The following is a 119,186-nucleotide window of genomic DNA, read 5'->3' as shown; positions in this document are numbered from 1 at the left end:
TTGTTTCCCAATAGTCGGGTTTGAGTCTGTGGACACTTGGACTTTTCTAACAATTTTCTGAAAGTAACTGATATTCTATAAAATCCATAAGGTAAATAATAATTTCTACATTCCTTACTTGAGTTTGGCGAAGACGATGACATCTCCGAAGAGGAACAGGTGTCGTTCTCTGGTCTTCGTGCCCTCGGTGACCTGAACACATTCGTCCAGCAGCAGCTCTCCATGCTCACTGGTGAGGCCGAGGACAAACGGACTCTGCTCCACAGACACCCAGAAGGAAGCCTCCTCCCTTAGTGAGAGGACACACACACAAAACCCACACACAAGATGTCAGGGAAAACCCATAGCCTGTCTAATTTTGGTGATCACGTTATGTGTCTAATATTTTAACCAATTTTGGGCATTCGTGAGCCTCTCAGGCTTGAAAACTGTTTCAAGATGCACCAAAGTATTTAAAAAATATATATTTCACCAGCTCAGAGAATGATAAATAAGTAAAACCATAAACTTAACAAGAATTTCTTGGACGTCAGAGGTTGTCGAGGATTTAAACACCATCAATGGTGAGATTTTAAAGAAGAAATTCAACATTTGGAAATTTGCTTACTTATCTTGTTTCTGCAAGTTGCCTTTTTTCACACTTTGTGGTTTTTATGTAAAAGAAGCTATATATATAACATGTTTGTCACTGGGCTTTAGATGGACTCATAGCTTTGTTCCCCTCTTTTTTAAGCTAAGCTAACTGAACAAGCAGCTAGATTAAATGTCATTTTATGGAAATGATGTTACATATGTATATATATACATACATATACATATATGATACTGTTTATACTGTACTGTCATTTTTTTAAACTTCAGTTTTTCTTAACTATGGTCACATGAACTATTTCTTGGCTGCTGATTCATATTTATTGCACAGGTATGGACATATTGTAGATATGACTCTCAGCAAAAAAGACATTTTCACAACATATCTTATTATTCATTTACACTTGTCACAACACACTATCTGTTTGTCACTTAAATTTGACTATGAACCATTTCCTGAGATGTCTGTTTCTTTGAAATTAACACCTTGAACACGATAAGCTTCATTTGAAAGACGATGTTACTTAAGAACGGAGCTGCTGTTCTTGAACCTACAGTTGTTGCTGCCACAATAGCGCCAGCATTAAAATGCTAATCCATAAAATATCAATCAACTAACAAAACATATTCAACATAAACAGAAGGAGATGCTTACATCAGAGGTAGGTCAATATGTAGTCATAATGGGTGGGAACCACTGATCCTAATGACTGGGTGTGAAACGGCATAATAATAAAGATATAAATGTCACTACTGCTGCTATTTTGGCGACGAGCTTCCAATATGGGTGACATAGACATATATAGAGTGTGGAATATTGCTTTAATTTTATTAAAAAAAATAAGAAATGCCAGACGTGTGTCCATGTGTTTGAAGCATCACTAAGCATGAGAGAAGGATTTCATGTGTTTGTTCAGATCTGTAGAAATCATGTGTGTCATGTTGCTGTTGTCCTGCCATGTCTCTTAAATGTACACATCTGCAGGCAAACCAATGTTAAGAAGACAGGTGAGAGTTGTTTGCTCTAAATGATTATGAAACCTGTTTTTGGCCACCGTTCTTCCCACTGCCTCTGAGTTCAGGGTAGAAATTCAAATTGTAGCAGCAGAGGTACTTTCCCTGTTACCACTTTGGCCTATTGAACATGACACATGCAATGCTGGCAAATAAAACAGTGGGATGACTCCAACTGGTGTTTATCATTGTTTGTACATGCAAATAACACAGAGCAGCCTACATATGAAAGTAACACAGACCACTGCTACTTACCTGAACTGACTTTACTCACTGAACAAGCTGTTGGTGCAGAATTCATCTGTGATTAGTGGCTGTAGTGGGATTATTTTATGTTTAACTAAATACATACAAACAAATTATTTTGAGATGTATTTTTTATAGTGATATACTTGCTACGTCAGTGGCAGTCCCACTGTAGTGAAACTAACACCCACGATGTACTCCCCCTGCACACGGAAATGCACAGTGTGTGTGAGTGGCGAGGTGTGAGAGTGGGATGTGTCTGACATTTAAATTTTTTTGCTTCGAAGGACTCGCCCACCTGGGTGATTTGGTGGTCTTTTGGCGACTTCTGCGACAAAACAACTATAAAAGGTTAAACAGTTCAACGTCAAGAGGAGGCGACGATAAGCCTACACAAAAATCTGACTTGACCAGAATCCAAACAAATAGTGGGTGTGTTATGACGTCTTCTAAGACGAAGTAACGGCTGGATAATGAACTTTTAGTCCAAAGCTGTCTCATTACACATTATAATAAAACACTTTAGTACTTTTTATGTATTTGTTGCCCTAAAAATTCTCATATAGATACTGAAATAAGCCAATTAGACATCAATTCGACATAGATAACCTTGCTTAAAATGTAAGCCAACTATCTCATATTGCTAAAACCCCAAAACATCCAGTGGGTGTGACCTCAGTGTCCTCAACGGTCGCTAAAACTACTGAAAGTTCATTGAAGTTCCTGGACTTTCCATCTGTTATGAACTAACACATGGTGTTTCAGTTGCATACAAATATTTTGCTATGATAGCAGTTCCAGTGTGTGTTCTTCACATTAATAATGAAAGTGAATCGGACTGATGGTCAGTGAGCAAAAGAGGATTTAAGAGTAACTGTAGCTACAGTAAAATAAAAGAGCTGCTACTCTACAGCAAACTGCTCTAACAGGTTCAGTATCTGACGTTGGCGTCCTTATTTATTAGTTAGCATATTACTAATAAGCGGTAATTACAACATACACTAATTGAGATGGCATTAATGTTGATTTGTATTTGGTCACAAACTGAACTAATAGCAACACGTGAACAGACCAACATACCTAGATTAATATTTAACCTGCAAAGCCACCATAAAGCCTCTCTCCACTATAGTTATTATAGTCAGAGGACACCTCAGATCTTCTGGAAAACCTTCTTTCTGTTTGTATAAACTAAAACACTTTTTTACATTTACCACACTGACCTCTTTAGCTGTAACTTCAGTGTATTGTTACCAAACTGGAAGTTGGGACTTTCCAACATAAATATGGTCCAAAAGCAAGAAAAACATCCAAACTTCACATATTTTTCTCTATAAATGACTTTTGTTTTATATAATGTAGAACACTTTCATGTTCCTAGGATTTAAAACGTCCTCATAAATAGCGCCTACAGTGATTAAAGTGTAACCAGGGAGCACAAGCCAAAAACTTTGGAAACCACTGCACGTGTGCCATCTGCATTTCTCTGCAGCCTCTTAAACAGCAAAGTACAGTCAGTCTGAAAAAGTATAATTCTCATGGCTGCTGACTAACGATGACACTCATTATGTAGGTTTTCCAGACCTGATTAGATATCTTGAAAGATTAATATCAGTCAAGCAGCCTGGCTGACTCGATCAGCGTGGCTGTGACTGAGATTCAAGCTGATCGTGTGCAGTTTGTTGTCAAAATCCCACTCTGTAAATCCCCCACAGAGACACCTGTGTCTGTGGCCTGAACAGAGGGGTCTGTGTAGCCTGCACATGGCAGAGTGATATGAAACTGACACTGTAATGCTGTTCAGCACGTGGTGGCATCATTTTTTTCTTTCTGGTCCTGCAGGCCCACTGCCCTGCTTGTTTCTCAACTATCTCGTCCTACACACTGCTGATTGCTTTAATCTGGTTTGTCCTACCAGGTTTGGGAATCCCTGTTATGGGGTTTGTCAAGTGCTGATGTGGTGAGATTGTTTTCCTGTGTGCTGCCACCTGTAGGACAGAGGCTGCAGAGAAAGTGATACTGAGTCAAAGCCATCAGGGTTTTTATTAAAAAACATTCATTTGGCTTTTGTAGCATGTAAACAGAACTTTATTTTCACTATCAAGGTTGGGAACCAATGGAGCAAAGTTAGAAATGATTCTTCATTTATATCAAGAAATATCTCATTAAAGGACACATGAGTTTGGTTTAACTTTGTCAGTACTTTTTTTGGGGGGGGGACGAGTTCACATCTGCTTTTTCAGCGTTTTCCAAGATGAACCGAGTGAAGTAGTGATTGTGCTGATCTCAAATAACCCTCTCTGTCCATGTTTGTTTGCTTCATCTCAACCTTTTGTCCCTCGTGTTCATTTAATGTCGATCACAGGGTTGTAACTGTTGTTCAGACACTACTTTCCATGTAGGTTGAGCAAATTAAAGAATAAAAGTTGAAGTACACACCTGATGGGAGACCACGGCATCCCCAAAGCCTTCCCAAAGACCAGTGATGGAGCGGAGCGTCTCCTCTGAGCCAAGTGTCTGAAATGCTGCAAGTAAACAGACATAATAAGATAATGTACATTATTTCTACACACATAGACGGTAGCTAGTTTTTTACTCTGTGTTTTTAATGTGACATGAATGTGTTGACTGTTCAACACATACTGAATCATCCTGTTTTTACACTTGCTTTGACACTGACGAGCTGTAAGGCTGCAGAATCGAGGTGGTAGACGCTGTTTTTCAGCTGTTGCCGCTTTTGTATTCATCGCTGCATTTTCCTCTTTAAATGACTACAGAAGGCTAAACAGAAACAGAGATCCAGCTCATTTTAATAAGCTAGTTGCGATGCTCAGAATAGCTTTGTTAACGTGCAGTTAAATCAAGTTAAATAGATTTTAACACCATCAGTTATTTAACAAGTCAATCAGGTATTTAACAACCAGCATGTTAACATTTAATAGGTCATAATTAAATACAAAGTCTTCAAAGACCATGAATTTATAAAGTAGTTTAATGACCGTGAACAGGTCATGACATAATGGACCCCTAAGCATCGACAGGTTAAAGTCCCCCGACTTCTTTTATACTATATAAGACTGTTACGGCCTCCAGCCTGTCTCACTCTTCCCTTCATACATAAAGACACTGTAATGTCTCTGTTCATATGCAAATTACATACATACATCTGTACATTCATTTGTATTCTTTGTTTTCCTATTTCCACATGAAACTTTGTCTCATGTTGCACAAACAAACCAACTACACCTTGTTATTTGTGTTGCATCCTTCACCACTGGCAAACAGGAAACCAACAAACATTAAGACCCCCTGAGACTGAAAGGGACACACACATCAACATTGTTTTGTTAATTTGTGTGAAAGAAAACAAACAGATTCTCATCTTGTTGTCGCTGCTCTTGTGCTCTAATTGCTGGACAAACTGGGATTAACTGGGTTAAGCAGGACTGAAGGACAAGGGAAACACAAACAAAAGCAGGAACACTTGACAAAAGCGTCTCTTTCTGGAGCCAGAATGGCACAAAATGTCCACTTACTCATCCTGGACCCAGACCAGGACACTCAGTCCTGGGTACTAAGTTGACCTGAGTCCTGGATGTTCTCAGGTTTATGTGAACACTGACTTATTGAACCCCGTTTTACCCAGATTTAAGGTGACATGATGAGCTAGTTGTCAAACTAAACCTATTACTTTCACTTTAGCTCTGAATGTTTCACTGTGTTTGCAGGTGTCGAACTGAAACAGTGACTTGAAAAAGAGTAAAAATCACCACAGCTGACAGGAACTACAGAGCCAGGTGCTATTTTGTATGTGTGTGTGTTTTTTTTTTTTTTTTTTTTTTTTTTTTTGTCGCTGTGAGCAACAAATAACTCATTAACCAAAGTAAATAACAATAATGATAATACAAAAAGAAAATATTAGTCATTGCCTTCGCAGCCAGTAAGAAAATAGCTACCATAAGTATTTGCAAAAATGATTCACGTCTGTTTACTGCGGTGTGATCTTTCTTCTGGGGAACTGTTATTGTCATAATGTACATTAATTACTAAGAAAATGAGGTAAAGCGATAAGAGCAGCCGACTCTGGTTTCAACAACAGACTCTGTCCACCAGATCCTTTGATTATTGGACGTTTCCTCCTAAAATGCACACTGGGAGTATTAAACTTCGCACCCCATATTATATACCCCGATGAGACTTTAACTTCTATAACCAGGCACACCCAATAGAATTTCCACCAGCAGCAACTCAGTTGTGTTTGTGTGCAGTTTTTAGGTTTGATCCTCATTAGACATACTGCACGATGCCGGCGCATCACTCATTGCACGAGAGTCTGTTTGCCAGGGACACACGTGGGTCATAGTGTGTGTCAGAAATAACATGTTTTCAATAACCTGCCATTAAATCAACCTTTAAAAAGCAGAATTGAATAATTGAAAATGATTGATTTTCCTTTGCTGTTAGAGGCCACATGTTCTGATGATGCTCCCTGGGTTGTGTTCGCACCGAGAGACCCTCCACAACCTATAATTAACAGCACTGACAGCTCAGGGTTGACAGGTCACACTAGTCATCGATACTTGAATTAAACGGCTCATCTGGAGCCACTGAACTAAAAAACCATTTGACCGCAGCCCTGTTTTACAGTTTCAACACTGATAGGCTTTGGGATGTTTATCTTTTCTCACTAGTTTTTTTCCTACACACAAAACTCTGAGGAACATGATGCTACAGTCTTCATGTTGGTGTCAGATCAATGAGTGTTGATCAGTTAGAAAGCACACTAAGTCACAGTCAGAGGTTATTACCAACAGGATCTTATCTTTGTCTTTGCACAGTGGGTCAATACTCACAGGGCGTAGAGAAGCTGCAGCATCATCATAGCTTCCTCTCCTCATTGCTGCAATCCCATAATCTGGGGTGTCCATGCTGACGTCTCCGAGCATTTCCTCAGCCCCCTGCTGCTCAGCGCTGTGTTTTGTGGAGTCAGGTGGCAGCTTTCACTTTAAAAAGTAGAGAAGAAAGAACGTCGCCTCCCAGTTGGATTTTTCTGCTGTGAACGAGCCGGGGAGCACCTGCAGAATGGTGCATCCTGTCCCGCTCAGCTTCTCCTAACTGGTGCTAATGAGGGCTCAGAACAATGGAGGGCCGGTGGGAACACAAAAGATGAGAGGGGTTTTTGTGTCTGACATGGACCTGCAGTGCCACACTGATCCAAGCCAGCCCTCCCCTCTCGGCCCCAGCCTGTCCTGTTACGCTCCAGTGGGGCAGCTTCTTCCCATAATGAGATCGCCGTGCATCCCATCAGGGCCTGCTGCCTCGTCCCCATTTCCAGGCTAATGAGGTGAGATGCCATGACAGCTAGTGCCTCCAAAACAGGATCTGAAAAATCGGCCTCATTTCTCTTATACATAGAAGAAAAAGTGCAAACACACACATACACACAGTTCACAAATGGACCTTTGGCCTTCTGTCATTTCATTTCAATTAAGTGATTAAAAATAACTGGTTAGTGTTACAGGGCAAACTGACTGACTCCATCTTCACGAGAGAAACGTTTGAAATACCTTCTCTCTGCACTTAAACAGCATGTGTTTCCTTATGTGTGAGCATTTTCATGCTTGACAGCCTCTCTGCGTGCCTCTTGTAAATGTTCCGATTTTCACAGTCATGTTTTTCAGCTCAACAGACTGAGCCACAGTCAAGTGGCACAAGAACAGGCAACGGCCCCGAATCTTGGACCCGTGGTGGCCAATCAAAGCTATGTCACAGACACACCTCCTGTCCCACTTCTCACAACATGAACACATGCTGAAGAGAATAAATGTAGTCATTTGCATTTAAAAATATGTTATGGTCTTACTGTACATTTGAAATAACTTTCAGAGAGAAAGACTTAAAGAAAACAAGACTGAACATTTAAAATAATAGATAAAATAACAGATCTGAAAATATTTGTTGCTAAAATCCTGGTGCAGCATCTTCAGGTTATATTTAATGGAGTACTTACATTAAAGTACATGAATACACTAGAATATTACAGTCAAAAAGCCAGATTTATGAACTGCTCTACCACCTACCAGGTCATAAATCAAGAGTCTTTGCATCATTGATTCTCCTTTTATTCTTTGCATTTCATAATAAATTGAAAGTGTATTTATTGAGCAAAGAAAACTCATAGCTGGAGGATAAATAAGAATAGCAGTTCAATAAGGACAGATCAATGCAGAGTGCATACGTGACCACGGAAAATGACACAGAGGATACCTAGAACGTACTGTAGAGCCACTGACGACAAGAAACAGAGCAGCATCCCACAGTGTGGGTGGAGCTGGTGATGGAGCCAGAAGAGGCAGGAACAACAGCAGTAAAGTGACATTTAAAGGATTGGTAAAAAAAACGCAGTCACTGGATAACACAATAATGCATCACTAACGACTGAACTGCAGCGGTAACCTGCTGTTTTCACTGTAATCATGAATGTCCCGCTGAGATAGTACTTCTCAGTTCAGCAGCTGCACTTGCAGTTAGAATTGTACTTAAAGAACCATCAAACTTTACATTTGTTTTATTCTTCGTCTTTTGAGTTTGCTGTTCGTTGGCAAACCACCTTAAAGGTGCATTACCAACTTTTTCTTTTACGTTTTAGCTGTCCTCAGCACCTTTTGTTCTCATTTCCCAAACATCTTTAAGCCTCTAATGTTTCTAGTGTAGATCATAGATTATTCACATCTCCAGTGTGAGTCTGAAGGAAATTCAGCGTCTCCGTTTCACCTGACCTGCAGCTATTTGGCCTAAACACGCAGACTCCAGAGATAACTTATCAGCAGGGGGACATTCAAACAAACAAACAACACTTTTGCCCCTTTTGTTAGTGGGGTTTTGAATTGGCCCTGGTCCTGGGCGACTCCATTTCTGCTCGTTTGGAAAAGTTAATGGTTGTGATCCAGTTGTCAAAAGCTCAGCGTGGAGCCAATTCAGAGCAGGTCACTGTTTTCGTGACTGGTCTGATCTTGGCTGTCTGTTGGAGTGGCAGTGAAGATGGGTTACACCTAGTCTTATTGTCACCACAGCCTGTTATGCAATTTAAAATATAATTTCTTTGATAGATCAACCTTTGAGACAGGTCGCAATTTTCTGGAGGTGTGTTTCGTGTGTGTTGGTTGATTTCAGTAAAAGTGTTGTTATTAAGCTGCCACAGACTGATCTCTGACGTCTCTCATGTCCAGATGCATCTTTTTCCTCCTGACGTTTTTATAATATATTAAATTTTGTTGAATGCAGCACGATACCTCTGTAAAATTCCTCAGTTCATACAGAGAAATGCAATCAAACATTATGTTGTTTTGCAGCTTCGCTCATCAATGCAGCATATTGTTAAGACGTTACGTAACTTGTACACAAATGCTCCGACCTATTCACCTATCACTGGAGCAGTCTGCCACAGTCTCTTCGCTGTCCTTGACTCTATCTGTTTGTTTGTGTGCGTGTGCGTGTGCGTGTGCACGTGACGTCCCTGTTTCTGGTTGTTAACCATCAGAACCTGCTTTTTGCACCTCTTGGGGGAAGTGGAATCAGCATGGTACTTTCATATCATTTCCTTCTAAAGTTGTTGTGGCAAGCTTGATAACAAACTCTTATTCGTTAGTCTAATCTCCTGTTGTGCACACACCCAGGGGCCCGATTAACCCTTGAGGGAAACACAAACCCTTGACTTACACCTGAATCCAGCACAAAAACACATAAAACAGCCACAAAAACACACACAAATACTGTCAGGAGTGCAGGCGGCTGTACCGAGTCACCTCCACACACATAGATCTACATGTTTAATCGGTGCGTAAGTAACTCTTTGAAAAGACAAGTGAACATTAACATGCATGAACCAGTTAACACACGCAGATTAAGGATTATCATGATATGAGATGAAGTTGAATCTGCTCTGTGAGGGAATTTAATTTTGTTTCATTCATGCAGCTGAATAATCACCAGAGAATTAAACTGTGAACTGAATATGAATACGAGAAGGTTTGAGTATTTTAAGTTTCCACAGTGTGAAGAGCGATTACATTTCTTAGTTTTGAACTGTTTATTTTTGTCACTGAAAATACTGTAATATATCATCTTATCACTTTCTATACAGTTTATCTTTTCTGACATTCTACAGGATGACTACAACGATAAATCATGGCTTTAAATTCATTTAAAAAGCATTACAGAGGAAGCAGCAGCACAGTGAGCAGAGAGTACTAACAACAAAAATAGTAACTTCGTAATACTCAGTGATACTTCCTGTGCTTTTTCCTGAGTACTTATTAACAGTACATTACAAATGGACAGTACGATTCACAACAGCTTAGTGAAACATTTATTATCACCATAAATACTTTAACAGCATAAATATTGTAAAACAGACGCGGCTCTGACTGGGACATCAATTATTCTATAAAATTCTAATAATTGTTAAAAATTATTATTCCACATTCAGCTTTATCTAAGTTGAATCATATTCAGATGAATCAGAAACCTGATTATTCATGTCTCTGTGTGATTATAGCTTTGTCACGTTACTGTTCATCTGTGCCTTAACGTCACAAGTCACCAGTATCTGCCTCATGACAGGAATAACATTTGTTAAACCTGTCGATTCACGATTTCGCAGTATTTGACACATTAACACGTTCACTGAAAGAGTGACAGGATCTTTCTGTGGCTCCTTTGATTTGTAATGCAAGTAGAGGGAGAACAAAACGTCTGCATGCCACAAACACATGATAAAACACATCGATTTTGCATTGAACATGTACATTAAGTCCTGTGTTTTCACTATTGCATGTATGTTTGGATTGTTTCTAACACAAATAACTTAAGCTGTGTCTCCTAAATGTCCCAAATAGTTCATATACAGACAGGGAGGGAGTCTTTGGCAGGTTTATTGTGCACGATGATGGGCATATTCTTTGACATGGACCCCCAGCAGGTGTATACCTCCCTGTCAAGAACAGGATTACTGCTTCTGTGTGTTACTCTGCCTTTGCTCTTGCTCTTGCTGTGAGTTCTGTCCTGAGACAAACTGAAGTTCTTCTTCTGAACGCAGCCTCGTTCCTGAAGCTGAATGTGAATGGGGTATGGGGCTTGATGGGCCACAGTCATGTGGACGCCAACTCGGTTTCCCCCGAGCTTAGGGCACAGGGACAGAAGCAGGCAGCGAAACTCCCGCTGGAAAGTCTTGTTGAAGTAGAAGTAGATGAACGGGTTGTAGATGTGGGAGCTTTTGGCGAAGAGAGCGGGGAAAACAAAGCCCTCGGGAGCCATGTACCGATGCTCCTTGTGGAAAATGTAGAGGAAGGACACAACAGCATATGGAGCCCAGGCGATGACAAAACCCAGGCTGATGCAGAAAAACATCTGGAGGAGGAAGTAACAGTTTTCAGAAAGTAAAGTAAGACTGGAAACACACAATCATGTCTTAACAGAGGGTTGTGAAGCACTGGTCATGTGGTCAAATCTCTGTTTAGTAATCTACAGTCATGTGTGTAATGACTGTAAAATGAAGAAGAATGAAAGCATGAGTCACATGATCAAATGACTTAAAATGACCTGTTTATTCTCAGCAGCAGAGCGGGAAGTCTGATACTGCATTTAAAATGTGCTCATGTTAGACACCACACCACTTTTTTTTTTTATTTGGTTCCTAAACCTGCAGTTTAAGTTGGACGGTGGTTTCAAACGTTGACATCAGGGCAACCCAAAAACATATTATACAAAATACAATACAAAAAAGCTGTTGTATAGGTAAAGTCAAAGTCAAGTTGCAGCTTAAAGATTTTTGTTTTAAAAGTAAAATAAAGTCCTTTTCAGGTTTTGTCAGTTTATTGTGACATGAAGCCTCAAGTCTGCAGCTACAAATGTACAACAAGAAAGATTCAAGTCACATTAATTCTGGAAACCAAATCTAATGTCTCAGTTCTTCAGCACTCCACATGAATCACTTTGGTCCCGCTCACCATGGAGAGTCGTTTCTCGGTGTGCCGCAGGTTGTTGCGGATGCCTCTTGCAGAGAGGGAGGAGGAGAAGCGTGACACCTTGCACAGGATCTGACACTGGGACACCACAATGAGGAGAACGGGAACCAGTGTGAAGCAGGCAAAGGAGCAGATGACGTAGAAGGCGTCCTTCGCTGAGGTGTGATAACCTCTCCAGGCGATGGTGCAGGACAGTCCATAAGGTTCAGGGACATACTCGCCCCAGCCGAACAGAGGGAAGCTGGACCACACTGTGGCAACCAGCCAGATGGAGCAGCAGGCTATCCGGACGTTGGCTCCTTCCAGCCACACAGCTGTTAATGTAGAGTTAGATAAAGTACACAACAAATACTGATGTTATCTTATAAGGTTCTGTTTTATTTAACAGACCTATAGTGAGACATATTGATCCTTTTATCGAATGCGAGAAAGCAAAGAAGCAGATTTTTTTTGTGAAATGGAAAATGATTGATTCAAGAAGTTGTCTTTAATTTTCATCTTTGTGATAAAAGTAAGTCAAATAATTCAAATAATAATGTTTTTTTTTATAATTTCACAGATGTTGTTACTTTTCTTGTTAAAGCTTAAGTTAAAGTTGTTAAAGTTGGTGTTAGAGGCAACTAAAAAGTAAATAATTTAAAAATTTAAGTTTAAAAACCAATCACTCAAGCTTTCAGCAAAAGTTAATGCATCGAAGTGGATTTTATTTTAAAATGTATTTCACCTCTCCATTGTGATTATATATTTGACCCCTGTCATGCACATGCACTGTACAGTCCTCACCATAAACCAGGCTGTTGCAGGTCTTCAGGTAGCGGATGATGCTGATGGCAGCGATGGTGAACATGCTGCACAGGCCAAAAATGTAGCAGCCTAGGCCATAATAAACACACGTGACGTTCTCTCCCAGCCACGCGTGGTGAAAAGACGAGAGGATGGACAGCGGGTAGAAACAGATGCAGCACAGGAAGTCGACCACGGCCAGGTTGACGCACAGCAGCTCAGAGCCCACCATCTTCTTCCTCCTGCGGTAACAGATCACCAGAACCAGTCCATTGCCCAGAACAGAGAGCACAACTAGACAGCAGAAAAGAGGGCAGGAGGTCAGTTTGAAACTTATATTTCTAAAAGTTTAAGGTTTTAAAGCTGCAGTAATTGGGGAAAGTGCAAGTTATGAACATACAGTAGAGATAATATACTGCAGCTCGAAGTGAAGAAGTTACTTGTACACAGTTTTCGTAGATTGACATTGTGTTGTTTGTGCCAGCAGCTTGTTAGAACTTGTGTCGTAGTTGAGCAGCAGTCTAAGCATTCACTGATTTCCACCAGGGGAGCTGCAGTACAGCAGGAAATAGTTCACACCTACTTTATGGTCAACTTGGGCTCATAATAACCACGGCTGACCAACGTGTCGAAGCCAAGGTGAGAAGGTGCAGTGATACATTTCTGTGTACGTATTGATATCAGCTTTCATACATACAACACAGAGTTATTAAGTATTTAGTATTTCTGTCCACATGTTGAAGTGTCCCTGGACAAGACACTGAACACTTGATGCTTTAAATGTAGCACAAGGATTAATAAAGCATCTATTTTTTATTATTAGTAGATGTTACAAGACAGTTATTTGTACTCATGTTTCTGGCCACCTGTTGAAAATAAATTCAATATTCACTCTCTGGTAGCTTTGTTCTTAACTCCCGGGGGAAAATGTGGCTCTTGATCTGCTAAAAGCTCCATGTTCACCAACTAGCTGCTGTTTGTTTGATACCCTGGAGATTGTGTCCAGACCTTTTTCTTTCCAACAGAAAACAGCTGCCTGCCGCTGGAGACAAACTGATGAGGGCGGTGAAGCGTTAACACAACAATTTTCAGACCGTACAACAAAACCAATGAGCTGGAATTAAAGTAAAAGTGCAGAATAAAGCTGAGGGCAAGATGCTGCAGCATCGTTCACCTAACATGGAGTGACTTCAACTGTTCAACCAGTTAATGTAGATTGAAATTAAAGTGATTTAAAATACCATAAAGGATGTTCTCCTGAAGTAGAATTAAATTGGAATTTACAGATAATTTTAACTTTATCTATTTTGCAATAAGTAGGAACAAACAAATCACATTCTCTGCATAATATGACTCTTATTAGACTAAATATGACCTCTAGTTTTTAAAGGAGAGTGTTTAAATTGTAGAAAGAAAACAGAGAAATGCACATACCGACAGAGAGGATGGCCAGTCCCACACATATGTCAGCAGCTGGGCTCAGTTTGGAGGTGAACACAGAGACGCTCCGGTTGTCATCACAGGAGTCCAGAGGCATCGGTTGTTACTGTTTCTGCTGCCGTCGCAGGGAAAATCCGGACTTGTCTCATTCAAGTCGAGATGCGTGTGCACCCAGGCTGGTTTTCTTTTATGCAGGCAGGTGAGTCACCATGGTAACAGAAAGCCCAAGCTTGGCTTACCGGCTCCGTTAAAAACACAGAAGAGCGTGTGATGTGATCCAGAAGGTTGAACTCAGCTCTCAGGAGGAAAGGAGTTACTGCTCCAGTAAACCTGTCACCACAGCCTGATGAGCAGTGAACAACACACAATGCAACAAGTTACACAGCTCTGCAATCATCCAGCAACTCCTCATCTTATACCTTATTAGTCAGACTGATTGAAAATAGTACAAATGCATATCAAACGTTCATCCTGAGAAGTTTTAACACCTGATGAAACATCTCACCACTAATTAGGTTAATTATTGACAACATGTTAATATCATAGGTACAGAAAGAGCAGTAAGCAGGAGGAACAGAGGGTCTCCACCCTGCCAAAGACTGTGTGGACAAATGGTTCAACAATGTAATTTGGGGATTTCTGAAAGAGAAACATCTTCATCTAAGGGTGAAGAACGTGATCTTTGGTCCCTCAGGCAGCACTGCATTAAAAACACTCTTGGTTCCTGGTGGTAAGCATGGTAAATCCTTGCATGGTCTCAGGAACACCACTGAAAACTGACCATGCAAAGAAAAAACAACACAGAACATAGACCTCAGACCCAGAAAAGCCATCTAAGCACGTCACACGTGGCAATGTGATGAATGAAAGTTCAATTCTCACTCTTTTTTCTAACATCTCCTGAGTTAAAAGAGTGGACACCTGCTCTGTAGAAAGTTGTTTGTGTTTTGTCCTGAAAATGTAAAATGCTTTTCTTAAACCAGTAGCCGTTTGATTGTCTCGACAGGTTTTCTGTCTTTGTCTCTGCCTTTGGACGCTAAAATCAATCAGTCCGTGTCTTTATTTTTCCACATTATTCTGATTCTTGCCCTGTTTTCACAGTAATTACTTTTTCAAAGCAAGAAAAGCACAAGTGGAAATAATACCAGTAACAATGGCTCTGCCTCAGCAATTACTGCAATGAAACGCAGAAGTTAATGACATTATTTGTTAGCCCTGTAACTGACAAGTCAAAACGTCCTCACTGCAAATGAATGTGATTAGTTTTGTCATTCACCGTAAGGTGTCCAGCTGACATAGGCTTCCAAGACACTAATTACATTTCCACAGAGGCTGAAGGAAGCAAATGAATTCATGTGTCACAGTTTCCTGAAGAGTTCTTTTATTCTTGAAAGTTTACATTAGTGCATTTTACTGATAATATTTCTACTTAATACTTTTACTTAGTTTTCACATGTAATGTAGTTTGTTTTAAATAACTATATTGGTACTTTTATATAATATGAAGTGGACAGATGCTGTGAAATGGAAACATTCTGTCAAGTCTGTTTATCAGGGAATTAAAAAAAACGAGAGAAACTAACGCAAGTCAGTTTATGTTCAGTCATTTGTTGTAAATCTCTAGGTGGGATTTGTGATGATGGGGGAGCTGGGTGTAATATGGGTGAGGTGGTTTCAGGGGGACTAATTCTTCAGAACAAAGTACCTACAGTGACAACAGGGATTCTGCTTGTCATAAAGATTACTGTAGTCCCACCAGCGCTGAGCTCAGGTGAGCACCGGAGGCTTTTAATACGTTTTTTTATGAGAATGAGATGATTTCCTTCTACAAAACTAAACTATTAATATTTGTCATGTTGCAGAGAAACATAAACTATACATACAAGTTCCAGTTATAATATGTACATGACAATTTTTATATTAAAATTACATTCAAACTACGTGTTCTCCAGGGATAGTTTTACTTTTTATTGATATATTATATAATTGTACCGTTTCCTTTTATTCTTTAGCATCATACAATTTGAAATAAAACAACAGATACTATATTAAAGTGGCATTTGTTTAGGCTTTAATTTGAGCAGTTTACATCGATACAGAAAGAAACTATGTGTGAGACACAATAAAATAAGTGCAATAAGTGCTGGAGTCCAACAGTAACTGGAAAGCAACATGTGACATCAAACAGACATCAGATATCATCTTGTTTTAATGTTTGTGTGAACTGCAACCCAGCTGTCACTGCATAATAGAACCGACAGACTTTTAATGTCGCTGATTAAAAGCCTGTTAAAAACCTCACAAATACAGTGTGTGTGTGTGTGTGCGTGTAAAGCAGTCCAAAGCACAAAACCCACGTCCTCTTTCGACACATTACTGTAAAATCTGCAACCTTTACCAAAGGAGTTGACCACAAACATTAACAGAGAAGCTAAAATTAAACACAAACGACTTTCAGTTTCCTGACAATGTTATTATTGTGGGATTCGTCTGAAGCCAACCTTTCTGAACAAATCGTTCTTTTGATGCCATGTCAGGAGCAAACGTAGTAAACTGGCTTCAATTAGTCTTATATCATACTGTCGTACTTTGAGGCACGAACATTCACACAGATAAAGCCCATGCTGGTGATATCCTTGCATCACTGACCACATTTGACCTTTAACTAGTTCCTTTTTTTCCCCGACCCATAAAGCTGGTTAACTACCTGACTAAACATTACTTACCACATCTCCTTCTGTAAGGCATGCAGGTTTGCATTTACAACATCAGGAAAATCAGACCTACCTGTCTGAATATTCAACCAAACATCTTGTGCAGACTCTGCTAAAGAGTCTGCACTAAATGAATCACTAAATGTAATGTACTGTAATTGCAATTGTCGCGTTCTCATTTCTCCTGGTGTACTCAGGCTGCACTTACAGAAGAAAACAATAAGACATATTTAATTACATAAAAGCTTGCACTTGCCACCTGTTGTGGCTCAGGATCTGTGTGCAGACGAGGAGGAGAAAGAACCTTGCACCATCTGTTGACCACCATCATGTACTGCAACTCAACGCAAAAAACACAAAGGAGGCCATTGGTTATGCTTTGGGTAGAAAGATAAAGTAGACTTTATTTGATGGTGAAACCTAAATAACATCTGCGATTACAAAACAGGTTCCCCACACAGTTATTTTTTTTTGTTTTTCTTTTAAACGTCACAGGGGTCGGAATGCTGTACTGACAGAAAAGGCATCAAAAAAAGACTGGACCTAAAATACGAACGTACAAGTAAGACGGCAGACACTCGGGTTCAGAGGAAACATCCGTTCCATTTAAAAACTCTCGTGGGTTGTTCATATGATCCATGGCAGTCAGATTAAGTTTATGAACATAGTCTTACATACTCTCAGGGTAAGAAACAGAGAATAAGCAAATGTGTGCTTACAAAGTCTCAACAAACGTGACAGTGAAGAGGCATAGATGGTCAAAAACAGTCCTGTGTTCATTCTCTTAATATCACTACATTATAATGAGCTTTGTTTGGACATAAAAACTAATTTCATGGACGCACAAAATCAACCTGCAGTATATTGTGAAGTACCAGGTGCTGTAAGTGGTAAGAGTGTCTTTGCTTTTCAGCTCTGAGGGAGAAACATTTAAGTTCCTCTCTAAGCAATGGCTGCACTTTCGTAGACCACATAAACATTAAACTGTACATAAAATCTTAAACGGAGTGGCATTCCCCTTTAAGCAGCCTCCACACTAACACACATACTCATCACAAATGCACTCAAGAACGGCAAAATCCATCCATCTGCAAAATGAAACATTCAAAAAATATCTGCTTCATCAATACTCGGGAAAAATATAGTACTGTAGGTCTCATATGCATTTATTTATTTATTTTTAATCAGCTGTTTTAAATGACCAGTTAGACATCTGGGGAAATATCTGAGAGTCAGATGCAAAGAGTGATACAACTCTCATAGTTAAAGCCAGAAGCTGTGACCTTAGCAAAGACTGGAAACAGTAACATCTAGCTTTGTCCAAAGGTAACAACATCTTTTATATTGTTAATATTTTCAAGTTTGTGGGGCCCTTTCTTGGCCCAGGAGGTCTTGTTAGATGCTTAATTTTACCTTCGGCCAGGCTAAGTCTTTCCAGTCTTTAAGCTAAGCTAACTTGTTTTTGACTGTTGATTCATATTTACAGTGCAGCCAACCGTCTCACCTAATTCTCAGCTAGAAAGCAATTAAGTGTCTTTCTTAAAATATCAGACTACTCCTTTAATTCCAGTCAGACTAAAGAATATTTCAATACTTTAGTGTAAATAATCTATAGAAACACATGTATTTTGTTACAACTATTAGCTTCATGTTTTCACCCAGATATAAAAAATATTTACCATAACACCTGAAACATGAAAATATTCTCAGAAATATTCATTGTGAATTCCCATTTAAACTCACCTATAGAGTTGTCATATCTGGGATTATTCATCTGTTCCTCCTATTCTCTGTCTTCTAGCGTCTCCTGACAAACAGCTCTTTTCTGTACATTAATGGTCATTAAATGACTAATTTTAGGTCTGGCCCCATTTGTACCCAGTACTCCCAAATTCTGCAGTTCCCTTCTTACTTAAGGTTTTGCACCCAAGTGTTGGCAGCAACAAGGAAAAGCACATTAAAAAATAGACATCTTTAAATAGCTATTCAGCTTGTCTAAGTGCAGCACAACCAGAAACATTAAATTCAAGTCATTATTTTCTCCCCTCCCATGTATCATACAATGAATATAACAAAAGAAAATAATTTTCAGTTAAGAAACTAAATGTGAAAGGATAAATCTTTGATCAGACAAATAAACAATATACTGCCACACTGTAACATCCAAAAATACTCTTAAGTTGAAATATATATATATATTTTGCTGCCAAAGAAATGCTGGCGCTCTAAGTCACTCTAAGTAGATTAATATACTTTTGAGGTGTAATTTGTGTTTTTCCGTCGCCGTAAATCATCATCCCCTGACGGTCCTTAACACGATCCTAAACCATTATGGAATAAAAAATGAAATCCGGTGTCATTTGGCACATGTGGTGCTCTCACTAGCCACACCGACGTCAGGATCTTTGTTGCCTGTGGTGGTGATGACAGCAGCAGCAGCATCAACGCTCTTCTCTTGGTTATCGTTGTTATTGTAATTACTGTTGTTGTTGTTGTTGTTGTTGTTGTTGTTCTGGACACTCGAGAGCCCATGGCTGTTGTTCTGGACCAGAGTGGTGTTGCTGATCTTCAACTCATCTAACTTCTTCCACAACTCATCCCGCTCCTGCTCCTTCTTCTTTTCCCTGAAAAGACAACATCTGAATATGGTTATTTGTGTTTGATTTAGAAAAATAACCAGCAGAAACAAAACGTTAAATAACAAACAAAATCCAACCAGATCCATACAGGCCCCGATAACACGGGTACAAGGCTGGGTCCTGCAGAAACGACTATTTCAGTGTTTCAAATCCGGACATGACCATCAAACAAATCAAGGAGAGGATGGAATGCCCAAGTCACCCATTCCAAACTGTCGCTTGTTTATAAATATTTTAATCCTTCTTTTGAGGTTTTGATTTTCCTTATTAATTATTTGCCAGAAGCACAGACTACAACATGTTTTCTTTTGAACTGCTTTATGCACATAAAAGTAAATATATATATAAGTTTGATGTCTAAAGTTTAGCCTTGGTGCTATCAACCACCACAAGATACCACCTGACAACCAGTAGTACTATGGAGACAGCAAATAAACTTTTTTTTGGGATAATATTTAGGTTTTACATCTAACCAGATTAGCACACAAGACGAACAACGTGGAAATCAAATTCTTGGTCCTTGTTTCATACTCACCGCTGCCTGTCTGATTTATAGGAGGAAGTTAACTCATCAAACAGTGTGCAGTTCATCTCCATCAGTGTCTTCAGCACATTGTAGACCAGAGCTACAATTGTCCTGCAACACAGCAGAGTTGCTGGCATCAGAAAAAAAATGATACGTCATACACTTAACAGGTGCTTAACAGGTGACATTAGGGGTTTAAAGGTGCCCGGTAACCACTATAAATGATATGGAACAATGTGTATGGTGTTTTATTCTCTGTTCACATAGTCACACCCTGAGGCATCAACAATATGCAATAAAGAAGAAGCAAACTGGTAAACAAGCATAAATAAACTTAAAAATATGTGTTTTATGAGTCAGAAAATGTTTGTCTCCACAGGAGAGCTCTGACTCACTGTGTAATCACTTCACAATGTCCATTAAGTAGAAGGCATTCAAGCTAAACTACCTCCAACAAGTAGTTCCAGTAAAAACATAACCAATATGTGCTGTAAGGTACTTACAAAGTCAATGATTTTGAAAGTCTAACATATACAGCTGAGCACCAAACAATATTCTTTTCACCTGAATTGTGTGAAAACAAATATCCCACAAAATAGTGGTATAACCATTGAAGAAATAATAAAAAGTCTAAGCTGGCACTAGTTTAATTTAGACAATACTGTAATTATCTCTGTACACAGTGCCATGCCATGGAAATGTGTATGTTTATGTTAATATGAAATAGTAATCTTGCATCATCATGGTGACATCTATTTCCGTCTATGTACATGTAAATTCTTAACCAAATCTTATGGCAGCAACTATATAGGTTCCTGTGCATTGATGCCTTTGGGAATAAATTATACAATGAGAGCGGATTGATGAAACCTGTCAGGTTTTACTTTTCCAGTAAAGGATCTGCTGTCAAACTCGCTTCATGTGTACTTTATGTGAATTATTATTAATCACACTGCTCAGCTAAAACAACCCTCTTCAGTGAGAGTACATACGGATTCCAGTGCTCTTTAGAGATTCTGTACAGGCTACTGAACATGATGGGAAGGATCTTGTCGATGTTTTCCTCGATGAGGCTGAGAATGTACTCGTTATTCCAGAAGTACAGCGCTCGCTCTGCCACCTGTGAGGAGAGACAGGAAAGTAGACAGACTGTAGTCAAAAAAAAAAAAAAAAAATATATATATATAAAAAAGGCCGCCCACCCTGACCCTTTACGTTGATGAACAGTTTTAAAGAGGTGTTAATTCAACAGGAGAATCATTTTGGAGGATGTCAGTACAGTTTTCTCTGTAATGCTGTGCAAGTATTTGAACTGCTCTACAACATAATCTGATTTGGGCGTGTGAACCAGCTGCTTGTGATACAAATAGGGTTGGCAAAGACAAATGTTGTGAAATGGATGATATGAAGCATCAAACCAAACTGTACATTTATTTTATGTTTTCTTTCAAGCATACCTGAAAATGTGGATTGGCCACACATTTAGAGATCTGTCTGAATAACGGCTCCTGAATTTTCTTGAATTGTGTTGGCTCAATGACATCCAGAATCTCCTCAATTTCACCCAGGAACATCACCTAATTGAAAAAAATAGATGGAGCTCATGAAGTGGAACATTAAAATGTGACTGACAACCAAGTCATAAGTTTACATGTATATATAGACATGAATACCTCTTTCTGACTGCAGGTTTTAGGCCAAAACTTCAGCAGTCCACGAATTACCTGCACAGAAAACACAGTATTTCTCTTTTATCTTAAAAGAAAAAAAAAAAAAAAAAAGAAAAAAAAACCTTCTACAGTCTGTTTGAGTGGGTGGTTTCTAGCACCTGCTAAAAATGTGTCTGCAGTGTAGACAACTTTAGTGCTTGAAGGCTTCTGCTTTGAGTGAGACGACTGATAAAAATGATGAAAAATTATTTAAAAAAGCACACACACACCCCTAAACACACACACACACACACACACACACACACCCACCCCCCTAAACGCACACCCACACCCCTAAACACACACCCACACCCCTACACACACACACACACACACACACACCCCCCTACACACACACCCACCCCCCTACACACACACCCACCCCCCTAAACACACACCCACACCCCTAAACACACACACACACACACACACACACACCCCTAAACACACACACACACACACACACACACACCCCTAAACACACACACACACACACACACACACACACACACACACACACACACACACACACACACACACACACCCCTAAACACACACACACACACACGTACCGGCTCTGTGAGCGTAGGATCCTTCTCCAGGAACTGGACCACACAGTAGGCCAGCTGAGTAACATAGAAGAAAACGAATAAATAAATGCACAAGCTGTTCCCAACTCTGACAACAGAAACCTGATAAACTGACTGAAGCATAACAGTTTGAATTTCAGTTTCACTTTAGAAGTCGGGACTGAAATATCATCAGTGAATCAATGCATTTTCATTTCTAAGCCACTAGAAGATGCTACAGTACAAAGATTATATCATGACAGTGTCCAATCCTGCAGAGACAAACCTTAGGCTATGATTTAAAAAGTATATCAAATCTTTCAGGATGACAAAAATGAAATACTGTTAAACCAAAAGCTCGGGAATTATATATATATTTTTTATCACAGGCAGCCAAATGGAATTTAAGTAATAAAGAAAATTTGTTTTATAAGTAAAAGTAAAGTTCGTTTCTACCTGTGCGTGGAAAAGAGCCAGTCCCTTAGCTGTGTGTAACGGGATCAGCACCTTCATCAAAAACTGCTTGTGCTCTGCCTTCAGAGGCAATGCGAAGCCATTTATGATACTGTAAACAGGGCAACAGCAGAACCATGTTAGAAGCACAAACAGAATACTGTAAGATCAGAACGGGCGTAACTCTAAATAATTGCTTCCTGAAGAGGAAAAGAAATATGGAAAGAATTCAGTTTGATGAAAGCATCAAAATACCTGAGGAGTGTTTTGGTTTACAACTGAGATAGAGACAGTCCTTCAAATCAATGGACACATGTGACACATTCTGCACACGACAGTTTAAAACCCTAAACTCTACAGCCAAGCTGGGACTGAATATAGACCTGGCTTCATTTTCTTAATCTAACCAAAAGTCCTGAACTCAAAGATATTAAGTTGAAAGTGTTGCTAGGATCAAAAAATAACTGGAACAACTGATCATCAAAATGCAGCAGTCTAAATAATCAACTAATCGTTTAAGTTCTGTGAGTGATGATGAATTCAAGTCAGCTAAAAGTAAGTTGTGAACTCACCTTCCCAGGATTTCTAGCAGTTCTGCAACTCCATTAAAGTGATCAGTTTCATAAATAAACCTGCAACAGCAACAAACAACATTGACAACAGAAATTATGAAACACATCACAAGAGCACATTGATCAGAACAATTGATTTGGGCTGTTCACAGTGCTGCTATTAAATATTGGCACTCTGATTTGTGAGCTATGTTTAAATAAAATAAAAAAAATATTACATTTCACTGGTGTCCTATAATTCATAACCACACGACTCTACCATACAGAAACAGACTTTATATGAAATTTAACTTTATCCCAGTCTACGTGTATTTGTGGCCCCATGTGACACGTCTGAGATAAAAGGGACTGAAATCTGAATTCTTTAATTAACAAGAAGTCTAGTTTACAAGGTTTAATAGAATAACTTGTACAAATTAGACATATTTAGTGGGTTACTAAAAGACTTTGCTGCTGTTCTTATGTGAGGTAATGTGAGGATCGTACATGATGCATCCCCTCTGTTTGGAAACCAATTTCCATCTCTCTGTGCAACCATGGTACGTACAGACAGAGCATGACAACTGTGGCACTATTTTTAGCCACAGTGGCAGATGGTCAAAGTGGGTGCACCCGTTTTGCCACCTTGCCTGTTGGAAATGACATCAAGTGTCCCCTGTTTTAATCATCTGAAAACCATTGTCACACAGCAACAGGAGCCATAAAGAACAAACTGCTGTTGGGAATGAGATATGTCCAACTGCACTAATCTTTCCTTCCTCTCTGTCCTAAAGATGAGGGCTGAAACTGTGAATCTGAAAATAATTTCACCGATGAATATAAGACACTTGTTAATCATCCCTGACTTAGTGAGAAGACTAAGAATTAGAGATTGAATAAGGTATTTGCTGTGCTAGTACTCAAACCTTAGGAAGCCACATGCAGGAGAAAGAAAACAAACCTATTCAACTCTTGTACAGGAACTGATTTTAATCTACGGCTCCTCTGGTTGAGGCAGGTCTAGTTCCTGAGTTCCCTGGGAAACATCCTACAGTGGAGAGGCTGTGTAATATTCTTACCTTCCTTCCTGTAAAGTAGTTTATTGACAGACATCAAAGTACTTTGGAGCAAGCTTGTATGTTTCCATACATTAATGACCACAAGGCACTTGCCAACACTCTGAACAACCAGCTCATTACAGGTAAAAAAAAAATTGAAGGAAACAGGTGTTGGATCTGGAGACTGTTTGGTTATAAAAAGATCAGTTATTGTGACTGTTAAAACAAGCAGGCAGCACAGCCTGTAACTATCTGACAAGAACCCCAATGGTTAGTTTTCCTATTTTTATATTTTTGTTCTGAGAATGTTAACTGAACAGATTTTATTCTACCTTCATGACTAGCTCCCTCTCTTTTGAAAATATATTTTAATCTCAAGACTTTTTTTTAGATCACATAAAGCAAACGAAGAAACACCCCTTTGACACTGTGTCCTCCAGTTTTAATGGCAACATTTTTTTCTTACATTTAACTCACCGCAAAAAAATATTGTTGATCTGCTTCCTAATGAAGGCTCGCAATCCCAGGAACTTTCCATAAATCCGATGCAGGATTGTCTTCAGGAAGTCCCTCTCCCTGGGGTCCTCGCTGTCAAACAGCTCCAAAAGCTGCGATAACAGACAGTGAGAAAGAGAAAGACACAATAAGCTCTCAGTTTTGATTAATCTGAAAATCTTTCACTTCAGTTGCACATGTCTCCATTCTGTATGGCTCATTCTATTTGCTTTGTTCTACTTTTACTAAGTTGTAAAAAGAGTGGATCCTTGTTTTCACCTCGTGACATCCTGCACTGATTATTTAAAGTAAAGCAGGGGAAGGTGTGATCAATCACCTGCTGAGCTGAAGTCTGATTCTGATTCTCATCTTGTTATCAACATAATAACTTGATTACTCATTAAATATGTAGCCTTTGCTGTGTAATGTGGTGCCACTTCTACTTTTCCCTGTAGTTTTACAGTGGCTGATAACACAAGTTTAGCTTAGCTTGTGAAAACAACAACAATCAAACAATAATAATAACAGATGCAGTGACATAAGATAAGTCATTATTACATTATTGTTGAGGGCAGCCAAGCAAGTGCTACTGAGTTCACAGGAAATGTTTTAAGGCTCAGTGCAGCTTCAGAGTATGGTACTTATGTCTTATACCAACATGCCATGAGCACCTCTGTGACAGAGCTGACAAATTCTATTTTTAAACTCATATCCAGGAAAATGGCTTTGTCACACACACATGTTCTTCTCCTGCAGTTTGCTGATTCATGTTCATTCAGCTACAGTACACCTATTAAACCCCAGCCCTCTTGTGGCAACTGGAGCTTTGTTAAAGTGTTTAATTTTTTAAATGAAGGACAGCTTTTTTCAAATGCGATTCAGATGTTCTAAGATCAGCAGAGCAAGTAAAGTGGTGACAAGCCCCAATTCTCTACCACAACCATTAATAACCGCTGATCCACCAAACAATGGATGTATTTTTCCCTGTTGGCATTAAAGCATTTGACAATTGCTGGAAAAACAAACAAACAAAAACAAATAAACAAACAAAAAAACACATACACTGTGATTCTAGTTTCTCAAATGTGCTTCTTCTTAAAGTTTTTATCATGATAATGTAAATATCTTAAAGTTTTGAATGGTCAAAAATGGCTTGAATGGCTGGTCAAACAAAACCTGTGTTTTTAAATTCAACACTAGTTACTCTGAGTAACATATGATAGAGTTCTTGCATTATTGTCTGACAATTTACAGACTAAATGATTAAGCCATTAATTAGGTAATAAATCAGCATTTTAATCAGTAACAAAGATAAGGAAGGCAATAATCACACTGAATTAAGTAAGTGAAATGCGGAAGTGGGCAAGAAAACTGGTGCAAAAGGATCCATTGATTCAAATTAGCAAGTCACCTGCAAAGATAAGATTTGCATCCTTCTGGCAGAAATTACCAATTTTGACTTTGCAAAAGTAAATCAATTAAGGACAAATTGGGATATCAGCAACGGTAGAAACGTTTATCTTCAGTCAAGAAAATAATGGAACAACATGTTTCCCCAATGTCAAATTAGTGACTCTGCTCTTAAAAGCACCTGGAATAATTCATTGAGAAAGAAAACCAAATGGAGAAATAGAGAACAATTATAAGCCTTTAAAAGCATGACTTCTTTTTTATAATGAACCACAACACGAGATATTTAACAGAGCTCCTGACAAAAAGAACCTAAAATACACCCTGACCACATGTTCTGCTCGTAGCTCCACATATAGTTGTTTCTCCATGTTGAAAGCTGATTACAAACAGTTGTGCTAAGCACTGGTTAACTACAAAGATATGATTTCAAAAAGCTAAACTGGTCATAGGTCAGGTATATGATTATGGTTGTATGATAAATATGAATCTATACTGTAGATTGTCATACTGGACTTTCAAAATGCACTGTACTTTAAGTGTCTGTAGCACTGATGTCATTAAAAGCAGTAACAGGTACACACCTTACTAAGTGCATCTTATTCTTAGCTATGGTTTTGTTATGATCATCTATGCTTTATATTTATTTTCCTCCCCACCCATTTTTGAAAAGGTCTGAAAGAAGATGCAACACCAACACAAACAACTTAACACACACTGTACCCATACAGTATAAATATCCTGCATAATCATAAGTTACGTCAACAGAGGATTTGCCTTCCACAGATAAATAGCTAAAGAGCAAAGTGCTTTTGAGAACCAAAAACCTAACAAGGATTCCCCACACTAAAATGTGTGCTCCCTTGTAAAAACGTCCTTGAGAAAACCAACTACAGGCCGCTTGTCTCTTCCAGCACAGTAAACAGGCAGCTATTTAGAGTTTCCCCACGACACACTCACATCATGGAAAGTCGGTCCAGGCACCTCAGAAGTGGCCCAGCCAACATTCCAGCATCTGTGGTCCCCGTTAGCTGCTGCTTATTTCAGCAGCTTCACACAATAAGTGCAGTCAAATGAGCCATGACAGATGATGACAAGGTACAGTGTACAGTATAAATGGTTTTACCCATCCAACATAGCACATTGTAGGCTTGTGAACTTCCAGACACATCAGTGTGTTGGTAATTACTGTTACAGTAATTACCAGAACAAAGTTTATTAGGTAAGGAGCATGACTCTAATATGGAAAATAATCAAAAACTAAGTGAGGATCTATCCATTGAAGAAGTGATGTCAGCATGTCTGGGAGAAAATGTGGGTACTGTGTGGAACTATTTTAAATTAATTAGTGGAATACAAAATAAAACGTCTGTTTCTAACGCTTCCTTTAGTCCTTTTTGACAACAATGTATATATGCTGATATATGAAAAGTCATTACCAATAAACATTTCATGCAAAACATACAAACAAAAAAGGCGCTCACCTGCAGAACAAATTTCTGATCAATGTGGCGCTTTGCAATACTGGGCTGAAAGTCTGGATTTTCCAGAAAGCGCAGGAGAAACTCATAGACCAACTGGAGGGGGGAAAAAAACACAACTTAAAAAAGTATTCTGTAATTACATTTATAACACATGTAAAGGGCAACACGGTCAAGCACACTCAAGTATCAGATTCTCACTTGCATGTGAGGCCATGAAGCCTCTAGGCTGGGTTCATCCTCATCTGGGTCAAAATCAGGGTTTTCACTTGGTGGAAGCGTCCGAAAAATGTTGGTAATAATCTAGAGTGGAAACACAGACTTGGTATGAGAAGGAGTCAAGAAGCAGAGTCAGAAACTGTGTTAATTAATCACAGATGATCAACAGGTGATCCTTTGCTTGAATATGTAGAAACATGATGGACAGAATGACATTATTTGGAATAAAAGAAAAAGTGATCTTACTAGGAACACACCTGTATACAGATATATATTTTTAAAAAGCAGCTGTCAACGCTAACCTTCAGTGAACTCACACTCAGTGTTTCTGAGTGTGTATATATATATATATATATATATATATATATATATACACACACATATATAAAACACCTGAATTAATGAAAAAATACTGATCAACACACAACCTGGACATAAAATTAGTTCACCGTTTTCACCGAATAATCACTTGATAATTGGAGATGGACCATGTTTAATCTAACTGAGGGTCTTCAATACTGGTACCCAAACAGAAAGGCCCTGCATAAAACCATTACAGATTCTACATCTGCTGCAAACCCCTATTAAAATTCTGTGCCAGAGACAATCATTGTAGACAGGTCACTGCCACCTCTATCCCACCTTGTTATTTTTAGCAAGGGTAAATTTGAGAGCGACACACACTGCAGTGTGGAGCTGGAAAATCTGGCATTATGTGATTGGGAGTACAGTGTCACACTGGAGTGATAAAGACAACATTAAATTACCTATTGGCAGCTGGAAAATCCAAATGACACTAATGGGAGAGGAAGCCTGCAAAGGATTTTTAGACTTGACAGTCGCCCAAAATCTGACAGGCTAAAAAAACCCACAGAAAAAAACTCAAGGGAGTATCATTTCAGAACTTGCTGGCAGAACTGCCAAAGGAACTTCAACTTCTGCAGAAATGCCTTTTTTTTTTCTTGCCTGTCCTGGAAAGCTTCTTGCGACCTCTCAAATTTGTACTCTCCCCCTAAGGGATGTCCTGAACTTGTCTACCCCTTGCCTCTGAATTATAATCTTCTTGCTCTTGTCCATCCATGGATCCTATTGGACACATGTTGTGTCAAATTTGGCCAAAACAACTACCGCAAAAAAAGCACAGTGATCTCTGCTATACCGAGTCTGTTCTTTTGGTGCAAAACACATGTAATGAAGAGTTTTTAAATATTATAATGCAGGCAAATTACATACACACTTCATTAGGCACACCTGCTGAGTGTATCCTTAGGACTCATTTTGCGTACTGAGTGGGTCCAGAAACCATATTTTAAAATGATTTTCAATTTATGCATAGCCCATAGTATCTTGCATCATATGTTGATTAATACTTTTTGGATGCAGCTCTTGCACAAACCAAAAACACAGTAATATTTCCAGAGCCATCCACAGATCCCAATTCAGATTGCAAATATAGAAGAAGGCGGAAAAAGGAGACATTCAGATGATCCAGTTTTCATTTTCACATCACCATTTTAGTCTGATCTTTTTATTAACCAAGAGGAATAGTACTGAGTGCAGTCTTGTGCCAATGCGGTCTATCTCCTTCAAGGTTGAATGAGCTGTGCATTCAAAGATGACCTTCAGTTCACTACTGTTGTACAGAGCTGTTATTACCCGGCTTGGGGCCTTCCTGTTATTTTAGAGAAGTCCTACACTGCAGCACAGCTGTTTTGAACCTGATGAAAACACCATGTGGTAATAGTAATTGTACAATGTTCAAATTAGCTTACACCAAGAATCTCATCCATTACCCAAACAGTAACAAAACCTGCTAACTGCCTGTCACTGAAAGAACACTCATCCTGTTAGGCCCTGCAGCCTAATTCCTATGTGACTAGGTTAAGTAGGGGTTTAAGAACACATTCAGACAGACATAAGCCTTGTGTGAAAAAAAACAAAAAACATGCAGCCCCCTCATTTATCAGAATATTCAATTTTTACTGTTTTCCTAATACCCCGTAATGAAAGATAAAGTAACTGTTGTGAAACATTTTTGTTGCAAAAACTATATCGTGAGTATTATAAACTGATGCATAGTGTTTTGGTGTTAAACAACGCTTTGAATTCATTATTCTTTTCCTGCATCATATCCTGGTTGCTCAGGTAATCAGGGAAAAGTTTTACTTGCACTATAGTAGTTTGCTCAGTGTTTACATGCATTAGATGAGCAATCATATCCCACCTGTTAGTAAAAATGCTTTGTGACTTTTTTGATTTTGCAGTGTATTTCAGAGGGGATTGCTTGTGAACTTTTCTTCACAGCACAGATATGTGAATTTATACAAATACTGTTTCATTTTATTGCCGTTTCATTTATTTAAACACTGTTTAAATACAGGACTGCTTTGAGGCAGGTATCCTCCACTAACTTAATATAAGTTTCTAAGATCATGTCTCTTCTGAAATAAAATCATGTGAGTTTAGATATAATATAATTACAATTAAAGCTGTTGCAATGTTGCATCACAAATCCTCTGGTGAGATTGACCAGACAGTAACACAGTAACAACTTTAATTCATCATCTGCAGAGCAAGCAGATGCTCATAATGAAGCAGATGAATCTATGCGCTCTCTGTGGCGTATTAATTTGTTTCGCCTGGTGTGAGGCACATCCTTGGCTGAGGTGGAGTCAGATGACGCAGATCAGAGGGTGAACTGCCAGGTGGGATACTGCACCTCAGTGTGATGCCCATTTTGACAGAGGGATGCTCTATGGCTTCACGAAGTCAAGCTAATCATTGAGTTAGTGGTACTGGGGCATGCACACACAGGAGCTGAACCATACCATTACCATTGCCTGGTAATGGTAGAAAAGTGCAACCACTGAGTGTATTATTTTTTATTCTTTGTCCTTCAGTCTTTGACTTACACTGTCTACATAGCATAGCGCGTTTCATAAACCGCCATACAAGCATCACGCATTCTTTTTTAATTTCTGCAGACACTTCACAATATTGAAAAATAACTACAGTTGGACAAAACAAGGAAAAATAGTGTGGGAGGATGACAAACACAGGAGGCATGTGAGAAATGTTTATGCAGAGGAGAAAAAAAAGGACAAGATTTGTGTTTGTGTGTGTGAAATTAATTTAGAAGGGTTGTAAAAAGCTGATCATAAGTGACAGTACTGTACGTGAAATAAGTGCATTGTTTTCCGATGACAGAGGAGAACGTATCTCTGCGTGGAATCAGTTTGAGGGTGACAGTAGTAGCAACCAACACCTAGCAACGCACAGGATGAGAGAGAAACAAAAAGAGGGAGGAGGCGGCTGAGATAAAGAAAAAGTACAAGCTTTTGCATTATCATAGATGGAAAAGGTAAGAATTAACATGAACAAAAGCTGAATTATTATAGCTATTTTCAGCTAACCATGGTGCCTTCTTCTTTGCCAACACAGAAAAGATTTCAGTCATAACTGTTTAGAAAGAAAAGTGATTTTCTATAATATACTAATAATGCTAATTATAGAGTTGGCTCGTGTAAAATTGATGAAAAACCTAGTTGTTTGTACTCATAACAACCTCATTGATCAAAGCAGTCTTCACTGCAGCAGAATAATGGGCTCTACTTTAAAGAGTCACCTCTGCATCGCATTACCATGTGATGCCAAGCATGGAGTATCTGTGAGAGCTATTATCAAGCCAGCATTTTGAGAGTGCAGCTGCTATTGGTCTAACCTCATTCAGGAGCCTTTACACTACTCCAGGTAACCAGCTGGTGTGGTATGTGAAGAAGTCACGGAAGATAGTTATGAAAAGTATGTAGTCAAGGTACAACAAGCTGTAACATGCTAAGCTGCTAATTACCCAGGGCATAAGCTGTTCATTTCTACTTATCTGGTATAATATCTTCATCAGTTTTTTTTTAATGACTCCAATTAATCTAAACCAAAATGTGATTACAGTACATTGCATTAATATTAGCATTTACTGGCTTTAATTAGTTGTGATGAAACATTTTAGAACTGGATAGTCCAATTAATTTAGTTTTTGTGTTTTCCCACACACTTTCATCTGTACATTATACTGGCTGTTTTACTACCACATCATGATTAAAAATGGGAAAAAGCTGAACTGCAAATGCAACAGATCAAAGCATATTTTGATCAGTGGAACATGCATCTAAATGAACTTGCAATCATAATTTTAAAATTAACCACAAAATATTTCCTGAAGATATTTCTTGCTTCTGGTTAGTGTAATTTATTAATATAACTGTTTGAGTATAACCGTTTTACACACAGATGCTGCATCAACTTACCATTAAACGTTTTGCGTCAAATATGTTATCCTGGCATTTGATTAAAACTTCAGTGCTGTCACCATGTTATTTAAATTTTGAAACAAATTAATCCAGAAAATTTAGTTTAGTTCATGACAGTTGCATAAAAATGTTGTTCGTACAACAGATAAATAATAAAAAAATATTAGCACCTGCATGGTGCTTTTAATACAAAATTATAGAATGACTGTGTTGCTAATTGATAAAAGTAGATCCATAAAAGCAGCTCCAAATTATGACACAAAGCACTTAAGCAACATAGGCTGCCTCCAAAGCTACAGGGTACAAGTAAAGCTAGCTTTTGTGCAGGACTTTTGTGTGAGAACATACTTGGAATGACTAACAACATTTAATCACTGCTAACTCTTCCAGTCCATCTCGTTTTGCTCTTAGTTTCATTATAATTGTTTATGTACTAATGTTTACTGTTGATTAGTCTTTGGTTAGGTGTTCTGCTTTAAAAGGAAGGTCCTGGGTTTGAACCCGATGTCAGGTTGCGGCAATCTTACCACTATACTATCCAGCTGAAATAGAACGTGCTTTCACCTGTAACCCCTTAGGGTTAGGTTAAGCGACAAAGGATAGATAGTATTTACAACAGTCTTGAAAGCCTTAAAGAAACTGACTCTTAAGACATCTTCGAATGTTTTAAATACCCAACAGAATGCAATTGAATACTTTTTTTATTCACAATGCCTTTTTGAAGGAAAACTTTCAAAAATCAATCCCTTTAAAAGATTTTTTTTCTAAATCAACAATTGCAACATAAATGACTGCCTACAGTCCATTAGTAATTTGAAGACTCAGTGGTGAATGTGCTCATTTGTATCCATCATGATAATCTGCAGTGTAGGGTGACTCACTGCATCACTGACTATAGCACTGACCACTGTGATCTAAATGTTGCACATGAGTCATTATTGTACTGTAGGAGGAAACTAGGCTGCTCTGGACAGCTGCTGTGAACACATATATATACATTTTTAACTTAAAATACTTTGCAAGACATTGAGCTGGTTGTCAAACACACACTAACTTTAATAGTGAATTTACTCACAGAGAAACCTACCACAATAAATGTATTCATTTGGTAGACGCTTTTATCCAAAGTGACTTACAAGTGAGGTTAAGTGTAAAGGAGGTCTTGCCTAAGGACAACTTCATTAATGTATTAACACAATCTAAGCACTCTATTGTCATCTGCACATGCAACTCTTCACCAAGTGACTTACAGAGAAATAACACGCAATTGCATTTTACAGGTAATAGCTGACACATGATGACAGAACTACCAATACCGATCAACACTGACGTGGAAGACAACCACATGCACAAACACTTGCAAATTTACATTCACTGTCATGGAAAAAATTACTCCTGCCTTTTATGTACAAAAACTGTCTCAGAAAACACGGCAGTTTCTTGGAAGCAGTACTGAAGCAAAAGAGACAGTTGCTGCAGTGTGCATGGGTTTTGAAAAGTAGCTACAAGCCTGTGTGACAGACACAGGCAATGACTTAGTGCAAGTTGTCTAGGTTTTGAATAAGACTGAATAAGATTAAGTCAGTGGGTTCATTGTAAACTATGAAAGGGTTTGGTGATGAGCTTACAGCAATAAACCTCAAACCAGTGACAAACATGATTAAGGTTTTTAGTATTTTCCCTTGTATTGTGGTGAGGATTATGAAAAAAAAGTGATGTCCTCAAACAAGCTTTCAATAACAGCTACCACTAGAAAGCAGAAAAAGTAGTGAAAGCAATTACTCTTAAAATTGAACACATTTTGGAGCAACATAAATGCAGTTTAATGAAGTATGCTCCACATTGAAAGAATTCAATAGATGGTCAACAGATGCAGTGGGTAAAAGAAAGAGGGAGGAAGACTGAGAAGTTCAAATTACATGTGGACTCTGCACTAACAAGGAGAATATAAAGTAAGGAGTTTTGTGTAAAGAAGGTGACATGTTCCTCACATGCTGCTGACATGACACACCCTGTCTAGACATATGATTAGCCTCCATTTCTTTATCCTGCAGTAGTGCACAGGATATGACACAGTGGAGTCACTATGCTGTTTAATAATAAGTTAACACTTAGTTAACACACACGCCTCTGCAATTTATTTGGGTTGAGTCTAATTTCTAAATCTAAATACAAGACTTTTTCAACATTATGTGTATATCCTCACCATATTAGTGATCTCTGGGTATGCAGACTCCACCAGCACTCCTCTGTTGGTGGAAACATAGTCCACAAGCTCGTTGAGCGTGGCCCTCTTGATCTCTTTGCTCTTTAGGTCCGTCACAGAATCCAGAAAGTCAAAGATTATGCAGCACTGCTGGAGTTTCTGGGTGAACAGTTCCTGCTGCTCTGTAGAGGGGGCATCTAGAAGCACAGAAAAAGATTCACTGCTTACTGTTTATACACTAGAAAGCACAATGTAATCCTTTATTCTACCTAGTTTACTGCATATCTTAACTAAACTGCAAGACAAACAGGCAGACAGAAACAATACAACAACACATTTGCTACACAGAGGCAGGCCAGACATTCTCAGTTTTGATTGTAAAGCCTTTTATGGATTAGAAGGTGAGTGCGTTCAGAGTTATTAGAGCTGTCAAACTTGACCCCAGCTAAGCTATAAACAGCATTTGGCAGCTGTCCAGAAATGCAGTGACACGCTGTACAGCGATGTTCTGTTCCAACACAGCATCGGCTCATCGCTGGACTCTTTCTGTAATGAGAGCAGGAGGACACAGTGATGTGAACCAACTCTGCAGATCTGACTAACAACACCTCGAGAACCAAAACGTTCTGACGTTACACAAATATCATCTGACATTTGTTGACATTGAGGTGTCTCTGTAAAATCAACCCCTAAATAAGTACATTTGTATGAACACATTTTTATTTTTAACTAGCTCATTTTAGTTAATTACTTCTGCTTATATATACAGTCTGACACCACTTCCATAACTTGAGTAACATGCATCTCATATGAAATACGTATGTAAAGCACAGTTGTCTGTTCACAATCTACTGCTAGTGTGTTTTTAATATCAAGAGAAAAGCAGTAAGTGTGACAAGTGTCGTAGTGCAGTTTGTCATCAAGCAATATTATGAAACTAAACAGGCTTTACCCCATAAAATAGTGGGGCTGAGGACATTGCACAGGCAGGCAAAGACAGCAAAAATTCACAATGAGTTTCACACCTAGTCAAAATGTTCTAGTGGTGTTGACAACTGATGAAGTACTTACGCAACTGAACTCTACAGGTCAGACCTCTGACTGGTGGGCTGAGTGAACTCTATATCTGTGTGTAACTACAGCAGACTGACTTGTTAGCACACTACTGTGCCTTAATGCCAATTTTCCAAAGTATCAAATCTCAAAGGATTCCATACTGAAAGGGCAGAATGAAGCAGACTGGAACAAGAAAGGAAAAGGGCCATGATGTTCCTGCAGCCTGAATGTTGCTTTTGTCAACATGACACATGGATAGCTGACATTTCTGTCCTGCAAGTGGTATGTAGGAGACGTGTCCAGGGCTGTCCTTACTTTGGGAAGGCATGCTGAAATTAAAACTTAAGTGTTTTCTAGGCAGGAAAAGCCAACTTTGAGCCTTTAAGACACAGCTGCATTGCATGTTAATTTATATTGTCCATGAGACTGCAACTGATCGAACAGGTACTGTAGCACAATACGAACAATCTCACTGAAAGGGAAGATCATTAATAGTTCATGATCTAATATTCCTATTTCACACATCCCTGTGTAAACCATTTTATTTCTGTACAGTGAATTGTCTTTATCACTTCCCAAGAGGAGTGATGGCTGGGCCTGTTACAGACAGTCTGACATGCTTTTCCCAATGTGAAGCTATTTTTGCCTTTCAGATACTGATGCATTAGTGCACATATTCCTCAGGGTACTTGGCAAGAAAAGAAAATATTTCCATTAGGACTATGAAGCTGTGTATGAGAACAAAGAGAAGAAGAAAGCTTTGCAAAACCAGAAAGATATTCTAAATTAACCAATCTGCAATATTTACAAGGTTCAGTTTCATGTTAACTCCTAAAACAGTAGTCCTTCACTCACATATAGAATATTTTATCTTGGAAATGTAGCTGACATTAGAAGTAAGATGACACACCACCAAAGAAATTTTATGGTTTGTAATACAACAACTCAGAAATCACTTCTCTTATCTGGATGCAATAACATGCAATTTGATAACCACTAAGGTGTTAGGGCTAAAAGGAGAGACAGATGTATCCAAAGGTATTATTACTTCTTAAAATCCTTTAAGCTGCCATTCACAAATGACCTTAATTGTGGATCTCTGCAGGTATTGGTGTCTTCCAGGTGAACCCAATCTTTTTAATATAAATGCCTCTCCACAGAGGGGATTAGTGTGGCACTATTACAAGACAAGCCCTGGATTATAAATCTTAGCAACCTTTTCAATTATCTTGAATATGAGCAGGACCTCAATTGACAGATACAAGAAGAAGAATTCCTCCCTAACACAGCAAATAAACATATTTACCATTAGATAATCTACTAGTCAAAAGGTAATAAAACGTAAATCATTCAAAACTTTAATGTTTGTTTTTTCTTCATGTATGTTACTATTAATGGAATATGATCCAAGAAGAATCACAAAATACAGTGAAGCTTGTTTTGCTGAAAAGCCCTCCTCAAGAAACACAACAGTAGCTATCTTGCTCAGTATTTAGCTAATCCATATTCTAGCTGTTGCCGACCACAGTCATGAAGAAACTAAATGTTGCACAAGCTTTTCCGTCATGATGTTTGCTGGGTTTCATTTAATGTTTGTCATAATTGTCTGCCTACTGTAGAGTGGTAAATACTGCATTGGTTTGTCACAATAAGACTGATAAATTAGGTTGTAATTTGTATCCTACTTGCAGAGGAGAGTATGTTCAGCAGACTGCACAATGTACAATATTTTGTTATTTCCAAATGTTGTGAGTGCATACTCAGAAAAACGTTGAATGAAAGACTTGAACTACTTATTTATATGTTGAAAATAAGAAAACAATTGGTTTAGAAGAAATCACATTTACAATAAATATTCAGCATTAACATTTGTACACAGAAGTGCAATCCATTGTAATGTAGCAGACATTTAGAAAATGTACGGGTTCAATAATATGATTTAATGGCATATGCCTGTATGTTGAATTTATTTTATTATCTAGTTTCTAAAAGCATAATACATAAAATAATGAAATACATAAATGGGTTTCTAGCTATTTAGAATGATTTATAGCAACATAAACTATGTAAGACAGTAAACACACATTTTGTGACAAAAACAGGAAACATGAGCTCAGCTGTATAACCACAGCACTGCAAGAAAGGTTCAGAGCAAAACTTCAAGAATTAACCACATACAGACAAGCGAAAAAATAAAATGATTAAAAAATACAGATTCACATACTACCATACATGTAATAAAGGAGTTTGAATGTTTATTGTTTATGTTTATTGAATGTTTCATTACTATGAAAATGATATCAATCAAATGCTATGACCTTCACAGTGACTAGATTTCGAGTCAGTTGAGCACCTATCACTGTAAGACAAAATGACAGAATACTGTATCTTTTGGAAAAAGAGAAGTCATCCCATTGACACTGAAGCTGTTCTGGGGTTATACAATGCATCAACAACTGTCTCTCACTATTATTTAAAATTATTAATTTATAAAACTACAAGTAATACAACATAATGATCAAGTAAAAGAATGTTTGAAGATACTTTTGAAAATGTATTCAAATTTAAATAAAATAGAGTTTAGTTAGACAGTCGGACAGATTTGTGAACATCATGTTGAGCCATTTTGAGATGTGCAAACAAACAGAAAAAGCAAACAGAAAACAGCACTGCAGAAACTAACAGTCAGAGGAGCTGAAGATGAAATATTTGTCCATTAAATGCACAAACAGCAGTGAGTGATGGATTGAAAATGTGAATATTTCACAAGGGAGACATCCCTTTTAGCACAGAGTGCTTTATTATGTGCCTCCAGAGATTTTATGGACAAATGCTCTCATTAATATACACAGCGTGATTTTTTTAACAGGTGTATTAGGAGACTTGGATCTAGACTAGGACAACTGAATCCACAGACATGGTTTTTCCAATAGAGTAAAGCTTTCCATGCATCCTAGCAAGTCACAAATTGTGAAGATGAGGGATAATGAATAAAAACAGATGCTAACACAGGTTAGCATCATTACTGCAACTAGTCACCTTTTCATTTACTATCTTAGATTGAGCAGTTGTCTGTCAAGGTGTAGCATGTCATTTACAAATGAGGTGCAATGAAGAGGACAACAGTGTTCCTCTGAACATAAGGTGTATAACAGTGTACTGGTGTGTCCAAGGCCTATGATTGTATGCACTATCTATAACATTTTTTAAATATGTATTTTATTTGAGAATATTTAGAAAGGCTGAACCTGTCTAAATAAGCTCATATTTTCTGTCAGAGCAAAAACAAAGCCATGAAATTCTCAAAAGACATCTGAAGGGTGCATGAACTTATGGGAAAGTATGAACTATGTGTTTTAGGTTCCCAGGATAAATGTGAAATGGAAGAAATTTAGAGAGTTGACTGTCAACCAAATGGACACATGCAGAGCTGCACATTTATAACCAAAACACTACTATTCTAACTGTGCAGAAATGTATCATTAAAACAGCAGGTAAAGTTTCTAAGCCTACAGTATCGTGAAAATCCTTTTGCATTACCGTTGCTGAAATATGTGCTGCATGTGAATAAAATGCTGCACCACATAGGAGAACAGTATCTGAAGATAACTGCAGTTATGCAACCATTTTCCATTTTACCATCCCATGTTTCATTGCCCCAGTGGCTAATGTGCTGTTCCCTGGATGAATGATGTTCTGCTGCTTTCAACTGTAACAGAGGGCAGCAGTCATGGAAAAAAGAAAAAAGAATTGCTTAAGGTGCTGCACTGTTAGCAATAAGATATTTTTCTGAATACATTATGTAGGACGTATATAGATCTAAGTTTTTCACAATAAATTCATTTTAATAAAGTGCTATGCTTTTTTATTAATAACATCACTGTATCATATAGACAAATGTGCTAAAAGATTTTTTCAGCATCTTACTGTGCAACTAGAGTAAAGTGCCTGACCTCTATTTGCATTTAGATTATCACTGTTCTGTAGCAACAGCACTTGACATCTCTTTTCAGTCCAACGTGTGGTTGAACAGAAGAAAACCACTGCCTCAGTGTGTAATCCTCTTGCAGACTATAAGGGACTATATCAAATCTCAGCATTACAATTTCATCTTAACTGAGGTTCATTCAACTGTTTGAGCAAAGTTTTCTCCCCTAATGCCTATGGCACAACTAAGTACACACTTGTAGTGTTAATATGGAAAAATGATTAGGCCTGTTTTATACTAGTATCTGCCTTTTTGATGTCAACATTTCAGAGAAGTGCACCATAGCAAAAAAACACCAAAACAAACTGGGAGAAAGAATGCAGGTCAGATGACGTCTTAACAGTGACAGATTATTACTGCAGTAATCCCCTGGGACACACATTTTAGGAAATTAGCTCGGTTCACCCATACTCATGCTAAACGTACAATTTCTCGCCACATATCAACTTTAAAGAACTCGTACAACCTGCCTAGTGTCATAACAAATCCAGATTTTATTATATAAAAACTAAACCAATTTTCATTTTTCTCAACACCCAGATGAGCCATTTAGAGTTGTATAGATTAGACTTAAAGCAAGATCTGTCTGGGAGGCTCAATCCAAGGAAGAAGTAGTACTCTGACTTCACATAAGTGTACTGCTAATAATATGCTCTAATCATGCATATATTCTTATGTGTTTGCTGCTTTAAAACTCCCCCCTCTTTCATTATAGATTTTGTATACTGAAATAACTTAACAAAAAGGAAGGCTGGTTTGATAAAATAACATAGAACTGCAGAAATTAAATGGGCCTCACATTTGGCTGAAAATTATAGAACAACATGTAAACAATTAACAATAGGAGATGACACGAAAAGCTCGAGTGCTACAATATGCAGGTGCAAAAAACAGGATTTTCTGCACTGGCTGGGATTTTAGTCCTGCCTATTTAACCATTATACATTTCATACTAAAAGAATCTGCTTAACAGTTTTAACTACAAACTGTAAATGTCAGATACATGGGCAATATAATGAGCAAAGCAAAATTAATTAATACAGTACTCTATTTTGTGCTAGTGGATATAAAACATTAACCATTAAGCATAATTTAAAATTCATCCTACAATTTCAAATGAAAGATTTAGATTTATTTTCTTTTGAAATAAAGCACTTTATCTGCCACACAGTTTAATATTTACTACTTCATTTTTATTCACTTTATATAAAAGTCAACATAAACGAATAAGGCACATATACAAAACAATAACACAAAAATATAAACACAGCAGCTCTGCAATTATTTAAAACCTTACCCTTACACTAATATTAGCTCTTAGCTTAGCTCTTAGCTTTCTCTTTTAGGCTTGCTAGAAGGGTGTGTATGCATTTTTGAGGGTGTTTCTTAGACACCATATGGTCAACATGTGGTTTTGGTCTGTCCTTAAACGTTGTTAGACCACATGCATAAAAAACTGTTGATTCAGAACTACAAAAAAAAAAAAAAAAACGTGAAAACATGCTATGCTAGTGGAAAATAACTGAGGTTTGACTGTGAAAGTCACCCCAATGAGTCTTCCTCTCCAGGGCAACAGTTGGGAGGGTTACATGCTATGATGGTAAATAAGGACGTTTGCTACTTACTGTGTCACTGGCCTGTATCTAAATCATCATTTTAACACATGCCTGCAAACAAATGCAGTCAAAGAATACAGTCTAAGACATGAAAAAGGTAGGCAATCTGAGCTCAAACTGATAATGGTAATGAGGAACAGCGGTGCCTACAGGTTTGTTTACCTGACTGTTCATGATATATTGTGATAAAGACAATATAGCAGTGTAATGTGCATGTAACATGAGCCTTTTTGCAAAGGCAAAAAGAATATAGTGGTATTGTGACTTGTATCATTACCCCTAAATCTGCCTAACCAGTAAAAGCAATATCCAATTATTCAGTTCTTTGGAGAGTAGTTATAAGCCCACTGAAAAGCCAAGACAGTATCCATTGTTCATTTAAAGATGGGGACTTAAAACAAACAACTACAAAGGCAGAAAACTACAAAGACAGATCTCTTGTCTTTATTCAAGGATGTTGCTAACATTAAAGAGAAAACAATCCTTTGAAAGGAATCAAACTCTATAGGGGTTCAGTCTCTTTTTAGATTTTTCTGCTGTTACCAGGCAGTTGTCCAGCCTGTCGCAGATAAACTACTAGCTCTGTTTCACTCACATTACCTCTATGGGTTACTCTGAAACTTGAGCATGTGTTACGCTTCCTGAGAAAGATAAATGTCTCACGATCTGGCCAAGAGAGGTCACGGCTGCGCATGGATAAAGGGTGAACAAAACCGGCGGGCCGGATGCCCAGCACATTCCTATTTCTGCCTCAGCTAATAGATTTCAACAAGTTAAGGTCCAACTTCATTTTATTGCCTCAATCTGAAAAGGTTCCATATGAACAGGTTCACACCGTTCCTCCTACCAAACTGCCTATATTTACTTTTACATTTAAAAGGCACTGAAGATCAGCCACAAGCTGGGTGGAAAACAGGTGTTGGAGGAGGTGAAAACAGCACAAATGACTTGCTACAGCATATACTGTATATATCATATGGCTTTAGCTGGGTACATCTATATAGTTATTCTCATATAGCTGAGATTAAATTGTCATGTCCCATGAAGTGCAGAATCTGTTCAACTGTTTAGGTGAAGACATGCAATACAGAAGGCTGCAGGTGCTGCAGATAGAATATGTTTCCATTTTTGAGAAATATCCTTAATGGATCCCTGCTAGGACAAGTTTATTAAAAAAGTATGGTCATACTTTAAGTTTTTTTCTGTTTGTTTGTTTCAGGACTTTTCCTTGTGTACTTCTGGCACTTTTGTAATAAACTTTAAAAAGAGATTTCTTTCTAGTAAGACCTTTTGTTATTCATACAGTCTTTGTGATTCAGGAGGTACAGTCATTTGAATTGGGCTCTCATTAAAGGTGTTTATAGTCTAAAATAAGAGTGCAGTGGATGAGGTTGAAATCACATATTCAATTTATGAAAGGAAAATTATATATTGTAGCATATGTATTTTAATAGCACCCAGCCCTACTTGCAGCCAGTCATTATGGGAGCACAGAATCACTTAAATCATGTCTTCAGCCAGCAGACAGCCAGTGCAAAATAAAACTGAGGCAGCAGTTTTGTAGAGAATGGTGGAGGCAAATTGTCAACTGCCCAAGGCCACAATTATGCCACTGGCAGCAACAGAAAAAGGCACAAACCCCATCACAGTCCAACACAAAAGAGTCAGCCTTTTGTTTCCTAGAAAATTATGTATCGATCTGCTGGCAGACATGATGGAAACATTTATCAATCAATAGGCCAATAGGGTGGATGTGTATTTCATGATCAAATGAGCCACTGCTAAAAGATGCTGAATTAAAGAAATAGTTAAAACTCTGGTACTTAATCATTTAAGAACTTAAATTAACTACACACATGAGAGATATTGTAACGTCACTGGGTGCCGTGCTTGTTGGGTCTAAGGAGTGCAAGTCTAAAAATGAAAATCAAAACGCGGGGGTGCTGAGTTAGATAGAAGAACTTTCTGCTTGTGGCTACATTAGCTGCTACTGGCAACCACACCCAAAATTGCCTGTGGTTCAACTGCATTGTGGATAATGTAGGCACTGTGCTGAGGAATAAAGAAGGTGACATCTCAGACTCTACTGCAATAATAATACTTTTTTGAAACTTATATCTTAACCTATTACATATTAAGAGTTAATTATTTATAACATAATCAGGTGCTATGAACATCATGAAAACAATCATTAGCAGCAGGCCTAACAGTGAGTCATGAAACAATAAAAGTGTAATGCCAAATATGTAAAGTACTGTTTTTACAGATGTAATAAATTAGGAGAGGACAAATACAACAGTTCTCAATAGATTCACAGCAATGAACTCAACTAAAGCAAAACAGAAAGGAAGAGAAAAAGTGAAAAAGATACACAGCAGAACAGCTACCCTTGACTTCTGTGTGGGAGCAAGTCATGGAAATTTAAATCAATACCGTTTTCGACTCACACTGTGACTCTGTACTGTATTTAGACTACACCACCACACCACCTAAATGTAAGCTTAGGTCTAGTAAAAAATCATGGCTCTCAGATTAAAATTCCACTCCAGTGACAGAAATGCCAGCCTAAATGAAGCAGTCTTTATTTGGAAAGTAAAACATATCCCTGGCTTGGTCTCAAGGCTTCTGGTTGTCATGACAACAATGCTGGTCTCTGAATGACTCATCCTTTCAGTGTCTATCACACAACAGGAGCTAGAAACGCTCCAACCTCTCCACTGCAGGAGGGAAGAAGCATCTTTGCATGCTACTATCTTTTAGGAGCCACAACACACTGGCTGCAGAGATTTCCTTCTTAGTGTTGTTACTCTAGAAACCAGGAATAGTGCCGATAAACCCAACAATGTAACTCAGTTTATGTGGGCCAGCTAAGCACGCAGTCTAATTTAGGAATCCATGTTTGGACGATTGGTTTACACTAAAAAAGAGCTATTGTTGAATGTTGACATTGTGCTCCTATCAGTTTTTGCTTTTAGGCTGACTGTGTAAACGGACACGAACTATCTTATCAGCTGATAGAACAGTAACACCACTGTTTTGTTTCCATGTATCCAAAGTACTAATACTGCACTTTTGCTGAAAGATTGTGAGTTGCAGGGGGGTTACAAATAGGCACCATTTAGTCTTCAGTGTGTATTAATATAGATACCATACCACAACATTTACAACCTTACATACATAACATGCAACCCCACTTATTAGAAATATGTAAAAGAGCAGCAGTAACACAGCAGCCTTGATTCTAACTAAGAAAGCTTCATCCAAAGTAGCTCACAGAGCAGTAGCTAACATTGCTGAATTGCTAACATAAGCATAACTCTATCACCTTTACTGAAATCTGTTCTTATATTTATACAGATGAATTAGTCATTTTAACTTGTTTTGTGAAGTCTGTGGTCAAATGGTATTGTTTTGTAGCTCCAAACTAGCAGTAGCATTGTGTAGCTGTCAACTACTGACTGACAGATTAACAGAACCAACTGTGTTGGTGGTAGTAAATTAAAAAATGCTGACTGGTCCAAAGTAGAATGTCCCTCCCTCTCCACTTAAGGACCCGCAGATCCCTTTGCAAACTTCTCTGTACGAAATCCGAATAGAATAGAATAGAATAGAATAATATGCTATACTTAAGTCCTTATGGTGACCATTCATGACTATGTTCCACTGCTACAGGAGAAAAGAATGACTCCATGCAAGTGTGGTTGCTTTGGCAGCAATTAGCAAATGCTGTAGTGTCTTGTGTGCAAATGAAATAGTAAAAAACATTTTCATTTTATAGAAAAGGCTTTTAAGTCCTGAAATGTCTCAATATTGTATTACATAATGAAATTACAATTTGCTTATGATTATACTTCCATTCAATTATTATAGGTATGCATAAAACTGTCTTCTCCTCTCCTTAGTCATGATTTGTTTCAGCCCTCTTGCAGTATTTCAAACTGCTCTACTGACACATAACTCTATAAACCTGAAAAAGTAAAAATTTTAATGAGCGATAGCCCTCTGACACACATTTCATTTACATCATGTACTGATACTCCTACACTGGAAAAGTTTTGAATTCTGCAGATAATTCATCACAGCTTCTTCAACTATTCTATTACAAATGAAAATGTGATATAAGGTCTTTAAAACCCCATTCCTATATAACATCAATATAAATAACATCTACTTGAACTACCAAATAACTGCACGGGTGTATTTGCACACCGTAATAAAAAAGATAAATCAAAATAACTGAAACACTATGACAAGGCACAAATCATCCTGAAGCTTTTAGTGGAAGTGGGATAATTTGGCTGTCACTTTCATGCTCGTCAACAAGGCAGTTGCTGCCATGCTGCTTCAAGTCATTTCCGAGTGTTGTTGCGGTGAAATGCACTAGTTTGGGAAATTATATTAAAGCCATGTTCCGAAGCCCTGCTGAAAAGCTACCAAGTTTTTACTATCTACTCTCAACGCACGTGCACATGCAAAATTAATAATAAAATATGAAATGCTACATTTTCTACAGTGATAGACAGTTGATATCATCTCATATAGCTTTCAGCATTTCAGTTGCATCATGTTGAGATACTTGACCAGACAAGTCTTACTTACTTCAGCCTCGCTGTTCCTAATAAGATAAACACTGTCAATATGTTTGTTGAGGCTTGTCTTTGTAGTGTGAGCAAATTGCAAATGAAAGTAATTTAAATTTAGTAAAAGCCATTCTGTAAAAAACAGAATATGATTCATAGCTATGGGGACATGTTGTTTTGATTTTCTGTAAGTACTGTGTTACACCGACCATCCACTAGTGTTTACATACTGTTATATCTTCCACATAATGTAGATTAAGAGGCAAAGTTCAACTAAAAATCAAAAGATTGATGCAAAATGTATGATGCCCTACAGGGAAGTAACTTTTTGTTAAAGGAACTTAAAGCACACACATTTTTTGCAGGCTCAGCATTTAGTATGATTTAATCACAGGCTACAGGATACAGGTGCATGTTGTTCTGTATGCGATTTGTCATGTAACCACCATTTTTTTTTAAATTAAAAAAGTGACATATATGGAAGAAATGAGATTGTGAGGCATGTTTCATAGTGGCCTCAAAACACACATTTATCTGCTGCCTAGTACCAAGACAAATTAATAAACTACAATAACTACAGAGCATTTACTAAAAGAAACATCTGAGGGTTTACTAATCATGGTGTGTCTGTGTTGGAATAAGTTAGAGAGGCATAATCTGGTTGCACAGACATCAACATCTATGTATAAAATGTATTCACAGTGATACATTAGAGAATCACACGTACTTTTTCTTAAGTGCTGGATTTACATAAACATTGAAATGTCTATATATGCCACTAGTGTCAGAGAATATATCAGGAAATCAACACAAACTACTTAACAAATAACTTAGGCTCTTTAGGAAAAGCAGGTAAGCAAGGAACAGACACTGATCGGGTCATATGACAAATCTTAGCAGACCTCCACCCTACATGCCACACCTCTACCAACAACATAGCACTGCATCAACTGACAAAAGACCCATAAACATTTGATACTGGCCATCCCTAATATCCCACACAGTGTCCCGTTTGGCTTGATGAATTTTTCTGTACTTTCTGTTCTGCAATAGCCATAGGTTCAGTCCTTCCTAGCGAATTCTGATGCTGCAAAAAACTAGTGTCAAATACAAAAGTACAAGGGCTAGTCAAAATTACTCCAAGAGCATAATGAACACTCATCAGTGAGGTAGAGAAACAACCCAGAGTAACAGCCAAACACTTGAAGGCATCATTGGAACTGGCTTAACATCTGTGTTCATAGGTCTATAGTAGGTAAAACATTGAACAAACAGGGTGTCCATGGCAGGACACCACGAAGGAAGCTGCTGCTTACTACAAAGAACATTGCTGCACGCCTGAAGTTTGTGAAAGAGCACATTGACACTGCACAGCAGTATTAGCAAAATGTTTTGTAAACTGGCGAAACTAAGATTGAAGCAGTTGGAAAGAACACACAACATTACATCTAGCATAAAAGGTCACCGTGTATCATGCGTATCATGAAAACATCATCCCAACTGTAGAGTATGGTGGAAGATGACGATTTGCTGGTAACGTTGCTGCATCAGGGCCTGAACAGCTTGCAGTGATTGGGGGGGAGATGAATTCCCAAGTGTATCAAAACATACATCAGCATAATGTGAGAATGTCTATACGTCAGCTGAAACTCTGTAGAAGTTGGATGATGCTACAGGACAATCACCGAAAACACCAAAGCAAGTTCACAACAGAATGGCTTCAGAAAAACAAAATCTGCGTTTTGGAGTGGCCAAGAGCCCAGACCTCAACCCAATATAGATGCTATGGAATGAATTTAAGGGAGCCACACACATGAGACATCCAAAGAATATGCCAGAGCTAAAACAGTTCTGCCTTGAAGAGTGGGCTAAAAATCCTCCTGAATGTGCAGGTCTAATTCACAGCTATAGGAAGCGCCTGATGAGTTTATTGCTGCCAAGGGGGGTCCAAGGGTTCACATAGTTTTTCCACTAGCACTATGAGGCTTTTATGGTTGTTGTCAATAAAGTCATGAAAGATCAGAATTTGTGTTATTATTTTAGGCACATTATATTTGTTCATACTCTATGACAAATGACATATGACAAATTAATGCAGAAAACCACAAAATTTCAAAAGGTTCCCTAACTGCCCAGCAGGTTATAAGACCTGATTTTTTAATTGTGTATGGGAAATGAGTGAAAGAGTTAAACTAGCATTATGCTTCTTTGTTGAGGTTATGCGTGTTCACACTGGAAGTGGCCTGGCATCATCTCAAAATATAAACTTGTCAAAACATTGAGAAAGGATTACTGAGCTTTTAACTTTCTCAATGTTGTCCACACTTTTAACAATCTCTACCTGAATCAACAAGCAGCCCCATCCAATTAATTTCAGGTGCTGTTTTTTCACACTCATCAACTATGGAGACACCCCTGGAAGATATGTGGAGCCTATTTGCGCACTCCCCACAACACGTTGACGCAAAAGCTTAACTCTGTCCTAACCTGCTATTCAACACAACTCTCTCAATGGGTTTCTCTGCAAGTCGGTTAAGCCCAACTACTCCAGTGAAGTTATTCTGTGTGCCTGTACACACAATTACAGCACAATAATTCAAGAATAGAAAACAAAAGTCACCAAATACTAAGAACTGATGATATGTACTTTGGCAGTTGTGTTTTTCTGCAGATGCATTGCGGTTAACTTTTCCAGAGGGCTTGTCTAGAAAAAACATGAGAGGAAAATATTTGGAAATGTCTCCACAACTTGTTGAACGAGTGTTCTTCTGTCTGCTGCTGCATTGTTGGGTAAGACTTGTGCACAGTTGAATTTGTAAACCATATAAAATGTTGTTTGTCTTCTGCAATGCAGCTAATAGACTGCACAGTGTATGTAACCTCTGCAAAGCTAACAGTAAAGACAACACACTGGTCATGACAGAAAGCCTATTTAAAGCTGCAGACCCCTTCATCCTCTTACGTACCTTTGAGCTGGGGCAGCGGTGAGAGCTCAACTGGAGCGCTTTGAGTGCGGTACTGAGAGGAGCCCTGGGACTTTCTCTGTTTCTGGGCTTTCCTCACGGACTTTCTCGTAAAGCCGTCCACTTTCTCGGATGCAGAGATGGTCGACATTTTGATGCATTCGCTGATGGAGACGTCAGACAATCTATTGTATCCCTAGGGTCAAATGAAAGGTTTCCTCTTCTGTTCCTACCGAACTGTGAGACTAATGCCCAAGTCTTAGTTAGTCTGTATGATCCACCATGGTAGGTCGGTATTGGGGTTAGACTGTGTCCACAAACTGCATCATTTGACTTAACTTGTTGTCAGAAACCTTCAAAACATCAACTAAAAAGCCAAACTACAACTCAGGACATTGCCTCCACTATAACCTGTGCTATGAAACTAAGACCAGGAACAATTCACTACACGTTTAATTGCTAGACGCCAGATGTTTTTTGCGGCTTCATCATTTTTGCAAAACATCTACCTGTTGCAAAAGTATCGAAGACATCTTAAAAAAAAAAAGTCAAATGAACTGGCAAGTAAACAACTTACAAAAGGAAAAACTACAACAACATTTAGGTAGCTGCTTAGCTGCTTGCTAATGTTAGTTAACGTTGCCTTGCTAGCTTGCTCAAATTAGCCGTTAACGTGTGTCACTAGCAGTAACGTTAGTTTGCATCGCTACCGAAGAAAAAAAAGTTACAAAATGCACTTTCCTCGGGAAATGAGCATAGTTCTTCGTAGAAACGCCGAAATTGTGTCTTCAAGCATCGGTTTTAATCCTAGTCAGACTTCCGCTGAGTGAAGAACTATCCGCGATCGATGAAGTACAATTCTCCTTGACGACTGGGTCTCATTTAGCACTTAAAAGTTAGCCGTATCCACGCTGGAGAAACTTTGTCTTGGCTACATTCCTTGACGAATAAAGAGCGGAAGTTTCGTTCTCACTGCGTCTAGAAAACGAAGTATTTCTAAATACAACAAATGAGTGCACGTCGCGCCGAGCAGGCAGCCATAAAACACTCCCAGCGCTGCCGCTCCGTCGTTGTCTTTCTGACTCGACTGTGCGGTGGGCTGCTGAGCCTGACAGGTGCACGTCATTGACCGACGTTCCCGGCGGCCAATCGCGTGTGAAGACTTACAAACCTGGAAACTTTTTGGACCAATCAGAGAGGGCGGAAGGTGGGCCTTGGACATGTGACATGTGAAAACACGTACGTGACGTCGTACAGTTGAACGAGGAGTGGCAGCTGTACTGGATATTTATGATCACAGAAAGTCACCGCAGTTGCCCCGAAACATCAGATCTCAACATGTTTTACCACTGGTGGTGCGGTAATCTGCGTTTACTCCGCTCAGCACGGCAGAGACAGCCACACTGTGACGAAACAGGTGTGCCTATATTTTAAGGCATCACATGTAGACCACATCTAGCATTGTCTCCTGCAGTCATGCTGTAATGATTTTAAGATTTAAGGCACCACTCATTTACTCATATATTACAATACTGTCTTTTTGCATTTCTAGTTAAATGGCAACTACCTTTCATTATCCCTGTAGTTCTGCACATAAACAAAGTTTGATCCAGTTTAATCTTATTACATACAGTATATCAGTGATTCATAATTTATAGTTGTAAGAAAACTATATAATAAAACTTATAATTTGCAACCAATGACAGACCACACACTGAAAACCATTTTAAATTTAATAAAATCTAACCACAGCAAATTTGAGTGAAATAAATACAAATAAACCAAGCAACATTCATTGGTTATTTTGTACATATAAACAACTGAAGGTAAAAAACAGCAACAAACAAATAATGCAGAATGTTTGGGTAACAGAAACAGAAAAGATAAATCCATGTAGGAAAACCTTTACACTGATTAACATATAAATGGCTTGCTTACAAACTGTTACTGAGCTGAGTTGATCTGTGACCACCTCATTTTCTAATATTAGTAAAATTCATAAGAAGAAATTACAGATGAGAACAAAATGTTTCTTTTTTTGCAGAATTTAAAAAATCTGCATCCATGGGAAAATTTTTTTTTTTTTGCAGGATTAATACCTGCAGAATATGAAGTTGTTCAATCTCTCTAACAACCTAATAAAGCTGTTTAACGGACCAACACTGCGGGCTCTTGCACCTGACACTAACGAATCTGAGTTGCCAGCTTTCAGCGAAAGACTTACTCTGGAACATGCAGAGTCATTTCTCAACAGTCTTCTTCAGGCAATTGCATTTGACATAATTAAAACAAAGAAGAGCCTCCCTAAATGTAAAAACGACTTTATCAAATTATCATTCAATCTAGACAAATCTGTATTCTAAGAGGTTTATTGGCCCCCCCTAAAATACCCCTTTAGCATCTTAGGTGAGTCAGTCCAGAGGTCTTCTTGTGAAATACGTAGAGATTTTCTTCATTGCTTGTGGTGAGCGGATTGTCTAGAAAAACATAAAAACAACAAAGGTCAACTGAAATATCCCTCGATAGCTAGAAAACATACAGTACCTGTACACATTAGTACTGATTAAGAAAGGTGGGCCTTTTATTGAAATGCAGTTATTTCTATCCACTAACTTCAACATTTTGTTCAACTGAAAGTAAAAAAAAAGAAAAATGTTTTTTGTGTCTCAATCATAGTTCCTGTCAAATAAGTAGAGTGGTTCAACATTAACTGGGTTTTCATCCAAATTCAGAGGATGTTGTAATAAATTAGCATCTTCTGTGTTAATTGGTGAGCTAAGTTAAGCTAAACTGTTACTAGCAGTAAGTTAATGTTTGCTGTGCGGATATGAAAATGTTTTTGATCTTCTCAGATAAGACTATAAATAAGTGAATTTCCCAAAATGTCAAACTATTGCTGTAAAATAAGTGCTACTTGACAAGAAACAGTTCTGTACTTACTGGAGAAGCTGGCGTCCTGCCTTCTTGTTTCTTAGAGGAACTGGGACTTCTTGGGGTATATGGGCTTCCTTGACCTTTCCTTAACTTCTGGCCCATCACAGACAACCAGTCCATCACTTTGGGGGAGAAATTCTCTTTGCCAGTCTGTTTTGATGAGGCTTGAATGTCCTCTGTGTGACAGTTTGTTTGTTCCTGGTTCTCCTGAGCAGTACAGCAGATACCAGATAGGGTCCGGCATCTCTTGGTCGCAGGGTAAAGTTCAGTGACACAGTCACACTCCTCTGCACCTTCACAGACCGTTGATGGACTGTCACTAGTCTCCAGTTTGCGTTTGACTCGATGGTCTGTGGGAGAGGAGCTGCTCGCCACACTCTGGGAACACAGGTTGAGCACCCTGCGTGGACGCGGGGTAATCTGACCAGGAGATTTATGGCTCGGGGAGAGCCACTGCTTGATAGAAGATGGTGTTCTCTGGCGAACAGCAATTGCCTTTGCATCCTGAGACTGGATAGGTGAAATGGTGCTGGAGGGTAGAGGCAGGTCAGCACCGCTGGGAGCACAGGAAGCCAACTGTGGTGAGGTCAGGGCTCCAAAGCTCTCTGTCCTCTGGGTTTTGGCAGGAGTGGCCTCAGCTTTAACTGAAGGTTCTTAACAACAACAGAAGTCTTTGTTAATTCAGGAGTCACAGAAGTAATATGACATAAGTTTTAATTAAAGTTTTTATAGGTAAATGGTAGATTAATGGTGTATTACATAAACTGTTTAAATTGATTGAAGGCTTGTTGAAATACTTACTTCTGGGAGACTTGGGCCGTGCCCAACCCACAAGATTGGCATCTCCCACTGACGACTGTGTTCCATCCATTTCCCGGTGAAGCCTCCAGATCCGTACAGTGTGGTCATCAGAACAGGAAGCAATCTGCGAACAGAGCAGTGGAGATTATACAGAGCCTAAATCCATCTTCCTGAACTATAAAAACTACTCAGCTTTATAGCAGGAAAACATTAAATCCTTTAACTCAATCCTAGAGAGGAAACAGGAAGAAATCTGTGTGGCTACCTTGTTCTGTCTGTAGATTTTTCATAGTTGCTTACCTTAGTGAAATCTGTTGGGCACCATGCGACAGATGTCACTTCCTCACTATGCCCTTGAAGCATCATGGGAGGTTGTTGAGGATCAGAGATCTAAAAGGTAAAAATAGGTTAAAACCTTATTGTCAAGATAAAATAATTTCCATCATATGAAGGGTGCATAACAAAAAGCTTACCTTCCAGACGTATGTGTGATTGTCACTTGAGCCACTGGCCAAGAACTGATCGTCTGGACTAATAGTAGACTTTATATAAAACGAGGAGTTCTTGTGGCCACTGAAAACTGCCACTGTGGAAGAAAACATAAGTCATTACTTTGATTGGGCAAAAAAAAACCCCACAACAACAAAAAAGACACTCAAACGTTCATATGTCACGTCTATCTAGTGGTCTAATTCTCCACACTTTGTACTATAGTGTTGTAATGTATTTCAAAATGGCTGCCTGGCTTGCAAGGGTTTCAGTATTAACCAATCAATTTGTTGTTGGTTCCTACTTTAGATTTTAATGTACTGAAGGTCTGACTGCTTTGATTAGGTTTGTTTTAGCACACAATCTGTATCTACATTCCCTGTGTATCTAACGTGACCCTGTTGCTTTACTCTCTGCTCCCCAGGAAAGTTAAAGAACACGACATTAGTTTGCAGCTCCATCTAGTGATGTGCAATGGTAACAAGATACCTACAAACTACTGTAGAAATACTTATTTTGCTTATAGTTGGGTACACACTATACTGTTATAGTGTAGGTGGTTCCTCATGTACCTGGAGTTGTTTTAATTCCACTGACATTGAACATGTAGATATTATCATCGGTGCAGTTGCACATGACGTTGGATCTTGTGTTGTCCAGGACAAGTCCTGAATAACCTGCAACAGATAGAAAACAAAATTCATCAAATTTTTCATTAAAAGCTCCAGGAAAATACAAGATACCAAGCAGATTGCAGAACTTACCCAGTCGCATGCGCATGCAAGAACCCGGGTACTGGTACGTCTGCAGTGGAACAGGATCCTGATGGTGTGCAGTGTAGTTCTTCCTCAGATCCCACACCTTGATTACTCTAGTTACCAGGAATGGAATACAAACTGGATCATGCAAATCTTTTCACACAGATCTCATAATAAAATGTTAGCAACAAGTAAAAGTAGTGTCTTACCCATCAACAGCCCCTGAAGAGATGAGGGTGTGTTCATCCCGAAACAAAACCACTGTGACACTTTGCTGGGTATCCTGCAAAAAAAGTAAAGTGCAAAGATCAGATATGCCTCTCTGGCTTTTATTTCACTGAACTTGTTCAGGTCAGTTATTAAGGAAACTCACCACACTGGGAGCCATTCCGCGCATGCTGCTCCGTCGCTTTTTTGTTTTAGAGGGTGGGTGTGGTTCAGCTTTGTTGTGAGCACCACTGATCTGTTTCACTTGCCTGTAGAAACCATCTGAGAGAAAAATATGATAGCATCAAACACTGACAACATTTAAGCCATTACTTTCTATCATTTTGCAAAGAAGACAGAGATACCACAAATGAATTTTGAATCAATACCTTTTTTGCTACACCTGGTGTCCCAGACCATAATATTCCCATCTCTGGCTCCAGTACAGAACACAGCTGTTGAACACAGGACAAAACAAAACATCAATATGGTGATATTCAAAACCTAGTACAACAAATACAGTTTGTACTTTTATATGACAACCAAATAGGATTTCTCCTATAGGGGTCATTTAGTGCCACACCAGCTGGGAAAAAAAGCCCAAAATAATCACCATGTTACCATAGCTCCTACATCCAGTGTGTGCCAGTGTTTGAGACAACAAGGAACATTTGACAAACCTTTCTCTTGTGGTGCAAATGCAACAGACTTGAGACTGCAGAGGTGACCCTTGAAGCTACCCAACACATCCCCTGACTTCACATCCCACAGCCTGGCCATCTGATCACCTGCAGCAGTCACCTGAGGACGATACATAAAGAGTTCACAGTTGGCTTCACAGCCAGCAAACAAAACAATACCAAATGAGGAATTACAAAGAAGCATAAGAATAACAGCACTTAAAATGAGTCAGTATAAATGGTACAAGATTACATAAAATGAAATCAATAAATGCATTTAAAGAAAAAAGTGAAAAGATGTCTTAACCCGATTCACAGTGGACTGACAGTATGGAATGACATGTACATACCAATTGAGGCTCTCCTGGTACCCAGGCTAAGTCAAAGACAGCATTCTCATGAGCCAGCCATTCTGCAAAGTTCACAAAAAATTAGCCATTTATATTTCCTGATGATGGACAGGCTAAATGAGACCAAAGGAGTCGCTACACATACCTTTTAGAAGAGGGTTTTCTCGACTCTCTGTGTTGTAGATCCTAACAATGCCTTCTTCATTAGCTACTGCCAGGATGTTTTGCAGGTCTCCGGCTAAGGAGAGATGAGAGATGAGAGATGAGGGACATGCCAGTTAGCTGGATAAATGACAGCAACCACTACTGTGGCTCAGATGTGTACCAGCTAATGATAAAATGCAGGTGGGTTACCAGAGGAGAAAGCCAATCCGAACGGTGGCACAGAGTCACCCAAGTTCCCGTAGGAGATGTGTTCATCATGGCGGACACACTGGTAGCCTTGCAGCAGAGAGCTCAAAGGATACGTGGGCCAAGGATCCACAGGGAGGGCTGTGTAGAAAATAGTGCGTTATAGGAATACTAAGACTCAGCTCATTTTAATTGTGTTGTTAGAGTCCCTGCAGGATATTTTTCTATTGATTATTAAGACAAAACAATGAAAGGCTAATTAAAAAATGACAGATAAAATCATTAGTATTAGCCTTATTGCACACCTGGAGTTACTGAGCCAAACATGTCACTGAGCACTTATGGAGCCTAGTTATTTAGTCATTAAGTGGAATGGTAACTAATTTAATTACGTGATCACACCATAAAACATGTAAAAACATGGCATTATACATATTAGATATCCAAAATAGTAACTGGACATGTATATGTATGTGACTACTATTGAAGATGGACAAAATGTTTTAATGCAAAACAGTAAACAAAATGTAAAGTGCAGTTTGATTATTCTCCCCTCCTCACCATGGTACAATACAATTTAGAAATAAAGCTTATTACTTTTGGTACTTTGGTAAATTTCCTGCTGAAGTGCTCTTGCTTAACCTAAAAATATAAAATGCTTTGATTGAAATAAGTTGTGCATTTTTCATAAATACATTAATTTAACAAACCACCAACTTCCGTGAGCAGGAACAGGAATAACTAGTTGCTTAACCCTGATCGGACCCACGCTGCTTTATTAATGTTAGATCAACTTAAGGTTTGTGTGCTCATTAAAATAAGCAACAGATAACATGAGATCCAACTGTAACCTGCAGTGTGTTTGCAAGTCTAGATATAAAACGGGATTTTTTTTTATTTATTTTTTTTTTTTTGTGAGGATATCTCTGTTAACAAACCACAGCTAAAGTCACTAGCTGAGCACAATAAACCCCACAGGAGCTCCGGTGAAGACTCACCGTTCTGCCTCCGTCTGCCCACTCCTCTGCCCACGATCGAGCGGAAAAGCATCCCCACAGTCCGGCTGGAGGTCTGAAGGTGTTAAATTAATGTAATAACACCGTGATGTTTGTCAGATCGTTAGCTGGTGGTCTTTTATTCCCGGGCTGCAGCTGCTTATCTTTCCCGCGAACAGATCGTGTGAACACAGCGACTGAATCCCCCGCTAAAGTTGCGTTGCTCTTAACCATTGGTGGAAACGGCGACTTCCTCACACACGACACTTCCTCATCCGCTTTCTCTGTAAAGTCTGCTTTAATCACTAACAAAAGAGTTTCTTTTGGGTGGCTCGTACATGTGCATGGTCCAGAAAAGGTCAATTATGAAGTGAAAATTATAGTTAAAGATTGTTTGATCGTGTCAAATATCAAACAAGCATTTATTTCATATTCATCTTCCTGTTGCAAAGATCAGTCAAGACAGTAGGACTAGGGTCACAGGGTGGTTCATAAAAACTATGCAGCATCAAACATGCAGTGATGATGGAGCCCGTATTAAGTAGAGTTAAGATATGATAGGTGAGTACATCATTAAATAACAAGTCCAAGTACATTCAGACATTTTCCAAATCAACATTTACCATTAAGTACATGTATGTGATAACATAAAAGAAGTCAGTATGCAGGATTCATGCCTAATCAGTGTTGTTATCTTATTTCATCATTATTACCTATTTAATTAAAAAGTTTTAAAATGTTCTGCAGTGGTGTGTTTGGTTAAGTTGGTTCTGTTTTTAATTGTTTTTCACAGGACTCTGGTATTTCACGCTGTAATAATGCATTATATTACACTAAATCTGTTTTGCATATAAAATAATTTTTAAAATATCCACTAATTAGTTTTAATTCAGTGTTTAAAAAATGTAAGAACAATAAAGTTTTGAAACTTGAATCTTTTGTTTTATTTTGAAAACCAGACCGGAAGTAGTGTTGCTGTAGCTCCCGGTTTGAATGTGTTGCTGTTGCTAAAGTAGTGAGATGCTAAAGGCTAGTGGATGCTTTCAAACCTGACGTTTCCGTAAAAAATATAATTATTATGTCGCTTTCAACAGCACGCTCATTTTTATCAGAGGCTTGTTATGGGGAACAAGAACTCGACGCCAATTCAGCTCTCATGGAGCTGGACAAAGGTGCGTTAGCCAGTATGCTAACGAGATAGCATACGACTTATTGGGCTTATAACGTTACTCTGATCTTGTGTGTTGTGTCCTCTCCACGTGCCGGTTTTGTTAATTGTTATTGAATATATGAGATGTCACTGGCTTATTGTTGCTAATTGACAAATAAAATTGCTTGATTTTCAGGGTTGCGGTCTGGGAAGCTTGGAGAGCAGTGTGAGGCTGTGGTGCTCTTTCCCAAACTCTTTCAGAAGTACCCTTTCCCCATCCTCATCAACTCTGCATTTCTCAAATTAGCAGACATATTCAGACTTGGGTATGAATGCTTTATAATTTGGTGATTACTTTAGTTATAACGCCAGTTTATTAGGTCTACTACAGTACATGTGGTAGTAATGAAATGAATACTAGTCTACCTTAGGGTGGAATAAAGTCAGGGCTGTACATGATTATTTTTATTATCAAATAATGTGTCAAGAATTTCTTTATATAGAGACTAATTTGGTCTGTTATTTCAGAAAACAGTTGAAATACCTATCACAGGGTATTTCAAAGCCAAAGTCAGTCATCTCTAATTTTGTCCTAAACACTCCAAAAACCTATAAAACCTCCAATACTCATTAGTAACTTATCCATGTGTATTTAGTGAAACATGTTTTAGTGTGGCAAACTTTGTTTATAGAAGGCTGTCCCTCTCTTTTCAGGAACAATTTCCTGCGCCTCTGTGTGCTGAAAGTAACTCAGCAGAGTGAGAAACACCTGGAGAAGATCCTCAATGTGGATGAATTCGTTAAAAGGGTGTTTTCAGTCATCCATAGTAATGACCCTGTAGCCAGAGCTATCACGCTGAGGTAATAATGTCTAATAAAAAAGGTACAATGTTGTACATGTCACTTGTTGACAAAGAATTGACATAATGTTGTACTAATGTATAGTCTCCAAGTAAATGAGTGTTAAATGCTTGCCATCATCCTGTACACTCTTGTTATGGTCATTGTTGTTCCTTCTGTTCAGGATGCTTGGTAGTCTGGCCTCCATCATCCCAGAGAGGAAGAATGCCCACCACAGTATTCGCCAAAGCCTGGACTCCCATGACAATGTAGAAGTGGAGGCTGCCATATTTGCTGCTGCAAGCTTTTCTGCACAGTCAAAGTATGTTTAACTGTTGCTGTATTGTAGTGCAATGCATAGTATGATGTTATGGATAACAAAACATTCATGTTTTTTATGCTGTTTCACATTTTCAGAGATTTTGCGGCTGGGATTTGTAACAAAGTCAGTGAAATGATTCAAGGTAAAACTTCAGCATTGCAGTAGAGAAACTGACAAATCAGATTTACAGGATGCAAAATTAAAGTAAAAACAAACTTAAAGATACACCGTGGACACAGACAGTGCAGTATTGTGCAAAATACTCAAATTCTTTTCTTAACTCTAACCCTAGGTTTAGACACTCCAGTAGACTTGAAGCTGAAGCTAATCCCAATGCTGCAGCACATGCACCATGATGCCAGCTTGGCGTCCAGCAGCAGAGAGCTTCTACAGCAGCTGGTCAACTCTTACCCCTCCACCCCCATGGTCATTGTTACCTTGCACACCTTTACGCAGCTGGCTGCCTCTTCCCTCATTGATATCCCCAAGCAGGTAGGGACCATGACAGAGCTGTACTGTAATTGGTTAGTTACTGTACCCACTTTAGCATTATTCTTATGACATAGACATGTCTGTCTTTAGCATGTGGCTGCTAACAGCATAGTTCTGTTGTTGTTAAAGTTTGCACTGTGGTATCTTCAAAATAAATTATGAAATAACTTTTTTGTTCCTTATTTTGCAGTTACAGCTCCTGCTTCAGTACCTCAAAGATGACCCAAGAAAAGCTGTGAAGAGGCTCTCAATTAATGACCTAAAGCTCCTGGCTATAAAAGCTCCCCATCTTTGGATCAGAGAAAACACCCAGGTAGAATTTTAGATGTTGAAAGTGCACTGAAGGAATTTCTTCATGCTGGCGTGAAACCAGTAGGTAATATGAATGTGTTCTTACCTACAGACCCTGTGTGAGTGTGCTTTGACTAGTCCTTATAACAGTTTGAAGCTGGGGATGTTGGCTGTTCTCTCTACCCTCTCTGGAACAATTGCAATCAAACAGTACTTCGGTAATATGACAGATACTTTTGTGCTTTAGAGGAACATTTTGAATTATGCTATTTGTCATGTGAAAAACTGGAACAATTCTGGACTGATCTGCATTCTGTAAAACTCTAAATTTCTTCTCAGGTGGATCTTCCGCCCCCCCTCGACTCACTGACCTGGTTAAACTGGCACAAGAATGCTGTTACCATAGCAACGTGGCAGTGGCTGCTCACGGGGTCATAGTGCTTTCTAACATTTCAATTTCCTGTCTGGAAAAAGGTTAGCTACCGTTGGTAATGTCATCCCAGTGATAGCTGCTGTTTATGTCAAAGCTCAGTGCTGCTACTAAGTGTATTTGTTTTCTTCAGATATAGTACAGCTGGAGCAGGACACAGTTTTAGGAGTGGAGTCCCTTCTGATGCTTTGCAGTCAGGACAGCAGCCCCAGTGCCCAGGCTACACTCAAAGTAAGACATTTTAACCAAAATGCATTTGACATAAGTTGGAAGAATACTTTAGGAAAAGAGCTGCATGTTGAACCTCAGTATTTATGGATAATTATTATTATTTATGACTAAGTTTAATTATTAAACTTTAATGATGATGAACATTGTGACAATAATACCAGCATATGCCACTAAAACATCTACTTCCTGAAAGCATATTGTTTCAGTTATTAAGTGTAACATAAATGTCAGCCAGCATAATCTTTACAATGTCACAATTATATCCTCTTTCTGTATTTATCTTTTTTTCCAAACCTAGACGGCCCTCACCTCGTTGGTTAAGCTGCTGAAAAGTCGACCACATCTCAGCCAGCCAGTTGTGGAGTTCCTGCTCGGCCAGCTCCACTTATCCTGTGACTCCTCTCGTGTTCTCATGTGCCACGCTCTAGCAGCCATCACCACCCACCTGCCAGTGCTGGGCAATGGCATGCTGGGTGATCTGGTGGACCTCTACAGAGTGGCCACCAGTCACTCTTCAACTGACAAGCAGCAAGAGCTTCTGGTGAGAGATGACTTGTCTGAGTCACCCTACATAGAATTACATACAACTAGGAGTGTAGAAATCTCCAGATCCATGATTCATGTCATAGCGTCTTTTATTTTTTTTCCCCAGAGTGGCAGTGGTGTTAGGAAAATATTTTATTTTAGTAAATTGTGAAACACAGATGACTTGCACTCATTGCTAACTCAGAACGCCCGACACTTTTTAAGGTGGGCTATATATTTTACCATACCGTTTACTATACCAATAGCAGTAAGTGTTTGTTTGCCAGCTTCTCATCATCGTTTTTGTCATTATTCACGTTCTCTCTGCCATATTGTAGTGGAGGTTAATTCTATTGTCGGTTAAGGATAATTAGGCTCTAGTCTGCCATGTTGTGGCTAGCCTTTGAAATCCTCAAAACGCTACCTAAGGGAGTATGTGAGCAATGCCTGTGCATAGAAGTATATCCCCAGCCTTAAAGTTAAACCTGTGCACAAAGGAATGTGAAACGTTCTCTTACTACAAGAACAGACAAAGTATCAGGGTGGTAGGTTTTTATGTTTTCATTATTTCCTTTGTGTCTGTTATTTTAGATTCTAACATTCATCTCTCCCACTGTGATTGTGTAAGGTTTCCCTAGCAACAGTGATTTTTGTTGCTAGCCAGTCATCTCTATCAGTCGATGTGAAGACTGTCATCAAGCAGCAGCTGGAGAATGGTGCTAATGGCTGGACCGTTTACCGCATCGCACGACAAGCTTCACGCATGGTAATCTTACACTGAACACCAACCAACATCAACTTAGTTCATCAGTGTTCTTGAAATATGTCATTGATGTTAGGACGTTTTAACACAACTCACTTGGTAGGCAGCTCTTGAGGGCCTATTGCATCTTTCAGGCATTAATTTAATTAGAAACATTTTCACGAGGATTGTTGTCAACTGTCCTTCGTGTCATCTGCAGGGATGCCATGAGTTTTCCAGTGAGCTGTACCAGAGCTTGCGGACCCGTGTGGCGTCAGAGCACTTTTACTTCTGGTTGAACAGCCTGAAGGAGTTTTCCCAGGCAGAGCAGTGTCTGAATAACGTGGAAGACGGAGACTACAGCGGAGCCATGAGCGCCATTGCAGAGGCCCTGCGCTCTTACCAAAAGGGCATCGCCTCCCTCACAGTCAGTTAACTGCCGGGCATCTGCTTGTCAAAAAACATTAGTGCTGCTACACTCTTACCAGTGACAGGATGCTTAAAGCTGCTGATAGTCTAGAGAGAGTTCCCACTGAAGCGGATTTCACAGCATCTCAGACTGTTAATGTATCATCTCACTTAATACCTCACTGTATCTTGTTAGGTCAACTCAACAGGACCTGTGTAACTGTTTAACTGTGTTTAAGTACATTTATCTGATTAATCCCTACCTCCAGGCTGCCAGCACTCCTCTGAGCCCGCTTACATTCCAGTGCGAGTTCATTAAGCTGCGGATTGACACCCTGCAAGCCCTGTCACAGCTCATTTGTACCTGCAACAGCCTAAAAACCAGTCCTCCTCCTGCTATTGCCACCACCATCGCCCTGACCTCGGGCAATGACCTGCAGCGTTGTGGCCGCATTTCCATGCAGGTAAAATGCTGGTATATAAGTATGGTTAATACAGGGAGGCTGACCTGCAGGGAAACATATTGTTGGTATCATATGATTGTTGTGTTGTTTAGAAAAGCCTTTTGTCACTTCCTCCCAATTCCTAGTTTATAATTCATAGCTGATGTTGTGTTTAATGTAATATATTTGGAGGATGTTTTTACTCATATTAATTAGGGTTTAATTAATGTTAGAAAGTTAAATAGGAATAAGTGGCACAGATGCCTGATGTTTGGTTGCCAGGAAGGATTGCTACAAATAAACTGAAGGAAGAGGTAAATACACTGTAAAATGATTCAAAGCAGTAGGCAACTTTAGGTTACTGTAAGGATTAGTGTATCCAAGAATAATAACTGCTTTTGCTATAATAAATCATTACTGTAACTCCTTTTTGCAGATGAAGGTTTGCATGGATGAGTTCAGACGTCTCGCTGCTCTCTATGCTGATTTACACCAGTCCTCGTTTGACGCTGACTATGCCACTCTTCGTAATGTGGAGCTGTATCCTTAAACATGCTTTACCTAAATTACATTAGTAGTGTTTTTGTTGCATCTGTGATTTCTCAGCTGATTTTGTTTTTTATGTCTATCAGCTTTCTTTAACAGTCTATTCAGACAACAACAGAGCTGTTTGCTTGTCTCCCATGTAATTGAAGCACTGATACTGGACCCACAGGCAGCCAGGTGAGAGCTGCAGTAGCTCAGCTTTTTAGAATTAGTTATGTTGCTTTTCTGAACTTCTGAGAACAACAACTTCTCCAGCATTTGAAAAAATGTAGATGTTATGTTTTAAAATTGTTTTGCACACATCCCCTGTAGGCAGCCTAGCAGACATTTGTCTAAAATATATTTACCTTTTTTGTTTTTGTTTCTAGTTTTCAGGAGTACGGTACCCTGGGGTCGGTCCAGACTGAGAGTGAATATGAGCGACGCATGATGTCAGTATTCAACCGGGTGATGGAGGAAGTGGAGGGCCTCACCAAAAAACATCCTCCTGTGTCATACTTGGTAAAATTAAAATGGAACACCTAGTTATAACCAAGTTTTCAAGATAGTTTTAAGATTATTGTGCTGCATTCATACTTAGCCAGTTTGACAGCAACAAATTTCTTATATTTTAAACCTGTTTTTTAAAATGTTTTTCAGCATACGAATTGTCTCTGTGACGCTGTCATAGCTTTGCTCAAAGTGCCGCTGTCTTTCCAGAGGTACTTCTTCCAAAAACTCCAGTCAACAAGCATTAAGGTAACTCGTTTTACAATCAGTAGTGTACCAAAACCAAGTATAAAAATAAGACATTGTGGCTCTTAATTGAGGTATGTGTTCATGGAAGATCCTCACGAATGACTGTGTGTGTGTGTGTGTCTTTATCATGTTCATCATGATTTTCTGTGACCTAGATTTCAAAATGTGTTGACATGCATGCACACAATATATTATTGTAAACACAATATGTCTCTAATTGGTTTGTTCATTGTAGCATATCGTACAAGGTATCCTTTAAAGAACTTATTTTAGTTCTTAAAGATATGTGTTTTACTGTTGCCAGCTCGCCCTGTCTCCATCTCCACGAACACCAAGTGAACCGATCCCAATTCAGAACACTCAACAGCTGACATTAAAGGTAGAGGGGGTGGTGCAGCATGGTTCAACCCCAGGACTCTTCAGGAAGATCCAGTCTGTCTGTCTTAATGTCACTTCAGTTCTCCAGAGCAAAACAGGGCCTGACTACAAGGTATGTAGCCTTCATCTAGTAGTAGTCTTTGACCATATAAGCAGGACAAACACAGCTAAATTCTTAGTTACATACCTTTTTGTTGCACTTTTGTTGAATTGCAGCAATGCTGAATGCTAATGTTCCTGTGTTGTTGTTTTCCCCTTTTTAAACATTCAGATCCCTCTAGATTCTAAAACTAATGAGATTGAGCAGCGGGTAGAACCACACAACGACTACTTCAGCACCCAGTTCTTGCTGAATTTCTCAATCTTGGGCACCCACACCGTTACTGTTGAGGCCTCCGTGGTGGACGAGAGTGGTATTGAATGGAAGACCGGTCCCAAGACGACAGTGTCAGTCAAATCCATGGAAGATCCATACTCACAGCAGCTCCGGCACCAGCTGCAGCAGGCTGGAACCCAGCCTGCCCCGCAGAGGGGTGCATTCAATCGCTTCTAGTACATGTGCCCTTCATGCTTTCTTTACTTTCAGAAACTGTTTTTGCACCGTTTAGTGTACTTGTCCTATTTTGTCTTGTTGAAACTGAACATGTACATATTTTTTGAATAATTAAAAGATCACGTTTAATTTCAATTCTGCACCCATAGTGTGATTTTCGCAAAATATAATTGACACGATGGAAAGGACGGGTAATGTCATTATTGCTATAAATAATAGTCAGCCTGTGGTTGGTCACCAGAAAATATAAAATTGCTTTTACTTCCTCACTATAATATTATTCCAATCTTATTTCGTGTGTAGTATTTTCTAGGACAAATTAGTATTGAATGTCCTTGGATTTGCAGTGTCATCTATTCTACACAAATGTAATAACATAGATGGCCATCAGGGGGCAGATGATGGTCATTAACTGCACATAGATATCTGAAGTGCACTAAATCTCTCTGATGTCAACACTTGTAATGTTAAAATTAAAGCATTTACACTTTTTAATTAAGTAGTTTAACTTGTTAATTTATGCACTTTTGCATTGTGACGGAGCTGTAGTCTTGTGTCTTTTTTTTATTATTTTCACCAACGCTCTATGCACCATGTTCCTTAAAAGCTTATATTTTAAATATTTTAAATTGTTGTAATGATGCCAACCCTTCACAAGCAGACAACTGTAAATGCACTGATTTTAACATATGGACCCGCAGTGATTTTGTAATCTGAAAATAACTTGCAGCCGTGAATTACTCCATGTGATTTAGCATGAAGTCATGCGATTTGGTCACAAAATTAGAAACCGGTTTATTGTTAGACTCCATCTCCATCAGCACTCAGCGTCCGAGTCTGCGCACTCCACGGCGTCAAGTCACAAGCAACACGAGTTAAACTTCCGCGCGGTATTTTCAAAATGAAAGCAGCTAAAAAACATTTCTACGTTTTTCTCAAATATAAGATAAGATAAGATATTCTTCATTGATCCCACATTGGGGAAATTCGATTGTTACAGCAGGTCAGTGCAACAGTAATGTGCAAAAAGAATGAAAGAGTGTTTAAAATGTGCAAAAATACAAAAGTAATAAACATTTTACAAGAATCATATCAAATATTGTTTTCTACAGGTGAACAACTATAAAGGGAAGTCTTTTTTTCTGTATTGGAAGTCGATTGGTTAATAGGATTTGGGTTTACTTGAATTTTCCAATCTGTGCACACTCATACTTCAAGTAAATCAAATCAGTATTTGGTGAATCCACCATTAAATACACACAAGATCCTGGAGAGGTTGCCACAGTTTTGGGGCGATAGAGTCTGTATGAGTGTCTTTAAGTAATCCCAGGCTGATTCTACAATGTTGAGATCAGGCCTTTTGGGACCACACCTGTTGCAGGACTCCTTCAAATAGCTGACTTTGATATTGTTGTGATGTTTCACGATTAATCTGGGACAGAACACATGCCTCCCTGTGTGCGATGGAGCCGAATATACCACAGACATAAAAACCAAACAGAGTAAATAACAAATTAGGATATTTGAACTTGTAGGCTGTTAAGCACAACATCATCTCTAGAGCGCTGTTGAAGGCTGGTGCTCTTATTTTGAAAGCAGGAAGAGACCGGTTTTCGCCCTGACTGTGATGTTTTGTGTTCACTGACGCGGTGGGAATCAGGGTCTGGAGACGGATAACGGGTCCTGAGAGCCTAGAAACGAAATATCTATGTCCCTCGCATTTGTTGTGAATTTTTACAGCGTGTGTCGCGTTTGCAAAAACCCAGTGCGTTGACCCCAGACCGGGCCCGAATCGCCTGTCGTTCTAGTCGCGGATGGGAAGCTCGGTAGCTAGCTAACTTGACGATGATGATGATGATGATGATGATGCATCAGAGGAATAATCCCGGTGTCTCTGACTGAGATGGAGCCAGCGATGCTTAACTGGACTTGCTTGCTTGCTAGCTAGCGAGCTAACGGCGCCCGCCGGGAGCCACAGCGCCCGAGCAGCCCTGGATAACGTTAGCTAAATGGGTACAGCTGCGGTTTTATGGCGCAGGGTTTGTTGCAACGCTAAGGGTATCAGACGTCTCCACCTGTGCTCCCAGATTTTAAAGATTGACAATGTCAACTAGCAAAGATTGCTAACTTAACCGTTTGGGTTAGCTACACGTGACACACTGTATCTCGCTCCAGCAATTAGCTGCTCGTCGCTCCGTGTCTGACCGTCCTTGGATGCTTCAGTGCTGTTAATTAGGTGAGTACCATGAGCTAACAGACTTTAACTAACACTAAATTACAGGCTCTGACTATATTCTGGGTGAAGCGTTACCAGCATTGCGCTTTGCAGCAGCTCGCAAACACCCAGCGTCTGAGCTAACGTTGGTTATTGTCTCGTAAAATACCTGAGGACTCGAGCTGGTTGAGTATCTCTGTGGTGTGTCAGGGTATTTTGCAATACCAGAGGTATAGCCCACACGTTTCTCAACATCTGTTCCCGTTATGCTAACTCAGCCCGCTGCTAGCTAGCAAGCCATAAGGCACTCGACCATGTTCGGTGCGGCTGGTCCTTTTATGGTTCTGACTTTGTACTGTGGATTATCGGTGCGGATAGTTAGGAAGCTACATGTAGGGACGATCACCAGACAGTTCAGAGTAAGTACTATTGATTAATAATCAAAAGGCAGCGTCCACTACGAGTGTCTAAATTCCGTGAAGTAGCCTCCCCCTGCTCCTGGTTAGCGGCCGACTCCCTCCGCTTGGTTTCCTCCGTGTGTGGTGTAACATTGGCTTGTTTTGCGGATTTGTGTCCTGTTCAGAGCACACCGTTTGTCAACAGTAAGAACAACACGATGTATGCAGATGACTCATTTTTTTTAGCTGTGCTAAACAAGCCAGGCATCAGATGCTAACTGCTGCTGTGTCTCAGTTTCAGACGGTGTGAATCAGGATGGCACAGCTCTTGGACGGGGCCGGTAAACTGGGCTGGGTGCTGCTCAAGTCTCTACTCCGTTTTGTGTTTATGTTCTTCAACAACTGTGTAGCCATCCCATCCTACTGCTTATACCTGCTGCTCCTCCAGCCGCTGAGAATATGGGACAGCTCCACTTTCTGGCACATTGAAGGAGTCATGTTCAAATGGTTGCTGGCCATGGTGTCTTCATGGGGCTGGATCGCAGGGTACACAGGTAAGACTGTTGATCATTCACACATATTCCCACTGTCCCACTTGCAAACCAGCTCCAGTTTGGGCTTTAAGCTCAAATCATGGATTTAAGCAGGGATATAAATGTATACTTATGTTACTATGCAATACTTCCTAATGCTTTTCTATCACTTGTATGTAAACACTGGACATAGCGTCTCCTCAGCTGATGACTACTGACCACTGTGTGAACATGGGCGCCAGTTTGTAATTTCCATCCCACTCTCTGTCTGCCAGTGAATTCTCTTGTATTGAAACAAAGTCAGTAATAGGGGGCAACTTGTTGAATAAAAATGAAGAGAAATAAAAACACAATGTGTATCTCTGTTCTGAATCTTGAGTGGTACAGCTGCTCTTTGCTCCTCTTTGAAAAGAGCATTTCCATACCATCAAGATAACTTGATTCTATAACAGTGCTGCTTTGAAAACCTTTTCTTCAATTGCATAGCTTAGTCTGCTGCTATTTGTATACATGCATACAGTATGATCACATTTGCATTGCTAGAGCATCTGGTTTTATTTAACATTTACTGACAAGAAGCAATAGTTGCTGAAACAATTAGGTGATTAATTAATTCCAGTAACTATTTTGAGAACAGAGCGATTAGTGCATTTGGTTTTCAAAGCATTTGCTTCAAATGAGTTTCTTCATGTAATGTGATTTTCTGCATTTCTGTATCATATGTTAGGGAAACGGTTACCTTGGGCTTTTGGGTTTTTCCTTGGAGGAAATAAATTGCCAAAGATTTGTTTCACATTTCATAGCCTAATCAATTATTTAGGGTTTTTTGATAATGAAAGTAATTGTTAGCTGCAGCCTTAACTATGTGATTTGCTACTCAGATGACAGGGATGCTTTTTTGGTAGTTGTACAGAGGCAGTACAACAAACCAGCTTTTATCAAAAGGAATAGCTGGATGTCATAAGTGTTGAGTCTTCTCAGCTGGCTGGAATATCTTGAAGTTATTCAGGCAGTCACTGGTGTTTGGTTGCAGACAACTACTAGCAAAATGCTTACAAATGCAGGGAACATTGTGAGCAACGAAACATTTATTAATAATGCAAACTTTCAGCTTATGGAATACCTGGTTTTGAATTAAGCAGTTTGTTAACCACCGTGTTTAGCAGTGAGGCGCTATATGGCTGTATTATTCAAGTAATGCTAAACTGTAATTTAGAATCAATTTATTTTTTTTTTTCTGCATGTCAGTTGTGATTTTGGTTTGACTCAGTTGCTTTTTATTGTGGCGCATAGTAAATTTAAACTGCTGTGACCTTAGAGTGAAAACGCATATATTGCAAAAAATAAAACTAAACAAAGATCTGAGCAGTAAATAAATACAGAACATTAAATACTAGCAAAATACTCATAGCATTAGATAACCTGCTTTATTAGAGTCAGCATACAGTAGCTGTAGTCGTAGAGCATGTGTGAGCGCTTGTGTTGTTGACCTGCCTTCAAGGGCATGGGGACAAAGATGGGGTCTATTAGCATTTTTACCTTTCCCGAACAAGGCAGTCACGTCTCTACATGCTCACTGCACTGTGTGACAAACCTTTAAATCTGGACAGCACAGATTTGAGGCTTGTGACAGCTTTTCTGTCACATTTAAAGGACATATGTACAGTGTTTATGTATGTATAGATTCTGATACCGTTTCTGTTTAAATGTTTACATAAATTTTGGCATACATAAAGCTGAAAGTATTCTGTAGCTGCACCAAATATTAACACTAATTAGTTATTGCTAAAAGTCATGTTTTAAACAAAATGCTGTCAAATATTTGACAGCATTTTTTTCTACAACAATATGGTAATAATATACAATAAACAAGCATTTTCTGACTTTTAGATATTGTGAGAAATATCTAATTTCTCACAATATCAAATTGTCAAAATTTTTCACCAATTAATAAAATGAATAATTCTGAAAATAATTAACATTAATCAAAAATGAAATTATTCCTGATTTGTCTCTTTGAATGCCTTTAAAACTTAAATCGTCCTCCTAGCTGCTTTTGTGTTTTATTTATCATCATCATTTATTTGTCATCAACAGAAATAGATTTCATTCTGGTAACATTGTGCCACATATTTTTTTGACTGCTGTTCGGTTCATCCTGCACTTGGCTCGAGAAATGTGTGTCAAGAACACAGGGATTCTCACTGCAGTCCGGAAACTGAGCTTTAGTTAACTATCAGACATGAAGGATGTTGCATCACCTCCACTGGAGAGGCAGAACAATAGTGCTTTGTAGATAACAAAGCAAATACAGCATGCGTTTGTGTATATTCTGCTTAATCACATCACAGAAGTCGCATTAATTGTGCAGAAGATTTGCTGGAAAGGTTTTGAGCCCCACCACCCCTTACTAAACCACTCAGAGAGACTTTGTTTACACCATTCATTAAAGAATGAGTGTTACAGGTGAATGGCTTCTGTTATCCTCCAGTGTGCTGCACTAAATATTTGTTAAACTCTAACTTAAAGCAGCATCCTGCATTCCTGCAGTAGGGCTGATTAACGTTTTTTGCCTAATTAAATAACAAAGGGGTTGATTCGAGAATATATTTTTACTTTGCACCAAGGAGACATTATCAGACTCTAGGTAGACTTTAGGTGCAAATTTTTTGGTGTGATGTAAAAGGCCGCCTGCAGTATATGATTAATGGAAAGATTTCTCACCACTGTGCCGACAAGCTAACTTACAAAAAGCAATTAACAAGATCGATACTCATATTTAATTGTTATATACATGTTGGCTGTAGAGATTTCGGGAAATCTTCGGTGCTCAGTGTGTGGTTGATCATTACCCAGTAATGTGTTTAAGTCATCTATGGCTGGCCACATGGCTAGTTTATCAGGATTCTATATGTCTTGCAATAAATTCTGTCCATCAAGGTGATAATGTTTTTGTTCAGGCTGATTTACAAAGGTGTTGATTAAACTGTATGATAATTTTGAAGGCTGGAGTTTGTGTTGCTGGTAAGATGTACTGCACTGCACACAAGCTGTTTTTGTAACAGGCTGTTCAAACATGAACATCCACAAGGTGTGACAAAGACAGCTGCTATTCAGAGATGGTGATTAGGAGAGATCAGGTAACGTTGGTAATGTGGGAACTAGTTCAAATGCACTTAAGTAGCCTTGTTACTGGAGTAATCTGATTACTCCTCTACCATGTCCCTTTTGGTGTGTCAAAGTGCAGTCAAAGAAAGACGGAGAGACAGACATAGTAAAGTGACTGTTTACAGCGCAAACTATCCATGTTAAAACAAAAAAACAGGAAGTTATTCAGACTCTCAAACGCATTAATGTTTAAGTTATAGATGGACTTTGGACAGACTTTGTTTTAAAAACATGGAGGCATCGCTCTGTGTAATGATTTTCTCTGACAACTATGTTGTCCTTTGCAACCTTTGTCCTGGATACGCGCTCTTCTAAGAACACAATTAGGTAGGTGTGTACATGACAGAGAAGTTGCTGTCCTCCAGTATAAATCTGTCTGGAGAAATTGGGTTTCCCTAATGCCTTACCCCTAATGTGGAAACCAGAACTATTTTCAGACTGGAACCCTGAATTATCAACATGCAGTTTCTTACAGACATCGCCCAGAGGAGCTAAATGTGCGAATGCAATATCCCAATCAGTCAGCATGGGCATTAAACGGACATTACCCTAACAGCTCCCTAATACAAACTCCCAGTGATGTCCTATTGAGCCCATATGTGAATACAGCAGGCAATTGTTCAGCTACTGTAGCATTCACACTACCAACGACAAATCCCTTCTCCAGCAACAGCTTCTATTCATTGTCAGTGAAAACCCATCATAGTTGGTCCTATGGTTGGTAGTTAGACCCCACTGTGCAAGACAAAGTCAAATGGGTCCCCAGAGATGTGACAGAGGAAAGTTGAGAAAGCTTAACTTTATGCATTTGAGTTCAGAGACAGTTAGACGAGAGTCAACACACCTTAGATTAAGATACTGGTTTTGTGTTCTGCTCTTTCTTCCCACTTACCTGCACGTCCTCTTCTGTGTTACCTGTTAACCTGTATGTCATGTCAATCAAGCCGACCCCTTTTCCCTATTGTCAGCAAAAGCAGAGCAGCAGTATGAGGTCTGGTCAGACTGTCTCACACACACAGCAGTGGGAGACAGGTGCGCTAAAGCCAGGATTAAGATTTCACTGTGTCCCATGATGAGTAGCTGGCCTGTTGAACCTGTGAAGAGATCAAAGGTGGTCACAGCAAGATTTCTGTCAGTAGAGCATGCACACTTTCCCAGTTATGAGTTACATTTTCCAGCCTTTGATAATATGAATCCAAAGTTAACATAAAACATGAATCGACATGAATAGAACATCACAGACAGATTTCTAATGTCTGATGTCCATATACAAACTCATGTTCTATCGCTGCAGGTTATTTTTTTCCTCTCGATGTCAGTTCCATAATCTTCCATCAATTGATTGGTTGACAGAAAGTTAATCTGAAACAATTTTCTGACTTTTGGGGTTTAACCATGTTGTATATAAAATATTCTGGGGTTTTCAGGTTTTTTGTTGTTATCTTGCTCATCATGTTTGATACTGCCTGTCTGCTATTCTTGTTGAACCACTTTTATAACACTAGTTTCTGACGTTTCACGTAAATGAGTAAATAATCTTAGTAACAATTAACTAATGAGAATAAATTAAATGCTTCATCAAATGTGCCATCCTTTTCTTTTAAAATAAGACAACTAATGCTGCAACACATTAGATTAACTTGCTGGTTATTTTCTTTATTAAACATTTGGTCTCTAAAATATTACAAAACAAAGTATATAAATCCTCACAGACAGAGGTGACATATTGATAAATGACTTTATTATTCCTTCCAAACTGCGTAAATAATATATTTGTAATATCTCACAATACAGCCTCACAGTACCATCAGGTTTTACAGAACCAGCAGGAAACACTGCCACGTTGTTGTGTATTTAGGGTTTCAGTTCTCTGCAAATGTTTTCGTACAAGAAAGATCAAATTTCTGATGTGCTAAGCAGTAGGGTTGGAGTAAATTCAGCATGTATCATCTCCTCGGAAGCTGTAGAAACAGTTCTTAATTTGTCCTGTGTTAGACTGTGTACGGTCATCGTGCACCCACACAAGTGTTATCAGTTTCTTGGTTGATTAGACTTGTTCTCTGGACTATGTGGGTGTGTACAGATCATCTGTGATTGACATTCCTCTGACTGTCATACACTATGTTTATGGCACTTATTTGGGCGAGCCGCTTCATGCTCATTTTCAGTCTATTACCATTTCCAGTCTTAAGTGAGCATCATTGTATGTTTGATCTCCAGTTACATCTGGTAGTCTCCTGTTTGTAGTGAACATTTCTGCAATTTGGAAACAGTTGTTCTGTGTTTAGGGCTTTGTGATCAAACAAAGAAAGTTAAGAGGGAATGCGTGAAAAAGATGCAAACACGTCCTGCACTCGACTCCACAATGGAAAAAGATCTAGTAGTGGGCACTTTTGAAAGCTTTTATTTACAGAAAGGAAACCTTTGGTGCCTTGCCAACATACATTTGATAAATGCGGGTGTATGATGCATGGAAACTTACTGTAGGTTGAGAGTCAAGAAGGCGAACCGATGTGGAATAACAACACAGCCCTGCAGCTTGGGGTCAGTTCAGAGGAAGATGGCGTGAATGGGAATTAACATCACTTTTGTTCTGGAGCTCTGAAACATGTTTGCATAAGTGGAGGCTGATGTTTCACTCCCTGCTGAACAGAAAGACTGTGGGGTATTGATGTGGATGAGCAACACATTACGTGGTAAATCCATATTTTAATGTTAATGTGTTGTGATGTAACTGATACAACAAACTTTTCAGAAGCTGTGGATGAGGTCAAATGAGCTTTTAGGTTTAAATGACTGTGGGAAATTAACAGCAATTCAGGACACACATTTATTCCATTGAACTGACAGGGAGACTACTGGGCTGCGTTTTATAACTGGATTTAGCTTGGTTGGTCTTCACACTGCATTCACAGTGGCCAGATGTAACGTGTCTTTTTTGTTAAAGACGAGTCTATTTGATGGATTTTCATTTAATTTTGCACAAACATTTTTGAGTTTTCACAGGAGGATAAAAATGTCTTAAATATAAAGAAAATGTACAAACAGAAAATGTTTCACTGGCAGGACTCTTTTCACTTTAGCCACACTCGGGCGAGGAGAGCCTCGTTTCAAAGGAGACGTAGGGATACTTTGCCAATTTGTTCTGTAGAGAAAAAGAGCAAAGTGTAGCGATGGACGACAAGGTCAGCAGTACACCGTTTAGCTGACCACCGATACCGGATTAGACACCATGCCTGCAGCATGGCTGTCATCCTGCTGCACTAACTGTGTCATCTCAGAAAGACAATTTCCCTAATGTATTCCATCTGACAGATGACCCATCTCTGATGTCATTTACGCTCGTCTCCCGCAACAACGGGGACTTCTGCAAGCATAAAGACATGTTCCCTATGAAATGACTTTGCCTTCAGGGGATGTGCACCCCAGACACTCTTGTCCAACCGCCACAGATGTGTCATTCTTCGAGAAATATGCTCTGGATTCCTGTACTATGAGATTGATTGTATTCCCCAAAGGACAGGAGGCCTAAATTAAGCATGCCAATAACTTGTCACCTTCTGTCCCCCTTTTTAAAATCACTTTTTCTAACCTCCTTCTGAGAATATGTGAACATTTAAAAACTAAATGTGATTTCAGGCTGCAGCATAGAAAAAGTGTCAAAGTGCACCAGAGAACGTAAAATGAACAATGAGCACCACAAGTTGTTTTTATGTCCTAGTGACACTAACAAACTCAAGTGTCCAAGTGGCTGTCTTATCCCTTACTGTTATAATGCAGTTAACAGTAAGAGGCCACTAGGAGCTTCCATTACATTAAATGTTTGCCGTTAGTGTTCGGTCTTGCAGCCGTGGAGGGTGTTCTTCAATGTCTGCAAGTGAACATAGCATTACATCATGCATCATTTTGAACATCCTGAATAGCCAGCAGCAGGTACAGTGGGCTGGATTTCAAGGTGAAATGAAACCAGCTTGAAACCTTTGTCATAAATGAGTCATTCACAAATTGTAGATCTGACTGACTGCTTGAAATGCCTATCTGCTGTGTGATGACAGGAAACCTTAAACCTTACATAAAATTTGCGTAGTTTCTAACATAAAAGGGCTGTTGTGTTTGGCTGTGTACCCAACGTTTTTCAGGGCGGTTCTTATTTGCTGAAGTAAATTGATCCTGGAAATGTAGGCCGCACATAATGTGATAATTAAGGACATTTAGAGTTGTTGCTCAAAGTGGAAAAGTCAGAAAATTATTCTTGATGCAGTTCAGAGGTCAGTCAGAGGTCACGGCAGCCTGTTATCCGGTGCTTGGCAAGCCGTTTATTTATTTTTCTCTTTGGATGGAGTACCATGTTTTTTAAGATAATGAAAATAATCATAACAAATTGTACCTGGCCCTTTTCCATCAGGGCATTTTTAGGGCTTTTTCAGGGCTGGTGTCTGATCTGAACCAGTTTTGACTGCTACCGGCACTTTGCCTGGAAAACTGGTTTGAGAGTTGATGCCAGCATAGGTTCACAAAGCCAGGAGCAACACCAAGACATTTTAGTCCGCTATTATTGTTGTGCTTGCTGCTAACATTGCTGGAAAAGTGGAAACATACTGTTTACACAATGACGTGGTTCTATGGTGACTTTGTAACCTGTGGCAAAGCAAACAGCTTCTTAGGTTTGTCAACTCGCAGCAAAGGGTTAGATTTGTTGCTCTAAATTGCCCACAGGTGTGAATGTGGGCCTGCATAATTGTCTTTGTGCATGTGTCAGCCTGTGATAAGCTGAACTGTCCAAGTCTTGCTCAGTGTCAGCTGTGATCAGATCCAGCTGATCTTGTTTTTTTTTTCTCACCAGTAGCATTCCAGCTAATTATTTTGCCCCAGACTGCCTCAGTGCAGTTTCAGGATCATCATCACTGTGACCATGTGCTGCTCTGAACCTACTGCTCAACTGCAGTGTTGTCACTATTAAAGGTGCCAAAGCATCTCGTCAAAAATAAAAAGAATCCTCCCTTGAACTTGTCTTTCAACAGACACTTTTACTTTTCTGCTTTTTCTGCTTTGAGTAGCGATAGTTTGACTTAGTAATGACTTCCAACATTTCTGGAAAAATGCTTCCGGCTACCCTTAAAGGGTGTGCATGACCTTGAGTACAACGACCTTGTGAGATCTTGCGTGTAAAGATAGAGCTGTAGTAAATGCCTGAAGGTGATACTAAAGAAAGGATGCAGCTTCCCCTCTTTTACCAGTGGACAAAAACTGTGCAATAGACATGCTGCTATACAAACACAGACCAAATGTACATAAGTAGTGCAACATACTGTCTACTAATCACGTATACAACAAATGGATTCAACAAACATTTGCAAACATTTGCTCGGCTTTAACTGTGTTTTAATTTATCTCTGTTTGACCTGCTTACTCACTGATTGTAAGGAATTAACACCAAAACCTGGCCCTTTTCATCTCCAATCAAAATGTGTGTATTCAGATAGTCATCTGAAGTTTGCCAAAGTCAACATACTTTTTCCACTAACACTATTAGGTTTTTCTGATTGTTCTCAATAAATTGTGTTGTTATTTTAGGCGCATCATATTTCTTAATACTCAGATCAGATCATATTTTATGACAAATTAATGCAGAAAACCATTAAATTCCAAAGGTAACATAATTTTTCTTGTCACTGTATGTCAGTCCCACTCAGTGTAGTTGTCATGTATTGTGTTGGTGTCATTATCGTGTTTAATTAAATGATAAACTTGGTGTCTAAATGCAAATCTCACCACTTTCACTTTATCTGCCTGCAATCCTAACATTAACTCCTGCATAGAGAGGAAACACTCACTCACTCACTCACTCACTCACTCACTCACTCTGCACCTCGACTGATGCAACATTTGCATTACGCCGTAGCACTGAACTGTGGGGATTCCCGGTAAACGATTGCAGCACAGCTCAATGTTTCACCTCCTTGGCTTTCTCTTAATATGCAGAAACATTGAGCAGTGTGTTTAAATTGCAAAAGAAGCTCTCCAGCAGTGCTATTGTTGTCACCCCTCATCTCACATGCATTTCCTCCATTGTTGCAGCCTCCGTCTGTATCAATCAGATGCTGTGAATGCACAGTGAAGTCGCCTGTATACTCTCAGTAGCATTCAGACTGGCAAATCATGGAAGGGTGCCGAGGGGTACAGATCCATATATCAAGTAGAAACTCTGCTTTACTGACTATTTCAAGCATCAAACAAGAGTTTGCCGATTTCATGTGTACTCAGCTACATGTTACAGTGCTTTGCCACATCCTAACCTTCGACTGACCAAATCACAGGTTGATTATTAAATTGCCGTCTGTGTCATTTTAGTCATGTATTTGATTAAATGTTTAGCTGTGTTATGTCCTCAAAAACAGCAAATGAGTCATATCTTTGCAACGTTTTGTCGGATCATGACCAGAATCGTTCTGTGGGTAGATAAGACCTCAGTGTACCTGTGCAGTGTACCCTGCTTGATGTGTCTGTACTTGGCCCAAAGAAGTGCAGCTATATTTTGTTTATTATTTTCATCACTGTTTTCAGGACAGTTCTTATTTGCTGTACTAAAATGATCCTGGAAATGTAGGCCTCACATAATGTGGTAATTAAGGACATTTAGAGTTGTTGCTCGTAGTGGAACAGTCAGTGAAAACATTTCTTGATGCAAATCAGAGGTCACATCAGTCGTACGTCCATTCGTTGTGTAGTTTTAGAGAGGAGGGGAGCATGTTTAGATGGTAGACATGCAGATGGGCCTGGTCTTTGCTTTGTCAGGGTGTCGACCTGATCATCAGCCAAAAGAACAGTGTTATTTCAGCCACTCACGGAGCTCCTATACCAACAAGTCATCTGATCTTGTGTGTTGTACATTTTGTGTTGACACAAAGCCTAATGCCTTTAAACTGAGTATATTCTTTGTCAAGTACCTGCATCATTCTTTACTAAAAATACTTTTCTGCCACCTAAAAAAAGAAATGGGTGCACAAGTGCAACTTCAGATACTTAGTAGAAATAATTCTGCTGTTGTTTTCTGTTCTCTAAGATAGAAAGCGCGTTTAGTAACTGCCAGGAAAATGAGATTGTATAACTCTATAAGCTACTAATAAACTTACAACTAAGTAAAATTTTATCAGTGACAAAAATTAATAATACATTGATTAGCTTGTGGCCGCATGAGAAACATGTAATTTTTGTTTAGTATATGAATTAAAATTCAGATGATCATGAGGGGATTTGAAAATACTATGTTATCATCTTTTTTTCCCCCCCTCGGGACAGTTTCCTCCGCTTTGCTTAGAGCAGCAGGTAGTGAAAGTGATTAAGATCTCATTTCCTGAAACTCACTTCTCCTTTCTCATTCATAGGAACAGATTTTAAAGGAGTTACTTAAACCACAGCAAGCCACAGTTTGCTGGCATCACCTGATGTTTATGTGTTAATGCAGGAAGTCTGATGGTTTTGTTTTATTATCTTTTATTTATGACCTGTGACGGAAAGTAGTGTGGAGGTCTACCTAACAGTACGCAGTGAAAGGGTCAGAGGGTAGTAGTGGCCTAATGGTTCAAAACATTCTTTGGCATCTCCTTGTGAATAACTTCTCCATGTTAATTATGTTGTTACAGTGAACCACACCCGTCTGGCTCTGTTTTTGTGTTTATATGTGTTATTTTCACACCCTGTTTAACCAAGATGTATCTGTGTGTTTTGCCTTGCAGTAACAGAATGGGGTGATGATGTTCGGCCCATCTCTGAAGAGGAAGCCATGGTCATTGTCAACCACCAATCCACAGGAGATGTGTGCACCCTCATGATGTGCCTGCAGGACAAGGGCACGGTAAGAATAAAGAGAAACGCGTTACCTCGTTGTATCCCTTTTAGGAAATCCACGAATAGAACCGCGTTAAGGTTGAATGCGGCGGCATCAGTGTAAATAAAAGTCATGCAGAGCTTTGAGCCTGCAGGAAGCTTTGTGCAGTCTGTGTTGTGCTGGATAGGCTGCTGTCTGAGCATGTTTGTGTGTCTTTGTCACTGCAAGTAAAGCATTCCTGTAGAATTGCACACATTGTTCTAAAATCCTTCTGTCAGCCGAAGCTAATTATGTTTAAACATGTTTGTCAAATTTTAGCCAACATCTTACTTGTCTGCCTGTTAAAGGCAAATGATAACGGCATGAAGAAAAGTGTTCATGAAAACAAGGTTCAGTTCAAATCACAAAGTACAGTCTGAATTATATCACACAACACCAAGTTGTAATATTCAATTTAATAATGAAATGTTATCTATCTTATACATACTTTTTGTGCTCTTTGTTCAGTTGTTTGTCCATTTTATAGACTGACTTTTTGATCAATTCTTAAAAGGGTATGGGAATTTTATGTGTGCAGCAGCACTCATAGGAGCTATATCGATGTGATCGTATATGTATATATATTTTTTGTTTTTGTTTTTTTAAGTAAATAAAGACGGACAGAAGCACGAATCAGAGCTGCGGTTCACTGCATTCAAATTACAAAAAGTGAGTGAGGGTTTTCAGGCAGCACACAACAGATGTGCAAAGATTCGAGTCGTGGCTGCTTTGCATTCTTTCATACTGATGATTATAAACAGGCAGAGAAGTGAAAAATGCCAGAACATGAGCGCACATGCTCGCTACTCTGTTTCAGAGGCTGTTTAATTATACTCAAAACACTTTCACCATGAATACTGCAAAGTTCAGTAATTGTCAGGCAGCATAAATGTAAATACAGATGATTGATAACTTCTGTATTGGGTAATCAGGTGTAGTAACCTTTTTTTTTTTTTTTTCTTACGGTGACTTTTATTTTGTTTTTATTTCATACTATAGACTTTAAGTACATATTTAAGAGATTTTAGAAATGTATCTACATTAGTTTAAACATTAATAGGAAGTGAATTACCCAGAATCTCTTTGCAGCAAAGTCAGTGTCCAGTGTCCAGCTTCAGACTGTAGTGTCACAATCCATGAATATCAGAAGAGAAGTGTCACATTCACATTAACTGTCAAGCTTACGTCAAGTATGTCGCTTTTCACTTCAAGAACAAACTTTGACTTCACCTTCAAAACATGCAGCCATACCTGACTGCGACCTTGTACAGATCGTCCTGGAGAGACTGGCTGTGATTTGATTATTTATTTACTTTTTTGGAGGCTGGAGCATGCAGCTGTGACATTTTCTGTTGTTTTTGTTTGCTTTGATTTGTTTTGTTTTTGACTGAGACTGGCACTGCACTGGAGCTGCACTGCAAAAACATGACATGCTCTGCCTCCACAACTGCATCCCTGGCCCAGTTTATCCTCTTAACAGTGAAAGGACAGTAAGCCAAAGCTGCATCGGTGCAGGTCATGAGGGTGGAAGTGCACAGAGGGGGCGGTTGTCGAGTGGCAAGTCTCATGCTGGTGCTTACAGGAAAACGTGGGATTTAGGAAGATTATGATGGTTTGTTACAGATGTTTATTGGATTTCTCCTCCCTTTTTTCAGGTGGTACGAAAAATGATGTGGTTGATGGACCATGTGTTCAAATACACCAATTTTGGTCTAGTGTCCCTGATTCATGGGGACTTCTTCATCAGACAGGTAAGAATTGACACCAAAAGTCTTAGTAGTCTTGTTTTTGTTATTGCAGCCTCTGCTTCACGTTATTAATGTGATAGATATTTTTAGACCCAGGATGCTGCCCAGGTTTTTTTTTTTCTGTTGTTGCTCAGAGACAAGACTGTTTTCCCTCACTTATCAATACCTTGTTCTTTCTCCTGAAGGTCTGAGGATTAAAATGCAGACCTTTAGGTCATAATCCAACTCTTTCATCCTCCCAGCTACTATTGTCCTGTTTTAACTCCACTCTGCAAAAGCAGAGTTGCTACCCATCTGCTTGTCCCAGCTGGGCAGCAGAAATATTAGTCGGCTTCCTGCAGCCATGGTGTCCTCTGAGAAGCATAGAGAGCGCAGTGGACAGTAGCTGCTCAACCCTGCTGGGTCAGATTGACCCTTTGTTGTGGGGGCAGCTGGGTCAGAGTGGCCTGCTCTGACAAGTCTACACATGGAGCCAGCAGGTCGGGGAATTCCTGGCATATCATGCAGATTTTGCATGATATGATGATCATTTTATCAAATTAAAAAACATGAATTGGTGGATCCACTGACAGGAAACTCTTGGAATATCAATTAAATAAGATTTTATTTATGCGGCAAGACATTATAAAATTATATAGAACAATCACTCTTGAGCCAGGACTAGGGTAAAGGAAAAAACCTCCAGCAAAACGAGGCTGCTGGTGGGTGGCCATCTGCCTCGACCAGTTGGTCTTAGTGGAAAGCTGAGGGAGAAAAGCAGCGCAACAAAAAAATATCATCATTGAGGATGTCAAACACTGTCAGCAGCTGCCAATAGAAAAGACCTAGACTGCATGACCTCCACACATTCATATTTGCTGAAGTTTTTGGAACTAAAGAGAACTTGTTGGCACCAGCTCCAATAGGGTAAATGTTTAAAAATATCATTGCTTCATTTCGAATGATATCACTGCCGCACAGCTTTCTGTGCCAATAACTAAATGTTTGTCCACCCTTGTTTTATCTGGAAATACTTGAAAAAGCAGCTTCCTCCCTGTTTTTTGAGCTGCAGAAACATGACAGCAAGAGGGAATACTTTTTTTTTTTTTTTTTTTTTTTTTTTTTTTTTTTTAGGTCATGGAAATGCTTTGCCATGGAATTTCACATCAGGCACTGTGCCGAGGGGTGAAGAACCCTGAGTGTGCTCACAGCCAGACTTGTTGTGTGTGGAAGGCCTAAGCAGCCTCGGTCATTTCTGCCATCATCCTCTCTGTGATCCCCGCCAGCATTCTTGTGTGCATTCTTGACATCTTTTCCCAGAATACTTCACACGTCCACACAGCACAGCAAGCATCTGCCCCAGTCTCCCAAGCATCTGCTGTCCACTCAGACTGGCAGACATGTCTCCAACATCATTATGCGCAGCACCGCACAGCATGCTTTGATGGCATTCACACAGCTACTTGTGGTACAGGGCTTTAATTAAATGTTTTCTGGTAACGTAGGGATCCTCAACCTTTCAAAACTTAAAGAGAACCTTCAAATTAGAGGCAGACATCAACATTTAAGTATGCACAAAATCCACAAGATGTTACAGTTCAATTGTTGCTAATTTCTATAAGAAGAAATCAGCTGCTTTGATGTAGTAAAAAAACAGGATGACCTTAAAGTATTAAAATTTAATTTTAACTCATTAAAATCTAAATTTCAGGTACATTTAATGACACTTCGGAAACTGACTTATGAGATTTGGCATCCGCCTTTTAAATTGTTTAAATTTACAGAGAGATTGCTTACTTTGCCAGTGGCTATTGCTTATCCACCGTGGTACTTTTATTTGTTTGTTTCTATGTATATCCTTGGTTCTGTTTGGCTAAAGCATGTGGGAGCGCAGCAGAAACAAATCTGTGCAGGTTGCTCACTTGTGAGACGGCGCCCAGCATCAGAAGCCTTCAGATATATATAAGCCAACTAATATTTCTGTCAAACTGAAACCAAAGGCTAAATGTAAAGCAGTATTTTCATTTTTAAAAGGCTTGACCTCTGATGTTAAGAAATGCCCCCAACCCAACATATCCATCAATTCATACGCAATTCAATAAAACTGTAATAATAGTGTCAAGATCATCTATAGGTTTCTGATGTGTTGAATGCCTGCATCTCTGAATCTTTGTAGTTGCAGCCAAAATGTTGACTACAAGTTTCACTACATACAACTGCATTAATAAAACACGTGCGCACACACACACACACACACACACACACACACACACACACACACACACACACACAGCTCAGCCTGGCAATGCTAATGCATTTAGAATAGCTTTTGACCAGGCCTAACTAAAAATCAATGCTGCTGCTCCTCATCCCGTCGCTGCTAATGCTCCTAATGTTTTCAAGGCGTCATGTTTTGCATCCATTTCAGCTATGCCACTAATGGTGCTCTGAGTGCTCCACAGAGGGACTGTAGCTAACATCTGATTTGTGTTAGCTTGTTTCTATTTGTTTGCTTAATTGTATGCTGACAAAAAGCAATCATTTTATCAAGACGATGAATTTAGTAGTTATCCTCAATTGTGTCATTTGTTCAGGGCAGTTGGATATAAACAGGACTGAACGTGCAGCATCTTGAAACCACTGGGCAGGAACCATAACTTAAAAAAGCACTTTTCAAACCATATGTTATGTGTTATGTTATGTTATGTGTTAGTTAAATCGCTCTGCTTAACTGTGGATAAATGTCCTTTTTGATTGTTCATACAGGGTAAAGCTCACCGAGACAAACAGCTGATCTACCTAAAAAATCACCTAGACAAATACTACCACAGCCGCAACAGGAAGTGGATAGTGCTGTTCCCCGAGGGTGGCTTCCTTCGCAAGCGGCGGGAAACCAGCCAGTTGTTTGCCAAGAAGAACTCTCTCCCGCACCTGACCCACGTCACATTGCCTCGTCTCGGGGCCACGCAAGTTATCTTGAAATCCCTGTCCGCGCCACTAGAGAACGGCAGTGTGGGCAGCGAGACCAACACCCCTAACCAGACAGGTAACTTTCACAGAAAAACACATGATCCCTTCTTTGTCTGTTTTCCCCAATCCTTCATCAGGAATATTTGGAAAGTTGGTATCAGCCCTAACATAAGGTAAGGTGTTGTCAGAATTTCACACTTGGAAGTTGAATGGCTTATCTCGCGTGTGTGTGTGTGTGACATTTGTTCAGTTCTCTTGCTACAGCTGTTGAGCAGCTTTTGGATTTTATTATGGGTGAATTGTTTATGGACACGAATGAACATAATGCACAGGGGATGGATGTCATGTCTTTACATAAATTACTTTAAAATGTTATGGTGGGTGTAGAGTCGTGCTGACACCAGCTTCTCTTATCACTTTTAACATTTATTACAAGCTAGAATTTAGTGATTATTCATTGGCCTATTTAAATAAATAACCTGGTGCCAAACAAAGACAAAAGTTTAAAGTTTAAGCATAGACAGTCTGCCAAAATGTACCAAAATCTGCCTTGATATTTATTTTCAAACCTCAACCTTGCTTCTGGTCTTCTACAAAAATCTCTAGGGCTCGACTCAAGTATGTGACAAGGAAAGAAGCCAAGCCAAGTTTGAATGCCCCTGCACTATTTATAAAAGGAAAAGCTTGAGGTGTGGTGTGAAGGTCAGCTCTATCAGTGATGTGGCAAGATTTTATTTCCTTGAATGTTTCCCTATTGTTTGTCCCCTTGTGAAATGTTAAACCTATAAAATATTGGCAATAAGATGTAATAGAAGAAGGCCTGGTATGACCCTGAGCCATACCTGTGGTCTTTCGTAAGAGGTGATGCAGGGCAAGAGTGTAGGATGTAGCAGCACAATATACGCAACTAAATGGAAATTATTCAAGTGTAATTAAGTGTTCTTGTTATTCCTGCTACGGAAATTAGCAATGAATTCATGGCATCAAATTAATCTGGCCACATGTTGGCTCACAGTCTCCTTTTCAGTCTCATGTACAGCTCCTTTAGATCACGACATTTAAAATTAGAAGAACATTTGTGTTGGATATACTGAACGAGAAAATAATTTTAAATTAAGAAGACCAAAACACCATGATTTTCCAGATTGTCAGAGTAGTAATAAAATTTAAAATAAGAATATAGAATTTTACTTTCGTTGGGCCTTGATGGTGATATTTGCTTTTTTGAGTTTCTTTGAGGTTGATAGGGTTGTTTTGTTTGTTTCTCAATGGCATCTTCAATTCTTAGAAAGTAGATTTATTCCTCGAGATTTTTTTTTCTTTTATTCCACAGGCAAAAACTCTCCTGCTTTATAGTGCGCTGTATTTCTTGATCAAATGTGGTTGCACTCTTCACACATGATGCATTAAATCATCGCCTTTTTGTCCTATGGCCCTCGTGAGGCCTGTTTTAAACGAAAGGTAAAGATTGCCAGAAGAGGAAAGGGGTAGGTAACATCCACAGAACGGCCAGAAATTGCATCAAGGTCCTTGAAACCCCAGCGGTGTCTTTCAGGAGAGTCATTTTTCTGTCTAGAGACCAGCCCTAATTACAGCCAATGAGCAGGGCGATAATGCTTCAATTAACAAGTGTGATTTTTTTTTTTCTATCTGAATTCCTGACTTAAAAGTTGTTTTTCATTCCAGTGGATTCAGGGTCTTTCTGCAAGTGGAAGGCGAGGCTAACATAATAATTTATTCTCAGCAAGCTCCAGATACCTCAGTAAACCTGCTTCTCGAAGCATCCTCAGCAAAAACCACAGTCTTAAAACGGCTATAAACATACAGTTGCATTGCCTGCGCACACTGCTCACTCAGCTTACCCAGTGGACTCTCCTGGCTGTGGTTCAGGATCCATTTAAGGCTGTCTTGTGTTAATAGTAATACAGAGAGACTTTGTGCCAGCGTTATTGAGAATGTGGTTTAGAGCATTAGCCGTCCTTTAGTTTGCTAACACAGCTCTGCGTCCTACAGCCTCAGCACTAACAGAAGGATGCCGGCTGTCTGTCCCTTTGCAGGACAGACTGTCAAACCAAAGAAGTAGCTCAATCAGCTGACGTACAAGTTAGAGAAAGTCGAGCGTGTTGCTGTTTATGTGTTAAATTATGTGCTGTGTGTGCAGTTTTAGTGTGTTGGCTTTTCAGCTAATTTAGCTCAAAGTCTTCATCGCATCAGTGCCAACAAACACCGACTGTCAGCAAAGGGTTTATTTAGAACATCTGGCCAGAAGGCAGCGATTCAGGGTTTTGGATGTGTCAACTTATTTAAGATATTCATTGCATTGCTGTATTCTTCCCTGTTTTGTATTCTGTAGTTAGGTTTGTATCCCAGTTTAGTCTATCTCCCTTCGTCCTTTCCCCTGTTCCAGTAGCTCAGGAGGAGGGGAAGCTCATTGCTGCAGTAGGGCTTGTCCTTCCACTTGAGTCTAGTTAATGGCATTAAATCCTGGGGCATAGGGGAAAAAACACATACCCACAAGAGCACTATGCTCCTCACTGTCCTGTTGTGTATGTGTATATGTATGTGTGTGTGTGTATGCGCACCATGCTGATCAGAGACACAGCTTTGTCTCCTTCTGACCCTCCCTGATGCGCTGCAGAGGTGCCCAGAGCTTGCTGACTCACTCAGAGACAAATGGGCCACTTGGAGAAAATAGGATTTGATGTAAATGTGTGTGCCACTGTGTATCAGCCATGCAATGTCACCCAGGCTAAATACACAGCTCAGTGCAGATACAAAACACATGGGTCACTGGTCACCAGTGTAGTTCACAGCCTGTAGAAAAGCTCTGTGTGCAGCTAAGAGTGATGAGGTTTACATGTTATAAAACTGCAGTAACAGTTGGCAGGTAAACAAAGTTCACTGCTATGAGTCATTTATGCTGAGAGTCGAGCTTCAAATTACCCACAGGTAAACAAGTTTGATAACACTAGCCAGTCAGACACAGTTTTCATGCACTAGTTAGTCAGTAGGAGGGACAGGTGCAGGCTTCAAGTGTTGTAATTGGCCTGCAGAGTGGCCTGACAGAGAGCCAGATACCAGCCAGTGTATTTCCTTCCTCTAACTGTTTACACAAGGATAGGGCTTCTCTGATGCCATTTTAAATTACCACAGCTGCTGTTATTACAGTAGTGTTTGTCACGGCGTATAGGGCACCAGCGATACCTTGGCTCCGGGCCCCATTCTTTGGCTGGTCATCCACCTGAGACTATGGCTGCCTTTCAGCACACTTGGACAGAGCTCTGTGTCCAATTACCAACGCAGATACTGTAGCTGTGATGTGAGCCATTCCTACCAATACCATAGATGCCTTGTCATTTATCAGATCAAATAATGTACAGTAAGCAAAGAGGTGTGCATTCTTAAAGCTCTGATATCTAGTAGAAGAAGAAACAAAATAGAACAGTACATTTTATTTTTAATATTCAGTCAGAGATTTTCAGAACTAGCTCATTGAGATGCAGCATCACCAACAGTATTAATAACTATAATAATTAATACACCTAGAGCTGTGAAAAGCATAGCAATCACTATGTAAACACCATGGCAGGAACCTGTTGTGATAGTTTTCCTTATGGCTCATGGCTGCAAAATGTGTTAATACCATAGTCAAAGTATTCTCAATAGATAGGAGTCGATATGATTTGGATGTTGCTGGTTATGTGTAGCATTGTTTAAATAGAGGAACTAATGTTGAAAAGGTGGAGTCATTCACTAACTACTAACTGCATGAACAAACATACCTAAATTAAAGGAACCACAACTGTTCTGTTCTTCTTTAAGTTGGTCTCAGTCTCACTCGTCTGTAGTTGATGTGCTGCTTTGCTATCATAGTCCTATGTTAAGGCTGTTACCACTTTAATCTCTAAATGTGAAAGGAACAGGTCTGGAGAGAGTTCGTTTTTTCTTCGCCGCCTTGTTTCACTACTGTCTTCACCCTTACTATCGTTTCTTTCTTACCCTGCCATAAATTTAAGGATGAGACATTAACTTTGCAGATTACAAATGTAGTTTTTGTTATAATATAGTTAGCAAAATGTTTCTTCTGTTGTTAAAGACATAAAAAGCATCTGAACTACTGAAATGCAAGTGAATCTCTACCACCTGCAGGTCTGAGGTGCTGTAGTGTGGTCTTCACCTCGAAGTCTTTTTGTTGGGAGGTACACAAAAAGACTCAATGTGGGGATTATTGAAGTATGGCATACCGGAAACACTGTGTGAGCATGTTGTAGCTATTCACCCCTGCCTGTTTCATCTTGTCCTCCCAACTCATTTAATTGTGTTTGTGTTTGGCAGGTAACAAGCGTAAAGGCTTGCAGTGGGTTATAGATGTGACCATAGCGTACCCTAAAGCAAGACCCATGGACATCCAGACTTGGATCTTTGGCTACAGGCCTCCTACAGTCACACACGTACATTACAGGTAAAGATGAAATGTTTGTTATAGCATTGAACCTTTCACCTATTCATCTGAGTTTTTTTTTTTTTTTTTTCTTTCCAACCGAGTTTCCAAAACGGCAATTTGTCATTCACATGAGAGGAAACAATAGAGCCATTATTACTATGCAAATTTACTACGGAGCCAACATGCAAAGAAACTGCATCACATGGAAATGACATGACATCATGAAATAAGTGCAACCTAATGTTTGCATATAGTATTGTAAATCCATTTTTAGTGGATGGGAATATAGAGGAAGAAAAACTCCTGCACGGTCGTATTTCAAACGAGTCCTGTCACAGGGTTTCTAACAGAAGTACACACACTAAACACGTGACTCGCTTTATCAGCCCAGCCTTCACATAAATCAAGGGAGGGGTTGTCCCTGGTTTTAAGTCTACACACTGATAACACAAGTTCCCACCTTGCATACTAAGGGATTATGCATGTCATTATAGAGCTGTCATATGACGCTACTCTTTGCAGCTTTTGTTTTCACTGCTCAGTCATATTACATATTATCTATTTAATTAGAGCTTTTGTATTACCAAAACATTTTTAACTATAAAAATATTTTGCTATTCTGCTAATAGGAATATTACTGCTGTTATGCAAAACAAATGGGGTCCTGGGCAAAGTAAAAGGTGATTTATGAACCCTGACTTGTTGGCCCTTCTTGCAAGGCTCCTCTGCCCACATGGACTAAAGCTGAGGACTCATTAAGTCTGTAATTAGATGAGCAGAGGATGCACTAGTCCCACTCCACCTCGGGGACTCTCTAATCATCCATCGACACAATCAGCTTCCCTTGCTCGGTCAGCAGCTCTGCAGCCTGGGGACGAACAGGGAGGCACCCAACCAAGCTAAAAGTACAGCTTTTCCTGTTACAAGTGTGCGCACACAGTTCTGACTGTGTAGATGACGCTGATCATAGAGAAGTTAGACCCATGCTGGTACAGGTGCAGCGTCAACAAGAGGATTAATATGCCTGCTGATAAAGGAAACACTCTGGAGGAGTGGGCAAAGCGAAGCACTTTGGTGATTCAGACAGGACAGGCGGCTAGACTAGTGTGCCCACCCTCAAACAGTGTTTCTGCTGCGTCAGTTTAGTCAGTGCAGCATTTGTTTGCTTGAATTCTTCAAAATAATATAATTAAAGAATATTGCTGCATCTACTAAAGCATGAGAAGCATGAAAAGTCCCAACTATCGGTGTAATCAACTAAACTTGACTTGCAGAGATTATCCAAGCCATTTGTGAAGTAAGACATCAAGCACCAGAATCAGTGACCCTCACACAGAGCTGCCAGTCCAACTAACTATTCAACACTAATATTTTCAAAGTAATTATCAGGGTTTAGATTGTTTCAGTGCTCTGTGTTATTTCCCTTCGATCATTGTTTGTCTTTTCAAATGCCAAAAAATCATGAAAAGAGATTTACTTCACACTGGGATGGTTGAAGTTTATTTTTCCACAGGAAGTCGGTGAATTTTACAAATTGGTCACTTCATAGGAAATATGCTGCAAAGTTGTTTTTTCTGTGTGGAAAAGTAGAATTTTAAAGGACTATTAAATGGTACTGCATGAACAAAAAAAAAAATCACAACAGCAGCACCCTACATTACAGCTTAAGGACTGATGGTGTTGTCAGAACGCATCCAGAAAAGAGAACTGTCACACTCAGCGTACAATGTTGGGGTAGAACATCAAGCACAGTGTCAGCCTTTGGCCGTTAGCGGTGATTCAGCATGTTGAGTCTGCGGTGGAGGCAGTCACTCAGATAGAGCTCTGTGACCGGCTGCTCACTTAGCAATTACGTGATTTCACCCATTTATTGTGGCGTCTACTTACTTTTCGCATCCACCTCTGTTTGTCCTAAAAACAGAAGATGAGCGAAGACCATTTAACAGCATATTAGCATTTTGCTTATTTGTGTTAATATGCCAGATTTCTGTGTTTTCTGTTTTTGATTATAAATAAACACTGCAGACTAGAGATTTCCTTCACAGAAACGCAGAACATATGTACATGTCAGCTGTTGGCTAGTTGTTATTATTTGTGATGTGGTTTAACAGAGGACATGAAGCATTTGGGGTTTCTTTGCAGTCTTTGCAGCCCTACATCTGACTGTTTCTATGTGAACTGACCTTGAACTGTGCTAACATTTCATAGGTCTGTTTAAATTACTACTGCGCCTGATCCCCGGCTTCAAAACAAGCAGCTGAGTATTAAGTAATATTCTAGATGAATCCACGTTGAGCACTCTGCACTTTTTTTAATCCTTCTACCTCCCTCTGTTCTCCCTCTGCCTCCAGTCTTCACCCTCAGCTCCACCCTCCCTCGCTGTGTCTCCTGCCCTCTCCCCATATAATCTCAGCCTCCCAGATTGCAGCATCATAAGCCCTCTGTGAATGGCAGATGGGAGCGTTAGGTGGGTGTACAGAGGCCGAGCGAGGGCAGTAGTGGGTGTTAAATACGTTGAAATCCTTTTCTTTTAAACGCACCTTCTCCTCTCTCTTTTTTTGTGCTGCTGTGTGCGTTTCTGAAAGCTGCTGTTCGAAAATATCTGGAAGGTGACATGATTTATGGAGTCAGAGTCTGCCTGGTCATCACATGGATACTTTCAGGCTACACACCTGGTTTTCTCTCAGTGACACACAAAATTGTTGAGTTTGCAGCTGTACTGCTTTCTTAAGACATTTTCCTTCCCCAGTAAGCTCTGTGTTAAAAAAAAAAAACAAAAAAAACAAAACACCTCACTTATTTTCAGTACTTGTCACACTGGTGTTTTACTGTGAGTGCTTCTCTGATTTGAGGTTGCATCTTGGAATAATGAATGAGTTGACCACCCATCTCCACTTGAGTCTTTGAAGGAACCTCCTCTAGAGGTGTGAGAGTTCAAAGTTCATCAGCAACATTTGAACAGGCATTCAGATATATTGCTTTTGTAAATTAGCAGTTCTTCTTCTAATTATTCTTTTGAAACATGCATTTAAAATCTGGAATAAAAGTGCTAAACATTTTAAACAACACCCACTGATGCATTCATGGATTTTAGCTACTTTTCTCCATTTTTTCTTTTCTCCTTTTTTTTTTTTTTTTTTTTTTGTTGTGTTGGCGGGTCATAAAAACACTATTATGTTGTGCAAAAAACTTTTAAATTATTTTTCTAATTTTAGCAAGTATTGATAAAGAATGTTAGATTTGTTAATTACTACTATTACAAACAGTTTTTCTTCCCCCATGAATAAGAAAATAAAACTTTAAGGACTTGTGTAGATCAGAATAACTTGATACATAATTGTTTATCACTGAACAACGTGACAAGAAAAAATAACCATTAATGACATGTTGGATAAATGCACTTTTCATCTATAATGCAGTGAAGCTGAAATGGGATAAAAGAGGAATACTCAAAGTACAAATACTTATTTACAGTAGTTGAGTAAGTGTTTCTAAATATTGAGAAATATTTGTAGATTTGTTCTTATCTTGTTTGCAGTTGGTCTTGGGGTGGAGTGGTGTTGAATAAACCTCAAACATTAACCCTGATAGACATCATTTCAGGCCATGTAATCCACAGTTTACAGTGGTTTTATCACCCTTTACTTCTGACCTTTGTCCTGACAACAGGTCAGTGCTCCCATGCTTTGTTGGTACTAACCTCCGCAGTGTTCCTCCCACATCCTCCATCCCTTTCTTGTGTCCTCAAATGACAAGATCAACAGCCTTTGTTAGAAGCATATGGTCACAGTGATCAGGTGAAAGTTTGCTTCTGCCACGTAGATACAAAAATCTATGTAATGTTAAAGGGTTACAACAACAAGGTAGTGTACACTGGTCACTCAAGTTCAAATCAAAACTAATCTTTGGGCTGTTTACGAACATGTAGTTTGGTTCTGGTGACTGTTTTTGCTCTCTGGTGTCGCACAGAGCTCACGGACAATTAAGTGACCATGATTTCTATCAGTGCAGGCTGCAACTTATAAATGATAAATTATCAGTTTTAACATCATGTAACCTGTCCACGTCCACATTCACATCCACATAACAAAAATAAATTGCACAGATGTTTGAGTGCAGTTATACCAGTCTAAATTAACCAAAATTAATTACAAATGCATCAAAGCTGGTCTGAACCAACCAAAAGGAAACTATTTAAGGTTCAAAAGTTCAACTTTTTAATCTTTAAAAACATGGAAATTACAGCCATTCATTTTTAACCATCTAACAGGCATATAGAGTTACAGAAAGTCTTAACATTTGTTTCAATAGCTGTTTTCAGACATACACTGGAACCTTGAACTTAGCTGGACATTACCTGAGGACTTGTATGTGATGATGCAAATGTCCAAAGCTGTTTGTTTGGACGTTAAATGGAATAGAAGCTGCTCCCTGGTGCGTCCAATTGAGATTGTCTGAATAGATAAGGATTCACACCAAGCGAAGGAATGTGTTGACAGTGTATTTATTGTGCGACTAGCTCTGCTCCAGTGTGTGTAAAGAAAACTTATTTCCACGTCCTTTCTGTGCTTCCTGCATGCTCTACTGATGAGCCACCCCTCACCTAAATCAAACGCCGTATTTTCACTAAGCGAGAACGTTTTTGACTCGGTCTCCTGTTGTGTGCTTCATGTGTGAAAGGCCAACTGATTCTCCAGACAAAAGGAAAGGGCTAATGTTTCTTAAATAGTTCGAAATATCTTTTGACCAAACCATGCAGGTTATAATGACATATAGGTGGTCTGCTGCATTAAGCAAGTCTGTGAATGCCCACAGCTCAAAGTGGGATTTACTTCTTGCACTACTGTTTTAGCCTTGTCAACTTTTAAATTTTTGCTGGTAATTTGTAAAAGCAGTAAAATTTATAATGTTGTAGCCACACCCATTGTAAACACAGACTGGTATCCTAGACCACACCAGCTTGCATATGTAACAACATTCAGTCAGTCATTATTCCTATGTTTTTCTAACTGCATAATTCTCGACACACCCTTACTAATAAAATTGATTAATAATGTGCCAACTTCCTCAGAAAAAGGATGTGATAATTGTGCAGGTATGTTATATATTTAATATATTGTCCATCAAATTAATGTACATAATCAGTCTGATTACAAAATAACTTGATTCAGTTTTAGACAAAGCCTCAGTCACCTACGGATGCTATGTACTTTTCTCTAGAAGTAGAAAAGTAGAAGTAGTTTTCTGTAGGAACATGTTAGCAGTTTTATCAACTTTTCTCCCCCTGGTTGAGACCTTAATGTGTCTGTTGGAGTTTCTGGTATATCTGTTTTTCTCCAACACATCATTTCCTAGAACGAAGACTGTCTTGACCCAGAGAGCAAACAGATTAAAGACTAAATGGAGCAATTAACGAGCAAACTCCCACTGTCCCCCAACTTGTGTATGATTGCCGATAAGCATTTCTTGGCATTCTGTAAGTCAGGGCGTCGAGGAGTCGTGAAGTGTCTGGTTCACTAAGTAATAGTGATCCCCAATGAGCACAAAAGTAAAATGAATACAGTGAAATCTCGATTGTTATTGATCCATTATAGCACAAATACAGCAAAGCTATATCTAATTTCATTCAATTTAAATAATTGTTAGATCATCTTCAGCTTCAGCCATCACCCCCGAGCAAAAGAGAACTCTAAGACTGCAGTCTGGGACTTGGGGCTTCGTTGCATATACACAAGGACCCTTATCTTCAACTAGCAACGGACACAGAGCAGGACTGGAGACTTTTTTGGGCCCCAAACCACACAGGCCACTAATCTCAATATTCACCTTTTGCAACTTTCTGCCCAAGAGCAGACCTCCCAGGGCACATTTCTGTTTCTTAAGATTTCACAGCCAGAGAGATTTAGGGCCTTATAGAGTCCCAAAACAATAACTGGCTGCCCTCCAATGAGGCTTGTGGAGTGGACAGTCTTTTCCAGCCACAGTCTAAATTTAATTAACTTCTCAACCCAATTTAGAGGGGAAACAATATCTCAAGAATAAGAGCTGTACAGAAGCTAAGCGGCTCAAACAAAGCAGTAAATGGTGGATCAAAAGCTTCTGATTTGCACTGTTTACTACCCTAATTTGTCTTTCATCTCATGAATAACCACATTCACAACTATCCTGGTAGAAGTAACAGCTACAATTAAAATGAACTCTATTCTGCTTCTTTATGAACTCCATCTTTTGTCCAGAAAAAAAAAAACATTAACATTAAATCCTCGCTTACAGATAAGTACTTACAGTAGAGAGATCAACACATGCTAAGTCTGATGTTGAAAGTTATTGACGGGAGAAACTGCAGCTCTCCCACAGCTGCCTGTCTGTACGCCAGAGTGTCAGGTTAACAAGCTGGCCAGTGCCAAGTGGGTTAGGTTGGAAATGAGAGCGCTGCTGTGGCCCCATGCCAACACATCACCACCAGTTCCCCACTACCACCACCATCACTACTGTACTCACTGTTACACACAGTGCTGCACCTCAGCACAGCAAACACTGCCAATACATAGAGAAATGTGTGGTATGGACACGTTAAGTCATTGTTTAGTAATTAATGCAAATAAAACACAACATATTGTCTTTGAAACACTTTCGCATTGTGTGCACTCGCTTTAATTCGAGAACAGATGTATTATCTTAGAAGAATGACATATATACTACTCCAAACGGCATGATTGACAGCAGTGTGAAATGTAGAATCAGGTGTTTTTAGGACAGGAAACGAACCCTTTGAACTTCCCCATGCTGTTTGATTTAGGCTGCCAGTGGTTAGGCTGAAACCGCTTTTACAGATATAACTACAGGCCCTCTTCTCCAAATAAACCTGGCTGATAAGCCACTGAAAGCAGCTGATACAAGGAAGATACTATATGCTATCTAAGCATGTTGTGCTGATTTGCTGTGGACCTGAATCAGCAGCACCTCTTCCAAACCTTAGCAGCCTTCAGCAGCCTATGCAGCTGCCCTAGACACCAAAAGATCCTGATTTCTGCATGAATATTTCAGCTGCAGGAAAGTACTGTGGCAGCCGTCTGATACCCAAGGCCCTAAATGCTCAAATCTTCCAATAAGTGGCACAAGCCAGCTCCTGTTTCCTCTGCCAGGATTACTGAGCTATCGGTTTACATTTCAGAGCAGGCTGGGCCTTTGGAAGGCATCCTATACCGAGGCAGGTGTGAACTATCCTCACGTGTTACTCGAGTTGTTAGTTATTATTCACTTAGTCGTTAGTTCATTAGTTTATATTTAGTAACGGAACCATGACCGTCGAGGTTTATGGCCACATTTGTGATCCGCTACTGGTAAAATCTTACATTAGACAGAGAAGTAGCTGTTGTGTTTTGGTTAGCATTTGGCCATGAAGCTAATGTAAAAACGAATGGAGCATAACATTACTAATCTGAACCACTAGATGATTATTTAGATTTCTACTCCTTTATAGCAGGCAACGTCCAGTAAGGTCAAAACAGCAGCAGGGTGCTTCTCAGTTCTATTGGCTGGTGATTTTTGAGGGTTGCCACAGTTTGTTTGCGCAAAATATAAGTGCGAGCCTAAAATTTAACAAGCAAATGTTTTGAGCGTGAGGAGAAAGATTTGAGCAGGACCATAGAAAATCTGTGCAAGTAACAGTAAATCTGAGAGCACAAATACAGTTTTAAACATGAGCAGAGCAAATCTGAGTGCGAGTGGGGACATTGTGAGTGAGGGAAGGGTTTTGATGAAATCATTAAAGCACGCTCTCAAATTGAAAAAACTATGCTTTTGATTAAAGAAAGAAATCTCATGTCATCACTACAAGTGTAGAGTTGAATCCCTTTGCAGGAAAACTCTGCTTTTATTTTTATAGTGGTGACTTTCTTGATTTATCCTCTGCTATAATTGCTACCTCCTGTCCACAAATTATCATATCGGTTTCCTCCGAAAGCGTTCTGTTTCATCATTTTGGTCTTTCTTGGCACTTTGAGAAAGCATCAGTGCGAGTGTTTGGTTCCTGTGGCACACGAGTAACATCAGAGATACATGATATCCACAGACACAGTAGGAGAAGCTTTGTGCTTTGGCCTCTAATCACCTCTATCGGGTGGCCACAGCAGCTTAGCTCCTGTTTTGTGCAGCCTGAGCTGCTCGTAGGGAAGGTGTAGCTGTTGGTCAAAAGTTGTTATATGTTCAGATTTTTTTGAGCTTCATCAGAACCGATTTAAGTGGTGGATTTTCTCATGTTTTATCCTGAATGTAACAGGCAGTTCATGCAGCTGAGAGACATAAAAGTTGCTTTAACAGGACCTTGTCCAGACTTGCCACAGAGTAACACCCACGCCCTGAACCCCTGGATAACGAGAAGTTTCCATAGATATGCACTTAAAATATATCAACCAAACGGAAGTCTGCAGTGAATCATCAGCCCTTCGCTGAAACGGGCCAAGCCTTTTCCTGATTTGGTCATACAGTCTGCTTCAGTTCAAAGAGCATGTTTTACTGTAGCAAGTGTCTATATACACTAATATGCTCTCTGACAGCAGCTGCATTGAGCTTTTTTTACAGCAGTCGTTTTCAGAAAATGAACTGAGAGAGACTCATTGAAACCCTTTAATGAGACGGCACTGGCCTGTTTAAAGAAACTTTCAATAATCAAATGGTTTATCAGTCTGTTCAGACAATGTGTGGGTGCACTGTCTGATTCTAATGATTATGATTTTTGCTATTGTTACTTTCATTATCACTGCAGATTCTTCGTAATTGAGTGAAATACCCCTCGTAATTTTAAAGAATAATTTTTTTTTTTTAAATCCCACTTTACTCTTTTCCCAACAAATATTTTAAGTGTCTGCTTTGAATGACTTGAATTGTAATATAATTATGTGCTTATTTTGATTCTGAATAATGTTGCACATTACGTTAACTGATTTATCCGTCATTCATATCATTTTTTTTCTTCAGTTTCAGCAAATATAATGTGATATGGAAAACAGCAAAACCAAAACATTTGAGAAGCTTAAATCAACGATAATTATAATTAGTTCAGTTAATTTATTATTAAAAGCACTAACTGATAAAACTGGTCAGCAGTTGCAGCTCAATTCCTGTCCATTAATAGTAATAATGATTTACATATTAATTATCTTTCTGTTCACTGTTTATTCCAATGAGGCTGGAATTCTTTAAGGTCAGGTCTTCATCGTGGGTTCGTACCGGCAACATACAGCAGATTTTTCTAAAAAAACAAGATGTCATCCTGACAGAACTGTTCTGTCTTTACTTACACTGCTTTTAATATTTATTGATCACTTAGTACTCCATTTTTATTTCTTTTTTCCTAGGCACTGATGTACTTTTTTGTGGTTGGGGGTATTGATTGTATAGGAAGTGCTCGTCTCAGGGAGGAGACTGTAACCTTTCTCTGAAGGTGACCAGAGCTGGCAGCTTGGTAGTGCAGCCTACTAGGGACCCCTTCTGGCTAGAAACTAAATTTCATCTCTCTATGACTTCTGAAAGTCACCCATTTATAAGCCTCCCACTGTTTTCACAATGCCAGCCAGCACATCAGTCATGGTGTTTTCTTTAAGGTGTTATTTAAAATGTTGTTTTAGACACCAAGAAATGATCAGCTACTGGAAGATGACGATTCAGTGTGACGATAATACATAGAGATAACTGCCAGCTGTTAAAATAGCTGCAAAAACGGCAACAATACAGTTTTTGTTTTTGACATCCACAAAAGGACAGAAATTTGTTTATTTTTCATTGAATCTGTTAATTATTTTTTGATTAATCATTTTGCCTAAAACAATGTTGGAGAATATGGGAAAACTCCATCAATTTCTTTTGTTTTGCTGATTGCTGAGCATTGAAAAACTGCAGCTGCAAATCTATTGGCAATTATATTGACACTGAATGGTAAATAAAAATAATAAGTATAATAATACATATAAATAAAACATTTCTAACATCTGTTCCTCATCTTTCATGTATGATATTAAATATTCGTTCTTTGCACATAACAAGCGATCTGAAGAAAACACTTTGGACAGTTCTGTTTCCTTTTTTTTTTTTTTGACATTTTATAGGCTAAAAAAATAATTTAAAATTTAAGAAAATTAATCATAGTAATATTAATAACCATTAGTTGAAGGCTACCATATTTTATAGTAAGTACAATGTTATCTGAAATATCTGAAAGTGTTTAATATCAATATGGGCTCATGATGAATGTTTTTAGTATCTGCCAACATTCTGTAGACTGGAAAATTAAGTGATGAATCAACAAACCTAATGAAGGATGAATTGATAATAGAAATAATGATTAGTTGCAGCATTAATTCCTCATCGCTTCACCACAGCCCCCAAACATTAAAGAATAAGCATCTTTCGTCTCTGCTTGAATATAATGGTGTTTGGCTCTTTGAGGTCAGCGCTGCTTCTCACAGAGACAGTTTTTAGAGCGGTTTGTCTTGTCTGTCTGCTGCCAAGACCCTCTGCACTTTTGTCTCTGTCTTGTGACACTCTTAAATCTGCCAGCGACACACATGATGCCATTTTTCAGATCTCTGAACTGGCTTCCTATAGCTACTGCATCAGATTTAAAGCCCTGACCCTTACCTACAAAGTGGTCAACTCAACAGCACCTGTCTGGTGCGCTTTGCCAGCGATCAACATCTTGTCGTCACCTCACCTTAAAAGATCCCAGGCTAAACTTTGCAGCTCAGTGGTCCCACAATGGTGGATAAACCTGCCCACCTCTGTACGCTCTGCCTCACTCCCAATTTTCAAAACCTGCTGAAAACATAACTCTTCAGCTTCTTTCTCTGCACTTTAAAAACATATCTTGCACTTTTACCTCATGAAATGGAAACAGTTCTTCCCAGAGCACTTTACTTTAAAGTTCTTCTCCTCGGCTGAGACATTTTGCCTTGTACATCACTTTTAAGTCACTTTGGTTAAAAGCATCTGCCAAATGAGTAAATGTTAATGTAATGAATCCTCCAAACAAGCCGAAGCTATAGCAAACACACAGACTGCTCTAATAGACTCTGCCCACGGGCCCCGGATGACACCCTGGGTTTGAGCCACAGCTTCAACAACGGATCAATGCAGACAGTTTCTGCTGAGGGAAACTCAAGTAATCCTTTTCTGTGTTTCTTCTCTCTCTCTCTCTCTTTTCCTCCAGGATGTACCCAATAAAAGAGGTTCCTCTGGAGACAGAGGCCCTGACTGACTGGCTGTACCAGAGGTTTGTGGAGAAAGAAGAGTTGCTGACTCACTTCTACGACACAGGTTTGTCTCACCATGGCAGTTTGGTAAAGTTGAACTGAAATATAATTTACTGACTCACTAGTTCCTGTACATATGTGTTTTTTCCCCAAAAAAGCTAAAACAGTTGTGGAAAGACTTTGAGTATTGGATCCTATGGCTGCTGTTAAAAAGTGTTTTTAATTTAGTTTACAAACTATGTCATTTCTAGTATTTTCTCATATGTATATTCTGACAGCTCATTAATTTATTTATATACAGTGACATCTTTCCCTATATTGGTTTGATCTTGTTTACTTTGTAAAAACTAAAACCCCTACCAGTGTTGTGGTCTTGTACTGCAAATGTGGCACCTAGATAAGATTTGAAGGTTCTGTTTCCAATCGGTGCCTTTAAATGACTTTCAGTAAGAAGAACAGACACGAAGCGATGCCTCCTTCTGTTAATACGCTAAATCTGCCACACTTTCCATGAATGGAAGAATCGTTTACAGCTCGAGAGCAGCAGGAAGTCCTTAAACGCTTGGTTTTAATTATTACTTTTGCTGAGCAAAACCAACGTTTATTAGCTCAGTCACATCTTAAAATAACAAATCTGAAGACATCAGCTAAGCACAGATGTATTTATCCTTTTCTCCACAGGATCATTCCCGTCTCCAGAAGGACAGAAGGAGGCTGCTTCCCGACAGATGACCCTCGACCCCGTGTGGCTGTGTCTCGTCCAATCATTTGCTTTCGCCTCTGGCTACATATGGTACAATGCCCTCCAGTACCTCTACTATTGTTTATTTTGAGTCACTGATGAGGCAAGTCTTTATTGGACCACTGGAAAAGCCTCAGGATCAGTTGGTGTGTGGCCCAGCGTCGTTCTTGCCCCCATACAATGGATGAATGTACATTTTCAACAGAGGAGACTTATAAGGAAACAAAAAAACATATGAAGACAAGTACACAAACACACAAATTACAGAATACCCATACCATATGAAACTGATCACATGCATTGTTAACTCGCACACAGCCCTAACACCACACACTCTCTCCAGCGGCCTAGCAGAATAATCTCGCACTCGACACCACTCACATATTGATGTTTACACGTCCGCATACACAGACACTCACTCATACATAACTTTGTATTCAACTTTAACGAAATGAGGCTCAGGACTGCTCCAGAAGACGCTCTGGACCGAACTCTCTTTCTCTCCCTCCCAGGCTTTAGCCGTAGTAGTTTTACAGAGGATAAAGTATGTGCGGATGCGTGCGACTGAGTACATGTGACTAGAAGCGTAACGTCTGCCCCTGTTCTTCTTCCTGGTGAGAGTTAAAGCCCGCTGGACCTCTCTTTCAGCCCGCTGAATATCCGACTGGCCACACCTTCCAGAACGAGTGGCTGTATGAACCTTAAGGCTGCACAGCCGGCCGCTCCTCTGGCCTTCATTGCACTAAGGATCCATACTGCCCTAACTGCTCCCTGCCCCAGGAACTACTCCTGAATGGTAGCTGTAAATGTTTTAATTTCCTATATTTTCTTCCCCTTATACTGCATATCTCCACAACAACGGCCATCGTATTTGTTGTTGTCCTTTATTTCTTTTGTCTTTTTGTCATCGTTATCGTCTGGACTGTTTTTTTTTTTTTTTTCTTCCTGTGTCCACCTGTCTGTCGAGGCAGTATTCAGAGCTCACTGAGGAAGAGGGATCGTGTTTACACTGCTGGCCCTGCTGAAAGCCTGGAAAGCCCAAAGGGGATGGTGGCTACAATGCAGCGCTTAATTAAGAATCTGTTTCTGTTTCACATGTAAAGAGGAGGCAGCACCGTAACGCTGGTTTAAAAGAAAAGGAAACTATTTTGGTGGTACGCACGGCAAGAATTGCAGTCTGATCACCTAAAAAGTATCTTCCTCATTGTGGATTCCCCCTTTTTTCCATCCTTTGCTCTCCAACATGCAAACACACACACACACACTTACACAGACAAATACACATGCGCAAACAAGGCCATGTGCAGCTACACACAGCAGAGTAGACATCTGAGGATTATCTCAGCAAGCCAGACTGAGACGGCAGAGACTCTGATTCCCCTATTGGACTACATAGTTTTACAAATATTTAAGCCATATGCTTAGTGTCGTCGGGGTGAGGAAAAGACATTGGAAAAAAAATGTGATTTTATTTTTTTTGTTTGTTTTGTTTTGTTTTTTTTATAGAAAGCTACCCTAATGTTCAGCATTCTAAAATAGACATTTTGGCTTACAGAACTATAGGTGTCATTACTGTAAATTTACAGCATAACCTGCCTAAGTGAGTGTGCGTGGTTGTCTTTTCCCCCCATTTTTGATATTATATGATTCATGTTGTGTTGCTCTGTGACGTCAGAGTGTGGCGGCTTTTTTTCACCACGAGTGGTCAAATTTTATTTCATTTTAAAGTGCGTTTCAGCTGTCGTCCTCATGTCACCGTATGTTTCAATCTTGTACATAACAAAGCTGAGGAAGAGTTAAGCATCGTTCGCGATGACTGAAGCGTATCTCTCTTTCAATCCGTGATAATTTCAGAATTTTAAGTTTAAATTATCATGAATGTTTAAAAAAAAAAAGAAGAAAGCAAGGATGATCCCTTCACTCATTAGTGTTGCCCTGTTTTATTATTTTTATTATTATTAATTTTGTGCTCCTGAGCTGGACACGGGCTGCTTCAACACGTCAGTGGTGGCTGACACTGACAGTTTGCATGGGCCCGGTTCGAAACTTCTGCAGCTGTAATTTTTAAATAATCAGGATTTAGTGGGAAACCTGGACTGTCGAGCCTTACCTGATGTTCCGGTAGACCACAATCCCAACTAACGCCGCTTCCTCGCACTCCCTCTTAACAAACATTTGTTATCAAAACTGGGCCAGCGAGGAAAGGATCACTCGTCACTTAGGAGGGAAACTCTGGAGGGGCCCTGCAATGAGGCCGCTGTTCTCTCTCTGTTGTGGTGTGGTTTTGAGGTAAATTACATGTAATTTGCTTAGCCTGCTTTAATTAGGAAAATTATAGAGGAGCAGCAGTTATCGTTGTCCTGGCTAATGCATAAAAGGTGCATTTTAGTAGTAACTGTGCTCCCTGTGCGCCACTGTAAGTAGAAACTATGTGACATTTTAAAAAAGGGCTACCTGACTGGGTAGGTGGGAACTTTTTACTGTAGATCAGGCTGTAAATGTGTTTCATTCAGCGGCCCTCTCAGATTCCCCTTCACCGTGACAGTGTTTCAAAACGAAACATCACGTTTTTTCACCTCTACATTTTTATTTTATTTTTATTTTCTGACCATGTTTCCAAAGAAGGCAGGGAAAAAATGTTTTCCTCGATGTGGTTTTAGGAAATAAACACCATAGGGATTTAAACAAATTATTCTAGAACTGTCTGTAATTTTCCATTTTGTACTTCTCCTTTAATTCCTAGCTACACAGCCATTTTACAACACAAAAGTTGTGCTGGAATAAAACATCATAAAGATCCTAAACACTGGTCGTCTTTCATACACTTTTCTACAAAGCAAATGCTGTTACGAGTTAAGTGCAAGTCGTGACATGTTTCCCACATCCTCTCCTGCCAATGTTCCTTTTTTTGGTTAAATACTTTCATGTTTAGTTAATGTCAGTTAATCATTTTGAAGGTTTTTCAATAAGTTCCTTTCTCTGTTAAACATTTACATAACATCCATTTATGCAAATTGTTTCAGATTTTCAAATATATTCTAGTTAATATTCAGGAGCAGAGATTAAATATCTATTATGAAGGAAGAGCGTGATGTTAGTCGCGCAGAATTTGTTTAAGTTACCCTGGAAAAATCCTCCTCGCTGATTGAAAATTGCTCTCTCTTGTCTTCAAATGTAAACGTGTCTGTCTGTGTGTCTCCAGGTAACTGAAGCCTGTGTTCGCTCAGGTCGGAAGCTGTTGCTTAACTGTGGTGTCAGTCTCTGGTTTTTATTACAGCGCTCTGATCTCATCCGTGACGGTGAGCCGGTGATGGTGTGAACTCTCAGCACCAGATGCAGTGATCTGCCTCCTACCTTGGTGGGAGGTGGGAGTATTTAGATGCGGGTCATTTACATTTTTATGGTCGTGAATGCGACAAGGAGACACAGCAACTCAACACTGCTTTTACCAAAAAGGATGGAAACCACTGATTTAAATTTTTGTCTTTTTTTATTCTAAATTATTTTGCTTCAGAGGATAATTGGACACTCAGGCCACCAATGCGTGACATCAACTACATTTCTATATCTGCTGGAGTGATATGTGGTTGGTCGGAGTGTGCAGAACAGCCTCACGCTCCAGGAAGCCGAGGGTAATCACTGGTGAAAACAGTGGGATGTCAGTTGGAAAATGGGATTAAATCTGCACCACCAGTATACCAGAGGGCTAATGGGAAGCAGTCAGGGTGGTGTCCAGATGGAGAAGGTGTAGTTTCAGCCTGCGTGGAGAAACCAACTCTCTATCCGTCATCGCCCACCTTACAGACACATTAATCTCCAGAGGAACATTTCTATTCTTTGCAGAAGCACCAGCGTCCCTCCTCGAACACCTGTGATGAACTACTTCACAGGCAGCGCTCCCCTACGTCCTCAATGTCACGCTTTGATGCCTGCTCCCTCGTGAATGCCACGACGGCAGCGTCCCTTGAGTCAGCAAGCACTAAAACATCCAGCTCCAGAGTGGAGGCCCGCGTTGAATGTCACTGCGGCAGCCGCCGCCGGCTTCACAGCCTCTCCCTGGCCCCTCCTGCTGACATGAGAGAGCATGATGGGTGGGACAGTGACAGCTGGTCAAACCCTCAGCGTTGTTAGGGGCACATTTGAATGCTTAAGACATGAGAGGGAATATGAATTTTAATATGTAGCTGCAACGTAAAAGACATAAATGAAACCGTTGTCGCATCCTGTGTAGCAGACTTTGACATTTACCGAGATAATGAAAACTCGCTTTAAAAAAAACAGCATTAAAGGATTTAAAATGTCCGTTAATACTCCTATTGTTAACTTAATGTCACAGCTTTTCCGGATGAAAAAGCACCCAGGTGTGTGATTAAATCATTTATCCTAACTGTGTGTATCCTGCTCTGAAAAGTGCCTTTATCTAAAACTGCACCAAGCTAAAGTGAGTCAGAGGTGTCATTAGGACCATACACCTCCTGTAACCCCCATTACAGCACCACTGTCGCCCCAGCAAAGGTGAGGATATTTTAACAGGATGTATCTGTCTGTCCTTCCTGTCTCTGGCTCTCAACTTCTGGCCTTTAACGGGGGTAGCTGACGTCAGAGTGGCCTCAGGCACCCGACTGTCTCTGTTGTTTTTAGCTGTCAGTTTTCTGCTTGGCCCCCCTGATTGTCCCTGGCTCATATCCAGACTCCCCCAGCTTTTTGTGGGAGTGACCTTTGCAGAGGCAGACTGACAGACGGGCTCAGGCGCTCACTCTACTGGTGGTGAGTGGTGTCGGTGTGTGTGGCACTGGCAGCAGAGGGAGGTTAGACACCATACATGTTCCGGTATCCCCCAAAATCAGTCCCCTTTTAATAAATGACTTAATGAATTTTCATGATCATTTGATTATCTTTCAATTGATTAAGTAACTAATAACTCCAAATAAATCTAAAATGTCCTGCAGACAATACAACATTGCATGGTTCATTCGCTCAGAGCAGACTGTTTATGGTGGTGACATATGTGATGCCCAGACTGAGAGGTCTCTGCATGTTGCTGTTGGCAGATGAAGGCTCTTCAGGTGGTCCTGCTGGTCAAATCAAATGACCAGTGACAATAAGACGCCCATCAGTCTCCCACAGCTCCCCCCCCCCTCGTCTTACATATGCAGACCTGGAACCTTTTTGTGTATTCATGAGTAACTGGGGACTTCAGACTGAGGTGAACAGAGCCCCGCGGATCATGTCAGACAGCAGATAGTAAAACAGTGCTGATTAGTTTAGAAGAGTTGGGTTTTTATCTGTGTGTGCTTCAAGTCTTTTCTCCTTACTTTGCATAATTCATCAAATTGTTTGCAAGAACTGTTTCAATCATAGAAGATGATAATTCAGGTGATTCATGCTCAAAAAATGACTCGTCTTTGGATATTTTTAGTGAGCTATTATTACCTTTGCCTTGTAGAGCCACTCTTTTGTACTGTGACAAAAAATAATCAGGCTAGGACCTTGGCTAGGAGAAATAGTTTCTTGTTTCACACTCAAACTGCTTTTGATGAAAAGAAATTTGAATGAGAAGAGCCGTCACTTTAGCAGCTCATGTTCTTCCAAACATACATAAAGAAAGAAATACAGTGTCTTTAACAATACGGATAAAGGTCCTGCAACAGATGCAAAGTCTAATCAGAGTGTTGTTTTGATTCAGGTTTTTATCTTTGTATTAAATCAATTGGTGGATAATATTACTTCAGGTAGCTTCTGCACAGTACAGTGACCATACTTATTTTGAGACTTCAAAAAATAATCCCTATCCAATATGTCTTTTAAATGGCCTTTTCAAAATTTATTTGGCCTAAGATGTCTAGTTTGATTTTGCTTAGTAAGCTACTTGGAATAAACGATAGATAGATAGATAGATAGATAGATAGATAGATAGATAGATAGATAGATAGATAGATAGATAGACTTTATTCATCCCACGATGGGGAAGTTCTTCTGTCTACAGCAGCAAGGTGACATTAAATAGGACAGTATTGAAAAAGCAGTACAGACTGGACAGCATCAATATTAACTACACAAGAAAAAATAACTTAAATTACAAGACAATTAAGTTAATTAGTTAAGTACACACCAAACAACGATAATATAACCAAAAATAAAGTTAACACCAGTATAAAAGCAAACGACATAAACAACAACAGCAACAACAAATGAAATACACTGTGTAGATACATAGTGTATTGTCCTAACACTAGGAATATTCTGTCTGATGGGCAAAGTTCACAACCACAAATCCTAAGTGAATTCTTTATAATCAAATGTTTTGTTCCAAAAATGCAAATTCTTTGAATATGATAAAAAATAAACTTTGGAGATAATTTTATGGAAAATGTGTTTTGTTTTTGTTTGTTTTTTATGATAAATTGATTTATTGTTTATTGTGTTTATTGTGTGTTTTAGCGCCACCTTGTGGACACTAAGTTCACGTTGTCTACCCGCTCAACTCTCGCGGTTTTTAGGCGCTTAGCAACCTCACATGTGCATCATCACATTGACCAATCAGGAGTTACCGTCAGGGGCGAGTGGACCAATGACGATCGAGGATTTCGGCACCAATTTAAACAGAGCGGAAGCGTTTTCAGTTTGGGAACTTAAACACACCTGAGTCAACGAGCACGGAAACCAGAAGCCAAACAAACATTTGGTCTTTTTTAAAATCAGCTTTGTTGTGATCAAAGTATCCTCACGCATCTCCAGTCGCTGCTTGGTGTTAATAGGTTTAGCTGGTAAGTTAGCTAGCTAAGTTAACGTTGAATGGTTAGCAGTTAGTTTCTGTTGGAAACAACAACAACAACATGCCGTCCCGTGTTGAAGACTACGAGGTGCTGTATACGATAGGATCAGGTTCCTATGGGAAATGCCAGAAAATAAAACGGATATCTGACGGAAAAGTGAGTACATTTTAATTACAAGTTTGTCTATACCTTAAAAATTATTCAGTTATTGACCTAAACTCTGAACCATTGATTTACATCGATCACGTTACATGGACTGTAACACTGATGTGAACGTAACGCTAAATTGAAACTGGACATTGATCTAATTCAACTAAATTGTGGATTAAACCTTTGTTGTAAGTGAAGCTAGTTGCTAGTTCACACAAGACGCACTCCTCATAACTAATTATTCCTAAATGTTATGTTATATGTAGCTAATAGTTTCCAATAGCCTCCACCTTATGTGACCCAGCATCTTCAAATTGTATAACAAATACTCACTGCTAAGGCCCAATGTGATCCACCTTTGTTGGTATATTTCAATTAAAATAAAATCATACAAACCACTGGGACTCATGACAGGTAAGGTTTATATTCATCAAAGCCCAAAAAATATTTATATTACTACTTTATAGTATGAAAACCTGAGTATGGCGCTCTTTAGTATGGACTTTATATCCTCTGAAGGCAAATCACTTTTAATTCTTGAATTACTAGAGCTAAAAAGTTTTTTTCTGGAACTTGGAAGTCTTACCTCAGTGTTCATAGCTCTTTACCAGAGTTTTCATTTGTGTCTCAGTGTCCCCTGTTGTCATTTTATCCCTCAAGCCTTAATAAAACATCTGTATTGTAGATCCTTGTGTGGAAGGTGCTGGATTATGGCACCATGGCAGAGAGTGAAAAGCAGATGCTTGTGTCAGAGGTGAACCTCTTAAGGGAGCTCAAACACCCAAACATAGTGAGATATCATGATCGCATCATAGACCGGACCAACACCACGCTGTACATTGTAATGGAGTATTGTGAGGGCGGAGACCTGGCCAGCCTGATCAGCCGATGCATCAAGGAAAGGTGACTATCCTTATGGGAATACAAATCACAGAAATGCAGGGAAACATTAGAGTTTGTATTTGAAAATTAGATTATTATTATTATTAAGGAAAATGGTAGCTTCACTTAACTGAAATCATCTGCAATCTGATTATATTTTGTGTTTTTTGGCAGACGTTATTTGGAGGAGCAGTTTATCCTGCGTGTCATGGCACAGCTCATGTTAGCCCTGAAGGAGTGTCACAGGCGCAGCGATGGAAGGGCCACGGTTCTCCATAGAGACCTGAAACCTGCAAACATCTTCCTCGACATCAGACAGAATGTGAAGCTTGGCGACTTTGGTCTTGCGAGGATCTTGAATCATGACACCAGTTTTGCAAAGACATTTGTTGGGACACCTTACTACATGTCTCCAGTGAGGATTTAATTGTGCACTGTCTTTCGATTTTTAGAGAATATTTAATATTTCCTCTTGGCATTCCTGATCTGAACTCAGTATAATTCAGTATAGTAACTTAATTTTAAGTTAGCTAATTTTAAAAGGAACTTTATACTGTAATTAGGTAAAATACACATTTTATTTTTTTCAGGAACAAATAAACCGGATGTCATACAATGAGAAGTCAGATATTTGGTCACTGGGATGTCTGCTTTATGAACTCTGTGCACTATCGTAAGTTTACCAACTCTTCTGTCTGAGCTCATTTTTTTTTGAACGGGTGGTTTGTTACAGTAACTGCAAAGCTGATGTTTTATTTTTAATTTCTCCTGTGCAGGCCTCCATTTACTGCTTACAACCAAAAAGAGCTGGCAGAAAAGATCAGAGAGGGAAAGTTCAGAAGAATCCCCTACCGTTACTCGGAGGAACTGAACTCCTTACTCTGCAAAATGCTCAACCTAAAGGTTGGATACTGATTATTTACTATCTCTATCCTATAGATAACCAGACGTCTGACAGAACAGTGTACTTGTGCACACTTTTTTTTAATGTAGTTAGGGTCTGCTCATTGGTCCTATCTTTGTTGCTTGTTTTTGCAAGGACTATCTGAGGCCATCTGTAGAGTCCATTCTCCAGAGCAGCTTATTGGCTGATGCGGTTGCTGAGGAGCAGAGAAAAGCACAGGTTCGACTGCGAAGGAGATCAGTGGACACTGATTGTCCTCTTCACAGGCCAACTGAAGCGTCCCCCGCCTCTGCTGCAGAACTCAGACTGAGGGAACAGGCTCTGCGGGACAGAGAAAAGGCACTGAAGGAACGTGAAGAGAGGCTGGAGCGTAAGAGTGTTAATCGACTTTGGGTAACTTCTAAACCATTAGTGAAGATTATATAATGGGATGCAAATATCTCTTTCTGCATAGCAGCAGTAGACAAGACATTGTATCTGTGGTAATTGACTGAGCAGCAAGTGAAATAATGTTTTTCTTTCCTTCTTTTCTTTCTCGTTTTTTTTATTATTATTATTCTTTTTTCTTTATTTTTGACTCATGGCAGAAAGAGAGCAAGAGCTGTGTGTTCGTGAACGACTGTCAAAAGAGAAGCTTGCAAGGTAACACCAGAGATGACAATATTGTCTTTTTACCAGTTTTGCGATTTCTAGCGATTTCTTTTTGTTGTTGTTAGTTTTCCAGCTGATTGTTACAAACTATTACGCTAATTTTATTTTTCAGAGCCGAGAGCTTACTGAAGAATTACAACCGTCTCCATCAGCAGAGGGACCTGTCCACCGTTCTATGGCAAAGACATAGGTATGGCAATTGGACGAAGACCTCTGGAGTTGCTGAACCGAGACAAGAACTGAATTATTTTGTTTTAATCCTTCTCTTTGGAATGTTAATGTCTGGGGTCAATTTTATTTATTACTTTTTTAAATTATGTATATAATATTTTTTATACACCAATAAAAATTTATTTTAAAGAATCCATCTCATATTCCACACCTGATCTGAAATAACACTGTATTGATTTGTAAAGACTGTTCTTAAGGCTGCCTGATTGTCTTTGTTAATCAGCAACTTCTTACTGTTTGGTCTTAGATGTGGAGAACATCTCCCCCGGCAAGAAGAAGGTGCACTTTGCTGGAGAGAGCAAAGAGAACCACTTGTCTGATAGTCGTCAGAGTGTGAAATCCCAGGAGCTGATATTGAGGAGGCTGCAGGCAGCCAATCTGCGTGCTCAAACACTGAATGAAGTGGAAAAGACCTGTCAGTTCAAGAGCAGGCAGATCCTCGGCATCCGCTGATTTTACAGGCAATATTATCCTGTGTAAAAGTATGTAAAAGCTACTGAAGACTTAAAGTCATAATAACTAGATGTAAATTATGATCTATTTATATTGTAGTGTTACTGTGACACTGTGAACTCAGTGATTCAATTAACTGTGTTCATGTTTTGTAGTATTTTTACAGTTTGATGTGTGTCTGTGTAATGTTATAGGCAGCTATTGTGGTTGTAAATGCACTGCATCATCTTGTTATACTGTAAAAGTAGTTCACTTTTCACTCACAAACTGTGGCAATAGACATAAAAGGGCAGCTTCTATTATGATACTATATGTAAAGAATCATTGCTCAGCCTATGGTGACTGAAAATGAAACCTGTGCAGAAAAAGTAATTGTCAATTTAATTTCTTCTACAAAGGTTTTAATAATAGTAATAAATTATTCAGATATATAGAGGTCATAGTTCCAAAAACACCTCCTGTGCTTTGTAAAATAAGTATGTGCAGACGCTATTTACCTGTGTATATAGTAAAATACATAAAGTATAAGCTAGTGGGGTGTAGTTCTAAATACTAAAGGATGTGTAAGTATAGGTGAAAAATTTATATCCGTCAAAACAATAGGTGGGAATACATTAAGCAGTTTCTAACCTGTGTTAACAGTGACTCTACTTAATCAAGACAGATACTTCCCACAAGGGGTCATCAGATACCCATGAAAGGTGATTGTGCCCAGAAGTCACAGTAAAAAGATCTTTATGTGATTTGTTGCTGTTTAATAACAAAGGAAATTACTTGACTTGCTATTTAAAACTGATTAAATGAATACTGAAGTATTATTTAGCGGGTTTCTAAAAATGAAAGATAGCTACTTAGTGAAAACTATTTGGAAATTGGTAGCTAGTTTAATTCGCATGAAAATATGAGTAAATACTTAAAAATGTTACATAATCAGCAGTTAAGCAACATATTAAGCATAAAACATAATAATGCAAGGCAAAATAAAGGCACTAAAATTTACTTTATTACAACTATGATATTTGTTTTCATGGCATTTCCTTTAGTGAGGTAAGGATTTTTTAAAAACGTGATTAAAGTGTTTATTCGTTTCATAGATGATCTTAAATATCTAGTATTTAAAATAATAAATATTCTCACTCACACTACATTTGTGTCATCGCGAGATTACAGCAGGTTGGCGTGCGTAGCAACCACTGTTGTCTGGCTTTTGGCTCCACCCACTGACGAGAGTTGCACAACCAATCGCATACCATCTCGTAAGCTATCTGCCAATAGGGATTACGCGGGGCGTGGCCCCACGTTCCGTGTTCCGTGTGGAAAGTTTACCGGCTCGGGTGCAAAGTTTCAGCCGTCTGCAAACCGGAGTTCGTGGGCAAACCTATCTGGAAAATGCTGGTAACGTCCACGGTGTTCTTCTAGGGTAACCCGGATCATATGCTGGTTTCATTTAGCCTGTAGCTGTTTTCAAGTATAGCCGGGTGATGCCGCGGTCGCCGGATAACCTCAGTGAATGAAGACCCTGTTAGCATTGATCGTATTGTCTCCCGGGAGCCAGCTAGCTTAACGTGGTTAAGTCGTTAGCTTGGAGTTAAGCCGGAGAGCTAGCTAGCTGATGTCCGAGTGATCTCGTAAGAGGACACGTTTATTTAACGTCTACTCGAGGCTCGACGAAGGACTCTGAGGAACGGGAAAATGGCTTTCGAGCCCAATCGCGTCCGGCTGCTATGCATGCTTTCATTGACTTTCGGGTTTTTCATTGTGGAAGTGGTGGTCAGCCGGTTGACCTCGTCTCTCTCGATGCTGTCGGATTCCTTTCATATGCTGTCGGACGTCATCGCGCTGGTGGTGGCTCTGGTCGCGGTGCGGTTCGCCGAGAAAACTCAGGCGACCAACAAAAACACCTTCGGCTGGATTCGGGCGGAGGTGATGGGGGCTCTCGTCAACGCTGTGTTCCTCACGGCGCTGTGCTTCACCATCATCTTGGAGGCGATCCAGCGCTTCACCGAGCCCCATGAGATCGAGAGCCCCGGGGTGGTCGCTGGGGTCGGTGCCGCGGGGCTCCTGGTCAACCTGCTCGGGCTCTGCTTATTCCACGGGCACGCAGGCGGAGGCCACGGACACTCCCACGGTGGGCACTCTCATGGGCATAAGTACAAGAAGGGGAAAGCCTGCAAGTCCCAGGAATCTGGGAATGGGTCTTCAGGAGAGGAGACCAACAACTTGGTGGGGAATCACAACAGCCCCGGTGATGTGAAACCGAGAAATGGTAGGTATGAAGAGATGGAGCACTGAATTTACAGCCTGCTTTGTTTGCCTCAGCTGCTATTAAATAATCATTGTATGTTAAAATGCACACTACAGGGCAATTTGTAGCTTCCACCTCCTGCTTATCCAGACTTTTAAGATTGCACAACAGCACATACATTTATCTCAGGTGTACTGTCAGGACTGCTGCCACAGGGACTAATCCGTATTGTTTCCTTTTCAGCTGTGATATTTGTTGGGTCATACTATCCTTGGAAACGTGGTTACCGCAGTGACCTCAAAGAGTGAAGCCCCAGGTTTTAGGTTTTGTAAAGACTTAAGCTTTTGTCTGCCTTTACAAAGGAACATCCTGTTTTTAACTAGTTCAACAACAGGACGTTCAAAGTTCAGAAGAATTTTATAAGCTCATGCTCCTTTCTGCTGCCCACAGTACAAGAGCAGGTGAATTAGTGAAATGGTGACAGTATGATTGTTACACAGCCATGCTGTGGTATTAAGTTAATATGAGAAACAACTCTTCCTGTTTGACGGCTAATCAACCCACCCCCAACCTAGAAGAGAGCATCACTACGTGTACCGCTGGTCACTGTGCCCCAGAGTCCATTGTCCTTTCTGAGGGGTTAAACCCATACATCAGACTATTTTCTCCCACACAGTTTCTCTCTAGCCCTGCCAGTTTCCATTATTGGAGGCTGTGCTCCCCACTCCCCTGTGCACCAATCCCTTATTGGGTCATACATCAGTGTAACCATGAATTCGACAGCCCCAGCCCCACCATTAGCTGTAGATGAATGACCCAGCCATGTCCTAGGATGGAAGTAAGCAGCCATTGCTCAGGTGCCATTCCCTCAACACTACAGTATATGCACTGCCACATTGTCTGCAATTGGTATTTGATCTGGGTTGATGGGAATTACTACGTTACTACGAGTGTTTTTCAGTGTTTAGCATCCCACATGCTGTGGGTGTTCGTTCATATAACCCACCATGGCCGGCTGGTGTGTTTGTCTTGTTTGTAGCCTCAAGCACAGACTCAGTCACAAGGCTGACTTATCTTTGACAGTATGAGCTAGGATATTGATACGAGGAGGAACAAAACACTAAAATGCCAAAAGTATGTCTTAGTAAATTGTCCTTAGTCTCCCTCCTCTTGACTTTGTTCAAAGTGGAGTTGAGAACATTTTGTTTGACGTTTCAAGTAGACTTGTGCTTCACCCTAAACGATGTAACTGTACAACACAACAGCTGGATTCTACTGTTAGTGTTATCTTTTTATCTAGTTCACAGTTTGTTTGTTAGAGATATATTATTTGCTCCAGTTGCTCCATTGTTGTTTCGTTTGTCGTTCCTCAAAACAACATTTCTGTTTTTGTTACAGTCCCTGTCTATGCTTCTGTTTTAAATGCTACATTAATGGCTCAGTTTCAAAGTCCATCTGATTATTACTCGCTTCATGGTCCTGTAAACTAAACCAACCTCCCTGTTTTTATCTTCAGAAATCAACTGTAAAGACAGCACAGAGGTGCAGATGAATGGCAACACCCACTTTGAGGAGATTGACCATGACCATGACTCAGCATCTCAGCTCAACATGCGTGGGGTCTTCCTGCATGTGTTGGGTGATGCCCTGGGCTCTGTCATTGTAGTTGTAAATGCAATTATATTTTATTTTGTGTGGCAGCCCTGCAAAGCCGATGAGGTTTGTGTGAATCCATGTATCAACAGCCACACCACAGACCACAGGCATGTCAATCACACGCTGGTCGACCTGCTGGAGGATCCAACTATGCCGACCGACAAGTTTGCCGGCCCTTGCTGGGTTCTTTATATGGATCCCACGCTCTGTGTCATCATGGTGGGTATCCTGCTTTATACCACCTACCCTCTGCTGAAAGAGTCAGCCCTCATCCTGCTACAGACTGTGCCCAAGCAGATCAACATGCACCGGCTCAATGAGCGACTGCTGAGTCTGGACGGCGTGCTGGCCATCCACGAGTTACACATCTGGCAACTGGCTGGCAGCCGCATCATCGCCACAGCTCACATCAAGTGCCATGACCCCACATCATACATGGAGGTGGCCAAACGCATCAAGGACTTCTTTCACGACGAGGGCATACACGCCACCACAATCCAGCCCGAGTTTGTCACATTCAGCTCGGAGTCTCGCGACTCTCTCTGCGAGCTCTCCTGTCGGACTCAGTGTGCTCCCAAGCTGTGCTGCGGCTCTGCAGACAAACAGGGCACAAGCTCTGACAAGAAGGCCAGCAGTGACTGCAAGGCTGCTGCCGCTTCAGCTTTAGAGGTCATTGATGAGACCCCCGAGCAGACTAGAGCTGTTCAGGTGTGCCCTCGGTCAGAAGAGGAAGTCGCCATCACCAGAGAAGTGGAGTCATCTCTGTGAGATGGGGGAGCAGAGAGAAACAGAGGAGAAGCTGGAAAACTACCACTTAGGACAATGTCATCTTTGTGATTTACAGGACACTTTTATCTTTTTGACCCACTGTTGCTGTTCCTTTTTATTCTCTTTTTTTTATCACCTTTTAATGACTGTGAAATCCTCCCAAAAACTATGTGTTCATGCATTCACGTCGTCTTTTTGCCCCCTCGGCCTCACCCTTTCCATCCCAGCCTCTCCTCTACCCCTCTTGTTGTCTGTGGCACTGGCAGTATGCTGGCGATGCATGTAGGGGTTCACTGACTTAATCACCTCCAGGACAGGAGCGAGGCCTGCATGAGTGTCCCACATCAGCACCGTATTGTGATGCATCATTTTTGTCCCGTGTTTGTGTTCCAAAGCTTCTTTCTGCAGGACTGAAGGGATCTGAGAGAAACTCTCTTCCAAAAGGTCATGCACAAAACATGCAAGTCAGAGCACACATCATTAGGTTATTTCAGTTAGCCTGTGGACCTGTTCAGTCTCCATTTTTTATTCTTACTCCCTGGCCCAAATGGAAGAGTGTTTTATTGCATAATAATTTAAGTATTTAAGTTATTAGAAATGATCTATTCCTCTCTGTAGATGCTGTTTGTAATATTTAGTTTGAATGATTTTCAGTTTTTCTGTCTTGAATTGTTTTGACAGAGCTCCTTTTGCTGTAGTCATTTTACAAATGTTTTGTTTTATAATGCTCTTCTTATTTTCAGCCTCTTCTCTGGGCTTGAGTTTTAATTTCAGGTATTAGTTGGATACAGAAGCCGTATCAACTCCTCTCTCACCTTGCCTTTTAAGTACAAAGAAAAAACTGCTGTGAAATAGCACTAAGTATAGTAGACAGTTTAACTACACTTCTTGCAACGGCACAGCCACCTAATTAAATGTTAATTCATAAATTGGATGCCTTGCAAGCCAGAGCGTTGGGTCTGTTGTGAAGAAGTGAGCACTGAATGCATTAGTGAAACACTATCCTCTGTGTGAATCTGAACTGGAAAGCTTTCTGATGATTTCTGTTTTATGAATTTTGTTTTAAAATCCTCATGAATGTGTTTGGCACAATCCATGCTGAGGAAGTTTTTTATATTTCCTGGACATTTTTGCTAAGTTTGCATGACCAAACGGAGACTTGGTGTCCACTTAGAGCTGGAGTTGCTGCTTACCAGAACCAGCTGGTGTCCTCCAACTTAACTGGTTAGGGAATGACTCATCACATAGCTTGCCTGTCCTCGGCTTTGTGCAGCCGAGCAGGATATTTCTGCTGAATTAAAGTCCATACTGTGGCCTTTGAAACTGGTATAGATTCGACCGATATCATTTAAAGATGATTTGTCGGCGCTTTTCAGATCTCCACTCCCAATTACATGTGTATGCAATATAGAAATATGTGCTGGGAAATGTATTCTGACATCTTCTCCGAGTGGGTTATATTCTCTTTTAAGATTTGAGCTCTATGTGCAAATTGAAAAACAAAAGTGTTGTTTATTATATTATTTTATTTTAGATATGACATGTCTGTTGATGTGTTTTTGATATATATATATATAATATACACACATACAGTACCTGTCCAATGTGTCATTGTGAAATAAAAAAAAATAATGGGTGTTTATCATTGGATTTGTTCTCATTTTCTCTTCTCAATGTTTTATATTTACGTGGTGAATCTTGCATTTATTTCTTAGTTTTAGTAGAGAGGCAGACAAAACACTTATTGAGCTACAAAGGGACAAAGACTGAGCATAAAGAGTGGTCTATTGTTATCTTAGTCTCAGAGTATCTTACTGCTGAAGTGGTGGTTCACCACTGATAATATACAGCTGTAGGCAAATTGGACTCACAAATAGTAGCTATATATATATATATATATATATATATATATATATATATATGACATAGTTTATTTAGCATTCATTTATCACACTGAATACACATTAAATGTTCCTGAAACTGTTTCCCTTTCTTGGGTTTCTAATCCTGTCGCCTGTTGTCCTCTGAACACAGAAACTCATTTGAATAGAGAGGTGATTGTCCATGTGATTTGTTAAAAGCAAGAGTAGCTGAAAGTGATGTCAATTGTAATCTATGTTAATTGTTTTAGTCCTAAATGACTTAAAACCATGGTCCGTGTCAGTCAAGACTCTGATCCGTGGTTGACTTTTGCCTATTAATCTGACTGGAACCATGAAAATGTGAAGGAGATTAAAGGAGATTAGGCTGTAAAGAAGTCGGAGTCATGCACAAGTGAGCATAACTTCATTATACGCACATTTTCAAGTCCATCTGAAATGAATCTATATGGTTTTCTGCTGCAGTCGACGTGTGAAAGAAGGAATAGCAAAGATTTGTTTCATACAACAGAAGTAAAATAACCAGTGAGGAGGGTATTAAAGAGCTGATTTTGTGCACATGTTGAACTCGTCTTTAAAACCAACAGGATATTTGTGGCTCATGTCATCTGTTCCCCTACAAAACCACACACCGTCTAAACAGTAATAATGGTGAGAAGTAAATCTGACGTATTAGCTGTGGCGTGTCATGCTGCAATTATAAATGAGTCCATAATTACAGCTTTTCCACAGCTCCTCTCTGTGTTGTAAAGAAGCGGACGTGTGTGGCTGAGTTTCTGGAGTGGAAGCCTTTCGAGGCTGCTGACTGTGGATGTGAAACTGACGGAGCAGCCGTCTGCTCGGGGGGACTTATGTAAGAGGCCCAGGGGAATTCCAAAGGCAAGAAGCATGCAGCTGTACCAGCATTCCTCCGTGCTGCTGTCTGTTGCCCCTTTTCATGTGGACAGAGTAACGCTCATGCATGAAGCAGCTCTCTGGTCCTGCTCTTTGTCAGACTCAGGTGTTCTTTGCACCTCATTGTGTGCACTAGTGAATCAGTGGGTCTGTATCCATCCTCCACTGCATCTTAGTTTCCGCACAGTCAATGTCACTCATATTAAACAACTGGTTGTATATTTATATATATTTATATCACCGTACCATAAAGAGGGCAGAATCTGATCTGGTTGGATGGTGAACTCTAAGAGTCCTTGCTGCTGCTTGTAGCTTCATATTTAAAATAAAATAACCTTTTGTGCAATGGGAAAGGTGTTGCTTTGACAGGTGGACAGACAGGTACTCCTGCTGTGTGTGTCTGTGTGTGTGTGTGTGTGTGTGTGTGTGTGTGTGTGTGTGTGTGGTCCACCAGGCGGCTGGAGTTCAGAGGGGTTGTCGAACACCGGACTCGAGGATGAAAGCTCGCCCTGCTGCCAATGGATTCACCTTTGTGAGCATTTGTGAGCACATCGACGTGTGTAAGCTAAAACTCACGAGTCATTCAACAGGGTTCACAATACCCAAAAGAGATTCACACGTTATCATTATGCTCCTGACACAGAGCTACTGTAGGTGCTCAGTGATGTCTGAAAAAACTAGAAGGCCGTGAGATACAACGTGTTAATTAGTGAGATGTAGAAGTGCTGCTAGGCAGATTTTGTTCCCCGTGGACACATCCAGTCCAGCTGTTCCCCTTTTTTGCAGATTGTATGCTAAACTAACCTGCCGTGTATTTAGCGGAGAGATTTGAGAGTTTCCAGTCTTCTCTTGCTTGTCTTGGTAAAAAAAACCCAATAAAGACGAACATGGAGACGAACATGTGACGGTGAGCGCTGTGGTTTGGTGAAGTGCTGTCTGCCCAGTTTCAGGCTTTCTTTCAATTAAACAAATACAGAAACAGTGACCAGAAAAAGCAGAAATCCGACCTCTGAAACCATTTATTTGGTGTAAGTGATACTGAAAACCTTCGTTTTGTGTATCGTACCAGTCCGTGGGTAGGCTGGTGGAGATGAAGTGATGTCAGCGGGTGTTAGTTGCAGCTTATGCAGGTTGTTTCATTTCCTCTTTTCTACACATTCTTAAGTGCACTTTCATTTCCCCTGTCATATTCTGGCCTATTTATTACTGCATAGTACCTGCACTGAAACTGCATCACACTCCTTTTTAACTAATTAATTCTAGTTTTAGCCGTGCTAGCGGTATGACCCTACAGTATGTTGGTCTCTCAGTCCTCCACTTTGGTCCACACTGTCAATTTGAATCCTTTCATTTGTCCAGCACTTGTTTCACTTTAGAACCAAACCATCAAAGCCTTTTGGTATTCACATCAGAGTCACTTAATACTCCTTTGAATTTACTACAAGACTGACTCTCCCACACTCGTCCCAGAAACATTTAATCTGAGCACATGGCAGGTTTGTACCCAAAAAAAGGACCTGTCCGTCTCAGGCGGAGATTAGGAGGGCAGGAATGTTAACCAGCTCTGGTGACAATGATGATAATGATGATCTGCAGTGGACGAAATCCTCAAACCCCTGAACATAGAAACAGAATAATTCTCTAATTCTCCTTAAGTAAAAATACAGAGCAGCATCAAGGTGTGTAACATGAACAGCCTGACATCGTCCAATGTTGTGAATTTCCATCATCTGAACTATTTTATTCATTTACTTTTACTATCCCAGGCAATAAAAGCTGCCTGTGATAGCGGACAGTTCATGCTGCAGTATCTTTGTGGTTGTAAAATGTTAATTTTGTCACTGAAGTTTTAAAAATGGTCAGGGAACTAGCTGTGGAAATGTGACCTAAGAAGAGACAGAAAATGTTACTGAAGATAAGATTAGAGGAACTTTATTGCTCACACCCTGGAAAAAACGTCAAAGCAGCAGAAGCACAAGATTGGAGCATAAAAACCATGAATAATACTGCTAATTACTACACTAATAGTAATTATAAAGTGTATTTGTAATCACAAATAAAGTAATAAGATAAGATAGTTGCATGACAAC

The 119,186-nt window shown here is 39.6% G+C and overlaps 7 protein-coding genes across 11 annotated transcripts; 4 read left to right on the top strand and 3 right to left on the bottom strand.

The window, feature by feature from the left end:
* Positions 1 to 10,749: 10,749 nt before the first annotated feature.
* Positions 10,750 to 14,235, bottom strand: opn8c (opsin 8, group member c). Its single transcript, XM_026341963.1, has 4 exons — positions 14,094 to 14,235; positions 12,660 to 12,953; positions 11,859 to 12,190; positions 10,750 to 11,259 (listed from the first exon to the last, which is right to left on the bottom strand). Exons 1-4 carry the CDS (start codon positions 14,194 to 14,196, stop codon positions 10,750 to 10,752), a joined length of 1,239 nt encoding a protein of 412 aa, XP_026197748.1. The 5' UTR covers positions 14,197 to 14,235.
* A 2,950-nt stretch (positions 14,236 to 17,185) lies between these two features.
* Positions 17,186 to 49,728, bottom strand: ppp2r5a (protein phosphatase 2, regulatory subunit B', alpha isoform). The gene is made up of 13 exons (XM_026340946.1): positions 48,643 to 49,728; positions 34,437 to 34,633; positions 27,906 to 28,007; positions 27,708 to 27,800; positions 24,796 to 24,926; positions 23,282 to 23,341; positions 22,713 to 22,821; positions 22,260 to 22,313; positions 21,652 to 21,702; positions 21,436 to 21,555; positions 20,971 to 21,098; positions 19,988 to 20,089; positions 17,186 to 19,437 (listed from the first exon to the last, which is right to left on the bottom strand). Exons 1-13 carry the CDS (start codon positions 48,788 to 48,790, stop codon positions 19,170 to 19,172), a joined length of 1,563 nt encoding a protein of 520 aa, XP_026196731.1. The 5' UTR covers positions 48,791 to 49,728; the 3' UTR covers positions 17,186 to 19,169.
* A 667-nt stretch (positions 49,729 to 50,395) lies between these two features.
* Positions 50,396 to 56,384, bottom strand: dtl (denticleless E3 ubiquitin protein ligase homolog (Drosophila)). Of its 3 annotated transcripts, none has more exons than XM_026340769.1 (15): positions 56,208 to 56,384; positions 55,213 to 55,350; positions 55,004 to 55,096; positions 54,859 to 54,920; positions 54,509 to 54,629; positions 54,218 to 54,283; positions 53,995 to 54,110; positions 53,831 to 53,904; positions 53,628 to 53,734; positions 53,436 to 53,540; positions 52,848 to 52,960; positions 52,675 to 52,764; positions 52,375 to 52,498; positions 51,580 to 52,226; positions 50,396 to 51,116 (listed from the first exon to the last, which is right to left on the bottom strand). In XM_026340769.1, exons 1-15 carry the CDS (start codon positions 56,257 to 56,259, stop codon positions 51,051 to 51,053), a joined length of 1,974 nt encoding a protein of 657 aa, XP_026196554.1. In that variant the 5' UTR covers positions 56,260 to 56,384; the 3' UTR covers positions 50,396 to 51,050. The 3 variants fall into 3 exon arrangements, with proteins under 3 accessions (XP_026196554.1, XP_026196555.1, XP_026196556.1); XM_026340770.1 differs by having other exon boundaries at positions 51,580 to 52,217; XM_026340771.1 differs by having other exon boundaries at positions 55,004 to 55,069.
* Positions 56,385 to 57,181: 797 nt separating this feature from the next.
* Positions 57,182 to 64,427, top strand: ints7 (integrator complex subunit 7). Its single transcript, XM_026342016.1, has 20 exons — positions 57,182 to 57,376; positions 57,551 to 57,680; positions 58,069 to 58,215; positions 58,379 to 58,516; positions 58,612 to 58,658; positions 58,809 to 59,008; positions 59,199 to 59,321; positions 59,412 to 59,517; positions 59,639 to 59,773; positions 59,863 to 59,960; positions 60,259 to 60,501; positions 61,114 to 61,251; positions 61,448 to 61,654; positions 61,905 to 62,099; positions 62,515 to 62,618; positions 62,733 to 62,801; positions 62,993 to 63,125; positions 63,264 to 63,362; positions 63,667 to 63,852; positions 64,012 to 64,427. The coding sequence occupies exons 1-20, from the start codon at positions 57,283 to 57,285 to the stop codon at positions 64,291 to 64,293; spliced, it is 2,874 nt and encodes a 957-aa protein (XP_026197801.1). The 5' UTR covers positions 57,182 to 57,282; the 3' UTR covers positions 64,294 to 64,427.
* Positions 64,428 to 65,928: 1,501 nt separating this feature from the next.
* On the top strand, positions 65,929 to 102,410 carry lpgat1 (lysophosphatidylglycerol acyltransferase 1). Of its 3 annotated transcripts, none has more exons than XM_026341536.1 (8): positions 65,929 to 66,529; positions 67,202 to 67,460; positions 78,344 to 78,462; positions 80,130 to 80,225; positions 82,968 to 83,247; positions 87,507 to 87,633; positions 98,822 to 98,928; positions 99,546 to 102,410. In XM_026341536.1, exons 2-8 carry the CDS (start codon positions 67,223 to 67,225, stop codon positions 99,695 to 99,697), a joined length of 1,119 nt encoding a protein of 372 aa, XP_026197321.1. In that variant the 5' UTR covers positions 65,929 to 66,529; positions 67,202 to 67,222; the 3' UTR covers positions 99,698 to 102,410. The 3 variants fall into 3 exon arrangements, with proteins under 3 accessions (XP_026197321.1, XP_026197322.1, XP_026197320.1); XM_026341537.1 differs by lacking the exon at positions 65,929 to 66,529 and adding an exon at positions 66,545 to 66,927; XM_026341535.1 differs by lacking the exon at positions 65,929 to 66,529 and adding an exon at positions 66,546 to 67,110.
* A 3,817-nt stretch (positions 102,411 to 106,227) lies between these two features.
* On the top strand, positions 106,228 to 110,034 carry nek2 (NIMA-related kinase 2). The gene is given in 10 exon segments (XM_026340819.1): positions 106,228 to 106,538; positions 107,218 to 107,435; positions 107,589 to 107,829; positions 108,005 to 108,087; positions 108,191 to 108,317; positions 108,454 to 108,688; positions 108,906 to 108,960; positions 109,082 to 109,136; positions 109,138 to 109,159; positions 109,448 to 110,034. Coding segments are annotated over 10 exon segments (1,338 nt in total). The 5' UTR covers positions 106,228 to 106,442; the 3' UTR covers positions 109,654 to 110,034.
* A 941-nt stretch (positions 110,035 to 110,975) lies between these two features.
* slc30a1a (solute carrier family 30 member 1a) lies at positions 110,976 to 115,921 on the top strand. The gene is made up of 2 exons (XM_026341908.1): positions 110,976 to 111,919; positions 113,415 to 115,921. The coding sequence occupies exons 1-2, from the start codon at positions 111,346 to 111,348 to the stop codon at positions 114,320 to 114,322; spliced, it is 1,482 nt and encodes a 493-aa protein (XP_026197693.1). The 5' UTR covers positions 110,976 to 111,345; the 3' UTR covers positions 114,323 to 115,921.
* The last annotated feature ends 3,265 nt before the right edge of the window (positions 115,922 to 119,186 follow it).

This window comes from Anabas testudineus, chromosome 24 (assembly GCF_900324465.2).
Source record: "Anabas testudineus chromosome 24, fAnaTes1.2, whole genome shotgun sequence".
Taxonomy (NCBI): Eukaryota; Metazoa; Chordata; class Actinopteri; order Anabantiformes; family Anabantidae; genus Anabas; species Anabas testudineus.
This window is presented reverse-complemented; position numbering and strand designations above follow the sequence as displayed.

Coding starts and splice junctions, on each gene's coding strand:
- slc30a1a (XM_026341908.1), top strand. CDS start 111,346: ATGGCTTTCGAGCCCAATCGCGTCCGGCTGCTATGCATGCTTTCATTG. Junction 111,920..113,414: donor TGATGTGAAACCGAGAAATG/GTAGGTATGAAG, acceptor TTTTATCTTCAG/AAATCAACTGTAAAGACAGC.
- opn8c (XM_026341963.1), bottom strand. CDS start 14,196: ATGCCTCTGGACTCCTGTGATGACAACCGGAGCGTCTCTGTGTTCACC. Junction 12,191..12,659: donor CTGCAACAGCCTGGTTTATG/GTGAGGACTGTA, acceptor CTACATTAACAG/CTGTGTGGCTGGAAGGAGCC. Junction 11,260..11,858: donor CCGAGAAACGACTCTCCATG/GTGAGCGGGACC, acceptor TTCCTCCTCCAG/ATGTTTTTCTGCATCAGCCT.
- ppp2r5a (XM_026340946.1), bottom strand. CDS start 48,790: ATGTCGACCATCTCTGCATCCGAGAAAGTGGACGGCTTTACGAGAAAG. Junction 21,703..22,259: donor ATCCTACGCTCACAGAGCCG/GTACGTGTGTGT, acceptor TTTTCTGTGCAG/GTAATTCGTGGACTGCTGAA. Junction 19,438..19,987: donor TATAAATCAGACAGGCAGCG/GTGAGTATGAAA, acceptor TTGTCTTTTCAG/GGAAAAGAAGAAGGAGCAGG.
- dtl (XM_026340769.1), bottom strand. CDS start 56,259: ATGCTTTTCCGCTCGATCGTGGGCAGAGGAGTGGGCAGACGGAGGCAG. Junction 54,111..54,217: donor CACCAGGTGTAGCAAAAAAG/GTATTGATTCAA, acceptor TTTTTCTCTCAG/ATGGTTTCTACAGGCAAGTG. Junction 52,227..52,374: donor ACGGCCCAAGTCTCCCAGAA/GTAAGTATTTCA, acceptor GTTGTTGTTAAG/AACCTTCAGTTAAAGCTGAG.
- lpgat1 (XM_026341536.1), top strand. CDS start 67,223: ATGGCACAGCTCTTGGACGGGGCCGGTAAACTGGGCTGGGTGCTGCTC. Junction 78,463..80,129: donor GCCTGCAGGACAAGGGCACG/GTAAGAATAAAG, acceptor CCCTTTTTTCAG/GTGGTACGAAAAATGATGTG. Junction 98,929..99,545: donor GACTCACTTCTACGACACAG/GTTTGTCTCACC, acceptor TTTTCTCCACAG/GATCATTCCCGTCTCCAGAA.
- ints7 (XM_026342016.1), top strand. CDS start 57,283: ATGTCGCTTTCAACAGCACGCTCATTTTTATCAGAGGCTTGTTATGGG. Junction 59,774..59,862: donor AATTTCCTGTCTGGAAAAAG/GTTAGCTACCGT, acceptor TGTTTTCTTCAG/ATATAGTACAGCTGGAGCAG. Junction 60,502..61,113: donor ACAAGCAGCAAGAGCTTCTG/GTGAGAGATGAC, acceptor TGATTGTGTAAG/GTTTCCCTAGCAACAGTGAT.